The sequence below is a fragment of the Nilaparvata lugens genome, chromosome 4 (assembly GCF_014356525.2).
Source record: "Nilaparvata lugens isolate BPH chromosome 4, ASM1435652v1, whole genome shotgun sequence".
NCBI classification, from domain to species: Eukaryota; Metazoa; Arthropoda; class Insecta; order Hemiptera; family Delphacidae; genus Nilaparvata; species Nilaparvata lugens.
In genome coordinates this window covers 74,188,758-74,332,936 of record NC_052507.1, presented here as the reverse complement: position 1 = coordinate 74,332,936, position 144,179 = coordinate 74,188,758, and the positions used below count along the sequence as shown (strand labels likewise).

Genomic DNA, 144,179 nt, shown 5'->3' with positions numbered 1-144,179 from the left:
ATCCCTGGGAAAATTCGCTGAAGGCCATTAGAAGGATAATTATTATTCATCCTTGGAAAAACAGCTGATAATAATTATTTCGTCGTCTGTTGGTGATGGAAGTGAGTGAGCGAGTTCATGTGTGTGGGACTGTGTCAAAATTATGACTCAGCTGTTGAACTTTTGTAATCATTCAATCAGGTACTTAGTGCCGGTTGCAAAAAAGCCGGGTTATTTTCAATCCCGATTAATTCCAGTAGATCATCTTTTTGAAATGATCTTCTCTGATTTGGTTCACGTGAAGTTAATCAGGATTGAAATTTAACCGGCTTTTGTGCAACTGGGCCTTTGTAAGGGAAATTTTTGCATTCCTCTGGAATTAATCTCAATTTACTGTGATTAGATAGAACATCTCTGTATGAATGTTATTATAATTTCTTCTTTCCTTATAAATTTGTTATGCTTTTGTACTCCAGGGCAAAGCTTGGTCCCCGATATTGATCATATGATATTAAAAGCAGTTTGCACAGTAAAAGCTTTAACTGAATTAGATCAGCAGGTGGGTTAGGCTGAAAATAAACCAAATTATAACTAAAGTGACTTGATAAGGATTTAGGCCCGCCGCAAAGTAGACCCACGCTAACCCACGCCATTCCAACCCACGCCGTAGGATATTTTGTGAACCATTGCTCTAGAATTATTCATAATCAATCAGCTGACAAGTGGATTATTCATTGCATGCATTACACAGATGTCTTGAGAAACCTAGCAATGGTTTACAAAACATCCCACAGCGTGGATTTGAGTGTAGTGGATTAGCGGGGGTCTACTTTGCGGCGGGCTTTAATCCGGTTTAAAATTAGATTTCGTTAGAGCTAAAACTGCGCAAATGGCACGGACCCGTAAGCAGATACTCTGTTTAAACGGAGCTGTTCATTCAAACCCCGTATCAAACACATTAGTGTAAATGGAACTATATTTACAAGTGACGTAAAGATGAAATTTCGTTAGAGCTAAATCTGTGCAAACGGCACTAAGAACCTGGTCACATGACAGCGATCGCTGTCGCGCGATCGCTCGGTTATAGTAGTCGCCGGCGAATCGCGGCGGTGGTAATCTCAGACTTAACCGAGGGCAAATCGCTCATGAATCGCTGTCATGTGTACGAGACAGGCAAATCGAGCCGCGCGACAACCGAGCGTAAGTCGCTGTCATGTGAACAAGCTCTAAGGCCCGTAAGCAGATACTCGGTTTAAACGGAGAATTAATGTCAGCTGTTCGTTCAAACTCCGTATGAAACACATGATAAATGCAATCATATCTACAAGTAACGTGATTCCGCGTTAAACATAGCGTTAACTAGTTAGTACCCTAAGGGCAGGCACACACCAGTTAGTCAAGAAAAGACTAGTCACGATTAGTCACAATACTTCACATAGTTGCTTATGAAGCAACATACACCGATTAGTCATTGCAATTAGACATATCTTCATAAGGAACTATTCGAAGTATTGTGACTAAACATGTCTTGTCTTATCTTGACTAACTGATGTGTGCCTAGCCTAAGTCATCTGGCTGACTCTGGTCACATAATGTCTCATCACGTCGCGATTCAATTTGCGACAAGCCTAACAATTCAATTCCAAGTATCTGTTACGAAGTAGATAACATTCAATCATGAAGAAGAATATGCTAATGCTTAATTCAGCAAACAGTATATTGGCCAGTATCGCACAGGATTATTGGATGTAAAAATGCTATAAAGGACCTCACCTTGTCTTGTTATCATGTTGTTAGAGGCTTGGATACTAACTTATCATGTTGCTAGTGTTGTGGTGAAACCAACCAATTGATATGCAATAGATATGGTATCAACCAATTGATATGGTAGATAGGGATGCCAATTGATGTGCAAATGTTTCACACAAAGAATGGCTGAAGTGATGGAAAGTGTTAAGGGTGGATTGTGAGGATCAGGCTGCGGAGCATCTTTGAGGGTGGAAATTGAATAACACTCGGACGTGAGAGTCTAGCATGATGGATGGCAGAGTATGATGCGCCAACAAATCGACTACTGCTGTAGCAGCTTGATTCGAATTTCAGGTCGCTCATATCCTTTTCTTCCGTATCAAAGGAATTGTATTGAATACAGGCGCTGTTCCTTACAACCTGAAATAAACTTGAAGCTCCCTATGAAAAAACAATGAATAATAATAGATTGCCTGGTTTTTAAAGATAATCTTTTTACTCTTATATTGGCGAATGAAGGAGGCCCCTTTTTCCTTTTATATTATCCTTGAAATGCAAAATTTCCAAAAACCTTGTATATACGTCGACGCGCAATTAAAAAAGGAACATATCTGTCAAATTTCATGAAAATATATTACCGCGTTTCGCCGTAAATGCGCAACATATAAACATTAAGAGAAATGCCAACCGTCGACTTGAATCTAAAGGTGCGTACAGATATACGCATCGCAAACATGAGCAATTCACTTTTAATCAGCTTACTATATCTGTATTCTTACAGAAACGGTAAGATATAGATATATAAAGCTTGGCATCAGTTGATTAAAAGTGAATTGCTCATGTTCGCGGCGCGTATATCTGTACGCACCTTTATAGTGAGGTTCATGTTGTAGAGTCAGTAGAAATGATAGGACGGCCGTATTGCCGAGATCAATTCTGCCTCTTCCTAGTAGATATAGTATCTTCTATTATAGTGAGGTCCACGTTATAATGGCAGTGAAGAAAGATAGAAGAACAACGTTGTCGATCCTCAGTCTTGTCAATGCTATAGACGGTAGCTGATACAGGTTTATTGATGTTATATTGACTGTTCATTCTCGTTTAAAATAATCCATAATATAAATAAAAATCGAGCCTCAAATTTTGACATTCAATAACTTTTTTATGTGTGCACCGAATTCAATGAATGTTTTTTAGTTGGGTTTGTTATGTTCAGGAGCAGGTTTATGGCCTAACAAATTGATGATCCGATTTCAGTTCTCTTTCCTACGGTCCTTCGAAGTTTACATATAATCCTTATGGGAGAAGAATTGTGAGCTGGCCACACACAGAAATTAAAATCAGCTGTTATAATAATTGCGTCATCCAGCAACCGTCGGTAGATCTGTTTTTCTATTTTCTTTCCACTGATTCACAGAATTTAATTTATAATTATAATTCCGCGGTACGAACGACGTCCAAACTTGGGTCGTAGAACTCGAAATATGCACGAAAAATCAGCAGCTAGGAGATATACCATTCAATTCCCCATCAAGCTGCATTCAGCTGTATCTAAAAATACTATCTTCTGCACAAGTTACTAAGCATATAGGAAATCCGTATTGAGATATAAATGTTGGATGATTTTCATCCTAAGGAGGCACGGCTTGATGATACAAAGTGTTGATCTTATGGAGATTGCCTTATCAGACCGATCCACGCCATGCCCGATTCAGTGTGTGTGAGTTCTTCCATTCAAACCAATAAGCAAGAAGCACCTGGATGCAAAATGCCGCATCCCGCCTCCTCAGGTGTGCATCCAGCTAAAGTGTGTCATGAGATGCATTAATTATTTGGCGGTACAAAGTTCGCCGTGCCAGCTAGTCAATTATATCTTATTAAGCAATAAGTCATATTTTTCGATAATTTCATGTTGAATTTACATAACTAAGATGAAATATTTTGTTAATTAATTATTAATTCTATATTGTTGAAAGACGATCTAGCAACAGAGCATAGCAAGAAAGAGATAGCGCTATCCGCTATGTTGAATGATAGACAAGGATAGCAATACTATTGCTAATCAAACACTTCCATTGTAACGTAGACCTCACTATAGATATATTATAGAAGAGAGCAGAAAGTGAAGAGGATCTGGAAAGAATATTTTGCATAACAAATAAATTCTGGAAAAAGAATACAGCATGAGCATAAACGAACTCAAAAAAAATTCTAGTCTCTAGCAGAAATAGAGAGAATAGTGCAGAAATAAGGCTGAGTAATGAAGTCAAAGATACATTTCCATATGTGAATAGTTTTAAAGTACTGTGATCTTCCCAAATCGATATTATTGAGAAGAAAAGATAGATAAAAGAAAGATTCTTATCCATTGAGAAGATCTGATTTGACTATATTGAGAAGAAAAGATACAGTATTTCAGTTTCTTATACGTTGAGCAGATCTGATTGTGGACTTTTCAGATTCTCTAGATTCCATCCACAGAGGAGTTTGAATTGGAAAGAAAGCTTTCTGATTGGCTGTTTTTTAGCTAAACGCCAACCCAATCAGACAGCTTCCTTCCTTGCTGACTCGTCTGAAAACGCTTGAAAAAACGCCCAATGTGATCTTGTTCTAAGATTCCATCTAGAGTGGAGGTTGTGAGAATTGAATATTGTTGTAGGCTTCCTCTTTCGTGAACTTACCTGTGAGGGCTAAGCCACACAAACGTTTTTTCAGGCGTTTTCAGACGAGTCGGCAGGGCAAGAAGCTCTCTGATTGGCTAATTATTAGCTGAGTCTCGAACACCAATCAGCCAATCGGAGGGTTTTCTGCCCTGGCTGATTGGGTTGACGTTCGTAAATCAGATGATAATCAGCCAATCAGTGAGGTTCCTACCCTGCTGATTTCTCTAGAAACACTTTGTGTGGCTTGGCCCTTATGCTTCTTCTATTGCTGCTGCTAGCGACTTTACTAATATACGTCGGCACTAGACTCATCCTTTCCCAGCATTAGTTTCATTCAAACCACTACAGTGGCTTCGGCTTCTGGATGAAAACCAGAAAATTTCAGAAGAAACCGAGTAAATAGAGAGTTCAAAGGACGGAAAAGAGACTAAACTCGGTACAAGGATGGCGAACGAAATTTTCAAACAGAGCACTTGAATTTTAATGGGTCGACACTCTTGTCCTTTGTAGAGCAGCGAGAAACCATTCAATTCCCCATCAAGCTGCATTCAGCTGTATCTAAAAATACTATCTTCTGCACAAGTTACTAAGCATATAGGAAATCCGTATTGAGATATAAATGTTGGATGATTTTCATCCTAAGGAGGCACGGCTTGATGATACAAAGTGTTGATCTTATGGAGATTGCCTTATCAGACCGATCCACGCCATGCCCGATTCAGTGTGTGTGAGTTCTTCCATTCAAACCAATAAGCAAGAAGCACCTGGATGCAAAATGCCGCATCCCGCCTCCTCAGGTGTGCATCCAGCTAAAGTGTGTCATGAGATGCATTAATTATTTGGCGGTACAAAGTTCGCCGTGCCAGCTAGTCAATTATATCTTATTAAGCAATAAGTCATATTTTTCGATAATTTCATGTTGAATTTACATAACTAAGATGAAATATTTTGTTTATTAATTATTAATCCTAGATTGTTGAAAGACGATCTGGCATAGCGAGAAAGAGATAGCGCTATCCGCTTTGTTGAATTATAGACAAGGATAGCAATACCATTGCTAATCAAACACTGCCATTATAACGTAGACCTCACTATAGATATATTATAGAAGAGGGCAGAAAGTGAAGAGGATCTGGAAAGAATATTGTGCATAACAAATGAAATTTTGGAAAAAGAATACAGCATGAGAAAAAGCAAACTCAAAACAAAAATTCTAGTCTCTAGCAGAAACAAAGAGAATAGTGCAGAAATAAGGCTGAGAATTGAAGTCAAAGATACATTTTCATGTGGATTGATAACTGTATATTATTATGAACAATATTTGATGTGGGCTACTGTGATCTTTCCATCTCAATGAAGAAGATACATCTTGAAGAAGATCCAGGAGTTTGAAATGGGGAGATATCTCTTTGATTGGCTGAGTTTTAGCTAAACGCCAACCCAATCAGCCAATCAGAGAGCTTCCTGCCCTGGCTGATTGGGTTTTTGGGTTTTCAGGAATCAGCTGATAATCAGCTAATAGAAGAGCTTCATGCCTGCTGATTCATCTGGAAACGCCTAAAAAAACGCTTCGTGTGGCTTGGCCCTCACAAATAAGTTCATGAATGAGAAAGCCGGTAACAATATTCAATAATTCTCAATCGAAGAGATTCCTGCCTAGATGATCCATCCGAAAACGCACTGAAAAAACGCTTCTTGTGGCTTGTCTCTCATGCTTCTTCTATTGCTACCGCTATAGTGAGGTCCACGTTATAATGGCAGTGGCAGTAGAAGAATAGCGATGCCGATTCTCTGCATTAATTAATTATATTCCCACACTGTCAAAAACATAGTTGGCATCGTTGTGAACCTAGAAAAGGATAGTAACACCGGCTTTGTCGAATGATAGATAAGGATAGCAAAACCAAAGTTGATCAAATACTGTCATTATAACGTGAACCTCACTATAGCGACTTTACTAATATACGTCGTCACTAGACTCATCCTTTCCCAGCATTAGTTTCATTCAAACCACTACAGTGGCTTCGGCTTCTGGATGAAAACCAGAAAATTTCAGAAGAAACCGAGTGAATAGAGAGTTCAAAGGACGAAAAAATACTAAACTCGGTACAAGGATGGCGAACGAAATTTCCAAACAGAGCACTTGAATTTTAATGGGTCGACACTCTTGTCCTTTGTAGAGCAGCGAGAAACCACCGAGACCCAAGTCTCTCTTTCACTCGGACTTACACATATAGTAATCTCTCCTTCTCTCTCACTGTATCGCTGGTGTTATTGTCACAGGCTTCACGACGGTTATGTAATTAGAGTTCGTCTCTGCTTACTTTGCTTTCTCATCTAGAGGCCGAAACCTGACCCATATTCTGGCCTTTAGCGCCCGAAACCCATGGCTAGGGTCGTTCCAATTTGATGAGCACTCGATATTGAGCCTTCAATTTCTTTTCCTCTCTATTATTATTCCCCTTTATTACTTCCCTTCCATTACGAGCTTCTATTCTCGTACTTCCTGCTGAAAACAGGATTCAATAACCCTCTAGATGAAAATTTTCCTGTTGTTTTGGGAAATCAATCGATGTTTTTGGAAATCAACCGATGTTTTTGGAAATCAATCTATGTTTTTTGAAATCAATCGATGTTTTTGGAAATCAATCGATGTTTTTGGAAATCAATCGATGTTTTTGGATATCAATCGATGTTTTTGGAAATCGTGTTAAAAATTCATCAAGCTTGGAGGGAGTTTTTGAATTTAAAATTTTCTTGGAAATAACATTAGATTCCTTCTGGATTATAACGTCCAGCTGAAAGGATAGGTTGATAATGATGAATTGAGGTTAAAAAATAAATCTAATTTTAATTACTATTGAAAGATAATCCTAGTTGAATGTTGTAAATCTAATTATTTCCATCTGAAAATCTAATTTTGTTTTCTTTTTGAGATTGATAAAGTTTTTGTAATGAACAGCAATCGTAGAAAAGCAATAATAAACCCATTTTCCCTGCTGTTCAGAATAGATTCTTCTATAGATTTATATTGAATGAAAACGATTATGTTGGAAAACCTCCAATGTCTAATTCATCAAAACAATTGTAGATCATAGTTTTCGTTGTTAAATCATCATCAATATCAATTAAACTGAAAGCGTAAACTTAGGACAGTAGAATATACAGTATAAGTGAAGCCCTACGATTGGCCATTAGCGGTTGACCAATGAAGGTTGAGCTCTGCTATCATTGGCTGAGACTGAAAAAAAGTAGTATTTCAAGTATGGAGTTCTTGAGAACTGTTGAACAACAGCAAACGAAAAGTAACTAAGCAAGTAACAAACCCAACTGGATAATATGATTGAGAATGTATGGAAATATATACAAATTGAGAAACCAGTAAACGATACAATTTGAAATCTACAATAAATGTATTCATATCATAAAAATTTCTCACCTTTGTTTGTATTTTTGTGCTCACTGTAAATGCTGTAAATTGAAGAAACATTTTCAACTACAAAAGGGGGTAGTTCTACAAATCCATGAATGTATCAAAATCATATATCATGAATAGTGAAGCTTATCAATTACCTATTCGAATTCAAGCTCTTTTTCAGTCTAGAACCATGGATAATTGGTTTAAAATAGAATTAATTTAATATGATCTATCATTACATTCCGTATCTTCTGTCCATTCAATAACCCTCTAGATGAAAATTTTCCTGTTGTTTTGGGAAATCAATCGATGTTTTTGGAAATCAACCGATGTTTTTGGAAATCAATCTATGTTTTTTGAAATCAATCGATGTTTTTGGAAATCAATCGATGTTTTTGGAAATCAATCGATGTTTTTGGATATCAATCGATGTTTTTGGATATCAATCGATGTTTTTGGAAATCAATCGATGTTTTTGGAAATCAATCGATGTTTTTGGAAATCAATCGATGTTTTTGGAAATCAATCGATGTTTTTGGAAATCAATCGATGTTTTTGGATATCAATCGATGTTTTTGGATATCAATCGATGTTTTTGGAAATCAATCGATGTTTTTGGATATCAATCGATGTTTTTGGAAATCAATCGATGTTTTTGGAAATCAATCGATGTTTTTGGAAATCAATCGATGTTTTTGGAAATCAATCTATGTTTTTTGAAATCAATCGATGTTTTTGGAAATCAATCTATGTTTTTTGAAATCAATCGATGTTTTTGGAAATCAATCTATGTTTTTTGAAATCAATCGATGTTTTTGGAAATCAATCTATGTTTTTTGAAATCAATCGATGTTTTTGGAAATCAATCGATGTTTTTGGAAATCAACCGATGTTTTTGGAAATCAATCGATGTTTTTGGAAATCAATCGATGTTTTTGGAAATCAATCGATGTTTTTGGATATCAATCGATGTTTTTGGATATCAATCGATGTTTTTGGATATCAATCGATGTTTTTGGAAATCAATCTATGTTTTTTGAAATCAATCGATGTTTTTGGAAATCAATCGATGTTTTTGGAAATCAATCTATGTTTTTTGAAATCAATCGATGTTTTTGGATATCAATCGATGTTTTTGGATATCAATCGATGTTTTTGGATATCAATCGATGTTTTTGGATATCAATCGATGTTTTTGGAAATCGTGTTAAAAATTCATCAAGCTTGGAGGGAGTTTTTGAATTTAAAATTTTCTTGGAAATAACATTAGATTCCTTCTGGATTATAACGTCCAGCTGAAAGGATAGGTTGATAATGATGAATTGAGGTTAAAAAATAAATCTAATTTTAATTACTATTGAAAGATAATCCTAGTTGAATGTTGTAAATCTAATTATTTCCATCTGAAAATCTAATTTTGTTTTCTTTTTGAGATTGATAAAGTTTTTGTAATGAACAGCAATCGTAGAAAAGCAATAATAAACCCATTTTCCCTGCTGTTCAGAATAGATTCTTCTATAGATTTATATTGAATGAAAACGATTATGTTGGAAAACCTCCAATGTCCAATTCATCAAAACAATTGTAGATCATAGTTTTGGTTGTTAAATCATCATCAATATCAATTAAACTGAAAGCGTAAACATCGGACAGTAGAATATATAAGTGAAGCCCTACGATTGGCCATTAGCTGTTGACCAATGAAGGTTGAGCTCTGCTGTTCATTGGCTGAGACTAAACAAGCAAAAGTAGTATTGCAAGTATGGAGTTCTTGAGAACTGTTAAACAACAGCAAACGAAAAGTAACTAAGCAAGTAACAAACCCAACTGGATAATATGATTGAGAATGTATGGAAATAAATACAAATTGAGAAACCAGTAAACGATACAATTTGAAATCTACAATAAATGTATTCATATCATAAAAATTTCTCACCTTTGTTTGTATTTTTGTGCTCACTGTAAATGCTGTAAATTGAAGAAACATTTTCAACTAGGTCTACAAATCCATGAATGTATCGAAATCATATATCATGAATAGTGAAGCTTATCAATTATTCGAATTCAAGCTCTTTTTCAGTCTAGAACCATGGATAATTGGTTTAAAATAGAATTAATTTAATATGATCTATCATTACATTCCGTATCTTCTGTCCATTCAATTTCCCAACTAGTGAATTGAGATCCTTATTTAATATCCGGTCATTGCAGGTGCGGAGATCAATAAATGCCCTATTGTTGTTATATAATATTTAAAATCATAACGTCCATTTACCATATTTTATCAACCTAATTAATTTCAGTGTACCATATGCAAGACCTAGAAGGAATATATTGTTCGAGATTCCCTTTGCTAGAACAAACCATCATTACAACTCATTTCTTTATAAAACCTTAAGACTGTTTAATAGCTTGAATGAACACATTGATCCTTTTTCGAACTCATTCAATGAATATAAGAAACATTGTGAACTGAATCTATCATAAGACGCTCGTTTTTGAGAAACGATTTGTAAACTCTGGCTGGAACTCTCCTAGTTTAAGACTTTTCTTTTTCTGTTTACTTAGTTTTTTTATTAGTCTAGTTATTATTTTCTTTCCTGTAATCTTTGAATCGTTTTTTTTTTATTGTATTTTCCTCAAGAATTTTTGGAAAGGATTGTTTTACCTTCTTTCTTTTCACATTTTTCTCTATAATAATGAAATTTGATTATTCTGAGTAAATGCTTTTTGCTTTCTTTTCACATTTTTCTAAATTACTATATTTCAAAATGTATATAAGTTAAATTGTTGTTTATTTAATTGTGTAAATAAGGCTCTTTATGTATCTCTGTGAGCCTTCGTATGTAAAGAAAATGAATAAATAAAATAAAAATAAATAAAATTATAAGAGTTATAATTTGGTTGTCGGGAAAGATATTCGTGAAATGGTGAAGAAACTACGATACTTGTTTTAAATGAATTAGACCTGAATTGAGAACCCTGATTGTTTCAATCATAGGATTCAGGGTGACCACCTTTGGTTGATAACTCCAACTAGTTATCCTCATGAGTTATTATCGAATCAGAACTCTTTCCAGATCAGATAAACAAACAAACATTGGATTGACTCACTGTGAACTTAGAAAAGTGAACCGTAACTGGAACACTAAATAACCGTCTGATTATGACCTTGATTCATTTTTACTCTTCAATGCCAAAAGCGGCAGATCCAATCAAACTGGTTTACATTTGATCCAAACTCCCTTGGAAAGTGGTCCCTTACTAGATTATATCAAAACTAAATTATAATTTATGGGGAGTAACAACCTACCAATACATCATGTATATTTTTGAGAATTTATCGTTTATAATGGAGAATCTAGGCTAAAGTTCAATGTGCTGTACAGTGTTCAAAGTGTTTGATTTGTTGGGTTCTAAGATATTGTTGATCAAATATTTGAATAATTTTTCGTTCTGTCGTTTGAAATTGCAGTTAATTTATTTATTCTCTATTGATTCATACTTTATTACACTTATATTCACTTATATTACACTTATATTCACTTATATTACACTTAGATTTATTTATTCTTTATTGATTCATACTTTATTACACTCATTACATACTTCATTACACTTTATTTCTATACTTTAGTACATCATCAAAATGATAGAGAGAGAAAAAACAAGGTAACCTTGTTCCATTACTCTCCCAAAGATAAGGTTACATCATAGAGAAACGATAGCATAAGTAGATATGCTATAAGTAGATAGCATGGGATAGATATCCCATGGTATAGGGCGCTTATGTCGCAACTTTTACTGTTATCTCAAGCCGATAGTTCACGTAGTTCTTTACCATGCAGCTGTGTGACGCTGGTAGTCTCTCAAATTGTGCCGGTCATACACTCTCACCCCAACAAAACAGTAAAAATTGACAATAATCGACAGTAATCGGCTTGAGATAACAGTAAAAGCTGCGACATAAACGCCCTATACCATGGTATATCTACTTACTCTATTGTTTCTCTATGGTTACACATAGTCCGAAATAGGTTAAATGAAGAAAATGAAGACAATTTCTGTTATCAGATTTTAAGCCAGTTAATCACACATCAATTTTTGGACGTTCGATTTTTTGTCGTCCTTATGAATATAGCACCTGATTAAACGAGACTTGGAAATCATAATCTGTTTGACACACCATGTGTTTAATCCAATAGAATTCAAAAGGATGGCAAAAACTCGTACATCCAAAAATCGACCTGTATGTAACTAGACCTTGTAGCTAGCCGTTTATTGCGATGAGATCAATTTGTCTATGAATTTAAGAATATTATTGTATATGAGTTTAGACTAATATTCCCTTTGTCGTTTTCAGATAACTTGAAACTATGTTCTACGTCTGGGAGGACATGCTGTATGTCTGGACTACAGACACTTGCTGATTGCAGTTATTGGATGAATTAAAAAATAATAATTTTGAATGGTCGGAGACGTTTAATTTTTCTGTAAAGTACCTAAGAATACTATGAGTGGTCTAGGTCATTCTCTCCATAATATTCCTTCTTCTTCTAGAAGGAGTCCAGGATCCTTCTATTTTCATACCGTTGTAATTTTCTTAATCCCGAAATGAGAAAATGAAAATCTCCAATTAGTTGCAACCGATGATTATACTCGTCGTTGATGATTGTAATCAATCATTTTTGCAAAAAAAGCTGCAGATGCAGCTTCTCCTAATTCCTGAGTAAATCCAATTATAAGCAATCGGTAAGTCGGTGAGAAAAATTGCTGGTTGTAGGTAGTTTGTTCCATAGATAGATGATTCTCCAAGATTTGAAAATCAGATGCAGTTTCCTTTGGGATTTAGTATAAAAGCTGAAAGCTCTATCTTCAAGTGCTCGATATCAAGTTACCGTATCCCATTGCATTGTTCTTGCATAATTGCACTGCAACTCACTCGCCAAATAAATCAATTTCTCGATATCCCATTATGGTTTGTAGTATTCAAATATTCTAGGATAATGAACTGCTAATTGAAAAAGACGCTTATTTTGCCTTCTTTCCCTTGTAATATTCCAGGATAGCAAAATTTTCTCATTATGAAAATCTCCATATTACTGATGACTTTCTGCCTTCCCTATTCATACGAATTGCTACAATAACATCTTATAACATTTTTCAAAAACAATTTCACAAACTACCCTGAATTAAGAAATCATAAATTGACATATACAATAAATATATAATAACATATACAATGTATATATACTACCCTTAATCAAAAAATCATACATTGACATATAATAAATAAGTCCTGGATTTAAAATCATGAATATTGTTTTGTTTGAACTTTCCTGAACTGTAGTTCATTCCTCAGAAACGATTCAACCTCCAGAAAGACAATAGTCGTATAGAATGGCTGTAATCCAATTAACAACTCGTCGGAACGAATGATCTATCTCAATAACATGAAGGCTCAGTTGCACAAAGGCCTGCTGGATTTTAATCGTCATTAAATGCCAGAAGAAGCTTCCAGAGAAAGCTTCCAAAAAGCCTTTACTGATTGGTTTTCGTGTAATTCAATCGTGATTGAAATTCAACAGTGGTTTCTGCAAACGGACCAATCATTTTCCTATGTTAATATTCAAAGGATTAGTTCATTTTCAAAGATGTTGGACAGCAGCTTATCTATGAAATATCGATAGAGAGGGAAAAAGCCTTTTCTGATTGGTTCTCATGTCATTTATCGTGATTAGAACTCAACAGACTTTTGTGCAAGCTGCCCAATCATTTTTCTATGTTTATAATCAAAGGATTAGTTCATTTTTTAAGATTATTATTAGTAGCTTATCTATTGAATATCGATGGAGAGGGAAATTTTACTAATAATCTATTGTGAAGCTTGTACCGAGTTATAAATCACCGAGTTGGTAAAATGGTACATGAGGAAGATCTATGAGTTCTCAGTAAAACACTTGATAATTAAACAAGAAACTCTCTCACTTCTATTTTATGTGAAACTCTTCGTACAACAAAATGTATTGTTTCCAAAAGAATCATACGAAATTTTTTGTGATTGTGAAGGAAGATTTTGGTTTGGATTTGTTGAAATTAATTAATCTGATAAATCCAAAATTATTGTAGTACATACATTTTTTGGACTCAAAATAGTGTGTGAATCAAGTTATTTTTTACATAACCTATAGACCGTGTATTCCAAATAAAGGTTTAAAGCAGTTTTGGGCGAATGCCTGTTGTTTTTACCTGCATTGTATCTATTGTTTATGAATAAAAGAAATGAAATGAGAATAATGCCTTGAGCATTATAACCCTGGGTTTGTTGAAAATGAACCATTACCAGTAGAGGAGACAACATATTGTGTTCTTATTTCATGAATAGAAAATTCTAATATCATAGTCTTCACCATGAACAGAATATAGGATTGGATTTGATTGGACTGCATAATTGGGTTCTGTTCTTAGTGGGAGATCAAACAAACCGAGATGGTGGCTTATTGTTCGCGAGATCATCGAAAAGTTACCGGCAATGTTATAGGCGAGCTTAGAGGATCGCGCGAGAGATCCGTGTTATTAAAAGCCTTTGCAATCGATGCCAACGCTTCAAGAGCTGGAAAAGACGAAGTTGCCTCGTTTTCAAATATGGTGAGGTATTAGAGGCAGCCAGCAGCTAGCCTCCCCACGCAAACAGTAGTACGTGCCCCAGCAAAAGACTTGATCCGCTTTAACGGTAGCAGTAGCTACATCAGTAGTAGAAGCAGTAACAGTAGCAACATCAGTAGCAGAAGCAAAGTGGAAGACGAGCAGCTGGCTTTAATTAAAGCTGCAAGAGATTTTACTCACCTCTGAAGACACTTTTCTGCGACGCCTTTCTTAAATAAATCAACGTCACGCTTCGTCACCTCATCAAAGCTGATGCTGATCAGGGGACGCGCGTGAGCCAATTTCAAAAAGAAAACGTTACAAATTTCTCATCTCTTGAGAGATGAAGTGGAAAGTTGCAATGAAAGAAATGGAAGAAAAAGAGATGAGAGTGAGGTCCTCGTTATTATGGCAGTATTCTATTGACAGTGGCAACGCTGTTATACATTCTTTCTTCACTGCCATAATAACTTGGACCTCACTATGGATTGTATTCATAGAAAGTACTAAAAGAAAAAGAGATGTTTATAGATAGTATTCATCGAAATAAATTCGCAGCATGAGCATCTCTTATTTGAATGTAGAGTATAAACAGCATAAACCATAGTCTTTCTTAGCAATATCGAAATTAGTTTCGATAATTTTTCCAATTTTATACTCAAAGTTCCTTTGCTTATAAATCCAAATACTCAAAACAGCTGCTGTTTATATATGCTGCATATACTCAGGAAAACACTGTAAAACAGATCAACATGATTCAGAAGATATACGTCTAGATAAATGATTTACGAAGATAGAAGATAACGTCTTTACTATGGTATATTTTGATTCTTTCTCATGTATGTTGACGTATTATTCGTCATGTATATCTTCTAAATCATGTTGCTATGTTTTGCAGTGTTTCCTGGATCTATGTTTTTTCAAAGTAGTAAGTTTTCCACTTTGAAGTAGAAATTGAATAATAAAATATTAAAAATGATGATAATAATAATAGTAGTAGTAGTATAAATTAATATTCTTTCGAGTGATATTATATCTAAATTATTATTGATCAACATTTGAGGCAACGATGATCAGTTCTGTTGTTCTTCAATTGAAGCGAGGTTCACACTATTATAAGTGAACAAGTTGTTCTTTGCAGGTAGTGCCATTTTTTCAATTAAGAATAATTATTCATTTTATTAATCTGAATTATTTTATAGCAAAAAATGAATTTGAATTGTAGTGGGATTTTCTTGATTCAAGAAAACTTGTAACAACAAATGACTGGAGCTTGTATCCAATGTGATCCGTTCTTGAAGTCAAGTCTTGTTGATTCGAGTCTTGAAGATTCAAATTGTCTTCATTCAATATATTAGATATGAACGTGTTTGACTTTTCCATTCAATTATTTGAAGGTACAATCTATCCTACAAATGAGGGAATAGTATCAAAGACAACGAGATCCAAGATCCAAAATAAAAATAAAATCTTGTACTCTTATATTTCAAGTTTAATTTCAAGAGATTGATATTATCCACTGCTATTTCTTTTTTAATGTTCTGAAAATTTCAATATCAACCATTATAGTGGTATTCCATTGTCCGAAACTTGTTTCAAAAACAAATTTCTCTTCATAACTCAATACTTTAAAGTTCTAGGAGTTTATTAAATGTAATCATCCTTTTATATTCGGTTTTTGATCAAATCAAATTCAAAATTTCTAGTTTATTTCTGGACTGAAAAGTGGACTCAAATCAATTCAAGTGGATATCATAACCTATAATTTTTATTCATTCATAACTCTACCTTCATTGTATTATCATTTATCCCATCATCATCACCTAGGCCTAAAATACTTCTAGAAAGACGCCTTTAAAAATAATAATAGTAAATATCACACAATTATTCCGGGACAAGTTAAAAAGGAAACTTATCCAGCTTACCTAGCCTCATCTTCGCCCGCAACACTTATCTTATTAGTCTAATGCTAATATTATCCTTACAAAAATGTAGGCTATCTATTATCTTATCTTACTGTACTGGTCAAGTTCTCATACTTGAATTCTTGCAAAGTCTATAATATTCTTTCCATATTGGTCAAGTTTTTGTACGTAGATTTTTGTTCGTAGATTTCTCTCTCATTTAGCAGACTGTTGCTCCTTCGTGTGTGTACATACGAGTTTGACAGGTTGCATACTCCGCGCCTTCAACAATGTCATAGCTAGGCAATGTTTGTTTCCCATCTCAGCATAAATGTCTCGCATTTGGATAAACGTTGATGATAATGATTAATATTATTAGACAACACTGAGATGGTATTGGATAATTGATATTATTACACAATCGTGAGCACACTCAAAATTCATGAGTGATTGATAATATTTCCTATGCAATCTTTCTACTTGTGTTAATTTTTACGGATTGTTCAATTTCATTATCAACGCTACAGATCTGCAAGAATTTTGATACTCGTGAAATCTATTACTTTCATTGTGTCTGTTATCAGGAAAATTATCTCGATGATTCTTATTTTCGTCAGCTTGCATATTGCGGAGTTGAAATTTATTAAATCATTGAAGATTGTATCCAATTCAGTTAAAGTGAAGGATGGGAAATAAAACAAATTCAATGATTCACATTTATTCCACAGGTTATAACAATTATATATTACAAATATATAGATATAATCTACTGTTAATTAAACTCCAAATCAGTATAAACACGTATAAAAAGAATACATAATATTATTACAATGCATACAATATATATTCTATTAATAAACTATGTTTAATTTCAAAGATATTGTTTTACGTCGACGAATTATATTCAAATCCTTCTATTTCCTAAAGGTCCCTCTCTCAAATTTATTGTATAGATATTGTGCAGAAACCATCTATTGAATAATCTATACTTGTTTATTGGTTCCTCGCTTTGTAACTAATAATAGTCATACCATGATATTATTACAATAATTTGGATTATTACAATGTAGAGGGAAAGTTACTGAGGTTTCAATTAGTTATTTTGGAACTTAAAGTTACTTTAATTGAAACATAATCACCAATCAATAGAATACTATCAATGATCATTTATTATATTATAATCTCCACCTCTATTGGATGGGTAAGGTTTCACCAACCATAAATCTCTATATATGTCTCATAAATAAGGATTTGTTTGACGAAATACAGATGGTTATAAGAGATGAATGAAGTTATAATAAAGGGGCATCATTTGGATTAAAAATATGTCTAGACATCTTGAAGACACCTAGAGCTAACCTGTTCCTTAAAAAGAATATCATTTTCAAAAAAAGGGAAAATATTTTGTTGGAGTGTCACAGTGGTGGTATGTGATCAGGAATTACAGAAAAGTCACGAAAAACTTAGTTACTCAATGATTATTGATCAGAAATACAAAAAAGTATTAGTAAGAGAAAATTTTCTTCTCAAACTTTCTGTTAAATTCATTTCACGGACAATATGGTTCGATAATTATATACTATGATAAATACTCGCAATAGTTGCAATAAACAGCATGATACTCAATGCTAACTTTAGGGAGTACAGTTTTGAAAATACATTCTATGAGCTTTGTAGGTCAATGTGATATTTATAAGAGTACATTGAGTCGAACTGTTTATTCTATAATGGATATGGATGATGTAGTCCAATTATCGACATATTTTTATATATCGATTATATATATCGATTATACATGGCTATACTTAACATTAACTTCACAATATTGGATGAGCATGGATTCTATACATGAAAATTTCAAATCATCTCGAATCACCAATGGAAAGTATTTACAAATGAAATACATAATTTCCATAGCTGGAATTGTATTATATTATGAACAGCACGTTTATTTATTCAAATTAAATAAACATGTAAAGGGAACAAACGAACTCGATTGATTCTCCAATAGCTTAAAGTACTAATATAAGTTTGAGTTGAGTTATAAATATTGGATATATCAGTAGGACTGAAGATAGAAAGTAAAGGTATACTTTGAGTTTCATTGGAAAATGTTTTTGGACATTGAGAGTATTGATATAATGAAAATTCAAATTGATTTAGGCATTGACACACACATTGTAGTTTGAATTTTATGAGAAATCCTGTAATCCACGTTTTATCGAGTCATCTGAATCAATAAAACGGAACAACACAGGTGATACTCTACATTCAGAGATTTATTCAACCACTTATTATTATCTATTAGACAGTTAGACACCATAAAAAATTCACATCGATAGTTCCTAGCAACATGACGTTTGGAACAACAAAATAGCGTAATGCGACTTCCTCTATAATAAAAACATTTATAAGAAAAATGCACTCTTGTGAAGTGCTTATATGAAGAAATTGATGATTGGATGAAAGTGCATATTCATATATATTTGGTTCACATAAGTATGGTATATTGATGATGTACATTCAACACAATAGTAGCAAAAAGTTAATTTGTTTCAACTGGCAATGAACATTACATGCTCTATTGTAGAATCCTTAGATTACTTGTTTACTTACTAGATTACTTGAGTAAGATCCTTGGTTTACACTAGAGCTCTGATATAATGTAATACTAATAGTGATCATTTTGGATCAAATTTCAACTTCCCATTAACCTAATTACGCTCACTTATTTATTAATAACTTCAGAGTCCATACCATCTCCAAAAATGGACCTATGGGTCAAGGTCAATAGGAATGGAAAGCATTTTGAGCATTTCACTATGTACAATATTATATCTAACAACTAACATCATATATTCATGGATGAAAATTCCATATTATCATTGAAATCATACATAATTAAAATAGAGATCAATTAAAGTTTTTTGGCACTTTGAATATTGATATAATAAATTTACAAGTTCTTATAATATACTCTGAGAATACATAGAACAAATCCAAAACAAATTAAGATATATCCACTTGTAATCAATCAATTTTCAAATATTGGAATTTGAATGGAGGATGACTCACTTCTAAAATGATGACACATTTCCCCCATAACTTGATCAGTTCTCAACTCTTTCTATCAGTAGTCTTCCCCGCTGTACTTTAGAGAATAAATTCAAATTCATCAACACATTAAAATATACACTTCAGTATGAGATAGTTCTAATCTTGTGCATATCGTATCGAAGAGTAAAGAAGAAAGATTGCTGTCACAGTAAAATCTAAAAAAGTACTGCTTGATATGACTTAACAGCACGTTTATCAATGAATTGATTTTTAAGGATAAATCATTACACTTTTTTCAGTGTTAATTTTGAGTAGGACAATTTTGTCATAATTGAGGGGAGCATGAAGATGTTCAAGATTTATGTTCAATATATCACTTGTACTCACTCAAACAAAATGAAAGTTTTGAAATTAAATAGTTATATAAAAGGGAGTGGATTCTGATAAGAATTATCAAGCACTCGAAAGAACTTGATTCAGAGAGCCTACAATTTTGCAAATTATCATTTCTGGTACTATAACATTCAATCATCTTTATAAAAATACTCGTAGATGAATTCAGCACCCCAACTCAGCACCTTTCAACACTTCAGCTATAGCGACTAACATAACACATACATATCAAATATCAAATTGAAAAATCATTATATACAACATAGTAGTAGGCCTCAACAGTCAACATATGAAGATAGCAAGTTACAGTGAAAAATACAACAATTGGTTTATAAATTCCATTATTAAGTGTGTTATTGGAATTCATAGCTGAACCTTCATAAGGTAGCCTACTCTTGAATGAAATCATGATAACTTATTAAATTATCAAACAGTTATAATTATTGATATTAAAATAGTCCTATTCATCAACAACGACTCTGTACAGTTACACTGAGTTTCAGTTTCACCTATATTTAATGTGCTTACATTCTCTTGTTTTTCAATAATTATTCTAGTCTTATTATAATATTCCAGTAACTGGTAATGATACTCATGCATCTCGATAACTCATTTCTTACGCTAAACTATTTTGAAATTGGAAATATTTACAATGTTATTATCTATTTTACACATCATTTACGACTTTTGACATATTCTACAGTAAGTGATAGCATATTATAATATTCATTCACATGCATAGTTTACATTTAAAGCTTCACCGAAAGATCTACCTGATCATTAATTACTTCAGATTATACTATATCAAACAAAAATTTACAACAAAACAAAACATTCTTGTGCGTGTTCAGAGTCCTTACTCACCCGAGTTGAATTACATCATCTGTAATCGTATTTAATCACATCGTTTTCTTTATTATACAATCTCAATATACAGACCCGACTCTTCCATTGATCAGATGCGTACTTAGCCAGCTCTCAATCTTTCCAAATCTTCATGAGCAAAACGTTTTCATTCATCTAAAATCTCATTAATATATAATATATATTCATGCACTCATCAGATTTATAATACTTTTTGTATTTGGTTTCGTACTTGAAATTGAAATTTATTGTAAATCTACGATACTAGACATCTAATACCCTATTTACTTTGGACTTGAACGTATCCTAAATTGGAATTGTGCATTACCTGAGAAGGGTCTTTTTCAAATTAGGCATTAAGTAGCTGAGGACAAACGCCTGTAGAATCCACCTGCATCGTAAATTAATACTATTTTTCCTACAGTTACGTTGGAAAGTGGCCATTGCTGCACTGATTACAGAACGCAAAGAATCACTTTTCCGCTCTAGTGCGGGAAAAATTTTTCTGCACACTAGATTTGCAACATGGCAACGCAAAATACTTAGTAGGTTATATGGAGCAACAATGCAGCAAAATCAAAATGAAGTTGGTAACAGTGACTGCTGTGGCTGCTATAGTGAGCAGAGGTGCAACCAAGCACAACGCGCTAATTATTAATTATATATTATAACCAAGGACAGCGAGGACTTTGGGATTTAGGATTAAGGTTTTTATCAATAATAAAATTACACAGAAAAACATTTGATGGATTTCAGGCAATTTTACCCATAATTACCCACTTTTCATATTCAATGGTAACTGTAGGAAAAACTTAATGTGAAATACGTGCGCAAAGTTCCTCTGCTGCACTCAACAAACCATTCCGCCCTCGCCTACGGCTCGGGCGTAAACGTTTCTTTCGGTGCAGCAAACTGTCACTTTGCGCACTAGTTGCACAAATAACTATATACAAATACTATACGAATACTATTTATTGTATTTTCATACGATAAAAATCATAAATCATAATGAATAAAAAAAATATAAAATGGATAAAATAGAATAGAAAATAAATAAATTATATAATAAAATAATGAATAATAATACCTAATAAAAGTACTGGCCACCAAGCATTTTTAAAATTCTACTTGTGGTGAAGACTGCGAGCTGTAGAGAGAGTTACGTTTGGAATTTGAGTGTGAGAATAGATCTGTACATGAGAGGGAAAAGCCATGAGGGAAGTCAAGCTCACTTTACTCAACTCAAAACATCACATTTCCTCATTCGATTGAGTGACTGAATGAGGAAAATCTTCTCTTTCAAACGGTAGGAGAAATTCACATCACAATTTTTTCAAAAGAGTACCTATTTGTAGTTTTCATTTGAGAAACTGTCTTACTTGGAAAACGTATCACTTCTTGACACAATTCTTAAGATTGATTGATGTTCTTTATCTTGGTTCTTACTACGTCTTTTTGGGTTACATTCAAATTCATGACTAAAATAATTCATAAGGTCCCATGAATGAGGAAGTGGAGCCTTGATTTTGAACGAAAAAGCAATGTGAATAAAAAAATTCGACACTCATTCATCGAAATTAATATATCTGGAAACAATGAGGAGGAATCAATTTTGGTGTCAAGACTCAAGACTCATCTTGAAGATGCGCATCTCGATGGCGGCTATGATAAAGAATGATTGAGATACTATTCAATTTCATGTAATTATGAAAAGTCGATAAAATGTGTGACCTTTTATCAATGACGCAGAACTCATTTCAATTATCACTAGTTGGAGACCACAGCTTTAAAACTTGCCGCTTTTGACATAAATTATGTTAAATCAAGAAGCAGGAGAATCACAAAATTCACGAAAAGAAGTACAAAGCAAGAAAATACGGAGAAAAAATAACAGAAAAATGTCAATGTTCTTATTGCGTTGTAAAAGTGATATTGTGGAGATAAAGTGATATTGGAAGGAAATCATCTGATATTGTGGGACAAACAAATTTATTGAAAAAAATTGAGATACTAGTTTGGATTGCTACACCATAATCAATCTCTAGGAGAATGGAAGTTCAAACCACATAAATAGTTTATTCCAATGTACCTAGAACACCTAGAATGTAGTTTCTAGGTACCTTGGTTTATTTTATGCATAAACATTGAGCTATTGAGTAGCAGAATATATAGTATGAGTGAAGCTCTACGATTGGTCATTAGCTGTTGGCCAATGAGAGTTGAACTCTACTGTAATTGGCTGAGATTTGACATGACCATATTTTGAATACTTGTGTGTCTAGTCTCAGCCGATGACAGTAGATCTCAACCTTCATTGGTCAACAGCTATTGGCCAATCGTTGGGCTCCACCCATACTACATATGCATCTGCAGCTCAATATTTTAGCTTCCAGTTTACTAGAGATAAATAATTGTGTAACAACCGGAACTAGTATACCAGATTGATTTAAAAAAATCAGTGGTTTTGACAATATGAAGACGTTTTTATTAAATATGAATGTAGATGGCTAGATTCATTGAGGTGAGAAGTCTAGCTATCTTTGATGATCGTAAGCAAAGAGCGTGTTTTCTTAAGCTGGGTTTACACCGAAGTTATTAACAAAATGTTAATAGCTTAATCCTTATAGATTCTATTAGATTGAACGGAAGTTGACAAACACACATTTTCATCATGTGTATGATAAGTTATGTTCAATCTAATATAACCTATAAGAATTATTGAGTTATTAACATTTTGTTAATAACTTTGGTCTAATCGCAGCTTTAGTCTACTTGAAGTCTACGAGTTTCAATACATCTTAATACATGATTCATCCCACTTTTCTCTGGAAAAATATAATTGAATACACATAAACATTCTCAATTTGATGCATGATACCATAATTGAAACAAACTTATGACAGGCAGTTTCTATTGAGAAGTGATGATCGTTAGAAATAAGTAACTGTGGAATTCCCAATTGTTTAAATTCCTTGAAAGCAGATCTCCATAGTTATGAGAAAATGGATCTCAAATAGCTATTACGTACTTGAAAGTTGAATTGCTTTCGACTTCTAAACGATCCATCTCGAAATAGACTGCCTCAATTATTGCAAGCTATTGAGTGTGCAGAAGTTGGCATTATCAAATTGTAATTTACTGTTCTTAGAAACGCAAATGCCTTGGCAAAGTTGGCAATGTACCTTTCCATCAACTCCTTTTCCTCATCTGTATTTGCCTTCAAGTGTTCTGTGTAATTACCCTAACAAAGCCTCTGAAGTTATTGTCCCAAACTTAAAACTTCGTTAACTGGGTACGCTAGATCCCAAAGGAAGCAGTTAGTGTGATCTCTAATTACTTTGGGAATAGCTTCTGTAGCAATAGAGCAACTATGAAGAAACAGTTTCCCACTTGAACCCTCGCTTCTAAATATTCGTGACCTACAATATCAAACAAAATATCAATATCGGGGTAAGTGTAACAACTTCTGCAAAGCTCTGAGACCTTTGTAATTAACATATTATTGTATAAGTGTAACAAACTCGGCAATCCAATGCTCTGAGACGTATGTAATTATTGTATAAATTGGATACGGGGTTTCAATGGGTCCTGAGAAGTAGAAGTCAAGGAAAACCTTGAGTTCAATACTCAATACTCAAGGGCGTAACTTTCACTCCTGTCCACCTTTTGCAACAGAACCAATTGGTTAACATACTTCTGATTATGTGTGAGAATTTCCTATATGAATATTAATTATCATCATACACACTGTTTTTCCCAATCCACCTCCATAACTAACTCCCTGTTACCCTACACAACCATCTTATCCGTGCACAAGTATAGGCTCTAATATAGGTTAGAATACAACAAAAATGTATACACAATCTGTACACGGATTTTATGTAAACTGGAAAATCTACGATCTTACTTCCACTCATATATATATATTCTGATACACAACAATAACAGTAAGCACCACTGAGAAATATATATATATATATCACATTGTACCTTCTCATAGTAACTCACCTATGGTAAGATTAACGTTATAAAGTCAGCACCTGATACGGTTAGGAATTGACTGGACCTTGTAAGGTCAGGAACTATCCTTGTCTGTCATTGGATAAAGCAGATAGCACTATCCTTTTCTAACTCCACACAGTTGCCAAGTTGTTTGTAGGTTATGAAGAAATATAGTGGAATACCAGAAAATTATTATTTTTATCTCAATTATGAAAATCATTAAAAATCAATGAAAATGAAAAAAATCATGGAATAGCATGAATACATATTTATCATGACGAAAAAAATATTCTTGAGATGGAATAGATCATTATAGACAAAAATCAACATTATTCAGAAAAATATTACATCAGATATACTGGGATGACTTGTGCCACAGCTGTGAAAGGCGTTGGGAAGGAGAATTGGCAACTATGCCGTCCTACCTTTCAACTGAACTTTATAACGTTAATTTCACTTCAAATGATTGCCTCATAAAAAACTTAAATTATTGCCTCTTGGTTCAAGGGGCAACAATATTCCATATAAACATTAGATTCGTATAAAGTTGCAAATACTTAAACGCTATTATTTGGCAGATTATTATAATTTGAAACACTAAATAATAACAGTTATAATATTGTTTTTGATTAATTATAGAGAATATCTTTCTTCAACACTTTCAAGTTTCCCACTCAAGCAAGAAAATTGTTTTAGTCACATCACTATTATCAACTTATTGTTAAGGTAATATTCATACAAACCGCTTCATTCTGCTTATTAAAGCCAAAGCCATTTCAATACAGAGATCTATTGAGAAAATATGATCAAATATACTTTTAGTCATTCACACATCAATCACTCCTGAAACTCACACCTTATCAATAATAATTATAACATAAATTATTATGTCATTCTATACACATCAATTATATTAGAGAAGTCAGGTGATAATAATCATTGTTGCCTACTGAATTCTACTGTTTGTTTTGTTTCTCTGACAACAGTTTCAAGATGATACAATCAGCGACTATAATCATGGTTGACAACGTTTGAAATGTTCGATTTTCGTCACTATAAACTTGAAAATGGAGCTCCATACGAATTTAATGAATTAGATGATCCACTGACCTTCCAACATGACACAGACCCTCACTTTGAATGTTCCTTATTAACTCGATTTTCAGTAATCCAACAATATTGACATTCACGTCATAAAGTCAGCACCTGATTAACATTGGTTTGTTATCCTGTGTGACATTGAAAAAAATCATTCTCTTGCCCTACACTGTTGCCGGATCGTTTGTAGACTATGTGGAGATATGGTAAATTATTAGAATATTTTGATCTCAGTCTCAAAATTCAACGGAGAGTCAGCAACGATACAGTCCTATGATTTCCACATTCTATAACGTGAATCACAGTACATTGTAGACTACATACAAGTTCAATAGATGCACTAACTTTTCCACATTGATACTGGATATTTCAGTTTTATAATGATCGAAGGTGAAGAGACGTTCATACATAAATACTGAGTTTTCCATTCTTCATAATGATTAACGACATTGTGTGTTTTCAAGTCGTCAGCATGAGAGAATACTGTTGGTTAATGTATGTAGATGAACACTCACATCAGGTGAAGAGCGGCGTATTGATATCACCCAGCACTAGCCGAGAGAGCGTTGGATGTTGATACTCACATTAAGCTGCACACTATAAGATAGCCGATTTAGATATTCACTATACGCTGCGTACAGACTTGAACGCCACGAACAAGCGCATTTCACTTCCTAACACCTGATTATTTCTGTATTCGAATAGATAAAGATAAATAGTAAGATACAAATATAATAAGCGTAGCATCAGCTGATGAGAAGTGAAATGCGTGTGTTAGAGGCGCTCAAATCTATTCGCATCTTTAGCTGAAGATTCTTTCCCACAGTAAAACTGAATTTTTCGATTTCTTATAATGGAATTTGCTTGCTTTCAAGTTGTCAATATGGGACTATTTTATGTAGATGAACACTCACATCAGGTGAAGAGCGGCGTATTGATATCATCCAGCTCCAATTGAGAGAAGGTTGAATCTCGATACTCACGACAGGTGAAGAGACTTTCCCACATTAATACAGCATTCTCGATTCTTTTTAATAATGAATGACATTGTTTGTTTAATGAATGACATTGTTTGTTTTCAAGATGTCAATAAGGGACTATTTTATGTAGCTGAACACTCACATCAGGTGAAGAGCGGCGTATTGATATCACCCAGCTCCAGTCGCAGAGAGGCGCGCATCTGCTTGACACGTTCGCGGCGCGCGGTGTGTTCGCGGTGACGGCGCTCAGAACCGGAGCGTTGCACACGACGTGCGCTCGAGCTGCGCGAAGTCCTCGTCTCAGACGTCCGACGCACGATCGGACTGCGAGAGCAGATGGGATCAGGAACTATGCAGGTAGACACTTGCGTTGGTCGAGCGCACACTTGCGTTGGGCGAACGCATACTGGACAATCGGGAACTGCTCGCCTGTGAGTGGACCGAGGCAAGGCTGTCGCGCTCCCTGAGGCTGGCAGAGACTGAGGGGCCTGAGCGACGTCCTACCGCCCCCGGAGCGGAAGTGGGTGCCGCCTCCGCAGTCACCGTCGTCACCGCCTCCAGCCGACGTCGCTGGTGTGCCGCCTCATCCTCCTCGTTGCGACGCTCCTGCCGGTTGCTCAGACGGAAATAGCCGCGTAGTCTCTCCTTTGTCGACCTGCACATTCAGATCACAATTATTGAGTTGTACAATTCTATTTGTGTATTCAGTGTGGTGTAGAATCATGGACCCTAAAGGAGGACACAATAACTAGACTCAATGCATTTGAATTATGGCTGTTTAGAAGAATCCTGAGGATACTATGGTCATTTGAATGCAGTGTTTTAAATCGTATTATGTATTTTTCATTTCTATGATTATCTATATATATATATATATAATATATATATATATATATCAATTATTATTGTATCACTAATTGGAAATATTTTCTAGTGATTTTGTATTTTGGCGAAATAAAGTTTCTTTCAAACTTTAGCAACCATGAGGTGCTATGAAGGATGAATACACCCCCAGATCTGGTCAACCACATTAAATGTCAGCAACTTAAATATTTGTGTCACATAATGCGCAATGAATGCTGGTGCGAGATATTGCAAAGCATCTTGTAAGGAAAAATAGAAGGCAGGAAAGCTCCAGGAAGAAGAAGAATTTCCTAGTTGACCAGCCTCAGAGCATGGTTCGGAAAGACCTCTACTTGATTGTTCCGGAGTGCAAGCAACAAATTTATAATAGCTAGAATGATCTCCAACGTTCGTAACTATTCTATTCTAAGAGAGATTCAATCATAATTCTGTTAATCTTTCAATGAATCCGTGATACACATATGAGATGTCCACATTATGAGATGTCTACAAATTTGAATATTATCAAGCATGAATACAAGAAGACGACAACGTCTACAACATTGAAGAGTAATTATATGTTGAAAGTTTGTATGAATTTTTACTTCTGATTATCTAGCGATATCCACGGAATCCTGTTGTTGATGATAAACTTGATATTTAATATCATCTTATCATATAGTATCGATCGAGCAGTCGTAGCGAGCAGACGTAGTTTTTTTTAGTGAGAGTAGTTGAAATAGAGTATGCAATAGTTAAAGTGCTGAGTTCAGTGTTTTAATTGTTGTGCGCGAGCTCAGTGCCATGCGCCGAAAAATCAGTTCAGTGCTGAATTATCATCTAGTCCGGCTAAGGAATGTAAAGAATGTGAGGAATGTCGACTCCCAAAAGATTGCCAACCTTCCTACTGCCAGAGTTCGAAGAGGAGGAGGAAACAGAGGACGACGCAACTATGAGTCAACTAACACCGGCTAGGAGCGTTGAACCAGCGTCAATGACTAGAAACGTCAACACTTCCCCAGAATTGTTTCTAAAAACGAACCAACTAAAAACTGCAACGGAGCAGTTTTTGTACAATGCATGGAAAGAAGTCACTTTCCAACAGAGTGAAGAGAGAGAAAGAATGCATAAACTGGAGAAGGAGTTGGAGAGAGCACGGTTGGAGATTAATCAGCTGAAAGAGATATTTTCATCAGCATCCACAACCACACAGAATCTTCAATCTTCAGCTTCACATACAATGCAACCAGCATCTTCTAGAAGTAGCAATAAAAGTTATTCACCACCGAATTGGGAGGAAGAAGAGAAAATGGTAGCATCAGAGACTGAATGGATTCTCCCTAAACAAAAGAAGAGAAAAATCAGTGACTCACCAGAAAAAATAAGGCCTGCAACTGATTCTACAAGTATGAAACCGACAGAAAAGAGAAACAAGCCACCGCCAGTCATATTAAGCAATATACAAGAGTATTCGAAAATTAAAGAGGCATTGAAACGAGAAATCGAAAATTAAAGAGGCACTGAACATGAATACAGAGATTTAACTAAGATGTTGAATGAAGCTAAATATGAATGGCACACGTACGAAAATAAACAAACTCGTCCAATTCGTGTCATGGCTAAAGAGCTTCATCCATCATGCGATCCAGAGGATATAAAGAACGATCTTCTAAGCAGAGGCTTTCAAATAATCAGTGCTGTCAACAAAATGAAAAAAGTGAAGAAAGATGGAAAAGAACACATTATCAGACTTCCAATGTTTATGTTAACATTCAAGAATACAGAAGATACAAAAAGAATATTTGAAATTAAACATATTTGCTACATGAAAGTGAAAATTGAATCAATTAGAAGTAATAAAATGATTCCACAGTGTAAACGTTGTCAACGGTTTGGTCATACACAGACATACTGTCAACATGTGTGAAGTGTGCTGGAAAACACTGGACTATTTCGTGTACTAAGGCTGAAGAAACCCCAGCCAAATGTTTCAATTAGGCTGAGGCTCACCCAGCTAACTACAGAGGCTGTCTCATCGCTAAAGAACTTCAGAGAAGAAGAACTGAAAAAGAAAACCTAGTTAAAAGAAGTAGCGAAGTACCACATACAACTAAACAGAGAAACTTCACTTCAAAAAAGTACACTGGAGAAATATCCTATTCCCAAGTAACAAAACCCACTCCAAGCCTACAACAGGAGAGCCAACCAAAGCAACAACAACAACCAGTTGAAGTCAATAAGGTTTTGCAGGAAATTTTGAACAGTTTAAATATTCTTTCTGGACGACTTGACAGCTTGGAAGGGAAGAGTAAGAGTATCGAGAAGAAAACTAGAGAATGAATATTGCGAGCCAACAAGATATGAGGATTGCTACTTGGAAGAGTAAGAGTATCGAGAAGAAAACTAGAGAATGAATATTGCGAGCCAACAAGATATAAGGATTGCTACCTGGAATGCCAATGGAATAAATAATATCAATAATAATAGAAAACAAGAAATAGAAATATTTCTAAAGATACGAAATAAAGATGTTTGCCTCATCTCTGAAACCTATTCAACTGAGCAGACTCACTTCAAAATCAATGGATATAATGTTTACGAAACTATTCATCCTCAAAATCAAGCAAGAGTTGGAAGTGCTGTAATAGTGAAGGAGAGTATTAAACACTATGAAGACTTCAGTATTCAAAGTAATGAAATACAGCTAACTGTAGTTGAAATAGAGTCCATCAACCAGAAAATACTTGTTGGAGCTGCATATTTTCCACCACGTTACAATTTAAAGAAAAATGATTATACAAATATTTTTCATCAGCTTGGAGATAGATTCATAGTGGGTGGAGATTTTAATGCCAAGCATAAGGATTGGGGTTCAAGACTCACGACTACCAAAGGAAAAGAACTCAGAGAGGCTATCCAGGAGCTGGGCTGCGAATTCCATTCAACAGGGACACCTACGTATTGGCCAACAGATTTGAATAAAACTCCAGATCTTCTAGATTTCTTCATAACAAAGAGAATATCCAGTAATTTCATCGACATTGAAGAGAGCTTTGACCTGGATTCTGATCATTCAGCTGTAATTCTCACACTTAGTGAACGAATAATAAAGAAAGAAGACAGACCAATGTTAGTCAACAGAACAACAGACTGGGAAGCTTTTAAAGTGGATTTGGAGAATGAAATCAACTTGAATATTCCACTTAGAACAACTGAGCAGCTAGATGAAGCCGCAGAAAATTTCATGTGGCAAATCCAGAAATCAGCCTGGAAAAACACCAGACAATATACCAGGAAAACAAAAGGATGCAATTACCCTCTGGAGATTCGACAACTTGTTTTAGAAAAACGAAGGGCAAGAAGAAGATGGCAACAAACTCGTGATCCTGCTGACAAAAATATCTTGAATAACAAAACACAACAATAAATTGAGAAGAGAGATAAGGAAACTAACTGAGGAATCCATTAATAACTACCTTCAAAATTTGACAGCTGATGCCAGTACAGATTATTCATTATGGAAAGCAACAAAAAGAATTAAGCGGCCAATATTACAAATTAGAAAACCAGATGGTACTTGGGCAAGAAATAACAGAGAAAATGCAGATTTATTTGCTAATCATCTAGAAGAAATCTTCCAGCCAAACAACATTCAATCTGAAATTGATCCTGAAGAAGATATAATGGATGATATAGATACAGAGATTGATCCAGTTTCTATAAATGAGGTTCAAGAAGAAATAAAATATAATATGAATACCAAAAAAGCACCTGGGTTTGATCTGATTACAGGTGAAATCTTGAAGAAACTTCCAAGGAAAGGTATTGTCATGCTTACATATTTATTCAATGCATCACTCCGATTACAGCATTTTCCTACAATTTGGAGGGTGGCAGAAGTCACTATGTTGCAAAAGCCTGGGAAATGTCCTCAAGAAGCAAAATCATACCGCCCAATATCACTTCTACCTGTAATTTCAAAGCTTTTTGAGAAATTGCTAATGAAGAGATTGACTCCTATCATAAGCAGGAATCATAGCAGTAATCTGATACCAGCCTATCAATTTGGTTTCAGGCAGAAGCACTCAACCCTGGACCAAGTACATAGAATCACCAATGTAATAGAGAAGTCATTGGAGAAAAAATCGATATGTTCAGCAATCTTCCTTGATGTGGCACAGGCATTTGACAAAGTGTGGCATGAAGGACTGATCATTAAACTTCATAAAATTCTCCCCACTCAACTTGTAAAACTTTTAAAATCATACATCAACAACAGATTATTCAGAGTAAAACAAGGTGACGACGTCTCCGAATTGAAGGAAATAAGGGCTGGAGTTCCACAGGGTAGTGTTCTAGGACCAGTTCTTTATGTGCTGTACACAAGCGATCTTCCTGAATTGGATGCAGTGACAATAGCTACTTTTGCTGATGATACTGCAATACTGGCAGAAGGGGAAACAGTACAAGAAGCAGCCACAAAACTACAGAATGCTAGCAACAGATTCAGTGACTGGACCAAAAAATGGAGAATTCGATTAATGAGATGAAGTCTATTCATATCAACTTCACAAACAAAATTATCAATGACCCGATTCGAATAAATCTGAGTGGGAATGTAGTTCCACACAGCAACACAGCAAAATACCTTGGAATGACTCTTGACGCCAAGTTGAAATGGAAAGAGCATATCAAGATGAAAAGGAGCGAGCTAGGACTCAAATACAGTAAAATATATTGGCTGTTGGGCCGTCAATCACAACTCTCATTGGACACCAAGTTATTGATTTACAAACAAATTCTAAAACCTGTCTGGACGTATGGAATTCAGCTATGGGGCTGCTCTAGAACATCTAACATCAGTCAGATTCAAACATTCCAAAACAAAGTACTGCGGAACATGGTGAATGCGCCCTTGTACATAAGGAACAGCGATTTGCACCGAGATCTGCACATCCCCTATGTGACCTGTGAGATAAGACGATTGGCAGCCCATCATGAGTCACGTCTTCATCAACACGACAACACCGAAGTCATCCAACTACTAGACAACACTGAACTCACTAGGAGGTTGAAGAGAACAAAGCCCTTCGAGTTGGTGTAGTGCTAGTGGAGTGATCAAAGTATATTGAATAAAAGTGTAGTGAAATAATTTAAAGTAGTGAAATTATAGATTGGAGCTGTAGGCTTCACTGGAAGACGTTAGCAATAAAAATTAATTTAGGATAAGAAATAACAGAACAAAATTAATGGTTAGTCCTAGTGACTAGTTTTAATAGAAATAACAAAAAAAAATCTTATCATAATATTAAACCAAGGTGATATTATCTTGATATTCAACTGTTTAGTAATTCTTGTTGCACCAAGTTCATTGATTAGTTTCCAGATTGGATTCGGAAGCAGTGTTCGGGAGATTGATTGATTGATCAATTTTATTTCATTCGCCAGGTCTGAAGAGACCTTTGGTAAACATCAAATTACAGAAATACATTGCAAGCTCGAATCACAGAAATCAAGAAAAAACAAAAATTTAAAATGTGAATAAAATTACTTCATTTATTTGAGTAATAGAATCATTATGTTTTTAAAATGAGGTCAGATACTTATACAAAAATACAAAGATAGAGAGAATGATTATTAGTGGAAGTAGGACAGTATGATATGAGTGGAAAGCTTGTGTATATGTATCAGTTCCCATTTGATATCATCACCCACTGAAAACAAAACAAAAACAAGGCCTTGGAGAAACAACGCGTTGAGCATATTTTTATGGACGAATAATATTTACACACTCTCAATTCAGAGCAAACACTTGCATAGAGCGCGAGCTTTTACATTGCTCCTGTTTAAGCCCTCCGGCCTTCCAGTCTCGTTTGCTCACAGGGGGTGATAAATAGGGCGGAGTTGTGACCCGTATTCATTAAGCATTGAATAGGATTCCCATGTACTTTTGCATTCTAATCCTGATAAAAAGTGTCCCAGTATGTTACACATTAACTATTCCAGCTGTTGGTTTTCTTCTCAACTGAGACTAATACCATAGAGGGAAAACAGCACAAGATATGCTATCTCTACTGTATGCTACTACTTATTCTTCCATAAAACCACTCTCTAAGATTTCCATCACATTTTTCTCCCCATGACACGTTTCTCTCACATCATTCATCTTAATAACTGTATAATCACTCTAGAGTGGACATTCCTGAATGTTCCACTCCATCAGCTGCTACATGATTCACCGACATAATGTTCACTTTGAGATTTTTTCAAGTTTATCACATCATCAACATAAAAAGTTAGAAAGTCCCCATGTGTTCCAGACTCATTAGAGCAAGCGTTTGAGAAATGTTGAGTCATTTGTGGAATGAGTTTTTGACAGATTTAATGACTTCCAAGAAATATACGTTGAAATACATGCTTTTCATGTGAATGAGCCTCACATATGTTTTAATTGAGTCAACATAGTTTAGCAGGCATCTTCATTCTAATTGAAATGTACCGTAATTAATTTTAATAGCAGTACTTGGAAATGGGATATTATTATTAAAATAATACATGTGAAATTTGCACACTTTAATAAATTATATTAGGCTACAGTTAAATAAAGTTGGTGTAACAACCGAAACTAATACCTGATTTTTCTGATACATCAGTAGTTTTGACCGATGTCAAAATTATACATGTAAAATTTGCACACTTTAATAAATAAATATTAGGCTACAGTTAAATAAAGATGGTGTAAAAACCGAAACTAATACCTAATTTTTCTGATACACCAGTAGTTTTGACCGATGTCAAAATTTTACATGTAAAATTTGCACACTTTAATAAATAAATATTAGGCTACAGTTAAATAAAGATGGTGTAACAACCGAAACTAATACCTAATTTTTCTGATACATCAGTACCTAGTTTTGACAATATCAAGTAGTTTCCTTCTAATATGGATATCTATCAGAATGGATATAAACACAGAAGGCTGTGAATATGAAGAGTTGTAAGTGTTTCGATTATTAATAATGCACATTTTTAAGGTTGGAATTGCCACGAGCCAGGCAACTTTTTTTGTAAACTTTTTTGGACCTACAGTGGATGGTAAAAATTGATTGAATCATTTCTCATTTCTACCAATAGTTACATGATTACAATTTTTTTCATTTTCTGAGTACTAGTTGTGATCTTTGTGAAGAAGTTCATAATATTATCATAGTTCATATTGATCATATTATAGTTGTCATCCATAGTGAATTAAAAGACTAAAATATCGGGGCACCGAGCTTCGCTCGTTATTTCTATTTATTGATAAACAGAACACAATTTATTCTCTAAAATAATCGTGTTTATATTTTACAGCTGGCTATACGTCAGCTTATGAATTTTGGGGATGCGATATTTTGATTTTCAACAGAATCACTCGCTCACTTTTTACTATCCACAGACGACGAAAGTTTCTGCTGTTTCAGCCAAGGATGAATTATCTTTTTAATGTCGTTCAGCGAGTTTTCCCAAGGATAAGACCTAGTGCAATCGAATTTTTATATCATAAACCTACTATGTTCCAAATTTCGTGAAAATCTTTAGAGCTGTTTTCGAGATCCGTTGAACACAAATAACCAGATATGAATATAAATAACCAGATATAAAAATACAGAAATTACTCACTTAATATAATAGGATATTTGAAGAGACTTGGAAAGTTCCACAACATTAATATCCACTATATAAACTTTATCAGAGACTAGATACATTGTCCAACCATATCTAGATTCATTGAAAATCGAGATACCGGTTTCGATTATTACACCATTATCAATCTCTGGTAAACTAAAACTGAAGTACTGAGCAGCAGTATTCATAATAAAGGCCGAGCAACCGTTATTAATGGAAGCCGTGACCTATCAATGTGAACGTCTGCCATTGGTCTAGACAAGCCCCTTCCTGTTAGAGGTTCATACCATTGATATATAGTTAGATGACTAAGCTATACCTTCAAGCGTTTGGAAGCATGATGCCTCCTTCATTTCTCGTCGCCATTGAATATCGGGCAAGAAGTCAGGCGCCCAGACAAACTTATATGGGAAAACATCGCCTTTCATTGCGTTATATCTTTCGACATACTTGATGGATTTCAATATAATTATTTTTCAACTTTTCGTCATTTCCATTACCATGTGATACAATGATTTGTTCATTAAACATTATTTTTAACTCGACCAAACATCTAATTTAGTGAACCTACCTCACTACAGATTTTGATCCATTCTATTTGCAAATGAATCTCATTTTTAAAATATTTTCCCATTACCATGTATTTAGGATATGGAAAATAAAACATTTATTATAGATCGCTAATATTACCGTATATTTTATTAGATGGCAAATAATAATAAATTAACCGTTATCACAATATTTCGTGAAACTGTTTCTCATTCGTTTTGCAACTTAAGTATAGGTACCTAACTCCTATACTCTATACTCCTATATTTGATATAAGATAATAAATAACTACATACGGTATTATAAGAACGGGAAAAATAAAACAATAGCAATGATGAAGAATTTATAGACAATTTTAGCAAATAATATTTTTTATAATACAAATTTAGCATACAATATTTTCATAGTTCACAAAATATTACAATATAAGACAAATTAATGGAATGGAATATGGATACCTATATTGGATCTATGGAAATAAAATATTTATTATAATATTACCGAAACTTATATTTTATTACTTGGAAAAAATTAAGATGAATCAACCTAAGCACAATATTCCTTGAAACGATCATTTGGCACTAGGCTTAGCCTGCATGAAACATGACCGATGAAAATATAAAAATACTTATGTATGAAAAGAAATATTTTTATCTGGCGCATGCCGATTCGTACATCCATAAGCACTGCATGAAACTACCATACTTTGAATATTTTTTATTGCTTCAATAAAAAAATATTTTCCCTTGATAAATGCACTTTTCTACCATAAGTTCAAGGAATGTGACATTTTCAATTTTTTTCATATTTGATTTGATTCATTCTTTATTTTTGTCTTACATTCATGAGTTGAAGATGGACATTAACCAAGGCAAAAACTAGATGAAAATAAAAATAAGACAATTTCAATAGGTTATATTTACTTATAACTACATAGCTACTACATATTAGCATAGAGAAACAATAGCGTAAGTAGATATCCCATGGTATAGGGAATTTATGTCGCAACTTTTAAGTTGCGACACAGTTATCTCAAGCCGATCAAACTCTAACTTTACAGTTAGACTCTTAAACAGTTTAACTCAGTTAAACTCTTAACTTTACAGTTAGACTCTTTACATTAGACTCTTTACAGTTAACTCTTACTTTACAGATCTCTCTAACTTTACAGTTATCTCAAGCCGATTACTGTCGGTTTTTGTCATTTTTTACTGTTTTGTTGGGGTGAGAGTTCATAAACGGCACAATTTGAGAGACTACCAGCGTCACACAGCTGCATAGGAAAGAACTATGTGAACTATCAGCTTGGGATAACAGTAAAACTTGCGACATAAACGCCCTATACCATGGGATATCTATGCTATCGTTTCTCTATGATATTATCCACTTATATTGAAATATACATCAACGTTTTTGTAGAAAAAAGAAAAAAATAAGTAACCAGAGACAAACGAATATTCTTATTCTCTTCTCTCTGATATAACGTAGTAAGAGTAGATGGTGACACTCGTAGTGGAACCAAAATAATTTCTGAACAATAAATAAAAAAAAAATTATAAGTAGGTTCCAAGATCAATCTTTTTTCAACATGTATCTGGAAAGAAATAGCATAATAACAATCCAAATTGCAACGGGAGCTATGGAAGAGTAATATTATTGAATATTTATTTTTGTGGATTATTCATGTGTTGAAAAACAAAACAAGACGGGGAAACATGAAACAACCAATCACGAAATACGTTTTGCTATTGATACGGTTGAGTGTATTCAAGCCCCAAATCGCCGCTTTCCATAGGCTATTTTCGCTTCTTTGTGAAAGCTTCGTTTCTTTTTTATTGTAGGATATTGTGAGAGACTGAGCTGTTCTACAGATAGACGCTATTGCAATGCATTCTCAAAGCGTTCTCCACTTTCATTCCGACTGTCAATAACATATTTGAAATTTCAACGTGGATCAAAGGGCTAGAGAGAGTTGGGAAGCCTCTCTCGTATTCACTTGTTTCAAGATATATCTGAGTTTTCTGTGAGATACCTTGCATTGATATTCAGTGAGTCTTACATGATCAGCATTATTCATTCCTTACTGAGAACATGTTCCCAATACTGATCCTATTATTGAATCTCTCTAGTACTACTCAATCTATTCAGTGAATGGATATTTTGAGGCGCACAAGGACAGTATAGTGTAACCTGAATTTTGATTTTCTGACGTCATCTATCTAGTTAACTGGTTATGAATATACAAGAATGAATTGAAGGTAAAAAATAAGTTAGTATCCATTTGCCACAAAGAAATTTAAATAGAAGGTGGAATTAGTAGCTATTTGCCTCAAAGAAATAGAAGGTGGAATTATTATGTTTGGCATAAGAAACCCGAAAAAATGATTAATTTAGGCCTACTTACATTATTCTGTGTTCTGTGGGCTGATAAACTTGAATGTAATAGTTTTCTATATAAAATATTACACGGCTATAGAATGTTTCAGTAGCCTCGTAAGTTGCAAGAGCCTTCAGGGCTCCAGAGAGTTTCAAATTTCCAAAATACTGCAGAAGAAATCTTTTGGGGAACAACTTTTCATTTTCACATTGATGGAATTCTCTCCATATCAGAAGGGACGATATGGACATGGAAAATCGATAGTTTCGCATGAGAGAAGATTATAATCACTATAAGTAGAATATTTTTTTTATTATAGAATGATTATAGATTGTATGTTAGTTGATCTTGCTATCGGAATTCAAATTATATTTATTCATCAATTAATGATGGAAACACAATCATAATCAAATAATAATTAGGAATGAAGAAAAAAGGCTTATTGCTCTTGGTATTCAGAAATATCGGGGACCGAGCTTCGCTCTGGAGTACTAAAGCATAAAAAATGTATTACGAATGAAGAAATTTTAATAACATTCATAGTTTATTCAGAAATGTTCTATCTAATCACAGTAAATTGAGATTAATTCCCAGAGGAATGCAAAAATTTCCCTCACAAAGGCCCGGTTGCACAAAAGCCGGTTAAATTTCAACCCTGATCAATTTCACGTGAACCAAATCAGAGAGGACCATTTCAAAAAGATGGATCTACTGGAATCAATCAGGACTGAAAATAACCCAGGTTCTTTGCAACCGGCACTAAGTACCTGACTGAATGATTACAAAAGTTCAACAGCTGAGTCATAATTTTGACACAGTCACATCCACATGAACTCGCCCACTCACTTTCATCATCAACAGACAACGAAATAATTATTATCAGCTGTTTTTCCAAGGATGGATAATAATTATCCTTTTAATGTCCTTCAGCGAGTTTTCCCAGGGATGAGACCTAGTGCAATCGAATTTTTATAATATTATAAACCTACTATGTTCTGAATTCCGTGAGAAGTTGCGTACAGATTTACGCGCTGCGAACATGAGCAATTCACTTTCAATCAGCTGATGCCAAGCTTTTTATATCTGTATCTCACCGTTTCTGTAAAAATACAGATATAATCAGCTGATTAAAAGTGAATTGCTCATATTCGCGGCGCGTATATCTGTACGCATCTTTAGAGCAGTTCTCGAGATCCGGTAAAATACAAACATATAAACAGAAATTGCTTGTTTAATAGTATAGGATTATAATGTCTACTCTACTTTTCTGTAGCTTTAATCAGTTTATTATTATTCACATTACTGATCTTCGTGGGTATATCTAATAATCAATGACATGTATGTCATGGCAATTGATAGTGTAAAATGGTATATTGCCAACCATTCTTATGTGGTGCGGCATTTTTGATATATACTGGAGCGGTTGCTAAAATCCCTATTTTGCAAATAAATTTGCAAAAAGTTAAGGCCGTCCGGCTCGCAAATATGCTGGGTTCAGACCGCAGCTCTAGCTCAGTAGTAGATGCATGAATATTCCAAATATAATGAATCACCACAGGGTTCAATGACTGGTGATCAATAATTCTTACCGCTGCTTCCGTGAAGTTATAGAAGAATACTAATTATCAGTAACCATATATTCAATCGAGAATAATGAAGATCAACTATGGTTTTTCTAGTTGATCCTTAAAACGCTTGTCATGAATATAGGTATGCACCAATTTACCCTTTTGAAATTCCTTGGAACTTACAACGCCAGTTCTTGAGGTTCTCTGGATCCTTATATGATATACTGTAAACCTATTAATGTAATCAATTATCAGTAAGATTTTTCTGGCTGAATAGTATTACTATCACCAAAGGATGACAAGTAATAAATGCTCTGAATAATAATAATATTAATGGATTCATTGCTTTTATATGCTGCAGGAGAATATTGCTTGGTACCAAGACAGCTCAAACTGTATATCACGAGATGAATTGGGAAATAATAAAAACTTCTAAGATCTTGTATGCTGACATAAAACATAAAATATATTCCCATGAAATAATATATATAAAATATCCTTATATCTATAATTTTCTTTGAATAAATAAATTTTCCAATATTTGAACGATTATCACAGGATTCGTCAGCATTCACATTATTGTGAGCTTTAAAAATATGTATATTATATTTGATACTGATATGTGGACTTCAAGTCGGTTCAGAATTTAGCAGCTTGGAACCTGTTCATTCTGTAGATTAAACAGGACATACTTTGATCAATGAACAACTAATAATTAATAAAAATAATAATTTACATCTCAGGGTTTGTGTGTTCGTGCCGTGCATGGAAATAAGCTTCCTATATAAACCAAATAAATTCATAAAAAAGAGTTCTTACGAACTATATGATAGTATTCAACACGTTGCGAATTTCTTAAACTTGAATAAATTTATATAGCGCTTTGATCAATTCCCCAATTCACTGATAAAGGCTGCTAATGAGCTCATTACAAACTAATACACTCACAGTAATGATGTTCTTGTAGAATAATTAATTATCTCCTATAATTAATTGGCCAGGTCCTCTTCGTCTCCGCGGGGCTCGTGTATGGTCCATATTTCTTATAGATTTCTATCAGTATTAAAAATATATTCACGGGAATAAATTACAATTAAGAACTCTTTAACAACACTGAGTTCACAAATAATCAACAGTAATTACATATATTTGACATTTAAAAGGGGATTGGCTTGATGCTTTTAAAAAATTAATTGGAAGAAAGAACCCTAATCTCCATTTGCTCCTCACAGGTCGAGATCACAAGCCAGAGAGAATGATTTTCAGAAAAATTTCATCTCTTCCTTAAACGATTTAAAGGCTTTCCTCTGATTGGCTTTCTAATCTTAGTAAGACATGATGTAATTGGTTACTTAAGATTCAGGGTTTCTCCAACTTTGTTATACAAAGATAAATAAAAGTTTCTAAATAAATAAATTAGGTAATAGTCTGAGAGTATTCGAATAAATAAATCTCGATATATGATGCTATAATACAATATACATTTAATTTTTTATCTGAGTTTTGTGTACTCTTGGTTTTCATACTTTTTTGGATTTCAATAAATACTCGTGTAACAATAATAGTCGTTCTTATCAATTTACATAAACCTTCCCTAGTATATATAATATATATTTTGTGAGTAAAAATTATAATTCAATTCGTAATAGTTGATTGAGCAATCAGCTGATTTGTTAGGTATCGATTCAATAAACTGTCGATTGATCTTAGATTGATTGATGTATTAAATCAAAACAAAGGATTCTAACCTCAAATTCTACATGCGATCTTTTATTTTTTATAATCTGCCAATAATAAACAAGCCGCTTTATAATTTTATTTACTGCCAAAGAATTCTCATTATTGTTTAATTACAATTTTGCTTGGTTCTCTTATCGCTTTAGATAATATGATTACTCTTTATCATAAATAACATTCGATTTTACTTGAGCGGTACCTTGACTAGGCTATCTATTCTTTCCATTTTACAATTCTATTAAAGCTCAATTATTTATTTCAAAAGTATTTTATGGTGCTAAAGTACCACGTCACAATAGCCAAAGCATGTTGTGAGAAATAAAATAAAGCAGAATTCAGGGTACTTTGACTTTTTTTTCTTTATACATTATTATAATAATGTATCTAGTATCTAGTAGCTCTAGTATCTCTCTCAATACTACCAATAATTTTCAAATGAATTATTGAAAGAATCTACAGTCTTCTTAACACTAGAAGATTGTAAACAAAGAATGAGAAAACTGGATCAGTCAATTATAATATAAATAATTATATTGAGTTATTGAATGAATTGAATCACCTGCTCATGCGCCACGAAGCGTAGAGCACTGGTGTCGTGATGGTAGGCAGGAAAGCAATCCACACGAAAAGTGTGAACGTGATGTCGAAGTGGCCGCTATTCTCGTAAGTCTCATTCAGAGCCAACTTTGCTATCCTGTCAATTCAGAAAATAATAAATTAATAAAATTGAATGAAAAAGACTAAGAAATTGTCAAAAACCACAGATTCATTGATACTTAGAAAGACCGGTTTCGGTTATTGCACCATTGTCAATCTCTGATAAACTGGAGTCTCGGATAAACTAATCTCTGGAGTTTATCAGAGATTGACAATGGTGTAATGTGAAACTTCAGTCATGTCATCTATTCATACCGAATCCTAAAAATCGATGTATCAATTAGAACTCTCTGTATCTCAAACAACTAGACTGTATTCAAACTTGGCCAGTTTAGAATAATTCAAGATTAAATGAATATTCAGTTTATCAGAGATTGACAATGGTGTAATAACCGAAACCGGTCTTTCTAAGTATCAATATATCTGTGGTTTTTGACAATTTCTTAGTCTTTCTCATTCAATATGAATAATTACCACAATATCAACTTCTCAACTACACAAAAAGTAATATAATAAAACGTTCCAAACTCTACAAAATTAAAAAAGAAATTCCAAATCACTTATATCAATACAGGCATATCTAATAATCTATCAATGACATTAATGACTTGGAAATGGCAATTATTAGTCGAAACATGTTGTGAGAAATAAAATAAAGTTGAAATCAGGGTTCTTTGGACACTATGGACACTTCATATCTTTATTTGTTTGAAAGACAGACAATAACGAACTTTGTGAGGCATATCCCTTCTATTGTATGTCAGAGATGAGCAGATGACAGGATTCTGGATCAATTTTCAAATTCAATTCTCTTCATGCAACCCTCTTTAGTGAGTAGCTGAACAATTTTTCATACGTTGAAAATATTTCCCTCAGCTGAAAAACACTATTCGGTAGAATATTCATAGCATTATTTTTGAAGTAGGCCTACACTCCACTAGCTAACTATCCTAAAAATTCTCACATTTTCTTTCTGGATGATTCCGCGTTCAGAAAATTTTTAAAATATCACATTTTAAATAACACATTCTAAAAATATCGTTCATTCTCAACAGAATCATAGTGTAATCGAAAAACAATTATTTTTCATCGATTCTTGACAAGAAATTCACATTGAAGAGTCATCGACATGCTTTGCAGTTTAGCTAGGAGTCCTAAAACAGGGAATCAGTTGAATCATTTGGATATAATATTCATCTGAAAAGAGGAAAAACATGGTCAAAGGTTGCATTCGTTTCACGAAGGTTCAAATTGAGAATGCTGGATGGTGATGATTTTATTCGGATTCATGTATTGTTTTCCATAGTAGATCTATAAATTAACAGCCCATAAAATCACAAGCCCATCCATATTTCATCCATGGTCAAACGTAATATAGCGCTGGAATTTAATGGCTGTGAGATTGAGAATATTTAGAGCTAATATTAGTGAAATTTATGTTTATAGTTGCTTGGTCCTGCCGATAAGTTAACAGATGACCTATCGGTTTGAGCTTCACGTAAGTTACGAGTCATTGAGAGAAAAGTCAGTGAATGGAAAAATATTGGCAATGTTGTATTTCTTCAGATTACTCATAAAGGTGCGTACAGACTTTCGCTCTGCTCCGCAACCGAACGTCACTCGAGCAGATCGATTGATGATCGACCGGGGAGCAAGATTGGGACGCGAGAAGTGCTAACATCTTCCGTAACGTTATGATCGGTGCGACTGTAGAGCGGGGGCGGAGCGACTGCGGTGCGATGGAGGAACGAGGGCGGTACGAGGGCGGAGCGTGCTCGGTGCGGGTTGGAGGCGCGTATAAGTGTACGCAGCTTAATATGTGAGCCGCTTCCGATCTCCATTTCATCCATGTTTCTCTAATTCCTATTTTACCATCTTGCTTTCTTTGTCTTATCTAGAACAGTCAGCTCGATGCCAAAATAGATTGACAATTATTCTAATACACATGTAAATATGTAATTTTCCAATTCTACTTTCTTCAGGATCGGTAAATAATTGTTCAGAATGTCAATATTATATATTTTTATCTGTTCACATATAGATCTGAATTTGAATACAGGATGAATAATAATATCTTGTGTCAAGACCAATTCAGGACCAGCTAAGATCACTTTTAATTCAAAATCACCATCACCATCAGATGGAATTTGACAGCTGAGAACTCTTGAATTCATGAGGCTGCTTGAGATTTCTAGACGTTGAAGCGTGCGAAGCGAGCCTGCCAGTTAATAACTCGAAACCATTCTTAGGACGCAAATAGCTCTATAAACTTTACAACCTTTTTTGTCTCGAGCTCCGCGAGAATCGATAATGAATTGAAGGGATTGGAGAAGCTTTTACTGTTAAGGAGCTCTCATGATAATAAATATTAGAGGATTACAGTTCGTAGCTAAGGGTCTAATGAGATCAGTGAGTATACTTCTCTCTTCCTTCGTCTATCTTTTTTCTTCCTCTCCGAGAAGTGCAATAAATGAGGAGTTGAACAACAGCAAAAAAAGATAAACTTAGTAGCTAACAAAACCAATTAGATTATATGAGTAAGAATGAAAACTATAGAATTTTCTTTTTCTTCTTCAGGTACCTTCTCTATTACGGAGGACCTTAGCTACCATCATGGCAATTATAACTTTGTTAGCTTTGCTGATCGAAAGAGGTCCTGTGACGTGCAGTTGAATGCTTCCCTCAGGTTTCTCAACCACGACATTTTTCTACGTCCCACAGACCACTTACCAACTATTTAACCTTGGATTATGAGGTGCAGAATCACGTAGTTAGGTCCTCTCTTTATGTGCTCAAGGTATGTTTGATCCTATTACCACCTACAATATCCAGTTGTTTACTGATTCCTCTGATAGCCTCTGCATTTGTGACTTTATGGCCCGGTTGCACAAAAGCCGATTAAATTTCAACCGTGATTAATTTCACGAGAACCAATCAGAGAAGGCCTTTCTGATAAGACGGCTTCTCTGATTGGTTCTCGTGGGATAACTCACGGTTAAAATTTAACCGGCTTCTGTGCAACCGGCACTATCTGTCTGTGATATATACGGAGAACACGCCGATAGATCCACATCTCAAATACTTGAACTCTGGCCTCACTTTCCTTATTCAGTGTCCAAGTTTCCAACCCCTACAATAGAACTGGGAACACATATCGCTCAAGAGGCGGGTCCTGACCTCAAGAGACAAGTCACGAGCCGACAGTTTTCAAACCAGAATTGAAAATAAAAACAATCCAACAAGAAACAATGTTAGAAAATTGATTTCAGGAGAGCAACCAACCTATGAGTTGCTAGGATACGATTCATTGAAAATTGACAAATATCTATGACTTGAAGGTATTCATACATTCATTCAGTTATTAATACATATAAAATTCAGGTAAAACAAAAGGCATTTGCCCAAAACTGTTTCAAACCTTGATTGAAAATACACAGTCAAGAGGTTATGCAAAGATGATTACTCAGTCATCTATTGGATAGATGGATAGATAATTTAGCAGCCACTGACCTCCTCTCAAAGGGGTATGTGGACTTGTCAATCATTTAAATAACTTAATTTTGAATTTATAGAGAAGATTGTTAAATTTTTATACTCTCGAAGGTTCACGAAAAATCACCGTGAACTAAAACAACTGAAAAAACTTATGAATCTAATAAAAACATTGTCGAATGAAAAAGACCAAGAAATTGACAAAAAACCACAGATCAATTGATACTTAGAGAGACCGGTTTCGGTTATTACATCATTGTCAATCTCTGATAAACTAAAACTGAATACAAGAGCGAAATTGTTCTTGGAAATACAAGAGCAGCAGAATTTAAAATTGTTCTTGGAAATACAAAAGCAGCAGAATTTATACTAGTAGGCGAGTACTGCTATTGGTCAAGGGCATGAACGCCTGCCATTGGCCCAGATAGACAGTCTCCTCCCACTCAACGGTGTCACAAAATGGCGGCTTAAGCTACAGACTCGCCATGACAACAAAAAGGCAGGCGTTCATGCCCTTGACCAATAGCAGTACTCGCCTACTAGTATAAATTCTTCTGCTCTTGTATTGAGTTTTAGTTTATCAGAGATTGACAATGGTGTAATAACCGAGACCGGTCGTTCTAAGTATCAATAAATCTGTGGTTTTTGACAATTCCTTAGTCTTTTTCATTGAATATGATACCACAATATCAGCTTCTCAACTACACAAAAAGTAAAAAAAAAAACACTATCCTTCCAGTTTTGTCTTCAACTGAACTCTAAAAAACTCTCAGTTTTTAAGCGTTTGACAGGTTAAACGTGTTGGCAATGCATTAAATAGATGAATACCTACGCTAGATGGTTACCACTTTCGCTATTGATGTTGTATTGTAAAAATTAATAATGAAATCCAGGTTGAGGATCTGATGAGTTGGCAATTTATGAGCATGAGCATGAAAATGTGAGATGAAAATGGAATTTTCTAATTTGTACTACATGGAAAGTATTTTTCATGTACGTGGGCCCCTATTACAAAATATTACCAGGCAGCGGAGTCTAATGTTTAGTCATTACAGAATCGTTCTATCTCCGGATCGTAACTCAGAATCGAGCATTGGATGGGTTTGGCGTTGCTGTATTTCCCTCGAGTATTCTATTTGGCACTTTATAGCTCTTTGCGAGTTTTTACAACAGAATTTTCTAACACGGCCCAATAGCCGCAGGGTCCCATTGCCGAATGTTCCAGGAACAGTAAATTGAGGATAAGTTTGACATCTGGATACGGTTAATGGCCGAAGCTATGCGCGTCCCAAGATGGATATCAGGCTGTAAATTTTTAAGGATTCGCATCACGCCCGTCGAGTGTTTTACGATCTATGCGACAAGCTCAGTGAAAGTTTCCCAACTTTCTTGTTGCATTTTTTCCCACTTTGATTTATAATTGCTGGTATTTTTCATTTTTTGGAACAGCCCGAAATGTATTTGATACAACATTTCTCACCTAAGATGCTCATGACGATTTTTTTAGGAAGATGGAATGAGAGAGATGTTGTCAGTCAGTTCCACATAATTTATGCAAGCCAAACCATAGTTTGAAATCACTCAAAGCATTATCATCAGCAATGGTCTTTTTGGTTGGACTGACGATGATTCATTCCTTGATTGCATTGAAACTATAGTTTGGCTTGAAGAATTATATAAAACAGACATAATTATATTTCTTCTCACTTGTGGAGAAATTCCATAACATCCCTATTCCTTGTGTAAATTTTAATCCTTTAACACTTTGGTTTGTTCAGTTAGAATATATTCTTACCTACCGATTATGGTAATGTTCATATACGAATGTAGTTTGAATATAGTCCAGTATATTGAAATACAGAGATCACTTCTGAATACATCGGTTGTAAAGATTCGGTATGAATAGATTTTATAACTGTACGGTATTTTTACATAATAATAGTAAATTCAACTCCAGTTAAACTTTCCAATATTAATGGATATGAAGTAGGCTAACTTTATCTACAAAACTTCAATTTCCATACATTCTTTCAATCCGATCTGAAATAGCAATGGAGAAGAATGAATAATCTCATTATAGCTAATGGGACTATTTTGAAGAACAGGACACGGCCTCTGATACTGGTTATAAATAAAAATTAGCGTAGTAAATGTGGTTCTAACCAAATTGCATGAGCCTATGAATGTTGTATGCTACCACCATATCCATAAATTACTGGTATAGTGTATGTCTCAGAAGTATCTTATTCATATTCATAATTGAACTCATAGTTTAATATTGACAGTTAACATCAAAGAAGGAGAAAAGCATGCACAGAAGAAGAGAGAAAGAGATTAAAATTGATTGGATTGGAGTGAAAAGGGTGGAAAATTGTTCTTCCATGTATCGTGATTCCAAGTATGATAATCGTATCAGAATTTATCGGGGCTAGCTTATTCATCAACAGACAGATGTTGATCATAGCTTGAAACAAGATTCAAACAATTTTCCGTTCTATGAAGTGTTCAGTGCTTCTGGTGTACGCTTGCGATTCAGTAACTAGTACTAGATAAGAGGATCAAAATTTTCTTCACTTGACGTAGTTTCTAAATTATTCGAAGAGATGATATTATTCATGTTCGATAGAGAATGAAATCTTGTTTTCCTTTCCAAAATGATAGTTATTTGTGCAGCTACTGTCTAACCTTTTTCCTGAGGGGAGAGTTTGTTATCCGATGCTGTAGCAGAGAGCATCACTTTTCTGAAAAGTGCATAGAAAATCTTTGTTGCATAGAAAATATCTTCTCCAACTATTATTCAACTTCACCTACATTTCACCTTTTCCCAGAAACAGCTTCTTCAAACTTGTACTATTATTGTATGAAAACGTAATACGTGAATTATAACTAGGCTATCTCCAATGGCAGATGCCAAGACCTACATGTTTATGGAGATGACATCCATGCAATCTGTATGGGACCAATTCAAGGAGAGACAAACAATAACAGGCAAACAAATAACATGAATATAATGCAGCCACACATAAACTCCCTCAAGAATTAGAAAAAGGAGTACTAAGGTATTCTTACCAGAGAGTCAAGGTAAAAGATTTGAGCAGTAGAATAAGTGACTATAATTTACTATTGAATTTTTCTTTAGTATCGGGTGGAGGATAATATATAGTATTTTCCTACTCAATGATAAACGTTGATTTATCTATTTTTTATTTATACTAATTATTATTTTATTTATCATCCATTTACAATGCAAATACCACTAATGTGATAACATTCGTAGATGAAATAATAAGGTAGTCCTTGTGCTATTTTTCTTCCAAATTTTTAAGTGACAAAATCCAATATAAGGTTAGAATTACACGTCTACAATTTTTATAAAATTTTAGTCCAAAATAAACATGAAGATAATAAAATTTTAATTGAGATGACTTGAATTAATTAATTGATTAGATATTACTCTCAATTACGACTTGTAACGAATAATATTGAGTTATTTAAGAAAATTTGGAACCATTGAACAAACACGAACTTGTAAACACTAGTAATATTAAAATTCAAACACTTGTAAACACTTATTATAATTGATTAAAAAATTCGGGATGAACCAACAGGCATTCTCCCAAAATTGTTTTCATCTCTGAATTAAGATAATAAAAGCAGTCTAGATACGATAATTCAAGTGTCTAGAAGTTAGGTTCATAATGGAATTTACTCATAACATGCTTCAATTCTAAAATAATTATTATCAATAGGATGTTACTGGTACGAGAATATTTCAATTAATATTAGGAACTATAATCAAGAAATGATGAGATATGATCTTTCAACTTAAGAACCATATATTGTGGTCATTAAACTACAGTTATGTATTTCAAGCAATGATAACACATAATCTATCATAGAAAAGAGAGCAAACAACACCAAATAAACAAAAATACTACCACACATAAGCATCCTCAAACTAACTAAGTGTGAAGTGAGGTGACGATACCCACATTACTCTTTGTTTTCATGCGTTTCATGACCCTACGGCTACATGAACATTTACACTAATTTGACAGCAAATGTGAGACTCTCTTTGAAAGCGCTGTTTGATGTTCAAAACATTTTCCCCTCAATAGATCTCAATCTCTTCGCACACCATGCTATAAGTAGAGCTTAATATATTTTTTGTGAAAAATACGTGTCAATTTAATCAAATTTGTTACATTGAATCTGCTCCAATTACCTCTGCTCTAATAATTGAGTTCTGTCAAAGCATTTTTCATTCTCACACTGCAGTGTCATCCGGTTTTATTATAATTTTGAGGAACAAATTCACACATTGTAACTGATTCAATCATGTGAACTTATTGCTACATGAGCTGGTATTTGGTTATATTTTTGTTCGTATATGTAGAGCTTAATATGTTTTTTTTTTTGTGAAAAATACGTGTCAATTTAATCAAATTTATTACATAAAATCTGCTCCAATTACCTCTGTTTTAATAATTGAGTTCTGTCAAAGCATTTTTCATTCTGACACTGCAGTGTCATCCGGTTTTATTATAATTTTGAGGAACAAATTCACACATTGGTAAATGATCATGTAAAATTGTTTCATGAGCTACTATTTGGTTACATTTGTTCCTATGAAAAGTTCCAAGATTTAATTGTGTCAAACGAATAATCATACCAATCTATTTCATCTTGAGTTTTCATCTCTTATTTATTTATTGATAAATTCCTGTATAGCTTTTCTTGCTCTATGAGATTGAATGAATTTATATTCTAATGATGGATATGAGAGACTAGAGCCTTGAGCGGAAACTGTTAAAGTGGAAAAGAATAGCATTGTTTCTTTTGGGAGTGTTCACACATGAATAGTCTGCCACTCTGTGGAAGCTCTCATAAGAACTAATGGTATTTTATGAGCTATTAAGAGACTGCAAATAAATCGAAAATGAGGTTGTTGTACGGGTGTCACTGTGTCAATACATATGCAAATACCATCCCATCTTGAGTTCATTAATTTTGTCTACACTATAATTCTTGCAGTTTTGATTCTCCATTCACCATTAAAATGTTGTATCATTCACAATATTCCAATACTGCATTTATTCATTCATACACAATATTTACGATTTAAGTAGAAGCAACAGTCATTCGTTCAAAACCGTTTCCAACGCTACCATTATTTTGAATCTCATCCAAAAGTTTCAAAACGACTTTCTATTCATTAAAACCTCAACCTTGAATAATTTCTATAAAGCCCCGCACACACACATCGATTTTCGTTTGTATGATATTTTGCCGTCCTTATGAATTCTATTGGATTAAATGGATGATTTCAAACAGATGATGTTTGTAAAGTTCTGTTTAATCTGATAGAATTCATAATGACGACTAAATATCGTAGGATAAAAAATCGATGTATGTGTGCGGTGCTTAACGCAGTTTGTTTGAAAATGTGGACGTCTGACTCCTGCAAAAAAATAACAAGGTATCTTCAAACTCTGCAGGTATGTAGCAGTAGCAACTCATTGAATTTTCCCCTCAGACCACGCCTCCTAACTAAGCACCGCCTACTCGTTTCTGATTGGTCGGAAACGTATTTCTGACTTCGCCGGTAGATAGCAGTAGTAACTGGGACATGAGAACAACTACTCAATGAAGGCAGAAATAAGTTTGTGATTCGTATTGCTCAGTAAGTAAGTTTGTTTGTCAGTAATGCTTATTATGTTATTCTTGTTCAGTTAGCAACCTACTCAAGATTTGATTTAATCATTTTCAAATTCATAATCGAGTTAATGAACTCAAATAGAAATAAATCACTGATGAGATGGATTTGATTCTCCTATCTTGCTCCTCCAAATATGATCACTAAGGCTAGGCGCACACCATTTAGTCAAGACAAGACAAGACATGATCAGACACGTTTAGTCGCAATACTTCACATTGATGCTTATGACGCAACCAACACTGATTAGTCATTGCAATTAGACATGTCTTCATAAGTAACTATGTGAAGTATTGTGACTAAACGTGTCTGATCATGTCTTGTCTTGTCTTGACTGGTGTGCGCCTAGCCTTAGAGATCATACATATTTGGAGGAACAAGATAGGAGAATCAAATCCATCTCATCAGTGATTTATTTCTACTTGACTTCATTAATTCGATTATGAATTTGAAAATGATTAAATCAATAATGAGTGGTTTGTTAACTAAACAAGAATAACATAATAAGTATTACCATAGAGAAAGAATAGCTTAAGTAGATATTTCATGGTACAGGGCGAATATGTCGCAACTTTTACTGTTATCTCAAGCCGATTACTGTCGATTATTGTCGATTTTTACTGTTTTGACCGGGTGAGAGTATGAACGGCACAGTATGAGAGACTACCAGCGTCACACAGCTTAACTGGAAAAAACTACGTGGACTATCGGCTTGGGATAACAGTAGAAGTTGCAACATAAACGCCCTATTCCATGGGATATCTACTCACGCTATTGTTTCTCATTGCTATTACTGACAAACAAACTTACTTACTAAGCAATACGAATTACAAACTTACTGCCTTCATTGAGTAGTTGTTCTCATGTCCCAGTTACTACTGCTATCTACCGGCGAAGTCAGAAATACGTTTCCGACCAATCAGGAACGAGTAGGCGGTGCTTAGTTAGGAGGCGTGGTCTGAGGGGAAAATTCAATGAGTTGCTACTGCTACATACTTGCAGAGTTTGAAAATACCTTGTTATTATTTTACAGGAGTCAGACACTCACATCTTCAAACTGCGTTCAGCCCCGCACACACACATCGATTTTTGATCCCACGACATTTTGACGTCCTTATGAATTCTATCAGATTAAACGGAACTTGACAAACATCATCTGTTTAATCTAATAGAATTCATAAGGACGGCAAAATGTCGTGGGATCAAAAATCGATGTGTGTGTGCGGGGCTGAACGCAGTTTGAAGATGTGAGTGTCTGACTCCTGTAAAATAATAACAAGGTATTTTCAAACTCTGCAAGTATGTAGCAGTAGCAACTCATTGAATTTTCCCCTCAGACCACGCCTCCTAACTAAGCACCGCCTACTCGTTCCTGATTGGTCGGAAACGTATTTCTGACTTCGCCGTAGATAGCAGTAGTAACTGGGACATGAGAACAACTACTCAATGAAGGCAGAAATAAGTTTGTGATTCGTATTGCTCAGTAAGTAAGTTTGTTTGTCAGTAATAGCAATGAGAAACAATAGCGTGAGTAGATATCCCATGGAATAGGGCGTTTATGTTGCAACTTCTACTGTTATCCCAAGCCGATAGTCCACGTAGTTTTTTCCAGTTAAGCTGTGTGACGCTGGTAGTCTCTCATACTGTGCCGTTCATACTCTCACCCGGTCAAAACAGTAAAAATCGACAATAATCGACAGTAATCGGCTTGAGATAACAGTAAAAGTTGCGACATATTCGCCCTGTACCATGAAATATCTACTTAAGCTATTCTTTCTCTATGGTAATACTTATTATGTTATTCTTGTTCAGTTAGCAACCTACTCAAGATTTGATTTAATCATTTTCAAATTCATAATCGAGTTAATGAACTCAAATAGAAATAAATCACTGATGAGATGGATTTGATTCTCCTATCTTGTTCCTCCAAATATGTATGATCTCTAAGGCTAGGCGCACACCAGTTAGTCAAGACAAGACATGATCAGACACGTTTAGTCGCAATAATGCACATTGCTGCTTATGACGCAACTAACACTGTTTAGTCATTGCAATTAGAAATGTCTTCATGAGCAACTATGTGAAATATTGTGACTGAACGTGTCTGATCATGTCTTGTCTTGACTAACTGGTGTGCGCCTAGCCTTAGAGATCATACATATTTGGAGGAACAAGATAGGAGAATCAAATCCATCTCATCAGTGATTTATTTCTACTTGACTTCATTAATTCGATTATGAATTTGAAAATGATTAAATCAAATAATGAGTGGTTTGTTAACTAAACAAGAATAACATAATAAGTATTACCATAGAGAAAGAATAGCTTAAGTAGATATTTCATGGTACAGGGCGAATATGTCGCAACTTTTACTGTTATCTCAAGCCGATTACTGTCGATTTTTACTGTTTTGACCGGGTGAGAGTATGAACGGCACAGTATGAGAGACTACCAGCGTCACACAGCTTAACTGGAAAAAACTACGTGGACTATCGGCTTGGGATAACAGTAGAAGTTGCAACATAAACGCCCTATTCCATGGGATATCTACTCACGCTATTGTTTCTCATTGCTATTACTGACAAACAAACTTACTTACTAAGCAATACGAATTATAAACCTACTGCCTTCATTGAGTAGTTGTTCTCATGTCCCAGTTACTACTGCTATCTACCGGCGAAGTCAGAAATACGTTTCCGACCAATCAGGAACGAGTAGGCGGTGCTTAGTTAGGAGGCGTGGTCTGAGGGGAAAATTCAATGGTTGCTACTGCTACATACTTGCAGAGTTTGAAAATACCTTGTTATTATTTTACAGGAGTCAGACACTCACATCTTCAAACTGCGTTCAGCCCCGCACCCACACATCGATTTTTGTTTGTACGATATTTAGCCGTCTTTATGATATTAGATTAAATGGATGATTTCAAACAGATGATGTTTGTCAAGTTCCGTTTAATCTGATAGAATTCATAAGGACGGCAAAATGTCGTGGGATCAAAAATCGATGTGTGTGTGCGGGGCTGAACGCAGTTTGAAGATGTGAATGTCTGACTCCTGTAAAATAATAACAAGGTATTTTCAAACTCTGCAAGTATGTAGCAGTAGCAACTCATTGAATTTTCCCCTCAGACCACGCCTCCTAACTAAGCACCGCCTACTCGTTTCTGATTGGTCGGAACGTATTTCTGACTTCGCCGGTAGATAGCAGTAGTAACTGGGACATGAGAACAACTACTCAATGAAGGCAGTAGGTTTATAATTCGTATTGCTTAGTAAGTAAGTTTGTTTGTCAGTAATAGCATAGAGAAACAATAGCGTGAGTAGATATCCCATGGAATAGGGCGTTTATGTCGCAACTTTTACTGTTATCCCAAGCCGATGGCCACGTAGTTTTTTCCAGTTAAGCTGTGTGACGCTGGTAGTCTCTCATACTGTGCCGTTCATACTCTCACCCGGTCAAAACAGTAAAAATCGACAATAATCGACAGTAATCGGCTTGAGATAACAGTAAAAGTTGCGACATATTCGCCCTGTACCATGAAATATCTACTTAAGCTATTCTTTCTCTATGGTAATACTTATTATGTTATTCTGGCTAAATGGTACAAGAACCTAAAAAGGATTTGAAGGAAGTTTATTGCTCATAAATAGATTATTATATAAAATATTTGAAGATTGAGGTTATGTACATGTATTCACGGATCGGTGACCTAGAGATCGATCAAACCGAGGAACGTAGAATCTGACCAAAACCCCTTGGCAGAGCTTTATTGCAATCAGATGGTGTGCAATATGAAAAAACACCCGTCCACGTGGCTAATTATTAGGTAGCATGGAATTAATATTAATGTATAGAATATTAACTAGCATGCAAAGAGCATAAATAAAAAACCAAATAAAAATAATTTAATGTATTCAGGAAATAAGAGTTACCAGGCGCATGAATACCGAATAAAATTTGCATGCACCAATAGTAAAACGGCAGTTAATAGGCGGCAACTGTAGGCCAATTCAAAAATATTTATATATATTTATATAAATGTACTAGATTTGTGTTAAAATTTGTGTAATCTATGTTATCGATATGGCTCGAATGCAAAGAAATTATTAATCATATAATCTAAGCAATATTTTGGTATTTTTTGTAAGATCTATTTGAACTTAATGGCGGAGGATTAAGATATTTAAATTTTATGCTAATTTGAAAGTCGGAAAGAGGATCTGTAAAACTTGAAAAGGAAGAACCAGCACTCGCCAGCCAAATGCCACCATAAGAGGACCCCAAATATTTTAGAGCGAAGTACCTTACTAATGATTTTGTAAAAGTTAAAGTTAAAGTAAATTATTAAATTTCTTAAAAGACTTCGTGATGCTATTGTGAAGCAGAAGTCATTTTCATTTTTAATTAAATTTATAACCCCTTGGAGGAGACGATTCCGGCTACCATATTCCCGGACCACATGGAGTTGGATCGACATCGGCGGCTTACAAGAAGATTTTCGACACGTGAGTGATTAAATTTGAATTAGTGATGGGCGCCCTAGTGCTTCGAATTAATCTGATGATCAAAGCTAGCTCGCCGAAAGGGTTTTATTATAAATTGAGAAATTAATAAGAGTAATACTTGCGCAAGTAAAAATTAGTATTAAAGGTATTTAATTGAAAGAAAAATATATAGATCAATATTTTAGAAATTCTATTAAATCAAAGAAGTACGAAATCTAGGCTATTAAAACATATGCATATAATATTTAATTTTTTGCAATACAATTTGCGATAATTTATTATAGTTCTAATTCACTAGATGAATGGCTCTACCTATTCCGTCAGGTGCCGAATCTTGCACCCTGAGATAAAAATATATATTCGATACAAATAAATCTACTAAATACTAGAGATTTTAATATATATATATATTTGGATTATTAGTGGCTAATTATCAAGCTGATCTTAGAGCACACATTTTTAATTGAATTATCCAAGTCGACAAGTATTAGCAAGCGCATATCGCAGCTACATGCAACAGAATGCATATGATTTTAAGATAAAGGCACATGGTAATGATTCGTGCCATAAATCTAGAATATAAAGTTTAGCCTGTGATATTTTTATTGATTTCAATTATTGTTCTATTTTCATATTATATTTTTTATCGCTCTATATATATTTTTTGCCTCGATTGATTTTTGCATTATTTGTGTAATATATATATGAAACTTTCATGGTGTGCAATTTATTTTTTTATTCCTCAACACTATAGTATAAGTATCATTTATATATATATATTTATTATTTATTGAATTACAAGAGTTATTGGAGAAGCCCATATCTAGGCCTATCAAGATTTTTTAAGACTGAATACTATTAGAAAAACCACGACCTAATTATATTAAATCTCATGCTTTACCGACTGATGCCAAGCAGGAGGCTAATCGTTATTTTAATATAAAGAATAACGTGACATAAAGACATGTCGCCCAACGTGATAGGCCACGGATACAGCATAAAGACATGTCGTACCAACGTGGGACTGATGATGAGAGCCAAGCTCATTGAATAATTATTTGAAATTAGGTCAATAACCATATTGAAAATTATAGATAACTTATACGAGTTGTGAGGAAAACTGGCGAAGGAAAATTTGTATTACTTTTTGGGGAAACAAGAGCTTTAAATAGAGAGAAATTATATGTTTTAAAGAAAATTTTATATTATTAGTACTGTGAAAAATTACATGTTATAGAGAGAGATTATATTTTATAAGCCTAAACTGCTATTACTTTCTAGTCAAAAATATATTAGGTGTTTAAGCCGGTTGGAAAATAAGTCGCAGCCTGTAAACTAGCCAAGAATAAATCAACAAAACATTGGGGGCGCTAGAACATTGTAAAAAACTTAAGTATAAATACCTTGTTGTAAGAGTATCCAAACACTTTACACATCACTGTTCACTGTAAGTCCCGGTTTGTGTCTTTTTTTTTTTTTAAGCATTCTCGCTCATCATTCTTATCACTGTTTAATTAGCATTTATCATATTTGACATAATGAATCACACTCCCGCAAACTCTGAAGTTTCATATATGTACGGCGGTTGCACAGATCCCACTTTGTCGACTCCGAGCACATCAAACCCCACCACGGTAGATGCCAATACGCCACGAGAAAGGGAACCAGGAAGCGTCGGGTCGATAGTCTTCGATCCACCAGGTCTGCAACCTCTATCCTCCACTCGAATCGACGCCGCTGACACACCATTGAATCAACGGATAATAGAGATCAACTTTGAAGGGGGCGAGGAGCAGCCTGCAGAACCCGCATCGCCGGAGGCCAAGTCACACCTGGGCAAACAAAGTATATTTTCAATCACAGAATTAGATCCGCTTCAAAAGGTAATAATGGAACAAACTAGTAGCACTTTCAACATTATGTTACAAAAAACAATGGATAGTATGATGCAGGAGATTAAAAAAGAGATTGCTACAGTAAAAGAGGAAAATAAACAAACAGTGGAACAGGGTATGAAAGAGACCACAGGCGCTATAAAATCAGTAGAACAACGGTTGGATAATATTGAAACTAAAGTAGAGAGTCATAGGGAAGAGTTAAAAGCAATGATAACCCTACAAAAAGAAAGTCAGGATAAAGTTACGGCAGGATTATCGGAAAGGTTGGATACGGTTACATGTGAACTCAATGAAAGGATAGATAACCTAACTACACAAATCACTACACCTATTCAGGATATAACAAATAACATTAAGGCCGATTGCCACCAAGAAATTCACAAACAAATTACCGTTGCCAATCAAAACTTAACAACTACAGTTGACAAAAATATTAACAATATTAAAGAAATACAAAACAAACAGATTAATATGTCCACAAAAATGAACCAACTGCAAGGTAGCATCAATCAAAACACTGAAACCTGTAAAGCTTTAATGGAACTCTACTAATTCAAAAATCCACTCTGACTCAATTAAATCAAGAAATAAACGCAAATAAAATTACACATAATAGTCAATGGCAGATAACACAGGAAAAAATAATAGCATTGGAAAATCATATTCAACAACAACCTCAAGGAATTCAAACAGACAACCTCAACGTACATAGTATATTACAAGGACTAGGAAAATTTGATAACACTGATCGCCATTTGCAACCTCAACCATTCATTGATCAGATAAAATTAGTACAAACTCTTGCACCTACCTCTTGGAATTTTTGGCGTCTCCGTTTGACTAATTTATTGATTGGCGAACCCCTGATGTTCTTTCGGAGTAGAGCCCATGAATTTACATCATTGGATGAGTTTGTCGCTGTCTTCCTGGAACAGTATTGGAGCAGAAGTAAACAGTTGGACGTGCTAGCGGACATTATATCATGCGATTTCAACCCTAACTTAGACGGTGCATGTACCACTTTCGTCACTGCCCTACAGTTTAAAAATTCTCAATTGAGCGAGCCCATTAATGAATCGGCATTAGCAAGTATTATTTTAAAGAAGCTACCGTATCAAGTTAGAATGGCACTCGCCACACAACCCATTACTGATTGCAAGCAGCTGATAAATCATTTATATGGCATACAGTCTGTGATGGCAATATCAAACCACCGTTCAGACCAGAGATACGCACCAAATCAACATAACTCAAAATTTAGTCAGTATAACAGCCAAAATTATGAACCGGTATCATATGATCGCTACCGATCTGCCCCTCAATTTGAACGCCGCTATGAGCACAAGCAAAATGGTAACTGGAATAATGAAAAATTTCAAAATCGCACAACCAACCACTATGCCCAGCAGAGCAATCGTAAGAATCACTATGATGGCCGAGATCGATTAAACTCACATAATAATCACACACAAAACAATTACAACAGAAATTATAAACCGCCACCTCAACAAGTAAGTACAAATTATACACTAGCACATGCAATAGGATTTAATCAACAAAAAACCCAGAACCCAGCACCCAACGACCCGCCACCAGATATACAGAAAACTACAGCTAATAAACCAGGACTATATGATACCCCCGATATAACAAGCACAAGCTCCAATGAAACAAACCAAGAAAAGCAGGATATTTCAACGTCATACACCACATTCAGAAGTGATTTACCGAAAACATTATTAGAAGAACCGAAAATATTAGAAAAACAGATGCCAATACAAGACAGCCTACCACAAAAAACCGCCGCCCACCATGCAATTAAAGCCAGCCGCAAGCATCAGCCTCTATTAAGTTTCCTGTTCCCCACCGAAGAGCAACCTGCCACCGAAGAATCACTGCTAAAAATAAACAGTCGCCAGGAGGAGACCGTCACCATACTATCCGCTTTGAAAGTCACACTCGCGCATCAAGAGACCGCCACCGCACCCGTGCATCATTCGACCCCACCAAGGCACCCCAAGGAACCCAGGATAGAGGACCAAGAGGATGACACCAGGGAGGACGGCATCCAGGATAAGAGGAGCGAGCACCGTAAGGCCCGGAGGCGGAAGAAGCGACGAAGGAGGAACCGCGCGCGCCGATGGAAGCCGCATGCACGGTTCAAACGCCCGAAGAGGACACCGGACCGTCACCGAGGAGGACAGGAGCGGACCGACGGCATGCATCCGCGGCACATTCGTTTTAAGGAAGATGATCAACGATGTGACCGGAATAATAGGCCAAAGAAATATGACAGAAACGGAGCTACTGATAGAACAAATATGGATTCGTGCATGGGCAATGACAAAATGGATTACTTGTGGGAACTAATAAAGGATAAACGGTGTTTGAGAAGAATGGAAGAATTAAAAAATAATATTAAGAAAGTGAAAGTACCTGGATATTATGCTTTTGAAACAATGATAAATGTTTGGATATGGTGTTTAATATTTGTTATGATGGCTGTGATAATATTGAAAAGTGATGCTATAATTAAGACAATGTTATTGTTGAAAGAATTTATTAGTGTTGATTGGAAGTGTTATATTATTGAATTGTTTATTATGATGATGAAGCCTAATAATGAATTTAAGTGGAAAGTATCGGATGAAGATGATTGGAAGCTTTATATTATAAAGTCGTTTATTGGTGTAACTAGAATTATAAACAATGCCACTAAAGTGAAATTATCGAGACTCAACGGAATAAATAGAAATAACAAGGAAGAAAACAGAACCAGATCAAGGAATTGTTTTAAAAGATACACAAGATACCGGGGTTTTATATTCATGAAGATAAATTATCAATTAGGACAGCCTCACCAACGGATAGCAGATAACCTAGCCAGCCTACAACATCTACAAACAGAATGCAAGAAGATGCAAGTAAACCACGGGATTTTTACATGCAATATCGTCAAATTTGAAATAATATGATAAGAAATCAAGGAAAACATTATTATCAAACCGATTACTAACCTTCCTTAATAAATTTAATCTTGGTATAGGACCGCGTGGCAACAATCCAATGTTTAATTCCTTCCAGCCGTTAGAAGCCTGCAATAAGGAAAAGAACAATTTTTAAATATGTAATTAAATTATATACATCAGATAAAAAAGGACACAAGCGGGGATAATAAAATTAAAATTTGTTAATTACCTTTTTAAGAGAAAAAATTGAGCAGTTAGGTTAGTTATGAAAGTCGACAGCAAATTCTGATGTAACATGTAGCACTATGAAATGTAGAACAGCGACCAGCTGAGCAAAGCCACCTAAATCAAATATGTGACGTCTGTTGAACATATGTTTATAAAAAGAAATACTGTACCCAAAAAGTTATTTATTATTGTTATTTATTATATTTATTAATGTCGATATATTTATTTATATGTTTTATATTTATTACTTTTAATTATGCCACGTTTGTTACCTGAAAAAGACTTAAAGTGAATACCAGCTACCAAAACCAAAGAGCCATTAGCAAAAGAAAAGTATTGTACCTGATGTATAGAAAATTATTTATATTAAGACCTAAGAAATACTATAAGATATAAGCCCAGAAGTTTTGTGAATCGAAATTATTGTCTAAAAGGAATCATTGTGAGAATTATGAAATGTGTGTAGTTAGGTTGGCGGCCCTGCAAGCGGCGAATTTAAAAATTACTATATGTTAAGTGTTGTCAGGAGGAGTACGTTTAGAAGTTTATATTTATGATATTTTATGTGTGTTGAGGAGGAGAATTTGTTATTGTATTTGATAAAGGTATAAAGGAGATGCAGCAAATATGTCTGCGAACTGTGATAGAAGTATGAGAGTATAATTTATAAATAAAGTATAGTGTATATCGATGTATTGAAGGGTGGGTTTTCATTAAAAACATTGTGATTCTCAAATATTTTGAATTCAAACCCAGGGGCGCGTGTAACATATTAAATCTGGGTAGATAAAAAGCCCTAACAGAAACAGTAATAGGTCTGAAATAAAGTAACTGGCTAATATCGCCAAATAGATAATAACTAAGATTAGATAGCATCAGCTTGTTCTGGCTAAATGGTACAAGAACCTAAAAAGGATTTGAAGGAAGTTTATTGCTCATAAATAGATTATTATATAAAATATTTGAAGATTGAGGTTATGTACATGTATTCACGGATCGGTGACCTAGAGATCGATCAAACCGAGGAACGTAGAATCTGACCAAAACCCCTTGGCAGAGCTTTATTGCAATCAGATGGTGTGCAATATGAAAAAACACCCGTCCACGTGGCTAATTATTAGGTAGCATGGAATTAATATTAATGTATAGAATATTAACTAGCATGCAAAGAGCATAAATAAAAACCAAATAAAAATAATTTAATGTATTCAGGAAATAAGAGTTACCAGGCGCATGAATACCGAATAAAATTTGCATGCACCAATAGTAAAACGGCAGTTAATAGGCGGCAACTGTAGGCCAATTCAAAAATATTTATATATATTTATATAAATGTACTAGATTTGTGTTAAAAATTTGTGTAATCTATGTTATCGATATGGCTCGAATGCAAAGAAATTATTAATCATATAATCTAAGCAATATTTTGGTATTTTTTGTAAGATCTATTTGAATTAATGGCGGAGGATTAAGATATTTAAATTTTATGCTAATTTGAAAGTCGGAAAGAGGATCTGTAAAACTTGAAAAGGAAGAACCAGCACTCGCCAGCCAAATGCCACCATAAGAGGACCCCAAATATTTTAGAGCGAAGTACCTTACTAATGATTTTGTAAAAGTTAAAGTTAAATTAAATTTCTTAAAAGACTTCGTGATGCTATTGTGAAGCAGAAGTCATTTTCATTTTTAATTAAATTTATAACCCCTTGGAGGAGACGATTCCGGCTACCATATTCCCGGACCACATGGAGTTGGATCGACATCGGCGGCTTACAAGAAGATTTTCGACACGTGAGTGATTAAATTTGAATTAGTGATGGGCGCCCTAGTGCTTCGAATTAATCTGATGATCAAAGCTAGCTCGCCGAAAGGGTTTTATTATAAATTGAGAAATTAATAAGAGTAATACTTGCGCAAGTAAAAATTAGTATTAAAGGTATTTAATTGAAAGAAAAATATAGATCAATATTTTAGAAATTCTATTAAATCAAAGAAGTACGAAATCTAGGCTATTAAAACATATGCATATAATATTTAATTTTTTGCAATACAATTTGCGATAATTTATTATAGTTCTAATTCACTAGATGAATGGCTCTACCTATTCCGTCAGGTGCCGAATCTTGCACCCTGAGATAAAAATATATATTCGATACAAATAAATCTACTAAATACTAGAGATTTTAATATATATATATATTTGGATTATTAGTGGCTAATTTATCAAGCTGATCTTAGAGCACACATTTTTAATTGAATTATCCAAGTCGACAAGTATTAGCAAGCGCATATCGCAGCTACATGCAACAGAATGCATATGATTTTAAGATAAAGGCACATGGTAATGATTCGTGCCATAAATCTAGAATATAAAGTTTAGCCTGTGATATTTTTATTGATTTCAATTATTGTTCTATTTTCATATTATATTTTTTATCGCTCTATATATATTTTTTGCCTCGATTGATCTTTGCATTATTTGTGTAATATATATATGAAACTTTCATGGTGTGCAATTTATTTTTTTATTCCTCAACACTATAGTATAAGTATCATTTATATATATATATTTATTATTTATTGAATTACAAGAGTTATTGGAGAAGCCCATATCTAGGCCTATCAAGATTTTTTAAGACTGAATACTATTAGAAAAACCACGACCTAATTATATTAAATCTCATGCTTTACCGACTGATGCCAAGCAGGAGGCTAATCGTTATTTTAATATAAAGAATAACGTGACAGAGTTTACAGTAGGAATATTCCAATCTCTGATTTGCAATTTTATCGATATAAGTTCTCATTTAATCGACCTTCTCAACGAGTTTACAGTAGGTATATCTATAGATATTAAGGTACCTGGGTCACATAATGAGAGGACACAAGTATGGAATATTGCACCTCATTATGCAAGGCAAAATAACAGTGGGGCGAAACATGGTCAGTGGGGTGAAGAAGGATATCTTGGTTGCGCAATTTAAGGGATTGGTTCAAGTGCACCTCAAATGGACTTTTCAAGTCAGCTGTAAGCAGGGTGAAAATTGCCATCATGATAGCCAACCTTCGCCATGGAGACGGCACATGAAGAAGAAGAAGAATATCCATAGAGAAAGGATAAGCGTAAGATTGTCTCTGGTATATCTCTCTGCTATGCTCTTCCATGCTACAGATTTTCATCCAATGCCTTCTGTTCGAGTTTACAGTGGGTATCGTCACGTGTGAAGCTACGGTAGGACAAGATGACAACATTAAGATGTTTGGTGTACCTGAGGTACCTTAGGACGGTCAGCGGGCAGAGGCAGATGGCGAACACAGTCACCATGGCGATGAGGTACTTCTGGGTTCGCTTCTCACGGCGCATGTCCAGTTCCGCCTCGTACAGATCAAAGTTCACTGTCGGCGACCGGAACCGGAATTGGCTTTCGCCTTCCCTGAAAATTGAAAAATGAATGAATTGATGAATAAATTATAGAAGAAATTATATTTTAATTTTATATTTTTATTTCTTTTGTAATTCTTTGTTTTTTTTTTGTTTTGTGTGTTTTAATAAATTGAATTAAATTGAATAGATGATTAAATGAGGGAACGAAAACGAAAAGTGACTTGGAAAAGGATACTTCTTCCTGCTTCGTCTAGTGACAGACAAACCAATGTTACTTAGCTGCTGATTTTATTAAGTGATGAATCCCTTTGTAAAAAGTTATCTTAAAAATGGATAATAAATTCGCTGGTTCAGTGAAAATCTGCCTGAAAACAGCTATTGAGCTATTATTTTTCAATTCCATTTCCAGGGTTTCAAATGTAAGATTTGTTTCGTTACAAGATAGAAGCATGAAAGTCAACATGAGTAATTTTTGGAGAATCTCTATAGACTATTAAAAATTCATGTGAATCGTATAAGATGTCCAAGGCATCTTATTATCGAATTTTTTTTCATCAATCCTAATATATTAAGCGAGCAAATTCCTGTATATTTATATCTGTTAATTTTTTATCTGGCTATTTATGTTCAACGGATCTCCAAAACGGCTCTAACGATTTTCACGAAATTTGGAACATAATAGGTTTATGATATAAAAATTCGATTCCACTAGGTCTCATCCTTGGGAAAACTCGCAGAGCGACATTAAAAGGATAATTCATCCTTGGCTGAAACAGCTGAGACTTTCGTCGTCTGTGGATAGTAAAAAGTGAGCGAGTAGTTCTGTGGAAAATCAAAATATCGCATCCCCGCAATTCAGAAGCTGACGTCTAGCTAGCTGTAAAATATAAACACGATCATTTTAGAGAATTGTGTTCTGTTTATCAATAAATGAAAATAACGAGCGAAGCTCGGTGCCCCGATATTGGTTATTGATATGTGCAATCCTACTGTTCTGTGTAGGTGTAGAAACTGAATAATATCATAATCATCACCAAATTGCATGCTGTTTTCATTTTGTTCTCCAGTTCAGACTTAAAATTCATAGACTCATTAGCTTATTATTGATTCAAACTTGTTCACTGTTGATCATAGGATAATCTTAGTAAGCGATTTTCGCAATATGAATGGATAAAGAGTATTGATGTATGTCTTTTTTGTTTCGATTCAGATATAGGTGTACATTATTTGAGCCCAAAGCAACTTGTAAATTTCTAGGGTGCTCTAGACTCCTGATCCCGATATTATTCTGTCATGACTTGAGGCTATAAGCCTTCACTTTTACATACTGCTTGATCAACATGTTTGTTCTTTATTAACTTGATGATAAAATTTGTTGAATAGGGATTGATATTGTGAAATTTCTCAAAAATTGAAGGAACTGTTCCATTTTTATCACATCCACATTTATTAAAACTGTACAAATCCAATGAATGTAGATGTGACGAAAATAAAACTGAGTTTTTTATCAATAAGTAGATGATCTCAGTTAGTACCCCAGAGTAAATAGATTTTATTCTTTTAACCAGCACAAAGTAGAAGGAATTATTCTTTCTTCTCTGTGAAACCAGTTAGTAATTGATAGAAATATGGAGGCAGCTGGACATGAAATGAAATAAAAATAGGATGGTTCAGGAGAGAATTTCGATGAAAAGAAATTCTATCACAACTCTAATGATCAAGTAGAGGGATTTCGTGCTCTTTGATGGGAAATAAGTGAATCGAGGGGATATTGAAATATAATGATTGCTGATATGAATTGAAAAGAGCTGGATGAAAAGAGAGAGGCAAAGTAAAGTAAAGAGAGGAATATTCTGTGCGCGTTATTCTTAACACCCACACAAAATTGTACAGGTCTCCTAATCATCAAAATTTCCGATTTCATCGGTTCGCATTCTGTTTCCATGGAAATGAAATTTTCATCATCGGTTCTATTTTTATCCTGTTAACACTTTGAGCTTTCGATTACAGCCTGCAGGTTGATAACCAAATTTCTGAGAAAAATAATCTTTTATCTCATTTTTCTTGTAGCAGAGAATTACTCAGGACTTTTTAGTACCATGAACAAATGACAAGGTATCGTAACAGTAACAATAGAACAAATATAACGTATTTTTATCTCGAGCATGTAAAAAAAATTATTGATCTTATAATATGGAAAAATTATCAACTTTGATGAAATTGTCTTGGATTAGTTGCTGAACTAAATGTTTGTATTGCATTGAAGTGAATGTTAGAGTCACCAGATTCTTTGGAAGATAACATAATCCATTATGTAGAGAGTACAAGATATTACATTACTATGCAAAGAATCACGTAACTCTCAGAGTTATACTGTTTATCAGAGATTGACAATGGCGTAATAACCGAAACCGGTCTTTTTCAATAAATCAGTGGTTTTTTGACAATTTCTTAGTCTTTTTCATTCAATATGAATAATTACCACAATATCAACTTCTCAACTACACAAAAAGTTATACTTTTTCTACGTGCCGCTTTACTTACAGAGATAATAAAATAAGCAACCAAGAAAAGTTCTGAATATCCTAGTTTTTAAGCCTCATACAGCTCAGGCTAGGAGTGTGCCAAAATTTATTTATTTTTTCGAAATTATAACTTTTCCAAGATGAAATTTTATTAGAGTGCTGGATTAACGTTGTGATTTTCTCACGGTATCGGAGTAGTTTCATGATGTCATTCCGCACATTACGTAATTAAATTCTGATATTTCCTCTATTGTTTTCAAACGTTTTCCTAGAGTACTTGGAATTGTTGTAAACGCAAAATCATCATAAAAAATCAGTTGAACGTCCATTCTGTTGCTGAGTCTGCTACTTTGATCGAGGGAATTTTCCTATATTCTGTCTTTGTTAGTTGTATTCCTTTCTCGTTCTATTGAGGGAAATTATTGTAATAATTTCCCACCACGTCCTTTGTAATTTGGTATTTTTTAATGCATAATAGTACCAGCCCTGATACCTATTTTTGAGCCTGGTTCGGTCGACTTGGAGACCTGAACAAGAGACCGCTTCATCATCTGTAGAGTACAGACATGTTTTCTGAGCTAATTATTTATTGCCTGATTGAATAATGTCTTTTCCAGACAGTTTTTTATTCTCTCCTGGAGACTGAAATTATATTATTGGGAATCATTTATCCCATAGTTTGAAATTGCTAATCCTTTTATTAATTTATTAATGGCATAGTTAATTTCCATTCAGAGCGGTTGACTGCTGCACTTATTATTATTGTAGGCTATGGATTAGTGACAGTCGAAAACCCATTTAAGGGTGAGTAATGAATATTTTATAGTATTGTTGTATTGTCTTTATTTTAATAATTTTGATATTACAGGTAACAACCTCTGATTTAACAATTATTCAATTAATTTAATTAATTTTTCACTCAATTTTGTAGTCTTACATCTGAGATGTATGACGATATACTAATGTACAAGAAAGCTATACTAAATGGAGTATATTCCTATTTTTTATTGATACAGTCATTGATATCTCTGGAATTTTGTAATTGTGAGTAAAGTTTGGAATACTCACTGGTTTTACATTAACTGTTCATCATTCTTTTAAATAGTAATTTCTTTCCATAATCCCATTCATTATAGATTTCAAATTCTACAATATTAAAACCTATAATATTCCTCTAATTCTATATTTTATGTAAACTGTATGTATTGTATTCATTAGATGATTTCTTGAGAAATCATTCATTGAATGCAATATTTAGTATGTTATTTATTCTAGCATTACTAAGTAGTTGTGACTTGTGTTGCAGGTTTTTTTTTTGTGTGTGTATGTATTCTTGAATACTCATTCGAGGATCGTGCTGTAAATATGCCTTGCTGTCAAACGAGGGCTTACGAATTCGCCGACCGAGATGGCCGGTGATATTGGACATCTGACATTGCCGTGCGGGGCTGAAAGACGATCTTCGATCTGACGCCACTAGCCCGATGCCTGGAGGCCATCACCCTTCATCCTCACCCATCACCCTTTGGACCCCGGACTCGAGGACGACAGATCTTAGATAAGTACTTGATACCCCCCACTACAATATCAGATGTGCCCCGTAAATTTGGTCTCTTAAAGACATGAATATTTGGTCTCTTAAAGACGTATTATACTTGGTCTTTTAAAGACAGATTGATTATTCGATTATCCATGTAAAGATGTATTTTGTAATATTCTCTATTTTATTCTCATTATTATAAGAGCAGTCAGTCAACTGCATATCTATGTTTTTAATTCCAAGACCCTCAAACCACTAGAATTAGGATCACATTATTGATCAGATAAAAATCCGCAGATCTCAGGGTCTAGCACAATTTCAACAACTAAGTCTTCTCCGACAAAATCATTTGTCACCAGGAGATCGGCTTGGGAAAGGATGTTATATCATAAAAACATGTTATACTTGAACATGTTATACTATTTTTCAATAATGATATACTGGATATTGTTACTCACTGAATTGAATACGAATACTGATTACATTAAAAGAATAATTTTATTTCAGCTATTGTCAAAATATCAAAAAACATCATACAAGGCACATATAATAATTGATAATGAAACTTGAAAGAAATGGGATAGTCTCTTAGAAAATAACATATATGAATATTTGAAAATTAGGAACACAGAGTGCTGCCTGTAGGACGTGTCTATGTGTTTGTCTTCAACTCACGACTGAAACAATCAATGTAAACAACTTCTAGCATGTGGATTGTATTACCAATGTTGCCAACTGTAGGTACTCAATGTCCCAACTTTGTGAAATGAATCCCATCCTACTTATTACAAGAATAATTACTTGGCAGCAAGGAGTGCTGCTACGTTCCCACCGGAAGGTTAACTTATCAATCAACTCATTAGAAATAATTCATGAGCTGTTAGGCCTTCTTGGAATATAATAATATAACCTGATAAACGAATGTATCTAGATCTAGACCACATTAAGTCTAGATGTTCAATTTGATTTAACAAAAGTCTTAGAAACCGGGCTAAGTAAAGCAAAACTAACAAAAAATCTAGAAAGCAATTCAGTGGATAACAAAGAATGGAATAGATAAATCTCTATTCGTCAAGCATATTATGTACAAATACGAAATAAAAATGATCAAGTACCCTTTATTTTATTGGAATACAACCAGTTGAAACTTGAAAATGACTCTTGAAGAGTTGAAACTATACTCTGTACAAATTTACTTCAGACTTGGAGAAATATGCGGCGCAAAGAAATGGAGGGAGATCAGTAAATTACAGTGATGAATAGAGTGATAGGTAGAAGCGCAGTTGCCAATTTGTCGATTAGAGTCAGTCGACTGAAGTATTCCAGACAGGAAACTCCGTAAGTTTGACATGAGCGCTTGAATACTCACGAGAAATTAGAGGAATGCTGGCCGGTTAGAACGGCAACTTGGCAGCCGTTGTATCCCCACCTCTGTATGCCTTCTCCCTGCGCATGTCCCTCCCAAAGCTGTGTTGCAATAATAAAGAGTACTTGATCATTTTCATTTAAAATAATCAGTAGCCCTCAAACAAAAAATCTGGTGTGGCATACTCACACAACTTTCCTTGCTCATTGATCTGTAAGCCTCATTCTTAAACGAGGATAATCTTGGGAAATAACATTATGCCGATTGGCGGCTAAATAATTTTATTAAAACTACGATTATACTATTGTTATTGTTCTCATTGTACATTTTCCTTTGTTTGAATTATGAAATTTGAGGATTTTTCAAAAGTTCTCAAAACAGCTGTTCTACAAATAAAATATCGACATGAGTGTTCTTTCGAATAAACTGCTCTACCCACCTACCTCAAGCACGAGAAGGAGTTTACAAAGTAAATTTCTCAAGGATGGGGTGGACCCCCTGTTAGTCTCTCATGGAGGAGACTCATGCTAGTTAATAGAGCTGATATATAACTATACAGGGTATGAATTTGAAAAAAATCGGTCAAGTCATGTTTGAGAAAATCGTGAAAAACATGGTTTTTAGTAATTATCTGCCATTTTTCTCAAGAATATTACGGAGCTACTGCAATTTTCCCAGGAATGAGACTCATGTCAGTTGAAAGGGCTTATAAATAAGCTGTTCATGGTATAAATTTGAAGAAAATCGTGAAAAACATGGTTTTTTAGTCATTATCCACCATTTTTTCCGCCATTTTGAATTGAATTTTATTGATTTTCTTATTGTCGGATCCTCATGGTATAAGGACCTCAAGTTTAAAATTTCAAGTCAATCGGTTAATTAGGAATGGAGTTATCGTGTTCACAGACACACACACACACACACACACACACACACACACACACACACCACACACACACACACACAGACCAACACCCAAAACGTATGGAAAACATGAAATTAGGGTCACTTAAATTTTTTTGGACAGCAATACTTTCCTTATCTATGGTAATAGGGCAAGGAAAGTAAAAATAAATATGCACTCATATTATATTATGAATAGTATCAAATTTTTATAGCGCAATAATAAGATAGCTTAGAAAAGGATGATGATAATCGATAATGTTTTTTACCTGTAATGATAGGGTGTATGATTATTTCGTTGTGTTCTCGCCTCATAGAGCATGAAAGCGAGAGGTCCATCTTGATCCTCCAGCTCTCTCGACATCTTCACGTAGAGATAAGCGTTTACAGCCAATGGGAGAACATACCTGCAACACAACAGTGAAGATGAAAAGAATAAATTAGCAAAGAATAAAACCCACAGATAAAGTTTCATGGAATGAACAAACATCATACATTAAACGGTGCCTGAAATAAAAAAGTGTATTCGAGAAGGGGCTATACAGGGAACTATAGTGAGGTCCACGTCATAATGGCAGTGAAGGAAGATTAACGTTGCCGATCCTCTGTCTTGTCAATGCCTTCTATAGACAGTAGCTGATAGAGGTTTATTGATGTAATATTAACGGTTCATTCTCGTTTGAAATAATCGAGCAATAGATTATATTCATCAATAATTTCATTATGAATTTTTATAATTAAGATGAAAGATGAAATATTTTGTTGATTGATTATTTATTTTATTTATTTACAATGCAAATGACACTAATGTAATAAAATTGAAAGATGAAATAATAAGGTAGTCCTTGTGCTATTTTTCTACCAAATTTATAAGTGACAAAGTCCAAGATAAGATAGATAGATAGATAATGACTTTTATTTACACTTGACAATAAAAGTGATGTGGGCGAAATTGAGGCAATAAAAGCCCCCTCTTCCATTTAACCCACGATGATAAGTTACATAAAAATAATAATACATTACAATTTGAAATTAAATGATAATTAAAAATTATAAGGAAACAACTAAATCAATTCACTACAAATTGAATAAATTAAGAGGAAAAAAAGAGAAAACTAAAAGCAAGAAATTTTAATAGTGAATAAATCTCACTCACACAAAACATTCATTCATAAGGTTAGAATTTCACGTGTACAATTTTATTAATATTTTTAATTCTACATTTTTAAAAGACGATCTGGCAACAGAGTGAGGCGAGAAAGAGATAGCGCTATCTGCTTTGCTGAATGATAGATAAGGATAGCAATATCATTGCTAATCAAACACAAATCAAATTATAGCGTGAACCTCACTATAGATCGAGACTTGAAAACTCCAGATGATCGGAGACGGCTCATGTCTGAAAGTTGCAACCACTTCACCAACTTCAAAAAACTTCATCTTTGCAAATGTATTTTTCCAGTCTGGATCAATGACATTCTCATTCAGGGCCCAAATAGCTACCTCCAGAAACACTTTTGAAACTTTTTAAATTTCAATAGTAATTTCATGAAGGTGGGGTGCTGTTGTCGAAGAAAGTGATCGCAAAACGCCAACTTTGAAAAACATTTTGCTGGGTGAAAAGAGAGGGTTTCGCAGTGAAGCAGTTGGCATCGATGATTCAATTTACAGCACATTGAGTCAAGTTTTCTTGGCGACCTGTTTAAAAGCCGGGCGTGCGAACTTCGCTCAGCAGATGTCGGCCGCTGTGAAAAGAGGAAACGTGACATGAATAAGATAAAGAGGCGCATGGAATGGTGGTCCAAGTCACATCGGCAGAAAGAAGTTTATGCATAGCGAGCTGTGACGCTGTGACGCTGTGACGCTGTGACGCTGTGACGCTGTGACGCTGTGACTCTGTGACGCTGTGACGCTGTGACGCTGTGACTCTGTGACGCTGTGACGCTGTGACGCTGTGACGCTGTGACTCTGTGACGCTGTGATACCTTAGATGCAAGGACGTGAGTCTCCCTGATTCCTAGGTCTGGACAACGCACATCCAACTTTCAACCTTCCAAGGTGACACGAGCTATCATTTTCTCTTGAAATGAAATAAAAATATTCTTTATTCGGTAGAGGTAGTTTTTCTCTACCACTTGACCTAGGAAAAAGGTAGCTGTTCCCCATGCTTTGAGAACAACAGAATTCTATCTATTATACTTTCTATGATGATTCAAATCGAGTAAGTAGTGGATGGATCTATTTCAAACAATGTAGAACTTGTGTTGATCTTTGAAATATTGTTCTTATAATTAAGGATTAGGCTATAGCCTGTTCCGACTCACATTCAGCTGCTATTTACGATTTGTTATGTTTAATAATATTATATTTTAATATCCTATTATATGGTCAATTTGAAATGAATATTATTGCCATATTCATTTAATATGAATATAATAACCTCTTGCCTCCTGCCAACCTCTTGCCTACTAGCCTACTAATAATTGAAAATTTTTAAAGGAAACCTTTCAGCAGGCATTCTTTTGAAATCTAGAATAAAAATAGAATGAATGAATGATGTTAATGATGAAAGTAATGCTTCATGTTTAATGATATTATATCAATGTTCAATTATATTTTTATCCATACTAACCCTACAGAGACACACATACTTACACAGTAGACACACTGGGGTGTTGGACACCCCAATTTAATTTTGCATTTTTCTTTGAAAAATATGAAGAAAAACAAGTACTTAGCCCATTCTTCATCATTTCTTAATCATTTTTGTTTCAAGTGCATACAGAAATCGAAAGTAAAACACTGCTTATCAATATTTATACTAATTTTAGAAGTACGTATGTTCCGTCTAAGTGTTGGAGCTCCTAATCCGGTTTGAACGAATGGCTTGATCATTTCCTAGGACAACTTTATCAAAAACTCACGTCTCTTCATTTTATTGTTTTGAATCTCAAGTTGTAGAGAATCATAGCATTTATTCCAATCTGATCCATCATCCTATACCACATTCGTAGTGGCAATACAAGTAAATCTTTGTAATAAGAGTATTTGATGAAAGTCCTACGTGAAAGACACTCTGGGGTGTTAGACACCCCAAACGGAGAACAAGATGACCCTGTAGAATGCTATTACTGACTGGAAGTGGTGGAGAGTAGTTGACAATACTACAAACCTAATTTAGACTGAGCAAAAATTCCCATCTGTTTTATATTGTCAACTGCAGAACAGAAAAAAAATCCCTGGGGTGTGAAACACCCTAGTGTGTCTCCTTTGGGTTAATATGAAAGAATGATATAAGAGTATAAAGTTGAATGAGTATCCCTGTCCAAGCTCTACAATATGCACCACCAGGACGGGGAGATGTTGGGCGGCCTAGAAAGAGATAGCCACAGAATTGAGATTCAAAAGTATTGGAGAAGAGCTTCTAGAACAATACTATCTAGCGGACCGGAAAAGGCAGGAAGAAGAAGAAGAAGAAGAAGAAGAAGAAGAAGAAGAAGAAGAAGAAGAAGAAGAAGATGATGATGATGATGATGATGATGAAGAAGAAGAAGAAAAAGAAGAAGAATATGAATTAACCAATCAATATTTTGCAATGCTGGAACTTGAATATATGACTTTAAGTTGTTATTTGAAATTATAATCAACCAAAAACTTTCCGATCATATTTGAATGAACATGCCTACATTAGTCATTCAATGACTTAGTAAGTGTTGATAACAGACTTAGGCCCGGTTTCTGAGCTCGGGATTTGGCTAAGTTCTAGACTCTAAACAGCTGGAGTCAGAAAATTGGCTTTCCGAAATAAGGCGTAGTCGCAGTCATTGTCAAAGTCACATTTGAATTAAATTTCGAAAAACTAGAAAATTGAACACAAAATAAAATGAAGAGAAAATAGTGTAAAGTTTCAACTATTTTGAATTATTTAGGAATGTTTAATTCCGTCAAGGAAAAACTTTTCCAATTATAGAAATGAGAAATTAAAAACTGCGACTACTGTTATAAATACTGCGACTACGCCCCGTTTTGGAAAGCCAATTTTCTGTCTCCAGCTGTTTAAAGTCTAGGACTTAGCTAAATCCCGAGCTCGGAAACCGGCCCTTAATGTCATGGTAAGAGAGCGAAATGTTAAACAGGAACTTGATAAGGCTTCGCTCTCGGATAGTTTGATATCAAGAATATTTCACTTGCGGGGACTATGTCACTTGATACTATGTCGAGGTCGAAGGATATGCGGGACAGGAACAATACAGATTACATAGGAAATTCTCACAGATATAGAGTATCTTATTGAAAAATATTTATGAAAATAATTGGGTATGAATATTCAAGATGTGAACTCAGCAGTTCAGCCGAGTACGTTATTGATAAATGATTGAAAATGGTAATTGTGAAAGTAATTGGCCTGAAAAAGTTGCAACTCAGCCAACAGCAGCTCAGCAGATAGTGTCAGCATGGATCTATTCTTCTAACGAACTCTCTCAGTCATTTTCCACGCCCCAAGTCTCAGATTAATGTGATAACAAAGTCGGAAATTGAATTTCTAGGTGAACAGAAAGGTGATTGATTCAATGCTAGTGGAAGGTGGTGTACTGGTAAGCTTTCTGATAGATTTTTTTTCTCATAGAAAAGAGACTGGGTGAGCCACACCCAATAGAAGTTCAATAAATCTTGAATGAAATCGTTGACTACATGAATGAAAGTAGAGAAACACTATTTTTTGTGTCTGTACTTACAAAAAACGGTAATTTGACGATGAGAGTAGACATGTACCAAGAATCATGGATAATTTTGATATTTACGTTAATGCGGATGAACTCATAAGTATGTTGTGATTTTGATACTCAAATACTCTATCACTCACTGTTCTTCACTCTACACTTATCGAGTAATATGAGAGTATTGTAGAGCTGTATTAAAAAACCTATGTTAAAAATTCTGCATTGTATTTTGATATTCTTTGGGTGACTAATTTCAATACAGTACTATATATTTCTGGTAATGAAATCAAGAAATTCATATTATAACTAGACAACGCCAATGATTTTTTTACTAAATCTATATAGGAGAAATGAGGTGGATGAGGCTATGGAGGCCAGGAATTTAAGGCATGGTGAATGGGAGGATAGGCAAAGATGGAGGTCTCGAATAAAAGAAGGAAGACGGTGAATCATTGTAAAATCCTATTATATATATATATAATATATTATTATCATATTATTATACTATTGGATATACTATTATCATATATATATATATATATATATAATATGATATAGGTCCAAATTTACTATAAATTCTACATTACTCCTCATGAACGCTGCAACAGTTAACGATCATTGAACTCACAAATCCCGTACGGTATGCGTAAACAGTAAGACAGTATTAAATTTCAATCACTGTGTCTTTCTTCAAAAAAGCGCATTTATTTATTTATGGTTTAATTACATCAGCACTTTGAAAAATAAAACGAAACATTTAACTATGAATTAAATTGAACTAAATACGAAAAAAAACAGCAACTACTCCGTATATAGTTTTAAGTTTTGTGTATGTGTGCAAGAATGATTAAAAATTGACATATTGATTCATTCCAATATAATATCATATTCAATTATGTTCTTCATGATATGATATTTAAATGTGTATAATTGATTATTATTTATTATGTATATTCAAGTGTCCCCACACAGGGAAGCCTATAGGGAACACATATTAGAAATTAGGAAACAATATTGAGATGTATTTTATTGTTTATTTTTTAAAATAAAGATTTGAACATTTGAATTTAAATTTGGTAGTTTCGATAAACGGATTGTAGTGGATACTTTGAGTGATCCGTGGTCTAGTGGATAGAGTGCTTGCGTAGCAGCACAGAGATCCCGGGTTCAATCCCTCTCATAACCAAAAGTTTTTTAACCAGATCACTCCCGTGTTATCGGATGGGCACGTTAAATTGTCGGTCCCGGCTGAAGTATGACATTCGTAAGGCTCATTGACGGCTTAAATTAGGCGGTGGGACCTTCCCGCAAGGGACTCCCCATCAACAAAAGCCATACGAATTTACTTTTATTGAATACAAGAAGTTGAGATTACAGTGAATCTAGATTTCAGAAGGAGAGACTTGAAAACTCAGCTGACTCAGATGAAATGAATTACGAGAGTATTATCAATACAACTTGACAATCTCAATTCAAATCAAAATGATGAGCCCAGTAAAGTGCTCTGAATTTGTCAGTTACACAAAACCGTTTGAGTTTAAAGCTCGTATGAGGGAAAGATTTCATCATTTTTCTCACGTTTTCAAGTTGTATAATATGAAGCAAGCAGCCGGCCAAGCTTCGCTCTGCTGAGAAACTTTGGCTCCGAGTCAATTCCACTAACGAGCTCATCTCTGTATGCCACCTCTCTCTCACTCTCTCTGCCTCAATCTCTGTATGCTATCCTTTCTCTCAGCTCCAAGCTTTAATTATAATGCGATAAGCTCATATGGAATCGAGATGAGGTTTCATGGATGTGTTGCCAAGACTGATATCAGAAGGGCTACTGCTTGATTCTCACAAAGTCAGACTGACTGAATAGGGAGAAAAAGCATCTTGTGCTGCACATCTTGGCTTATGAATACTAGTTCCATAAAAATTTCCACTACTTAAATTCAAAACACAAATTATACAATTATAAAGGGCTTATAATTATACAGCCGATAGGAATACAGATACAGAGAATCTAACGAATCACAAACAGACCAATGAGAAAGCAGTACTTATGTTGATCAGAAATCAGCCCATAGCATAAAGATACAGAATTTTTATTCAAGTATTGTTATTCAAAGTCAGACTGGATAGGAATAAATATCATTTGTGCTGCTAATCTTGGCTCATGAATTATTTCCATGAGAATTGTGATTACTTAAATGCAAATCACAAATTATACAATTATAAAGGGTTTATAATTATACAATAATTATACAGGAATACAAATACAAAAAATCCAATCAATCACAAGCATACCAATGAGAGAGCAGTAATTTTGTAGATCAGAAACCAGCCAATAGCAGTACGGTTAAAGAAAATCAAACCAACCACAAGCAGACCAATGAGAGAGAGAGCAGTAATTTTGTTGATCAGGAATAAGCCAATACCAGTACAGATACAGAAATTTCATCCAATCACAAGCTGACCAAAGAGAGAGCAGTAATCTTGTTGATCAGAAATCATCCAATAGGAATACAGATAGAGAAAATCTAACCAATCACAAGCAGACCAATGAGAGAGAGCAGTAATTTTGTTGATCAGAAATCAGTCAATAGGAGTACAGATACAGAAATTTCATCCAATCATAAGCAGACGAATGAGAGAGCAGTAATCTTGTTGATCAGAAATCAGCCAATAGGAGTACAGATACAGAAATTTCATCCAATCACAAGCTGACCAATGAAAGAGCAGTGATTTTGTTGATCAGAAATCAGCCAATAGGAGTACAGATACAGAAATTTCATCCAATCACAAGCAGTCCAATGAGAGAGCAGTAATCTTGTTGATCAGAAATCAGCCAATAGGAATACAGATACAGAAAATCTAACCAATCACAAGCAGACCTGTGAGAGAGCAGTACTTTTGTTGATCAGAAATATGCCAATTACCAATTAAAAATTCGTACTTTGGTTAAAACCTTTGTAGCATTTTATATGTCATGCCTATTACATAGAAATCATAGCAAGATGTTTTATCCGTCCATTTTTTCCTAGCATACCGTAGCAAATTGTCTCTTTTTATTGTGTTAGTATCAATTTTTATAATCGTTTTATTGTGTTTTGATCGTGTTGTGGATGAATTGGAATTCAAACTCAAATTGAAAAGTCACTAAAAACTACTGATTAATAATCTCATAATAACACTCAATCTCTAGATAGCTGGAACTCTATACCTCTATTCAAAACTATACTTTCTCGTATTGCTGTATACTCCCGAAAGACTGATATGTATCTATTTATTAGAGCAAACAATACAATAGTCGGAATAGAAAAAACAGGCTATTGCCCAAAACTTCCTCAATTTCCTATTTTGTCTCAATGGATATTGATAGATAACTACGATTTCTTGAATCCTGTTTGTGAAGTTCCACGGTTATCCACTCTTCATTGCACGGGACAGTTCGAATATTGATAACCTAGAGTATCCAAGATATCATTTTTTCTTCTACCCCAATTTCGTTGTTGTCAGTATTTGACATAAGAAACGTCAACCAAACTACGTTATGAAGAGCCAATTAAAATATTAGTGAACCAAATTATATGAAGAATGATTTTAGTATCCAATGTTTTAAGAAGTAGACAATTTCCATATCAGAAAGCATGGAAATGAAGAAATTACTTTTCAAGTTCATATCTGTTCATCTCGCTCCCTTACAAAGATTAGTCAAGTAGTAAAGAGGAACGAGGAGGTAAATAACTCACGGAAGAGTTAGGCAATAAATTTCAATCAAATCTCGTAGCTCATGGACGCTAATGGAGTCAGATGAAAAGTGCGCCTTCTCCAGATTTCATGATAAGTTTATTGCGAAAGAGTTGAGAATTTTCCATGAGCACGCTTTAACGTCTTGAAATCATTATGTTATTACTCTGAATTTGTATCCAGTTCAACATATTTTCATATTCATATAAATATATATCATTAAAACTCTGCTTTTCTAATCTCTTGATAAGACTCGTAGTGTTATATTCTCTTTCTAGTCAGGTCGTCAATATTTTCAAAACATTCACATTTTTTATAAAAATATAGTGCGAACTATCAACCACAACTGTCACTACTAGGTAGAAAATCATTCTACAACGTTTTTACACTGAAACATCACTTAATGAAATTTTGTCAGTTGCAACGTTTTTAGAGGGACCCAATCATATTTATTGCAGAATTCAGCCAACGTATTAATTGACGAAAAATCTTATTTTCCTCCACCTCCTGTCTAAAGTGCTTACTTTACTCCCTGGAACATAATACTAAAGTGTCACTTTTTCGCTCTCGGTACTAAAAAACAGAAATACTCACCAGAGCGTAAAGTAACTCCATTTGAATAACATGGGAAGCATCTCTATTTTAAAAACGTACATTTGAAATTGGTTAGAAGGTCTAAGCTCAGATGTGGAAGCATATAGAGTATTCATTAAATCAACTAAATTTAATCAGGACCTCCTAAATACCTAAATTTGGGAGGTCCTGATTCAATACCTCAACCAGACATTTCATCAATATAATATGAAATTTATGTTTTCTAAAATTATTACAAGCTACATATCACTATACCAAAAAAATGTATAAAATTTTTTATTCCATGTTATTCAAAATACCAGCCAACGAATATTCCTCATTAACTAATCAAATTTGAAACGGGAACTTCATCATAGCTTTAGTTGTGGCGGCCATTGTTGTTACAACCTTTGCCGACAGATAGCGCTGTCGGCGGAGAACTGTGATTACGAGCCAGCTGTTTCTGTTTACTTTTTAGATTATGTTTTAACCTTTTTTTTGGTCACGTACGTTTTTCAAAATGATTTTATTTGCAGTTTTTATAGAAATGTAGGTGGAGGAGAAAATGTTGTGTATATCACTAGTGAAAAATGTTTTTTCTCCCTCATGAAAATTGTTGCCCTCGGCTTCGCCTCAGGCTTCATACTTCTCCTTCAGGGAGAAAAAACAGTACTTTTCACTCTAGATATAAAAATAACTATTTCGTGTTGCAAGAGAATTTGGTGCTGGAAAAAAACTCCTTCATGATTCAGAAGAAATATGATAGGAGCGTTGTTCCCAAGGACTGTTTGATATTACAAACAATTCCAGTTACTCACGGCAATCAGCGGAAAATGATTACAGGGTAAGAGAGAGAGAGAAACATAGTGAGTGTGAATTTCGTAGAAAGATGATAAACAAAGGCTAATTAACAACAGAAAATGATTACGTGAATCTGGCCGGACTAATTAGAACTGAGTTGAAAATAAACAAGTTTCTCTGCAACTTGGATTTTGGAAATTATTAATCAACTCAGATTCTTTATCATCAGTGCTATAACGAAGCTTCGAAAACTGTGCGAAAACATTCTCGGAAAATATGATGAAGTCTTTCTGTACTTCAATGACGATTTCAAACGTTTCCGATAAGAATGCCCTCTATTTCTCAAAAGTCGAAGTGTGGAGCTAAGGAGAAGTCAAGATATCGATCTCATAATTTGACCAAAAGTGAGTAAATCTAAGAGTATCAACAGGGTGCCAATAAATCACTTTTCTAGAGTTCTGCTGCCATGGGCACAGCTTAGTGTCAAAAGGGAAGTCTGTAGACTGAGTTAAAAGTAGATAGTATAAAGAGATCATAACAGGAATGAGGATTTTAGAAGTGAGTTAAATGTATTCAATCTGAATGAGAGAGTGGCGCAGTATCGGCATAAATAGAAGGAGCATCTCAAAAGAATGCCTGCTGAGAGGTTTCCTTAAAAATTTTCAATAATCAGCCAGTAGGCAAGAGAGAGGTTGGCAGACCACGTAAAAGATGGCAATATAATATTCATTTCATATCGACGATAGGAGAGGATATTCAAATAAAATATTATTACACATAACAAATTGTGTACATTCTGTGAACAGTAAATCGTTCCAGTTCCAATCGTAAATTGTTCCATCACGTGACTAGTGCAAAATGCTCCCATGGAACGCCATTTCAAAATTGTTGGTTCAAACTTTTGGCTCGCACATATAAAGTTGATTTACACTAGAATGTGTCGTTTACTAGCTGCGTGAATGAAGAAAGGCTGTTCTACAAACCTACCGTCTAGAAAAGTGTAAATTTCTTTTATTCCATTACTCTCAAATTTTCTATCGAGAAGATTCCATTTAATGATTGGTTATCAAACATCATATTGTTGGTTATGTATTCTATGCTATGCTATGGTGAACAAACTATCAGCGCATGTGCAGAGAAGCAAGCAGACTACAATAATCGACCAATGAGAGCTCAGATAGTTGGAACTGTACCAGGTCGGACAATTTACCACACTTCGACTGTGGGGCAGGATCTTGGAACTGGAACAGGTTTCTGGAACAGAATCTGTCAAAATTTCTCCCATGGAACGCGGAACTTTTCACTTGGTAAATTGTGAATCGGACAATTTACCACATTCCATGTACACAGAACGGGCCCATTGTAAATAGCAGCTGAATGTCAGTCGGTAATGGCTATAGCCTAATCCTTGATTGTAACGTAAGCCGTAAGTGGTCGCTGGCAATGATATTTCTAACGGGAACTAGACGAACTGAGATTTCGATAAACTGGGACGCTCTCTAACAACTGATTAGTGATTTTTTCTTAGTAGGAATTCCTATAAGACCCCATATATACGCCGGCGATTTTTTTCTAGGCTCAGGTCCGGTAGTATATGGAAGGTCCTGATGATAGCCAACTGCTGCAATGAAATTCTCAATTTTGAAAATGTTGGACTATGTGCATTATCCCTCTGAGCCCTTCAGTTGGGAATCATGATTATTGAAGCAATTTCAATAGTTGGCAATCATGGAGCAACACTTAACGCTCCACTAAAAGAGCTTCTTTGTCTAAGGGGAGAATAACGATAATGAGACCATGGTCACAGTATACATACAGTATGGAAACTCGGCTAGTACCCTGGCGCAAAAATTCGCCATCTTGTTAGGAAGTTCCGCATTGTATAGTATTGATGGAAGGTTCGGAACACTTTACTGATCCGGATCAATTGATCTCGTTCACTGCCGCGAGCCAATCAGAAGACCAGGATTGTAACTTCCCAAGGTCACGTGAGGTGTCTAGTATTTGAACCATGTGAAAATAATTAGTTACATAGGCGTTTGATTGACAGTTTCCATTCTGTACCTATTCTGTGCCATGGTTATCCGACAATAATCCAATGCCGTGGGATTACAGCTGTTGTTAACCACAAATAGCTTCATGAGTGGATCTCATTACATCCAGTTTCATTGCGAATGCTTCTAACGAGAAAATGGGGAATTTTTTCCTAGCTGTCATCATCGGAATTGATAGGGTCATATCTATTATTACCATCACGATTATCGATCATTGTGATGTACAAATTATTGAGCTAGAATATTGGATGCGCGACTCGTGTGAGTTGAGCGGAATATTAATTAATATTTGCAAGGCATTTTCACTGGCCTCGTGGCGGGAATTCTGGAGCGTATGAATCCTGAGGGAGAGATAAAATGAGTCACGTCTGCGAATAAACTGCTAAGCCGGTCCCCAGAAATGCTTCTATGGGCGTTGACTAGGCTGTAAGTGAAACAAGATTTTCACACGACTACAAATTCCTGCATTATATTATCAGGCTATCACATTATATTCAAGTGATATTACGTTGGATCTCCTAGTACATTTTGTAGTTGGTATATTTCATACTTATCTGGCTGTAAAGAATAGTATTCATCACTTGTCTGATGCATTATCCAAGACAATATGAACGTACACAACATAATCGTAACGTGATATACTTCATATGAAATAATCATGCATTATTCCTATCCTATCCAATCCCCTCGAGCTCATAAATCGTTATCTCCATAAACTCAATGTATCTACTATCTCTGTGAACTAGAGATTAAACAGAAAATGATATCAACAATATGATAACTATTTTTCATTTTGCTGGGAACGATACCAATAATAACCACACTTGGATCCCTGTATTGGATACACCTGTACAATTCTCACACTCTCACCCCAGCCAAAACAGTAATGATAGACAGTAGTCAGTAGTCGAACAGTAATCGGCTTGAGTTAACAGAAAATCGGATTGTAATTCGAAGCATTAATGACCGATTCCATGGTAAAAAAAAGAAGAAGAAGGAAAAAAAGAAAAAGAAGAAATGCATTGCTCATCTAATAATAATGATTCATATATTTATTCTTTATTGATTCATACAATAAGTACATCAATGATAAGGAGAGAAAAAATAAGGTAACCTTGTACTATTCCTTTCCCAAATTTAGTGAAAGTTACACATAGTCCAAAATAGGTAACATGAATCAGAATAGGCTTCCAACGTTCGACAAGTGATTTTTGAAGGTCATATCTGAGTGTTAACGATCAAGAATTACCCGACCAGCGTTCAATCGGGAGCCATTTACTCATTTTAAATGAATGACTTGCCGAATGTCAGGAGTTCATACGGTATATGTTAATGTTTTACATTCTATCTGATCTTCGGGAAGTTGAAAATTGAATATTTCTAATGGAAATACAATGCTTCAGTGAAACGAATGAGGCTCCAAAAATAATATTGATATACTTTCGCTATTTAGTATAATTTATCGTGGGAGAAAGAATCAATCACGAAGGATCATAGTTATCATTATCATCGTTGTAACGAGAAAGTTCCTTGTCACGCTGGTTTCAGTGAAGATAATTTACTTCTTTCCACTCCTGACCTCAAAACTCCTAGCTTTGCGAAATTTGATAATAAATACAAGAGTGAAAGAATTAATAAAAACAATATAAAAAATCTTGAAGTACCCTTCATTTTTTTTTTAAACTTTGAAATAAAAGGTCCTTAAAAAAATAAAGGGTACTTCAAGATTTTCTTTATTTTTTTATTAATTTAAAAAGTATCCCGTGTGAATGAAGTGTTTCTAAGAGTGATTGATTGATTGATTATATGCTTTTACTAGGGCGGAGTTAGGACTCCTGGTCCTCTCTGCCACACAACCCACAGTGAAGGAGTATGATGAAGCTTCCTCCGAAATAATAATAATAATAATAATATAATAATAATAATAATAATATAATAATAATAATATTAATCATGCATGTACATTTTACATTAAATGTTTCGCATTTGTCAGTTACAATAAAATCATACAATACCAGGTCATCAAAACCTCCGTGAATAATGGCTTTTTCATTATTCATCCATTCAAATTTCTATATAATATGAAATTACCAATCTGAAGGGTAATCAAAACTTTGTCTCTTCATTGAAAATTGGATCCCACTCTGAGAAGCTTTTATTCGAAAATCAAGTTGCACTTTGACAAGTAGAGTCTCGATCAAATGACAAAGTTTGAATATTGCGACGCTCAGAAATTATTGGTGGTACTCAGAAATAAACAAAGAATGAAGGAATCATAGCTCTGAAGGAAACTGAGCAATAAAGACAAGAAAAATATTGTTGAGAAGGAGTTTCCGTTTGATTTGATGCAATTTCTCCTAGGTGAAGCGAAAGAAAGACTGAGTGGAAACAAGTTTCTGATGCGAGACTTTTTGAAACAGAGAGAAAACAAAACTGATAAAGATCAGTTTGCCAATAACTCATTACTTGGAGTGTGCTCTGGAAAGAAGTAGACTGATGGAGCAAGTTTATGAATGAAGAACAAATAATAGTTTCTTCCAATAGAATTATGGAGGATATCACTCCGTATCTGGAGAATCACTGCAACAACGCACATTCAAAACATGGAATTGGGAAAATGAGAATTCAGTTTCCCGTGATTGAGCTCTCTGTGGAGTTGTGAAAGATATTGTTATCACTATTTGTAAGTTCCTTGGTAACTGCCAATTCTATTAGATCCATGTTGAATTGTATTTTATAGATGTTAAGAACAAACTATAGAAATAAGTTTTCGACGGTTTTATTGATTCTTAGAATTGGACTCTGTACCAAGTATCGATCGGTGTCGAGTTGACACAGTTATTCAATTGTTGGAAAAAAATAGTATTTTATAAAATACTCAAATTATGAACTAATTAAAATAATTAAACTAATAAAATAATTAATAATTATGAACTGTCCTGATCTCTCCCGACTCTGACTGTTTCAACTATCCAAATTATAAACCTTTCCACTTATGCCAGTAATGCCTTCTTATATAAATTCATTTATTACTACATACTTTCTACATTATGTATTATTTATAGTATCTATTATATTCTTAGTATAAGTACTGATTGTAACTTTTTATGACAAATTAAATCAATTCCAATTTTCAAAAATATTCACAACCTCAATCACAAAGTCTAATTTAGTTCAAGATCCAGTTCAATTCGATTCAAATCAGTCCAATCCAGTTCTAAAGTTAAGAGCACTATGGAGACCAATTAACCATCTATTAGTAGGATTAGACAGATGAGTGCTATGGAGTAGATTAAAGCTTGAATTGAGATCCTCATTCACATTGATCAGTGAGATGCAATGTGCAACTCTCCGATAAATGTGGATTGTGGAATAATATTACAACAATGAATTATAATTATAAATCAACTCAGAATCGAAATATTGTGCTTGAACGATCGATGTCATTAAATAATAAATGAAGCATTGAATACAACGAATCACTAGCACCCTCATATTGTTAATTTTAGACACTACTAGTATCGAGTATTTATTCCATTATCATGTGTCAACTCAAAAGATTCTTTGTGATCCTATCATTTTAAGCGAGCAATTTCTGTATATATTTGGTTATTTTATATTGTTATTCATTGGTTATTTATATGGTTATTTTTGTCCAACGGCTCTAACGATTTTCACGAAATTTGGAACATAGTAGGTTCATGATACAAAAATTCGATTGTACTAGGTTTCATCCCTGGGAAAACTCGCTGAAGGACATAAAAAGGATAATAATTATTCATCCTTGGATAAACACCTGATAATTTTGTCGTCTGTTGATAACGAAAGATGGGAGTGCCTGTGTGGGAGAGTAACAGAATTATTATGTTCAGCTGTCAAACTATTTGCAATCAATCAGCTTATCTCACGAGAAAAATTATCTAGAAATTTTGATCGACTTGATCAAAATAATCTGATTTGTTGACATGTCATGGTATATCATTCTAAATTAGAGTAAATATCATAATTTTCAAAGTTAATAATTATTTTACATTCTCAAGTGATTAGTGAGTGTTATTTTGTTATTCAATTTGGTTTTCAAACAATCCAATTTAAAAATTTTCTGTTTTTGCAAATGTTTGGACTAAAAATTGGACCTGAATTCAAGTGTATGGAGCATAACCTACTTTTTGGACTATTTATAGTGTATAAATGAAAATTCGGGGAAGAAAACGTTTTGGGCTGTGCATGTTAGTCCTTCCCCAATGATTTTAAAGGATTGTGTTCTGCTTATCAATAGCTAAATAACGAGCGAAGCTCGGTGCCCCGATATTTATTATTAGACAAAAATCTAAAGTAAAGTGCTTAAACCACCCCGAAGACTTCTGCTACTGTATTCAACTTTTTGTTCAATTATTTATCGATTAGAATCTGAATGAATGCTATTTCTCACCAATTCCCATCTAATCCTTTGTATTTGAACTTTCAAGTAACCCTATCAAATTACTTACATGAAAGCATTAATCATCATTGAATAATAACTATCATGAGAAGCTGATGTTGTACCAACAGCATCTACACAACCAGTGAATGGATCTCTCATGTCGTCTGAATGAGACTCTTCTCTCGTAACGAACGTAAACAAGCGTCTATTTGAACAGCCGCCAAGGATTACAGATGTGTACAAAAAAAACGTTCAGTTAGCGACCGATCGAACACCGAGCGTCCATTGAAAGGTCCACTTAATATGGCAGTATTTGATCAACATTGGTGTTGTTATCCTTGTCTATCATTCGACAAAGCAGATAGTGCTATCCCTTTTCAGCTAAGCGAGGTTGCCAGATTGTTCTCCAACAATGTAGAAATATTCATTATTTCCACAAGGTAAAATAAGTTCATGAATATTTTCATGAATTCATAAGGTAAAATTAAGCTCCAAAAGGTTGGCAGATTGTTCTCAAACAATATGAAAATGTGAGTAATTAATAGAATGTTCCATCTCGATTATAAAAATGTATTATTTTGATCATTGGAAAACATATTCTCTTGACGAATGAAATGTAATTGATTATTTTAAATAGGAATGAACAGATAATATAAGCTGTGTTTCTAACAAATGAGTTTGTTTCTCATTTTGTGTATCAAAATTTTTCAAAGTAACTCAATATTTTAGTGAAATATTAAGTGATTAATGAGTGTAGTTTCGTTATTGAATATGGTTTTTAAACAATCTGAATCCATTTTTCAAAGTGTTTTTACTGAAAATTAGACTTAAGTTGGACAAAAGTGAATGAAACATAACCTACTTTTTGGACTAGTTTATTAATCGAAATTCGGGGAAAGAACAGTTTTGGGCTGTGCCTGTTGGTCCTTCCCCAATCATTTTTATGAATTGTTTTGTGTATTATTAAGTAAATAAATATCACATCATATATATACAGGTATCAGCTATCCTCCATAGAAGACAGAGGCAATGGCAACGCTGTTCTCCCAACTTTCTCCATTACCATTATAACGTGGACCTCACTATAGTTTAAAACATAGAAAATCGGCAACGTTACTCACCCATCTTCCTTCACTACCATTATAACGTGGACCTCACTATAGTTTAAAACCTAGAGAATCGACAACGTTGCTCTCCCATCTTTCTCCACTACCGAAACATAAACTACTTCTTGGACTAGAGTATTAATCGAAATCCGGGGAAGGAACAGTTTTGTGCTATGCCTGTTGGTCCTTCTCCAATCATTTTTATGATTATTGTGTTTTGTGTATTATTGAATAAATAAATATTACATCATATGTACAGGTATCAGCTATCCTCTATAAAAGACAGAGGATCGGCAACGCTGTTTTACCATCTTTCTCCACTACCATTATAACGTGGACCTCACTATAGTTTGAAGCATAGAGAATCGGCAACGTTGCTAACCCATCTTTCTCCACTACCATTACAACGTGAACCTCACTTTAATAAAAAAAAATGTTTATTTCCCAAAAAAAACTGAAACTTCATCAATTACACAAAATATTAGATAAATTACAATTACATACAATAGTTAGTTACAAAAATTCTTATAATTTGTCCTCTACTTGTTTAGTTTTTTACTTTCCTTGCCCTACTACCATAGGTAAGGAAAGTATTGCTTTCCAAAAAAAATTAAGCTACCCAAATTTCAAGTTTCTATACGTTTCAAGGTCCCCTGAGTCCAAAAAAATTATTTTTGGGTGTTGGTCTGTGTGTGTGTGTGTGTGTGTGTGTGTGTGTGTGTGTGTGTGTGTGTGTGTGTGTGTATGTGTGTGTGTATGTGTGTATGTCTGTGAACACGATAACTCCATTCCTAATTAACCGATTGACTTGAAATTTTAAACTTAAGGTCCTTATTCCATGAGGACCCGACAATAAGAAATTCAATAAAATTCAATTCAAGATGGCGGAAAAAATGGCGGATAATTACTAAAAAACCATGTTTTTCACTATTTTCTCAAAAACGGCTCTAACGATTTCCTTCAAATTTATACCATGGATAGCTATTTATAAACCCTATCAACCGACATGAGTCTCATTTCTGGGAAAACTGCAGGAGCTGCGTAATATTCTCGAGAAAAATGGCGGATAATTACTAAAAAACCATGTTTTTCACGGTTTTCTCGAAAACGGCTCTTACGATTTTCTTCAAATTTATACCATGGATAGCTATTTATAAGCCCTATCAACTGACATGAGTCTCATCTCTAGGAAAATTGCAGGAGCTGCGTAATATTCTCGAGAAAAATGGCGGATAATTACTGAAAAACCATGTTTTTCACGATTTTCTCAAAAATTACTCGACTGATTTATTTCAAATTCATACTCTGTATAGTTATTTATCAGCTCCATCAATTGGCATGAGTCTTCTTTCTGGGAAACTAATGGAGGGTTCACCCCATCCTTGAGAAATGGACTTTGTAACCTCATCCCCTCATGCATGAGGTAGGTAGGTAGAGCAGTCTATAAAAATAACACATAGTCAAGATATTTCATCTGTAGAACAGCTGTTTTGACGACTTTTAAAGAATCATCGGATTTCACAATTTACACAAAGGAAAAAGTACTCTGAAAACAATTATATACACACATATACAGTAGTCTGATCGTAGTTTCAAATAATTATGTTGCCGCCAATCGTCATTATGTTATTTCTCTAAATTATTGTCGTTTAAGAATGAGGCTCCCAGTTCAATGAGCAAGGAAAGTTGTGTGAGTGTACCACACCAGATTTTTCTGTGTGGGAATTGACCTACTCCAATATGGCGTACCATGTTCTAGAGTAGGTTTTGTTTGTTTTTTTTTTTGTGCGCACCATTAATAAGTTAGTGTTTAGTAAGTCATTAGATGGTTAGATGTTGTTTGAAATGATGTTTTCTATGTTCTGTCTTCCTTTGCTCATCAACCAATTGTGTACTGTGGGTGATTAATCTGTTTCAAGTTTGCAGGAAGTAGATTATATGATTTTGGTGCTAAATTATTGAAATGTTTCTGGTAAAGTGCCTTCCTTGCAACACTGGTGATGAGAAGATTCCTGTATCTGGTGTTGTGGTTGTGGTTTCTGGTTTGAAATGTTGTTGGGTTCTTGTGTAATCTGCATAGTATCTCCTTGGAGTAAAGCTGTCTTGGATCCATCACGTCGAACTCATTGAATAGCTGGTCTTTTGAATAAATTTAGTTAAACTAAAACTTTAGTTTGAAGCATCGAGAATCGGAAACGCTGTTCTACCATCAACTGCCAACTGCCATTATAACGTGGACCTCTCTATAGTTTAAAGCATCGAGAATCGACAACGCTGTACTCCTATCTTTCTCAACTGCCATTATAACGTGGATTTTACTATAGATTAAAGCATCGAGAATCGACAACGCTGTACTCCCATCTTCCTCCACTGCCATTATAACGTGGACCTCACTATAGTTTAGAGCGTCGAGCTTCGTCAAACGGCAAACCAATGCCCGGAAGAGCAGCTGTCAGTGTTTTCGATGAAAGTGGCATGTAGTTCTAGAGGGAGAGCTTCCACACAGCGACAGACGTGCGACAGTCGTCAAGCCGCTTGTCGTTCCTATTTCGGTCATACACAAACCGAACCGAATCGATATAACATTTTCACGACTCTTGACAGGCAACAGGCTGCCTGCTCATCTCTATTGTGTGTTAGCTGACTTTCGTCAAAGCGTCGCTCGCTTGCTCTCTGTAAACTATTAATACAATGCCTGCACACAGCGGGAGAAACATGCTCCATTACCTTGATTCAACCCAAGATTTTCCACTGCACACTTCCTGGATTAAACACAGAAAGTGATGAATTCTTCATCAGCTTGATTTAACCCAAGATTTCCACCATAAGCTTCCCTGAATTGAACACAGAAGGATATGCCCAAGATTTTCAATGCACGCTTTCCTGAATTTAACTCAGAAAGTTGTGCATTCTCCATCACCTTCATTTTACCCAAGATTTCTACTACACACTCTCCTAAATTCAACACAGAGAGAGATGCGTTCTTTATCATATTGATTCAACCCAAGATACACTAATATGCAACAACATTATTTCTTGTGATATTTTCGATCTCAAAATTTAAGTGGTTTTATTCTTTATTTTGTGTATTTAAATTTTGATTAATGTTTTTACGAAAGTTTTATCATCTATCTATCCAAATTTAGAATTGTTTGTTTCATTCTAATTTATATTCTCAGATTGTGTGTAGGAATTGAAATTAACCTATGTATAATATCCGAACAATTTGAAACTAAATCAGGAATTGAAGAAATTTTGGGCAATATCCTGTTTTTCCTCTCCGATCATTGTATTAGGTTTGTGCTAACCTAATGAATAAATATATGAATAAACATTGATGGATGAAATAATAAGGTAATCCTTGTGCTATTTTTCATCCAAATTAAGGTGATGATAATGCAAGGTAAGGTTGCCAATAAGGTCCAAGATGAGGTTAGTCATTCACGAACAATAATTGGAAAATTATCCTCATGAAGGGCATAGATATAGTGTCGATGCAGTAATTAAACGAAATTATAAAACGAGTTGACTAAGATATTTCGTTCAACGATAAAATAGAAGCTACAGTGTAATCGTGATTAGGTGCCGTACCGTATTCAAAGAGATAATCATAAATTTATAGGTCGTAATCATTTGGAATAATAATTCAAACCAAGGTACCTATAGAATAGGTATCTATTATTGTCTCTTCTCTGTTTAGGGCTACCTGTAATATAAATAGAAATGAAAATCTGAGTGATTTCACTCGAAAATGGTATGAATGTTGAAACATGTTGTGATAAAATAATTCAAAAAGGGTACTGAGATTTTCATTTCTATTTATAGGTACCTATAGTACTGGAATACATGTAATAATGTATAGATTAATGAAAATATAAATCTGAGAACCCTTTTTAAAATTATTTTGTCACGACACGTTCCGCTATATTATCCTATTGACTTGATAATGGCATTATATAGACGAAACGTGTCGTAACAAAATAATATTTTAAAAAGGGTTCTCAGATTTATATTTTTATTTATATTCAAAAGTAGCCCTAACGAAAAAAAATTTGATTAATGTATTCTAGGCACATTGATTCAAACAGTGTACGTCAGATCACGTAAAGATACAACCATAATATGCTTGGATATTCATTTATCCATTTATGAATACAATTACAAATCATAATATAGATCTTTTTTTTAGGGCTTCTTTTAATATGAATAGAAAATGTGAAGGACAGACAAACTCTATAATTGATTGAAAATTCTACTCTTTAAATTGACCGTTTCTTTAATAAAACTAAATAATTATTACTGACTCAACAAAAACAAGATAACAAACTTTTTGTGACAAAATAATTCAAAAGGGTACCTACTGAGATTTATATTCATAATATAGATATATGGCTGGGTGAGAGCAACAGGATTAGCCCAGAACTGTTGTACTCCCTAATTCCATAGATTGTAAAATTGCTAAAAGATAGGTTATATTTCCACTGCAGAGAATTATAGCTCAATTCTTATATCTCCGAAATTGATAAACTGGAAATTTTTAATCAATAAGGATAAAACACAGAATTAGAAACTAATATCAAACTTCATGAATCACTGAGAGCTTGAAAAAATTTAGTTATTTTCCAGGAGAAGAGAGAATGAAGAAAATTTCAAAGTGAAGCAAGATTTTCACCAGGACCCGATTACAACAACTTTCCTCGGGGACCTACAAATGGAAATGGAAAACTGAGTAGAAGAGAGAAAAGCCGGAAGAATGAAAATATCCAGGAGTCGTTCATAAGATTTGAATGCTAGATAAAACTAGCTCGAATGGTACGGTATTTCACGAATATAAAGGACGGAAACGCCGTTATCAGTTAGTGCCTATTTTTGCGCCGGTTATGTGCTTCACTCCATCTGTGTGGCCCTTGAACCCTGAATCCGGTGCCAAAGTCTCCACACGATCCGGCCATGTTTGCTCTGCAACTGTTTACTGAATAGACAGTCATTCATTGTTTTCCGCCATTTCAAAATATTTTTCCATGGCTTGCTAAGCTAATATGACAGAATGTTTGGACTCCCACCATTAAAATTATGGGAGATGCGAATGGGAGTTTCAGTATCTAACAGCGGGTGTTTGAAGTAATATAATCGGCATTATACTATGTAATACTTGATTCTTCTTAGTTTCCTTCAACTTCCATATCTGAATCGCTTTTATACTCTACATTATTTTTTCTCATACACTTATAATTTTAATTTATGTTTTTAATCTGTTATTTTATCACTTTCTCACAACTAAATTACGACATAGCAGTCTGGTATTTACATCTGAATGTTTATCACCTTAATATTTATTACCTTAATGTTTATACCTCTTCAATGTTTGAACCTCTCAAACAAACATTGGAGAGTGTAATAAAACTTTTCGAAAAAAGAGTATTATGATGCTTCTTTATTCCAATACTCATATTTCATTTACTTGTCTTTAATAATTATTATACTTTTCGTATACTACTTGTGCAAATGTACCCTTCTGCACATATAACTTGTATACTATAACTTGTGTAAGCTGCATTCACATTATTGCTGTAGTATTTCCACAAGTTTAGTTACTTGGTCAATTTGATTGTAAATAGTAGTGGAGACTGATTTGAGTGCAATGCCCTTGGTCTTGAAATGAATGAATAAATTGAATAGATTATTATTAGATCTAGAAAGGAGAACTAGACAGAGAGAGATGAGATGGAAGCGATGAAAGTTTATGACATTATTAGATCCAAAGAGAGAAACTCTCTCTAAAGTGATGAATCATCTGATAAGAAAAAGTTGGAGTTTTTGAGAGATATTCGACTCTCTGGACAATCCAGAGATTATACCATTAAACTAGAACATCATTATGCACAGGAAACTTGAAGAATGTGTGAATTTAGAGGATTTAATTTTTAGTGTTAATAATGTGCAAGACAAATGGACAGGGAAAGGGACAGGGAAAGGGACAGGGAAAGGGACAGGGAAAGGGACAGGGAAAGGGACAGGGAAAGGGACAGGGGAAGGGACAGGAAAGGGACAGGGAAAGGGACAGGGAAAGGGACAGGAAAGGGACAGGGAAAGGGACAGGGAAAGGGACAGGGAAATGGGACAGGGAAAGGGACAGGGAAAGGGACAGGGAAAGGGACAGGGAAAGGGACAGGGAAAGGGACAGGGAAAGGGAAAGGGACAGGGAAAGGTACAGGGGAAGGGACAGGGAAAGGGACAGGGAAAGGGACAGGGGAAGGGACAGGGGAGGGATAGGGAAAGGGACAGGTACAGGGGAAGGGACAGGGGAAGGGACAGGGGAAGGGACAAGGGAAGGGACAGGGAAAGAGACTTTATATTAAACATTTGTCATTCATGGCAATTAGTCTTAAAAAAAGAATATCTCAGCCTTCAAAAGATGTATGTAATACAATATTCTTCTAATTGTTTTTCTCGTAGCACTACAGTCCGGGCTGATCCTTGGTTTCCTCTACGATTTGCCTCTACAGGTACAAGCACAACTGCACAACTGCTTCTCGCTTGCAACATCTCACTGACATCGCCGCCAGATCCAAATTGTGAAACAATTATTACAATGTACAAATTATATAGAATTGATGGAAAGTAACAGAATTAAAGTTTCTACCTTTCATCACAATGTCACAAACTTCGTTATCCTTTGTGAATTAGTGCTTTTAATATATACAAACTGTCAGACATACCTGACTGGAATCAATTCCAATTTGCATACGAAAATTGTCATATAAATTGCCGATATCGAGTAGTCGTATTCCGGCTGTGAACAGCCTGGCTTGATGAATTTGAATCGTTTTAGTTGCACAAAGTTAAAATTTCAATCCTGTTTGGCGTCGGTTCCGAAAAATCCCTTTGTTTCATTAGAGCGGATGAAAACAAACTGGCCAATCGCAATCATTCAGCGTTGCAGATTCAATTTCACAGAAAACAATTGACAAACAGAGAAGGGTTCAGAAAATCTTCATTATCCATGCTCGAATGATCTATATATTTAATCTATAATATATACTGTACTGTATACTTTACGGTACTACACTCGATTGTTAATCAGATTTAGCTAATCAAATAAGTGTCGTTTGGAATGAATAATCAGAACTTGTTGAAAAATAGAAAATAGTTAATTCAATTACCTAGTTGAATCAGACATGTAATCACATCAAGTATTGCGAAAAAGGGCTTCACTGCCCATTTAAAGATCAAATTATTTTATATCTGTATTATCAGTTTTAGAAAAATGAATGAGTTTGATTCAAAGTCTGTAAATTTACATTGAACGTTGAGGAAAATGTTCAATATTCTAACTTATTATCATACTTACATAGCAATGAATAAGCCTCTCACATACTCTTGCATGTCATCTGCCAGGTTGACCATACATATGCCGACTCCCGTGAACATGGGATGATATCTCTGAAAAATACAGGAATCAATTTTATTGGATTTACGGATGTAGATAAATATTCATTGATCATTATTGTCATTATGTCAGAATACAAGTTCCAATTCAATTTAATCTATCTAAGCACACAGACCATAAAAATGGATACAACATGAATGATTATAGAATAAAAAACAGTTGAAAATATGGTGTGAACAGTACACGTGCAATATTACTAGTTCAATCCCACTTTTCCATACAAAACTGTAAGTTTCTAGGAGACAATCTCCAAAGAGATGAGTGATAGAAGTCTAGTTATGGTAGAATGATGTCGGAGATATCAGAAAGCTTCCAATTAAAAATGTTTTTTTTTAACTTAAAAGTTCCTGAGATTAAATATTGATAAGCTTGTCAGTTCGTTGCGTTGCAATATCTTCCGTCATTCACGCAGAAAGCAGCTTTTGAACATGGAATTGGAGTTTCTCAGAAGAGTTTTCAATTTATCAATCTTGTACCGTTCATGATTTCAAAGTGGATTTTGCTTAGAGAGGGCTGTTGATTTCTATTGGTAGCATGGAAGGAGAAAAATTCAAGTTTATTGAAGACTTGAATGATCGCAATTGCAACGTTTTCACTGAGCCTTTTTCTTTGAAACGATCACTTCCAGGAAATTGATTCGAGTCCAAAGATGGATTTAAAGTGAAATATAGCATTTAAAATTAATGGATAGGACCTACTCTTGGGAGGTTTTTTGAGCAGATAATTAGAAAAGTGATTCTTTTGTCTCTAAGGTTCTGAGAATCATAATTCATATTAAGATGGATTCAATCTATTATATACTTCCGTCTGTGAGTTCGCTCCTCCTCTGTTGAACAATATCATAGAGAAACAAAAGCGTAAGTAGATATCCCATGGTATAGGGCGTTTATGTCGCAACTCTTACTGTTATCTCAAGCCGATTACTGTTGATTATTGTCGAATTTCACTGTTTTGTTGGGGTGGAGTGTATAAGCGGCACAATATGAGAGACTACCAGTGTCACACAGGAAAGAATTGCATGAACTATCGGCTTGAGATAACAGTAAGAGTTGCGACATAAAGGCCCTATACAATGGGATATCTACTTATGCTATTGTTTCTCTATGACAATATCATTTGAATCAATATTCTCCACATTCCTACTCTACATTCCTACTGTTTCTATAAGCATAGAAAGTGTTTGACACAGTGCTTGAAAGGACTTTGACACAGGTTTATTTTGAGCTCTGAAATTTCTCCAAATGGTAATTTCCATCATTCGTTTGCCTTTGGTACTCTGTATCGAAATCATTTATTACATGACCTTCCTCCCATTTGAAGAATTAAGTTCGATTCAAAATGACGGATTCAAGATGGCGGACCAAAACTTTGAAACCTCAGAAAAGGCGTTTTTTAATACGAATAAGATCCCCTAATGAAACGTTTTGTTTTATTATGCTTGTGATATATGGTTGCCATGGCAAAATTGTAACGTGCTATAAATTTTCGGCTCTAAATTTATTGTCTAAATTCAATATTTTCTAATTTGGCTTAGTGGTTCTGTGTTTTGTTTTAGTTTTGTATATGTTTGGACTTTTTAACATCAAAATGAACTTTATTCCGAAGTGAAAAGTGAAAATTTAAAGTATTGTGCTCACTATAACCTTAGTGTCCGGTTTCCCATTAGGGAAATTTGTACTATATATGGCGAGGTGGAACTACCCTTGGGTCTCCCCACCATTCAAAGCCATACGCTAATAATAATAATGCTTGTGAGAAAAATATTGAGCTATTTATTCAATGTTCACCAACTCTGTATGATATTACGATACGTATCTTGTTTGAAATCAATCAGTTGGAATGGTTGTTATCCGACCATATAGTGGAATCTCATACTCTCATACTCAGAGTTTTTCAGAATCTTCACCGTCCTGGGAGTTCGACAACAAAATATCCGATTATTTGAATGCTGGTTTGTCAGTGTTCCATTGCTGTTGGTACTCGAATCCCTGAGATCGGGTAGGATTCGATGTCAAGTTATCAATAATACTTATATTGTTGATGAAATTCAAATTGACTCTCCAGTAAATCCAGTCGAACGAAGAGAAAAGTGGAAAAACCTTCGGTCTGGATCGGCTTGTGCAGAGTTTCCTGTTCATCAATCATCTCAAACCCGTTCAGCGCTCCACCATTCATGCTGGCGTCAGCTCGTTTTTTATTTTCCCCACGGACATAAGTCCTAATAACGCATCTCTCAATATAATACTTTCGTTCAACAAAGGTTAATATGGGAACATGTTGAGAGGAATCTGTCCATACGCCGCGATGCAATCTCGACAAGAGTTTGTGTATCAGCCATCATAATTCTATTTTGATTGCGATCCTCGTGGAGCGGATGACGTCAAACAAGTCTCTACTTCCCACTCAATTCCTGTCTTGATTGAAGTTGTACTAGAACATTTATTGATACGTCAAACACACAAGTAGCAACCAACTTTAGCTCATAATCAACTCCAGTACAATAACAATCAATGAGACACTAGCTAACTATTTCAGGCTGATAGAAGAAAGTTTCTGTGGAACTTGGATAAATAGTTTCATATCAAATATCGGGGCACCGAGCTTCGCTCGTTATTTATTTATAAACTATTGATGAACAGAACAAAATTCTTTAAAATGATTGGGGAAGGACTAACAGGCACAGCCCACTGTTTCTTCCCTGAATTTTTGATTTATACACTATAAATGGTCCAGAAAGTAGGTTATGTTCCATACACTTGAATTCAGGTTCAATTTTCAGTCCAAACATTTAAAAACAAAAAAAGTTCTGATTATTTTAGATTATTTACAAACCAAATTGAATAACAAAATGACACTCAATAATTACTTAAATTTGTCAAATAATGAATAACTTTGAAAATTATGATATACTCTATCATGTCATGTCAACAAATCAGATTATTTTGATCAAGTCGATTGAAATTTTTAGATAATATTTCTCGCTGATTGATTACATAGCTGGAAATAATTCTGTCTCTTTCCCACACACGCATCTTCTGTTTCGACAGACGACGAAATTATCATCTGTTTTCCAAGGATGAATAATATTATTATCCTTTTAATGTCCTTCAGCGAGTTTTCCCAGGGATGAGACCTAGTGCAATCGAATTTTCATATCATGAACCTACTATGTTCCAAATTTCGTGAAAATCGTTAGAGCCGTTTTCGAGATCCGTTGAACATAAATAATAAGATGACCAGATAGGCCTATAAAAATATAAACAGATATACAGAAATTTCTCGCTTAATATAATAGGATATTTGTGGGAAACCTATAATGGAAATTCAAAAATACTTGTAACCAAGATCATCTTGGAAGAGTGTCAATTTCATGTCATTACAACTCAACTGTTGTTCAATCAATGAGGAGGATAGTAAAAATCAAAATGAAAAATTTTTCATCTCTGAATAGTAAAATGATTGAATATAATAGTCATGATTTCATATGATTATAAAACTATACAAGCTGCAGCTATTTCATATAGACGCTGCAAGTTTAATTTCTTTCAAGTATTTATTATAAAATACCGAGGCGAGAGTTGTACAATAAAGTGAATTATAGTTATCATTTGCGTCCATTGTTATCGCATTTCCATATTATTGTTCATTTCCTCAATCAAATTGTTAAATCTTATATTCAAGTGAATCCAATTGGGAACAATAAGGGATGCAGCCTACTTTTATTGAATGATTAGAAATATGTCAGTCATGCCGGCCAGGTTAGCCGATACGACCAAAGCCCTGCACATACACATCGATTTTTGTTTGTACGATATTTTGCAGTCCTTATGAATTCTATCAGATTAAATGGAACTTGACAAACATCATCTGTTTAATCCAATAAAATTTATAAGGACGGCAAAATATCGTACGAACAAAATCGATGTGTGTGTAGATAGCCTAAAGTGTTGCACGCTTTAGTCTGCTAGCTCTACCTGGTCGTGGGTTCGAGTCCCGCCGGTAGTCATGGACACTTGATCATCTCATCTGCACTGCTTATTACCGACGCACAAGCAAAAAGCTCATATGGACATCATCAGCAATCTTGTTAGCTCAATACATAATTATGAAGCTAACACAACAAATTGCAATATTTTCAGTCACAATAATAAAATAAAATGTAGTGATAAATATTTAGATGTGATAATGATTTTGAGTGGGGATCGAAACCCTCAGATCCCTCTCCTTCGATCACAGCTGCTATATTCAGTGTGATAATCAAGCATCGTTAGTATTACAGCAATCTTCAGTGCAGAGTATCCTGCAAGCAGAAGGGGTTGTATAGGCAACCCGGTGTACACATCACAGTACGACCACGGAGTACTGGTTTCCTTATTCCGTGGTACGACTTTTCAGTATGAGTTGGTGAGATAAGTTTCAAAGAACTTGTTTTCAACAACAAGGGGTTGTACATGCAAGATTCAAGATTCAATATTCATTAAATTGACCATAAGGCTAGAAAAGCAACAGAGAAGTCAAACAATAGTTATTTGTATATCTAGAGTGAAAAGTACGTCTTTTTCTCCCTGTGGGAAAAAGTTTGAAGCCCGAGGCGAAGCCGAGGGCAGCAATTTTCCTGAGGGAGAAAAATTATTTTTCGCTCGTGATGTACACAACATTTTTCCTCCATCTACATTTTTTCATAGAAACTGCAAATAAAATCATTCTAATAACTTACGTATTGATGACAATGATTCCTAACAACATAACCTAAATCTAAAACCTAAAAACCGGTCGTCTGATTGGCACTGCCGATTGCGCTATCTATCGGCAAAAGTTGTAACAATTATATCAGCTGAGCAGCTACCAAAAATGGCTGGCTCCAGGTCACGCGGTTCAGATTTGAATTGCAGATCAAAAATATTTGTTGGCTGGTATTTTGAATAGAATAAAATATTTTAAAATTGTATAAATTTTTATTGTCTACTAATATTAAGAATATAATAATTATCATACAAACATATATTTCATGAGTTAATCAAATTTCTGGTTGTGGTTTTGAATTCAGTTGACTCAATGACAGACACCTCTATTATGCTTTCTCATCTGAGCTTAGACCTTCTAACCTATTACAATGTAAGTTTCAAAATAGAGATGCTCCCCATGTTATTTAAATGGAGTCACTTTTACTCCCTAGGGAGTTTTTCTGTTTTTTACTACCGAGAGCGAAAAAGTGACACTTTAGTATTAGGTTTCAGGGAGTAAGTAAGTACTTTAGACAGTAGGTGGAGGAAATAGTTATTTTTGTATCAGTATGTTGAAAAAAAGGTGATCAAACTTCCGAATAGGGTCTTGAATTCAGTTGGCTGCAATGACAACTCTATATTATATGGTTTCTCATCTGAGCTCCGACTCGATCCCTCGCTATTTCTTCCAATGCGAGCTTTTAAAATAGGGATGCTTCCCATGCTTTTTAAATAAATTTATACTTACTCCCTTTAGAGTTTTCTGTATTTTAGACGCGAGGGTGAAAAAGTGACACTTTACTATTATGTTCCAGGGAGTAAAGTAAGTATTTTTTTAGACAGTAGGTGGAGGAAAAATTATATTGTATTATTATTATGAATGAAAATGGTTTCTTGTGATACCCTTTCTTTAGAATTTGCCATTTTACCCCTAGAAAAAAGTTAAATTTGTTGTTTCCGATTTGAAAATATAACTGTTTTTCAAAGTGAAAAATAGAAGGACAGGTGTATTCGGAAAAAGGGTACTTTTTTTTAATTGTCTTCTATTATATTGTATGTACGCTACCAGGAATATACGTCACTGTACAGTTTTCATTATTTGACTAATTAATGTTAATGTTGGACTCATTTGAGTCTAATTGACTTCAAACCACAAGTAGTCCAGAGGTTTACAAACTTTGGAATCTGTTCCGCAAAATTCAAGCTACACGGGATTGATTTGTATTGGATTCCACTCCAGAGTAACATTTGCCGTAACAGACGTCGTAATAGGGAATGAAACGACCTCCACACGAGACATAATAGTCCCATTGCTGAAAAACGTAATCGAAGCTGAAAAACATGCTGCGGAATTGTGTTAAATCTAGCAGAGCTCCAAAACAATTCAATGTAATCTCCATAAGCTTATTGCAGCGCGTTTGCCAGATCGACGGCGTCTATCTGAACTGAGCGCTCATTTCGGGATTATTACGCTGCAAAACGAGCTGAGCGGGATATATACACACTTGGAGCATATGAGGAGCATTACACATGTCGAGTGGGGAGTACAAATATCACGCGGCATTTGTTCCAGAAATTAATATCCCCGCAAACGACAGACAACCGGAAACAACTGTTCGTTCAGAGTCATCTCAATCGAAATACCACTTTGCTCGTTTCCCTATTTCCTCTCTCTGTTTGAACAAACAAGGTTGATTACTCCTCAACTGTTCCGGTTTCAATTTGTTCTGTTCCTCATTCGTTTCACCGGTTGATTCTTTTACCCCAAAATACCATATACAGGGTGTTTCAGAAGTAGTGTCGAGAATTTTAGGGTATTGTACCTGGATGCTAGGAGACTACAAATGTCATATTTGAAGTGTCCAAAACTCAGCGGTTATCCTTATAGCTGCCATTTTGTTTTTTTCACTTAAAAATTTTTATCTCAAGAACGAAATGTTGTATTGATCTGAAATTTGGCATGAATATTTATGCTATAAAGACTCAACTATAAAAAAAAAAAAAAAATTTTTCGTTGAAATTTTTCAAAATGGCGGCCATTTTAAATGTTTGATGGCGAATATCTCGAAAACCGTCCATTTTACAGAAAATTTACAAGAGACAAAAAAGTTAGCAAATTTTTTCACAATTCCAATGATACCTAATTTATTAAGATTGGTCAAAGAATAACAGAGAAATTAATTTTTTTCGTACTGCATGCATGACCACTTTTCACCATTTAAAGATCAATATTAATTATTTTTATAATTTCATGAAAACCGTTCTTATTACAGAAATATACAAGAATAACTTTCCTCCAAATTTTATTTTACATTGAAAAATATTAATTTCACTCAAATCGGTTCACTGATACTAATGCAGCAATTGCTCAAAATGCCGTCCTTCAACTTGATTACACAGTCTGCACCTTTCAATCATGGACCGTCGAACTGCTTTAAAAGCATTTTCATCATCTTGAATGGCACCTGCTGCAGCAACCACTCTTGCCACAAGGTCTTCTTCGTTTTCTACTGGCGTGCTGTAAACAAGGTCTTTCATATGGCCCCAGAAAAAAAAATCTAAAGGGTTGAGGTCAGGTGAACGTGCGGGCCACGGTACTGGTCCACCCCGCCCAATCCACCGCTGACGATAGGTCATGTTCAGAAAGTCCGTAACAACATTTCCGAAATGAGCAGGGGCACCATCATGTTGAAACCAAATATTATATCTGTTTGCAAGAGGCACATCTTCCAAAAGTTCTGGTAGTATGTCTCTTAAAAAAGTAATGTACGTGGGAGAATTCAGACGATTAGGAAGAATGTATGGTCCAATCACGCGATTACCTAAGATACCCGTCCAAACATTCAGCGAAAATCTATGCTGATAACCACGCACTTTGACCTCATGAGGATTGTCTAAGGCCCAGACGTGACTGTTGCGAGAGTTGAAGATTCCTTCTCTTGTAAAGCTGGACTCATCGGTAAATAACACATTTTCTAGAAAATTTGGTTGGATAATGTCTTGCTGAAGAAACCAACGGGCACAGTTTACTCTTGGCTCATAGTCGCGTTCAACCAATGAGTGAACTTTTTGAAAGCGGAAGGGGTGAAGTCTTTCCTTGTTTAGTACACGCCACACAGAAGAAGCACTTGAATTGATTTGCTTTGCAACTGCTCTCGTACTCGTTCTAGGATTGAAATCGAATTTCTGCAATACTTCCTCTTCAAAAGCAACATTTCGAACTGCTCGAGGCCTACCAGCAATTACCCTGTTCCGTTCAAATGAACCAACTTCTCTCAGCCGATTGTGAGTTCTTGTGAACACCTTGTCGGAAGGGAGACGGCGGTTTGGAAATGCAGCTGCATACATTCTTCTTGCTTCGGTCGCATTGCCAAGAGCTGCTCCATACATGAAGTGAATATCGGTGTACTCCAGCGAACTAAATTCCATTACAATAATTAAATATTTGTGTAGAAGCAACGTAAGAAAATATTGAAACTGGAAATTTAAGATAGAAATAAGACCTAGGAAACGTGAGACTAAGAAATAGGAAGCACTACATCTGGTTCTTTACTTTTAATGAAACAACAATACTTTTACAAGACAAACATTATCATCTGAAAACCATTGTAAAATCATCTGTTTGCCCATATGGAGCCATACCGAGTTTCAAAGCTTCATCTTAAATACATCTGGAATTAAAAAATAAATATTGATCTTTAAATGGTGAAAAGTGGTCATGCATGCAGTACGAAAAAAAATAATTTCTCTGTTATTCTTCGACCAATCTTAATAAATTAGGTATCATTGGAATTGTGAAAAAATTTGCTAACTTTTTTGTCTCTTGTAAATTTTCTGTAAAATGGACGGTTTTCGAGATATTCGCCATCAAAAATTGAAAATGGCCGCCATTTTGAAAAATTTCAACGAAAAATTTTTTTTTTATTTTTTATAGTTGAGTCTTTATAGCATAAATATTCATGCCAAATTTCAGATCAATACAACATTTCGTTCTTGAGATAAAAATTTTTAAGTGAAAAAAACAAAATGGCAGCTATAAGGATAACCGCTGAGTTTTGGACACTTCAAATATGACATTTGTAGTCTCCTAGCATCCAGGTACAATACCCTAAAATTCTCGACACTACTTCTGAAACACTCTGTATATTTGTTAAGGAAATTTGAGTTATTTTATTTACTTAGTATTGATAGAATTTCATGTGTATTCTTATTTCTATTCTGTAAACAAATAGGTTCTACTCTTTGTTTCTAAAAGTTATACACTCATCTACATATTTATTTTCTGTTCTGAATATGTTAATAATTGTTCATTTGTTTCCATTAAAATGTAGTGTTAGTATGCAATGGGTCTTGCAAGACCTGGAAATACATTGTCATTTGTGATAAATAATCAATAAAGGTTTCAATCAATATATCTGGCATATACCTGAAGCCACATTCTATCAAATGAAGAACTACACTGATGGAAATGAAATTGATAATCGAGAGAATAAGACGTTCATGACGTTTCTCAATTAGGGATGTCAATCCCGGGATCCCGGGATCCCGGTCCATTTTTGATACCTAACAATCCCGGGATTTTTCAGCGTCAATCCCTGGATTTTCGGGATTAGAAAACCTGAAATTGTGAATCGTATTTTTTTTAAAACAATTCAATATAGAGTTCATTTACGGTGATGAATATGAGTTTTGCATAACTAATTTATTGTTCTAAGTGTTCGACTAATTTATTCTACAGGCACAGCCTAAAGTTGCATATTATACATAATATGCTGTACTGGCTAAATAGAATTCGCATTATCGGTTCGTATCATTCGCAGAATGGTTGTTATGTATTTACGTTTGTTTCCGTTTACACAGCACCACAATTACCAGTCTAGACCAGTGAGTATAGAATATAATTCTCTATATTCTATATTTACATTCTATACTCACTAGTCTACATGGCGCAATATTTGCAATAGTTCTGATGTCATTTCCCTGAAATGCACTCAGAACTTTGAAAAGACTTCAGAAATCAGAAATAAACAAGCACCATCTATTCACTCTCTGTCCAACTTTCTCTCTGTCTTTTCACTCTCTTTTGGCAGAGAGTTAGTGGGGAGGATATTTTAAATATTCTTCCAGAAGAATGGACATTGAGATGTCCAAAGCTCCGCCAATTTATGTTGATGCATAACAATATAATTACCTATAGTTATTATATTACAAATTGATTTTTCAAATCATATTCAGTTGAATAATTATTTTCTTAGTCTATATTATGTAAATTCATCTCCAATTTTGCTGTATTGTAAGCTATTGTATATGAGTGTATAAGCCAGTATATATTGTAATCTACATAAATAAAGTACTCAATCAATCAATATAATTATTCCTCTTCTCTTCTCTTCATCTTTCATGAGTAGAATATCTAGTTGCCTCTACAGAATTTCATTTAGTAATGGTTTAGCTTTTAAAAAAGTTACTCCTAATCTTGAAAACATTTAAAGAAATAGAATGTTTAATTTTAATATTATTCCCAAGTATTTTTCCATCTCAATAATATCCTCTCCCTCTATAATGAGCCCTTTTTCATCTGCACACACTGTTACTGAACATGTAATTGAGGAGGAACAATTGCAGAAATGCATGAAAATGATTTTGCCAATCCCGGGATCCCGGGATTGATATTGGATAATCCCGAAATACCGGGATTGGAAATCAGTCCCGGGATTAACATCCCTACATACAATCAAATTATTGAAATTGATAACATACTTTCCATGAAACTATTCCCCATGTCACTAAACTTTTCCATGGAATCGATAACTAACATTCCCAAACCCAATATGGGTTTCTGTCAAAAGCCCATTAACTGCAATCCGATGTACCTAGAATACAATCACAGGTTCATTACTGCAATATATGGGAGTAAACCTTCAGATCCCAAACCTAGCCCCACAAAACCTGATTAGGATAAGCCTAACTAAACTAATTGACAGGATTCCATTTCACCATTAGCCTACTCTGAGCCTGTTAATTATTATGTAGCTGTGCTTCGTAGGCTACACTCATATCAGCAGGTAACCAGTTCTCCGCAAAGGTCTACTTCAAACTTGACAAACTGAAATCTTGACCTACTGAAATCTTGAAGAATAAAAACTAGACCTATAACCATCCTCGGTAATCTGTATGCAAAATCTCAAGTTAATCAGTCCAGTAATTCAGACGTGGTGATGTGTCATTCGTGAATTTCCTATCCCGGATGTGTATAAGCTAGTTGTCTACTTTATTATATCAGCCTATATATAACTAGCTTATACATATTGTAAAATGTCTTGCAAATAAAGAATCTTGAATCTCATTGTCTGATTAGTGTGTATTCCTTCCATTGTTTTACAGCTTCTCCAATAACTCAATTTTTCTTATTATTATCAATAATATTATAACTATTTCTTCCTTTTTCTTAATCTCAATATTGTATTGTACAAATATGTAAAGGAGACAGATTTGGGGTGATCCCCGTTGTCTCCATTTATGAATGAATAAATAAATAAATATTTTCTCGATTCAATGATAATTGGGATGTATACTTCCTTTTCAATGGGAAACCTGTTCAAATTCAAAATTCTCAGATGTAAAATCTAACGACATTCCAGTTTCGTGATTGAGTTAAATGGATTCCCTCCTACACACAGACCTGTAGTCTTGTAGGGCGTTTCCTTTATATAGTATGGTACTGTAACTCTCATTTCTATTTTCCGTGCCTTATTACCATAGGTAAGAAAAGTATTGCTTTCCGAAAAAAAGTAGTGTGTGTGTGTGGTTGTGTATTCAGAACTTAATGTCCTCACAATATAAGGATCCGACACAAACAATTTCGATCAAATGCAATTCAGGATGGCGACTAAAATGGAGAAAATGTTGTCAAAAACAGGGGTTTTCGCGATTTTCTCGAAAACGGCTCCAACGATTTCGATTAAATTTATACCTAAAATAGTCATTGATAATCTCTATCAACTGCCACAAGTCCAATATCTGTAAAAATTTCAGGAGCTCCGCCCCATCTATGCAAAGTTTGATTTAGATTCCCAATTATCAGGCTTCAGATACAATTTAAACAAAAAATTTCAAGTTGAAAGGATTGAGCATAAAAATCTGTACAATTAATGTCCAGTAACATTTTCACCTAAATTTGAAAATAAGCTCGAAATTCGAGAAAATGTAATCATTCAATAATTGCAAACTGTTAGCAACTGTTGATTCTATTAAATGATTCACTATGAAGGGATAGCAGACCTCGTATGTCTCCAGCGTTATTGTCTTGTCACCAGCTGGCTCAGATCTTTCTTTATAAGTAGACTTGAGATGCGCGTGAACACTAGCGTCAGGTGATCAATTTCCATAACGGCAAGGAAGTTGTGTGAGTGCGCCACACCAGATTTTTGTATGTAACATTCTGGGAAATGAATTTATTTGATTAGATTTGAATTAACAACTGACCTCATAAGATAATCTCATAGAGCTTGTTGATTTGAATGGATTGATCCAGTGTGAGTTTTGTCATTCTTCAGCTCAGTTGAGTGCCAGTTGAACTCTGGTACATGATTGACGTTCGTATTTAAGGGTACTATCTGACTGCGAGTGAGTCCATGTCAAGAGTGAGTGTTCCATGTCCATGTCAACCTCATTACTCAACCAGAGTGCATCTATGTCATTCATTTTCATTACTTCTGAGAACATTTGCATGTTCATTACGGTTTGATATCGCAGCTCCAATCTGCAGCAACAGAGAGAAGCTACATTGGAGTGAATTTCATCAGACTCAATTGGAACTATCATCACGTCAAAAACATTTGACCTGGAATTCCGTGTTTTTCTTTTTCAAGCCTGAAGCTATAGATACCTCACATGTAATGCAAGAAGGTATAGTGATAATCGCGATTGTAAGAAGGTTCGAAAAAATTATTCAATCCTAGGAGAACATTTTCCCCATTTTGGGAAAACATTTTCCCAAAAACTAGGGCTCTCTCAGATTGTGGAAATGTGTCACAAATAATCGACAACATTAATACATGCCTGAAAATTTAAGTTTAGTTGTAGAGAGGTATCAAATGTTCTAACTGCGCCAAATAATGGATAGTTTCATATCACAATCAATCAATTATATTATATCTTCAACCAAGAGTTATCGGAGAAGATATAGGATTTATAAAGACAAAGGCCCAACATCATTTTCATCACTCATTAGAGTATGCCTTATCACTTGCTTTATTTAATTTAATTAGCACTTTATTCAAATGGATCACTAAGAGCCGGTTGCACAAAAGCCTGTTTGATTTCAACCGTGATTAAATGTCATGAGAACCAATCAGAGACTGCTATTTTGGGAAGAATACTTCTGATTGGTTCTCCTGGCATTTAATCATGATTAAAATTGAACAGGCTGTTTTGCAACCGGGCCTAGATCTACCGTATTACAACAGTTTGATCTGCTTTTAACAACGGCTGGGCTAAAATTATTCTCTGTGGTCGAAAAGTTCAATTATCCTGAATAAACTTTCCAATAACAATAGAATAATCAATAATCAATACAGAACACGTGGCAATTAAATCATGATTTTGTAGGTTTTGCTACATTGCATGATGTGGGAGTTGTGAAGCTTTGATCATATTGGTCGCAAACGTAACAAGGTTTATAATTATGTCAATTTAACATGACAATATTTGTTTATGAAATTTCAACGTACTGCGCGTGATCATTGGTTGGATAGAACAGCAAATTCATTGTTCATGATTGAATACTGAGAAATATTTTCACTCATGAATTTAACACTATCCAATTACCCAATTTCATCAATTGATCGCTTCAATATAAATTATTGGACATTTACCAAGTGATTATTATAACAAGAAGATACCCTGCAAATTATGTTGAGTAACATATGATGAAATAAATTAATACAAGTTCTTTTGAATTTCTATTCGTGACATGCAATATTCCAATCAAAAAAATCTGGTGTGGCACACTCACACAACGTTCCTTGCTGTTATGAGAATTGATCACCTGACTAGTGTTCCCGCGCAAGTCTACTATTCAAAGATTAATTTGAGCCAGCTGGTGACAGGGCAATAACGCTGAAGACACAAGAGGTGTGCTATCATCTCTTCATAGTGAATCATTTAATAGAATCAACAGTTGCCAACAGTTTGCAATTGGATAATCACATTTTATCGAATTTTGAGCTTATTTTTAATTTTAGGTGAAAATGTTACTGTACATTAGTTGTAGAGATTCTCATGCTGAATCTTTTCCACTCGAAATTTTTTGTTTAAATTGTATCTGAAGCCTGATAATTGAGAATCTAGGATCAAACTTTGCATAGATGGGGCGGAGCTCCTGAAATTTTTACAGATTATGGGACTTGTGGCAGTTGATAGAGCTTATCGATGACTATTTCAAGTATAACTTTAATCAAAATCGTTGGAGCCGTTTTGGAGAAAATCGCGAAAACCCCCTTTTTTAACAACATTTTCGCCATTTTAGCCGCCATCTTGAATCGCATTTAATCGAAATTGTTCGTGTCGGATCCTCATAGTGTTTTTTACGGAAAGCAATACTTCCCTTACCTATGGTAATCGGGCAAGTATATTTACTTACCTAAGGAAAGTAAAAATTGGTTAACAATAACATACAACCGTTATCTGCACAGCTTGGAATTGACTGATTGAACTGGAATAATAACTTTGAAAGATTTCTAGATGATGTAATTCCGAGAACTGACATGACCTTGGAAAGAGGAAGAAAGTGATAAAGAAGAAGAAGGAGAAGAAGAAGAAGAAGATGATGATGATGATGAAGAAGAAGAAGAAGAAGAAGAAGAAGAAGAAGAAGAAGAAGAAGAGGAAGAAGAAGTAATATTATTGCAACAAAGCAGAGATTGCTAGCAAAGCTTACAGTCAACATTACGAGTAGGTACTCCTAGCTATTTAGTCACCCCTAGCACAATTATTATTGTCGATGCCCAACAAAGGGGTAATTGAGCCCTTTGACACGCTGATAACATGAGCCAAGAGTGTAATTCTAGTTGGATTATCGCTGGTCGTATGATTGGCATAATATGATTGGCATAATATGATTGACCAAGCTTTGAAGCGCCCGAGTGATGCTATTGTCCCATGTAAATTCATGTCATATCTCCAGAATAGATAACAATATCAGGGTGTCGTGCTTCGCTCCGGGTGTACTATAAAGTTCTTTTCAATTTCGAGATTTAGATAGGATTTGTCCTAACAATTATATTGAACATCACTGACTATTACAGAGACAAATAATCAAGGTTAGACTAATTAAGCTAGATATTCAATCTCTAAAAATATATTTATTCTAAGCTATTATCCAGTTTTATTTTAAATATCGGGGACCGAGCTTCGCTCTGAAGTACAAAAGCATAAAAAATTTATTACGAAAGAAGAAATTATAATAACATTCATACAGAAATGCTCTATCTTATCACAGTAAATTGAGATTAATTCCCAGAGGAATGCAAAAATTCCCCTCACAGAGGCCCAGTTAAAGCCGGTTAAATTTTAATCCTGATTAACTTCACGTAAACCAAATCAGAAAAGACCATGTGAAAGTGAGCGCTGTTATCAGGTCTGGCTGCAACTGCGTCTACAACATTGATGGGAAGATTCATGACCTTGGTGATGTGAATGAAAGTCATACATAATTTCGCTCCTGGGTTTTGGAAGATTTTGTGTTATAAATAGTCACAGATAAGTACAAATTTTGTATTAATTTCATTATTAATTGTTTCTTGATCACGTTTTATCATTTTGTTTTAGATTTTAATTCTTAATTCTATTTTATAAGCCAAACATCGTTTAGAGGTTATTTTGAGGTTAGGTTTTCGAGATTTAAAAATAAACATAGATAGTTTACTTGACTAAAATTATAACCAAATTAAAATCCTATCATTTATAAATCAATTATTATTATTGCAAGTATTATAATTTCTTAGATAGGAAGATGAGCTCAAGTAAAACACCGAAGGTTAATAATAGAAATGTAAACATAGCGGGAGTACTTACGCGTTCCCAAAACCAAAATTCAAAAACGCCAAAACCAAAAACCCCAGTTCTTCAAACTACTTTAGCCGAAAAAGTTGCTCAACTACAAAGTAGCCACACTAATTTAAAAAACCAATTAGAAGTAACTCTAAAAACGTCTGAGGAAGAAAGGTTAGGGATGGTAGAAGAAATTAAATCTTTGGAACTGATTATAAAATTACAAGATGAAGACCATAAAAAAGAAATACTAAATCTAAAAAATCAATGTAGTCTAATGTCGGAGGAAATAAAGAAACTAAAATCTAAATTTGATAATACTAAATGTATGATAGAACCTCCGTCCAAATGCAAAAAAATAGAATCTAACCTAAATGATGGGAAATGCTCTGAAAATGGTCGAAATAAAACGTACAGTGAGGTTTTGAAGACAGCAACCAAAAATATAGCTGAGGGAAATAAAGATAGGAAAGGGAGAGTTCTGCTACTGACGTCCAGTCATGGACGTGATTGCAGTGATCTCCTTGATAAAAGATTAAAAAATAAATTTGATGTCCAATGTTTTTTCAAGCCAAGTGCATCAATTAATGCAGTTGTAGAGTCAGCTAGGGAACAAACTAAAGACTTTGATGAAAATGACTATCTAATTGTACTGGGTGGCTCAAATAATATAAATGAACCTAACTTGAATCATCTTCCTCAAGTAACAGAAAAAATCAAGGAAATTGTGCCACTCAGCAAAAAAACAAACTTAATAATAAGTACTATTCCTAATAGGTTTGATAGGCCAGAATTAAATGAAGCAATCAATTCGACAAACAAATCAATCCATAATACAATCAACAGCCTAAAAAATAAGAATTCTAAACAACTGGGGATTTGTTTTCTAAATGAAAGGCTGAAAAGACATAACTTCACTAATCATGGGTTGCATCTAAATCGATCTGGCAAAGTAATCTTTTGTAATAGATTGGCAGAGCTGATTGAAAGCCGTTTGCAATCCTCTGGTTTAAAAACAGTCAAAAAAACAATAACGATTTTTTAGTAAATTGGCTCAAAACAGGGAAAGGGAAATAGCTACAAATGCTAGAGATAGAGTAGCACAAGATGGTAAGGTTTTTAGTATTTATCATCAAAATATTCAGTATCTTCGCAACAAAATTGACAGATTAGAAGTATTTCTTAAACAGGAGGATCCTGACATTGTTATTTTCACAGAGCATGGCTTAAAAATAAAGGAAATAAATCAAGTTAGGATTCCAGGCTATTCACTGAGATCAGAATTTTGTAGAATAGCTCATAGAAGTGGTGGTGTATGTATATTCACTAGCAATGCTAAACATACCCAAACTTATGAACTGGATTTTGTTAAGAGATTTTCTGTTGAGATGGATTTAGAGGTGACGGGACTAAGGTTAAAAATTGATGATCGATTTGAGGTAGCAGTGTTAGGTATCTATAGGTCACCAAATGGAGACTGGCAAAAATTTTGTGAGCTGCTCCATACACTTTTGGAAATTACAACCGCTCGTTTCACAAATGTTATAGTAGTAGGAGATTTCAATACCGATTTTGCCAGGCAGGATAAAATGACAGAGGATATTAGAGATATTATTAATATGAATAATTTAGAAATTAAGGTCCACGAATATACAAGAGTAACTCGAACTTCACAGACAATTATTGATAATATCCTCACAAATATAGAAGGTTGTAATGTCAGGTTAGGTAGCTCAGATCTATCAGATCATAACTATCAAATTTTAGATGTTAAGTTGCAGGGCCAGAATCCAAGCAGAAAAAAACTTTTGTGAAAGAAATTCAGCAATATGAGCTAGGAAATATAAATTGTTTGAAGCAGGAACTGCTTCAAGAAAATTGGAGTAGTGTTTATAACAGTTGTAACCTAAATTACAAATATAAGCAATTCATTGATACTCTAAGATTTCACATTAGTGTATGCTGTCCAATAAAAAAAGTCAAAGTAAAAAGTAAATTAAACAAAGTAGATGAATGGATAACTGAAGATATTCTTACTCAAAGAAATATTGTTAGGGAAGCTTATGAGGAATTTAATTAGTGAGGGATGTTCCGAGTGAAGTCAAATACAAATGTCTAAAGAAAAACTATGCAAAAGAAGTGAGGAAAGCTAAGTGTAAGAAAACAGCTGAAATATTAACAACTAGTACCAATTTTAACTCTGCTGTTTGGGAGGTAATTAATAGAAATAGGAGAGCAGCTCAAAAGATACAGTTACTAATGTCCCTAGGATAATCGATGAACATGGAAATTATATGGATGATAGTATAGACATTTGTAACTTTTTCAATAAGTATTATCAACAGGTTGCATATAATCTCCAAAAGTCACTGAACACTAATACTTATAATACAACTACATTAAATGCTGAGCCAATTGAAAAGGTATTTAAATTTCATCCATTATCAAGAGATGAGTTGTCAAGAATAATAAAAAATTTGAATAACAAAAAAACAGTAGGATTGGATGGGGTCTCAAGCAAAATTTTAAAAGAATGTGAAAATGAATTACTGGACCCTTTATTGCATCTCCTTAATACTTCACTAGAGCAGGGTATTTTCCCTGATGATCTGAAACAAGGAAAAATTTTGCCAATTTTCAAGAGCGGTGATTCTGAAAGAGTTGAAAATTATAGACCCATTAGTATTCTAAATGTAATAAGTAAAATTTTTGAAAGAGTAGTTTTAAATAGGCTATTGATGCACCTGGAAGAAATTAATTTCATATGTGATGAACAGCATGGGTTCCAGAAAGGGAAATCTACTAAGACTGCAATAGTATCCCTTGTTGAAAGACTAATAGATATAATAGATTCAGGTGAGAAGGCAGCCGCAATATTTCTTGATTTATCCAAAGCTTTTGATTGTGTGAACCATAGAATATTATTGGAAATACTAAAAACTGTAGGTGTGAATGGTATAGAACTAAAATGGTTTGAATCATATCTCATAGGTAGAAACCAGTGTGTTGAGCTTACCAAGGTGGATGGGAATGAAATAGTAAAAATTAAATCTCAAAAACTGGAGGTCCAGGCTGGAGTACCTCAAGGCTCAATTCTGGGTCCCTTACTGTTTCTGTTGTATGTGAACCAATTACCAAAAGAGTTAAAAGATCACAGAGCTCTGTTGTTTGCTGATGACACATCGCTTATCTTTAACAATTATTTATTAGATAGTCTAGAAATAAATGCTTTTACTGGAGTACAGTCAATTGTCCAATTCTTGAAGCAAAGGCAATTAACAATAAATAGTAAGAAATGTCAATTCCTACAATTCAAAAGTAAATATAATTCAGTAGAGGATAGAGAAATAAATGTGTTTGTAGAGGAAAATGAATTAGACCAAGAAGAGAAAGTAGCATTCTTGGGAATTTTATTGGACAGGAAATTAACATGGCATCCTTACATTGAGAGGATATGTAATAAGATATCATCTGGGGTATTTGTCCTGCGGCAGCTTGCTAGGCTGAATGATAAAAAACTACTGTTAACTGCTTACCATGGACTTATACTATCTCATATTAGGTATGCTATTTTAGTATGGGGTAATTCATCTCAACAAAATATGGACAGGGTGTTTAAGATTCAAAAGAAGGCACTCAGATGTATAGAGAAAGTGAATAGGTTAGACTCTTGTAGGCCTTTATTTAAAAAGCTTGGTCTATTAACTGTGCCATCTTTGTATGTATATGAAGTTGTAATGCATGTGAAAACGAGTGGTGTGATCCAGAATTCAGATGTTCATGAGTATAATACGCGAAACAGAGCAGATTATCATATAATGGGTCACAATAGTAGGTTATTTGAACAAAAACCAGATTATATTGGTAGGAAATTTTATAACAAGCTACCTCAAATCTTGAAAAGTAATGATGATTTGAAGATTTTCAAAAAACAAATTAAAAAATATTTAGTTGATAGAGCTTTTTATAGTGTACAAGAATTCCTTTCAAACCTAAACTAGGTTGAACTACTTAGTGTTAGAATTATTATGTAATAACATGACTTGTCTTATACTCCATGACTGGAGTCTTTAGGACGTAATCTTAAAAAAAAAAAAAAAAAAAAAAAAAAAGATACATTTTCAAGATGTTCGATGTTTTTGAACGGGTAGTATTATAGTCAACTGTCTACTAACGTTGATCGAAAGATACATTTTCAAGATGTTCGATGTTTTTGAACGGGTAGTATTATAGTCAACTGTCTACTAACGTTGATCGAAAGATACATTTTCAAGATGTTCGATGTTTTTAAACGGGTATTATTATAGTCCACTAGACAGCTGATTTATGATGAATAATTCTATAGTCTAATTTTTACTGTGATATTGGCGTTCAAAGGAGACTCCTTTTCCTTTTGTATTATCCTTAAAACTTCAAAAAACTGTATGTTTACGTCGACGCGAAATTCGAAAAGGAACATACCTGTCAAATTTCATGGAAATCTATTGCTGCGTATCGCTGTAAATGCGGAATATAAAAACATAAATATAAACTAACATATGAACATAAAGAGAAATGCAAAACCGTCGACTTGAATCTTAGACCTCACTTCGCTAGGTCAATTAGGCTTTTGCTTATAATGGCAATAAACTAGTATTATCTTAGTAATTGTTAAAACTACAATGCCAACTTGACCATTGAAAGCCTTCTTTCATTTGGATTGGTAGCCTGACGTTACAATAATTAATTATTGTGCTGTACTAGATAGATATTAAGTTTGAAGTGTAATGGTTGTTACACCATTATCAATCTCTGGTATACTGATACTGAAGTAAAGAGCAGCCAATCCACAGTAACGAACGAGTACCGTTATTGGTGAAAGCCGTGACCTATCAAGGTGAACGTCTGCAATTGCTCTAGACAAGCCTCTCACCAGACGTTACAAATTGGCGATTCAGACAGTTCAATGATCAGAGAACAGCTAGTCTCAAGGCAAAGTTGTGATTTACATAATTAATTGCGTATATTAATATTTTCGTGGAGAAAAATGAAAGAAAGTACAGAAAAAAAGAAAACTTTTTGTGTGTTGAGAAGTTGATATTGTGGTAATTATTCATATCCAATAAAAATACTAAGAAATTGTTTCAAAACCACAGATTTATTGATACTTGGAAAGACCGGTTTCGGTTGTTACACCATTGTCAATCTCTGATGAACCGTTTATTCAATTTAAAAAAAGAAACGATAGCAATATCTTTCAATATTTCAAGATGAACTGATTAGAAAACAGCTAGTCTACATAGCAAAGTTGTAATTCACGTAATTAATTGCGTATATTAATATTTCCGTGGAGAATAATGAAAGAAAATACAGAAAAAAATAGAAGATAGCATTATCTTTTCCCCATGATAATGCATCAAACTAAGTTGTATTTGGAAAAATATAGAGTTATTGATGGAAAAGGCGACATGGTCTGCTGCTGTTCATGGAGCTTGTTCCTTGTTGCTGCATGTTTGACATTGATTTCAAATCAGCTTTGAAAATGAATTATTTTTATAGTAATCTGAGCAATTCAAATCAGGAGACTATTCAATAAAATGATTGGCGGACATAGCTCAACCCTAAGAATGACTGCTCCTTTTTTAAGCGAAAACTGTACTTTCTGCTTCCATAAAGAAGCTGGCAGCTCTGGCTGAGAGAGTGACATGATTTGATGGCGCTGTATGATGGCAGAAGGCTATATCCAATCCTCCATCAATCAATCTTTGAGCCGCATTTTGATGGAGCTACAGCCCTTGGCATTGCCAGAGTACTTGTAAAATGGTGTGCGCGACGCACAATCCCCGTAAGCTCCATGATAAATGTCCCATCAATCATCATCTCTACCTGTTTACAATATGTGTCACCCAGCCGGTCTGCTTTTAATGTGATCAGATAACGCGAAATTACTGCAATAAATTCCATCGTGCGTCTCATCATTACTCTTATTATCTGATGCACTGTAGATGGAGGAGGCCCATAGTTTATTTGACTCAGCGTACATACAATGTAATTTATGATTCATTGAAGCAATATCCATAACTGAAATCTTACCTTCACATAGGGGAATTCTGCTACTACCGCCTATAACATAACCTATGAGGTTAAACTATTGTGAATTGTTGAACATCGTAGAATCTACTTGTATAAACTAGTATTCTTAATCTAGAATCTTGTCTTGAATCTCTCTCTTCATGTTCTGTCTCATGCACGTGTCTTCTGTCTCTCGGTGTGCATGAATATAAACTTCATAAAAGTTAAACCTTCAAAAACTAGAACTGAACACATACGAAAAAAAGTAGGTAGTATCGAAAAAAGTAAGGTTCTCAATTCCATTCAGTAATAATAATATAATACTGGATTCCATTCAGTAGTAATGTTGAATCACACATCTGCATATTTCACAGTGTGCAAGTACAAAACTTGGGAAGCTAGTTACAATATTTCTTCATGATAGTAAAAGCCCTGTTATTTTATTCTAGACTAGCCGTCAGGCTCGCTTCGCTCGCCATATCCGTCTAGCCAGGGGGCTCCGCCCCCTGGACCCCCGACTGGATCGTCTAAGAATGAGATCTGCATTTTCCATTTGAGCATTTTTATCAGATGTTAGGACAATCCAGTCGGGGGTCCAGACTAAACGTCTGGCTAAACGCATATGGCGAGCGAAGCGAGCCTGACGGCTAGTAATATAATATTCCCAGGATTGAAGTAGCAGTGCCCAATCAATTTTTCCGCGACAAATGCATTTCAATCTTCAACTTGGTGCCAACTTAACAAGGTCAACTCAACTTAATGCCAACCTGACAAAATTATTAATATTTAGTTGCCAGTTAACAACTGTTTCGAAGAGGTACTCTATCTAGATTATAGTTCTATAGTAACAATATGATATGGAAATTTCAATTATAATTAGGAGATTGGGAGAAGAAGAATATACATGCTGAAAGACGAACTTTAAACCCTTAAAAACAACCCTTAGAGTTGAAATATTGCCAAAAGATTTCCTAGTGCGCCTGTAAAGGGCCAACTGAACATACCTACCAAATTTGAACGTTTTTGGTCTGGTAGATTTTTAGTTCTGCGAGTGAGTGAGTGAGAGAGTCAGTCAGTCAGTCAGTGAGTGTGTGAGTGCCATTTCGCTTTTATATATATATTATATATATATTATATATATATATATATTTTATATATATATATATATTATAGATTTATAGATTTATATTCAAAAGTAGCCCTATAGAATCTACTTGTATAAACTGATATCCTCAATCTAGAATCTAGTCTTGAATATTTCTTCATCTTCTTTCGCGAGGATATAAACTTTGTAATGGAAGCAATTGAAAGTAGTGTTATTGAAATTAGTGAAAATTGAACGTAATATTTTATTTGCTGGCTGCCTAGCATAGGCTACGGAAAGCTTGCATTTTTTCAACCGATGGACGAGGTGAGGATCTTTCTCAGGGTTGGGAACTGCCTAGCTTGCATCCCAGCCTGGAATAGTATATTTCGCACCTAGGGCCGAAAATGAGACTTTTCTGGCTCGAAATCGGTTTTCAAGTCCGAGGCCGTAGGCCGAGGACAAGAAAAGATTGAGAGCCGGAAAAACATTTTTGCCCATGGTGAGAACGTAATTTTTCGCCACACAGAAAAATAAACAATATATATATGAGAATAATAATTATTCTCATTGTCTATTATAAGCACTTACAAAAGCAAAAGTGGAAGGTCATAGCTCTAGCAAATCTGAATATCAAGAAATTGTCCAAGTATTTTTATTTTTTATTCTGATTTGTCTAAATAATCTAAAAGATTATGTTCAATTATGTAAGAGGTTGAGTTTATACTTTTTATTCATCTAAATGACAATAAGATGATATTATTATAAATGTTTTAATTATTGAATGATAAACACAAAATTTAATAATGAAAAGTTTTTGATCAGCTGGTTTATCACACTTGAAAAAGTTTTTGATCAGCTGGTTTATCACACTTGAAAAAGTTTTTGATCAGCTGTTTTAGCACACTTGAAATTCGGCCAATCTGATGTGATCTGAATGTCAATGGAAGTTTAGGTTAGAAGTTCTATCCTTCTATGAAAATCGAATTATTTAAATAGTTTATAATATATATATTATCTGTATTTTATTCATTTAAATAAAATGATAGTATATTATTACAGAATACTTTATTGAATTCTAGAAGCATAAAATGATTCCGTTTATCCACCATGTTCCGTGATAAACGCTTTACTAGGAGGTTTGAGGTTAGATTCTATTATACTCTGAAAATTGAATTTGAATAGTTTATAATATCTCATTTGTATTTCATTCATCCAAATAAAATGATAGTATCTTATTGCAAAAACTTTATTCAATTCTAGAAGCATAAACTGATTCCGTTTCATAAACTATTTTGTAAACACGTTCACATCAAATCAGAATCAGCTGACTTCAAGGTTATTTTACAGCCCTAGGGCCGTAAAAATTTTACCGGCCTGGTCAGAAAACAATCACTTTCGGCCTCCATATGACGCACGTAAACCAGCTCATTACATCCAAGAGGGGCGAAAAAGATAGTTTCCATCCACTCGTCCCATCAACAGTTTCCAGCTCTTCTTCCCCCCTGCCGTAGTCTAGTTTTCCACGTGTAGGTTTAGGAAGAGTCGGACCTGAGACAAAAATTGCATTCTTTCCGTGCACTCTTGTTTTAACCGTTGAAGCGAACACAGCGCGCTCAGACATCAATTCGTTTCGGGAGTGTGGATCACCAAAATCATCGTGTAATGGACTTCTTCAGCGTCTTCATTATGGGTGAGTCCCGAATATTAATCCTACTCAAATGACAAGGGGCGATCGAACTTTCTTTGCATAACGATAGGTTTTTTCTTGTTTGTCTGTACCATTCCAAATCTCTTTCAATGTTTTTTTTTGTATTAGGCTAGGCAGCCAGAGTAGAGTCAAAATTGATGTAAAAATTTGGTAGAGAAAATGTTGAAATACAATAAATTTTCATAGAGTAAAAATTAGCTTTCTTTAACCACGTCTACCCGTTGGTAAAAACAGTTCATTAATATCTAAGCTACCCGAGATATTACAACTTCAAAAACTTTCAACCTTTATAAACTAGAAATGAACAAGAAAATAAGGTCTCAAAGAAAATAGTGACAAAGAAAATTAGGTTCCATTCAGTTGTAATGTTGTCATAAATCTGCATATTTCACAGTGTGCAAGTACAAAACTTGAGAGGCTAGTTCCAATATTCCTTCATGATAGTAAAAGCCCCATTCACTTATTCTAGATTGAACTAGATCGATGGAGAAGAGAATATTATCAACGTAGTGGATACTCTCATTATAGTTCCACTGTGATATTAATTCAACACAATATGTTTTTAATCACTTTGAACAATTAATTACGACATAGCACTCAGGTATTTATATACACTCTGAGTGTTGATGAAGGGCCTAGTGTCTTGAAAGCGCTACACTAATGTAAGTAGAAGCTAATAGCTTCTATTTATATAAATACCTGACTGCTATGTTGTAATTAATTGTTCATTAGTGATTATTTAACAAGCAGTTCGTAATGGAATCAAACATTGGAGAATATGTTTTTAATACTAATAACGTAATACTTATTTCTAAAATATAAATAAGAATTTGCAGATTAGAGATGCTAATATAGGAGGTGCCAAACAGCGGAGAGATGATTAATTTAAAATGTTTTCCGAGATGAAACTATTTTTCCACAGTTGAAATATAATAAGATCTCAAGATTGTGGACAACACAAGTTAAATACATTAATGGCCGGTTTCCGAGCTCGGGATTCGACTGAGTTCTAGACTTCAAACAGCTGGATTAAGAAAATTGGCTTTCCGAAACGGGGCGTAGTCGTAGTCATTGTCAAAGTCACGTTCAAATCAAATTTCTAAAAACTAGAGAATTAAACACAAAATAAAATAAAGAGAAAATAGTGTAAAGTTTCAGCTATTTTGAATTATTTAGAAATGTTTTATTTCGTCAAGAAAAACAGTTTCCAATTATAGAAATGAGAAAATGAAACCTGCGACTACTGTTGAAAAAACTGCGACTACGCCCCGTTTTGGAAAGCTAATTTTCTGACTTCAGCTGTTTAAAGTCTAGAACTTAGCTAAATCCCGAGCTCGGAAACCGGCCCTAAGTTAAATACAATATGATTGTTCTAGTGCTTATAAATTCTACATTATATAGTAGTCTAGTGAATGAATAATTCGGTGAATTCCTCTTTTTTCTCTTCTAGGGAAGTTGAAAATGTTTGTCCTCTTTCCTCTTTTCTTTGGAAGTTGAGTGGAAAATGACACTGGACACCTTCTGTAAATCTACGATATATTTATTATCTTTATATATATATTTATTCTTTTGGAAATAACAGTCACCGATTGTATGACAAGCTAAGAGAAGACTTCTTTATTATTCTTCGGCAAACCGAAATCAATTTTTATCCTTTACCTCTATTATATCACATGATCTTTTGACCGATAAGTCCGTTGAAATCATACTTTAGTTTTTCCGTAGCGTAAAGCCGTTTCAACGCTGTTGACCATCTCTCTATGTTCATAGAATACAATGGAGGTAGAACTTTATTAATTAGAGGTAGAGCACTGAACCTGGGCTATTACTCTTACTGGCCAGCTGATAAATCAGTCGACTCACTAATTGCTTGTCTCTCTTTTATCTCTTGTCTTTCTCTTTTAGCCGTGAGAGATGTCCAATTATAACCACTGTCATAGGCTTCTTTCGTACCGCTGAACAATGACTTTTTCCTATACAATAGATGTGAAAATTCCAGTCAACTCTGTCCAAAGGTCAATGAAGTACAATAACGTGAATCAATGAGATATTAGAGATACAAATACAATAACGTGAATTAATGAGATATTAGAGATACAAATACAATAACGTGAATTAATGAGATATTAGAGATACAAATACATTAACGTGAATTAAAGAGATATTAGAGATACAAATAAAATAACGTGAATTAATGAGATATTAGATATACAAATACAATAACGTGAATTGATGAGATATTAGAGATACAAATACAATAACGTGAATTAATGAGATATTAGAGATACAAATACAATAACGTGAATTAATGAGATATTAGAGATACAAATACAATAACGTGAATGGATGAGATATTAGAGATACAAGTACAATAACGTGAATTGATGAGATATTAGAGATACAAATACAATAACGTGAATCATGAGATATTAGATATACAAATACAATAACGTGAATTGATGAGATATTAGAGATACAAATACAATAACGTGAATTGATGAGATATTAGAGATACAAATACAATAACGTGAATTGATGAGATACTAGAGATACAAATACAATAACGTGAATTAATGAGATATTAGAGATACAAATACAATAACGTGAATTGATGACATATTAGAGATACAAATACAATAACGTGAATTGATGAGATATTAGAGATACAAATACAATAACGTGAATTGATGAGATATTAGAGATACAAATACAATAACGTGAATCAATGAGATATTAGAGATACAAATACAATAACGTGAATTGATGAGATATTGGAGATACAAATACAATAACGTGAATTAAAGAGATATTAGAGATACAAATAGAATAACGTGGATTGATGAGATATAAGAGATACAAATATTATAATAATTCCCTGAGACGAATGTACTTTAGAATAATCTCTTCTCAAAGTATCTTTCAAGAGGATTATTTCTTGAGAATGGATAAAAACCCTAAGGATTGTTACAACTTATAGTACAAGGATTGTTATAAGAAACTCCGTTAAATTAACTCCGTTGTAAAGAGAAATGAAAAACCGTCGACTTGAATCTTACTTCGTTCGGTCAATTATAGTATAAATGATAAAAAATTCATCAACCAACTTTCATGTTATGATGATAGTAAACACAACAGAAAACGTTGGTGACAGACATAGGTTAAAACATAACATAACAAACAAACATAGCAAACATAGGTAACCGAAGGTTTAGCACGTCGGCGAATACATCATAATTGAAACCTAACCAACAACCAAAACCCCAGAACTCATGTTATAATTGAAGCATTACTAAGATGATAAATTCTGTTTAGGAATACAGGGATGTCTTCAAAGTGGGAGCTACCTGAGAGGATACGGACTCGAATTGAATTAGATTGGTGATTGTGGGTGGTGAGGGGAGATTTGTTAGGGTGGGGGAGGTTCGACGGCCAATAATTGACGACGTGGCCCAATTCGACGCGTCATTAGGGGCGTCGCAATGATCCCCGCCAGCAATTATTATCATTGCCTTGTGGGCCACTCTAATGGGCCACACATAACCCGGTAATGACAGCTAGCACTCGCTGATATCCGGCGCTCATCTAATCATACATGCCATCCCAGGATGTCGATTTCTACAGCAACAGGATATCATTGAGTCGCTCCCAAATGCTGATTGAAATCGGATTAACTACTCTGTGTACCGACAGCAGATGGAGATGCTCTGCCCAATTATTAGTCCAAGTTTGTAATCGTACCCGTGTATTTATTATCTTTGGATAGCTGATTGAAAAATATTGGAGAAGTAGCGATTATGGAGTTACATGGACAAATAATCTTGGCACTAACTGTATGAAGTTAGTGGACTAATAGAGTGGCAACTGTTAGGCTAGTGATAAAAAGCCAAGTGTTTGTAAATCTAAAGCTGCGTTTAAACCGGAGTAAATAACACAAGTTTTTAACATTTTTGTTATCAACTGATGTTAATTACAAAAGTAATAACATCATGTTGAGTTGCGTTTACACCGGAGTTGATAACATGAGTTATTAATAAAAAGTTGTCAACTTGACTGATTCGACAAAAAATCCCCTTGAAAAAAGTTGATAGCAAGTGTTTTCAACAGAAAATTCCTTGTTATTAACAAGATTCGTGTTTCCATCGAGATTCGGTAACTTTAGTTGATAACAGGTCATCTTCCCCGCAACCCCCTCGCCAAGCATCCCTACCCTACAACTACAGCTGCAGACAAAACACGTGACAAAGTTATTAACTTTTGTTGATAACAAAACCAAAGACCTTAAAGAGATAATAGACCCACAATGCCTATGCCTTCCCAATGATAGCTCTTACTTGAAATTGAAGGCCGCCATTGGGGTATTTTAGCAGGAGATATTATATACATAATATTTGTAATACTATAGATCATAAAGGCATTGGTGGCATGGTATGTAATAATCTGATGGGTTGCCCCCTCAATGGCGGATTTCAAATATATCCAAGTACAACACTAGCGCTGCATGTGAGTCTATGCATCTTCAAGGTCTTTGAACAAAACTAGCAGCTAAAAGAAAATGTTATTAACTTATGTTGAAAACTTTTGTTTTAAACTCTGGTGTAAACGCATTATAATTTATTTACATTAGCTCAGATGAAGATCATTATTTTAATGATCAAACACATGTTTCAATTCAAATTTGAAGACAATTTTTTGCTTTTTATTCCGGCTGCTATATCATTTATATGAATAGTCTCGTTAAATGAAATCATATGGAAGTCAATTATATTGATAACAAAATTATTGTCAATAACAAGGAATTTTCTGTTAGAAACATGAGTTACCTATTAACTATTGTCAAGAGAAATTTTTGACGATTCAGTCAAGTTAATAACTTTTTGTTAATATCTCGTGTTATTAACTCCGGTGTAAACGCAGCTTAAGGGCCGGTTTCGGCAAAATTCTAGCCGGCATGCTCCCCCTGTTATCTCAGTTATTATTGAAGATATCGACTCAAATTTTTTTTTAAATAAAAGAGGAGGAAAAAATAAAGCGCGCTAGCCTATTTTTATACAATTTAGTTAGATTTTAATATTAGAAATAGCTGTTTCAAAACTAACCTTATTTTGAAGAATGGACGATTCTAAATATATTATTATCTCAACTATTTTTGAAGGTATCAACTCAATTTTTTTTTTTGATGAAAGAAGAAGGAAAAATAGGTGTTGCTTCTATGAATTTTATTTTCAAAGACTTTTTAAAACATTAAAAAAAACAGTTTGAATTTCTGAAGTGAGACTCAACAATGAAGAATGATGTTATGTAAACAATGAAGAATGAACTGTGATTAATGAAGCCAATAGCACAGCTGACTCATATTTTATGGCCGAATTAAAGATTTCAAAATAAGCGATTGCTCGAATGAATGTTCGCATCAATTCAACTTCTTCGAAAGTGATTGAAGAGGTAACTACAGGCAAGCATGGACATTGGAATACAATATAATTGATCAATCGATGAATTAAATAGAAATTAGATATTATTCTGGGGAGTTTTTCATTAAATTAACATTAACTTTCTAAAGCTGACCCTGAAACAGAACAGAAATTGGTAATTTTTGGTTTATGTGACTAACAATAATTGTATCTCACAATAAATTGTATCTCAACTATTTTTTAAGATATCAATCAATTTTTTTTAAATTGAAAAGGAAGAAAAAATAGGTGTCGGTAATATAAATTCTATCCTAAAATACTAATTTAAACATTAAAAAAACAATTAGGTTCTGGTCAATTTATGTCAGGTTCAAGTCATTTATATTTATAGTAATTAAGATGATTGAATAGAACAATTGAACATTGAGATAGGATTCAAGAGTTAAGATAACGAGATTTTTCAATAGTAGAGACTCTTTGAGTATGGAAAGAACTATAATGTTAAGAACTAGGAGTTGAAGAAGTGGTGGACAATGTACAAACCTTTACTCTTAATCACATTTTCTTATGACAATGATACATTTTAATTGAATGAACTTGTTATATATATATTTGAACTACCGCCTAAACAGAGTAGTCAACATAAAATATTGCACAGAAATGAAGAAAACACTGATTCAATTTATTACCAACAACATTTATTTTACATGAATATGATATGAATATTACAAACATTTGCATTATAATCTAAATTATTATCCATTGTACATTTCTACACTACAACATTCAAAAAGATCAGACAGGCATTGAATTTGAAACACAAAGACAGACACATTCATAAGGCGCTGTTCACCTGTTCTAGTATTTTCTATTCTGTATCGTATTCGACTTAACAATAATATAAAGTGTTCAATAAAGATCATTGAAATAATTCTACTGAGAGTTCTTATTCTTTCAAAAATACACAACAGAACTCTTGAATCAAGTCAAATAATTACTAACCTGAACAAGTATGACCAAAGCTTACTGAGCCCGGGCCAAGAACAGATCTCTCCTAAACTAAACTTTTTCTAATCTGAGATTTTCCTAAAATTAGCTTCACCTAACTAGAGTTTTTCCCAACCTAAGCTTTTCCTAACTAAGCTTTAACTAACCAAAGCTTTTCCTAACATAAGCTTTACCTAACCTTAGCTTCTCCTAACCTAGCTTCTTCTAACCTAAGCTTTCCCTAACACTTGACTTTTTCCTGACCTAAGCTTCTCCTAACCTTTGCTTCTCCTAACCTAAGTTTTTCCTAACTCAAAGCTTTCCCTAACCTAAAGCTTATCCTAACCTATGCTTTCACTAACCAAAGCTCCCTAACCCAAGCTTTTCCTAACCTGAGCTTTACCTAACATTAGCTTCTCCTAACCTAAGTTTTACTAACCCAAGCTTTACCTAACCTTAACATTTCCCAACCAAAGCTTTTCCCAACCTAAGCTTTTCCTAACCTGAGCTTTTTCCCACCTAAGCTTTTCCTAACCTTAGCTTCTCCTTACCTAAGTTTCTCCTAACTCAAAGGATTTCCTCAACTAAGCCTTCACTAACCAAGCTTTCCCCAACCAAAGCTTTTCCCAACCTAAGCTTTCACAAACCAAAGATTTCTTAGTGCGCCTCTGAAGGGCCAACTTAACATACCTACCAAATTTGAACGTTTTTGGTCCGGTAGATTTTTAGTTCTGCGAGTGAGTGAGAGAGTCAGTCAGTCAGTCAGTCAGTGTGTGAGTGCCATATATATATATATATATATATATATATATATATATATATATATATATATATATTCAAAAGTAGCCCTATAGAATCTACTTGTATAAACTGGTATCCTCAATCTAGAATCTAGTCTTGAATATTTTTTCATCTTCTTTCGCAAGGATATAAACTTCAAAAACTTTTAACCTTTATAAACTAGAAATGAACAAGAAAATAAGGTGTCAAAGAAAATAGTGACAAAGAAAATTAGGTTCCATTCAGTTGTAGTGTTAAGTCATAAATCTGTATATTTCACAGTGTGCAAGTACAAAACTTGAGAGGCTAGTTCCAATATTTCTTCATGATAGTAAAAGCCCCATTCACTTATTCTAGATTGAACTTGGAGAAGAGAAAACGATGAGAAAACGATGGAGAAGAGAATATTATCAACGTAGTGGATACTCTTATTATAGTTCCACTGTGATATTAATTCAACACAATTTGTTTTCAATCACTTTGAACAATAGGCCTATCAATTACGACATAGCAGTCAGGTATTTATATACACTCTGAGTGTTGATGAAGGGCCTAGTGTCCGAAAGCGCTACACTAATGTAAGTAGGAGCTAATAGCTCTTATTTATATAAATACCTGACTGCTATGTCGTAATTAATTGTTCAAAAGTGATTATTTAACAAGCAGTTCGTAATGGAATCAAACATTGGAGAATATTTTCTTAATACTAATAACGTAATACTTATTTCTAAAATATAAATAAGAATTTGCAGATTAGAGATGCTAATATAGGAGGTGCCAAACAGCGGAGAGATGATTAATTTAAAATGTTATCCGAAATGAAACTATTTTTCCACAGTTGAAATATAATAAGATCTCAAGATTGTGGACAACACAAGTTAAATACATTAATGGCCGGTTTCCGAGCTCGGGATTCGACTGAGTTCTAGACTTCAAACAGCGGCATTAAGAAAATTGGCTTTCCGAAACGGGACGTAGTCGTAGTCATTGTCAAAGTCACGTTTGAATCAAATTTCAAAAAACTATAAAATTAAACACAAAATAAAATAAAGAGAAAATAGTGTAAAGTTTCAGCTATTTTGAATTATTTAGAAATGTTTTATTTCGTCAAGAAAAAAAAAGTTTCCAATTATAGAAATGAGAAAATGAAGCCTGCGACTACTGTTAAAAAAACTGCATCTACGCCCCGTTTTGGAAAGCTAATTTTTTGACTCCAGCTGTTCAAAGTCTAGAACTTAGCTAAATCCCGTGCTCGGAAACCGGCCCTAAGTTAAATACAATATGATTGTTCTAGTGCTTATAAATTCTACATTATATAGTAGTCTAGTGAATGAATAATTCAGTGATTCCTCTTTTTTTCTCTTCTAGGGAAGTTGAAAATTTTTGTCCTCTTTCCTCTTTTCTTTGGAAGTTGAGTGGAAAATGACACTGGACACCTTCTGTAAATCTACGATATATTATTACCTTTATATATATATTTATTCTTTTGGAAATAACAGTCACCGATTGTATGACAAGCTAAGAGATGACTTCTTTATTATTCTTCAGCAAACCGAAATCAATTTTTATCCTTCACCTCTATTATATCACATGATCTTTTGACCGATAAGTCCGTTGAAATCATACTTTACTTTTTTTCGTAGCGTAAAGCCGTTTCAACGCTGTTGACCATCTCTCTATGTTCATAGAATACAATGGAGGTAGAAATTTATTAATTAGAGGTAGAGCACTGGACCTGGGCTATTACTCTTACTGGCCAGCTGATAAATCAGTCGACTCACTAATTGCTTGTCTCTCTTTTATCTCTTGTCTTTCTCTTTTAGCCGTGAGAGATGTCCAATTATAACCACTGTCATAGGCTTCTTTCGTACCGCTGAACAATGACTTTTTCCTATACAATAGATGTGAAAATTCCAGTCAACTCTGTCCAAAGGTCAATGAAGTACAATAACGTAAATCAATGAGATATTAGAGATACAAATACAATAACGTGAATTAAAGAGATATTAGAGATACAAATACAATAACGTGAATTAATGAGATATTAGAGATACAAATACAATAACGTGAATTGATGAGATATTAGAGATACAAAGACAATAACGTGAATTAAAGAGATATTAGAGATACAAATAGAATAACGTGAATTGATGAGATATAAGAGATACAAATATTATAATAATTCCTTGAGACGAATGTACTTTAGAATAATCTCTTCTCAAAGTATCTTTCAAGAGGATTATTTCTTGAGAATGGATAAAAACCCCAAGGATTGTTACAACTATAGTACAAGGATTATTTCTTGAGAATGGATGAAAACCCCAAGGATTGTTACAACTATAGTACAAGGTTTGTTATAAGAAACTCCGTTAAATTAACTCCGTTGTAATACCGTTAAAGAGAAAATGTACAACTCCGTTGTAAAGAGAAATGAAAAACCGTTGACTTGAATGTTAGACCTCACTTCGCTCGGTCAATTATAGTATAAATGATAAAAAATTCATCAACTAACTTTCATGTTATGATGATAGTAAACACAACAGAAAACGTTGGTGACAGACATAGGTGAAAACATAACATAACAAACAAACATAGGTAACCGAAGGTTTAGCACGTCGGCGAATACATCATAATTGAAACCTAACCAACAACCAAAACCCCAGCACTCATGTTATAATTGAAGCATTACTAAGATGATAAATTCTGTTTAGGAATACAGGGATGTCTTCAAAGTGGGAGCTACCTGAGAGGATACGGACTCGAATTGAATTGGATTGGTGAGTGTGGGAGGTGAGGGGAGATTTGTTAGGGTGGGGGGAGGTTCGACGGCCAATAATTGACGACGTGGCCCAATTCGACGCGTCATTAGGGGCGTCGCAATGATCCCCGCCAGCAATTATTATCATTGCCTTGTGGGCAACTCTAATGGACCACACATAACCCCGGTAATGACAGCTAGCACTCGCTGATATCCGGCGCTCATCTAATCATACATGCCATCCCAGGATGTCGATTTCTACAGCAACAGGATGTCATTGAGTCGCTTCCAAATGCTGATTGAAATCGGATTAACTACTCTGTGTACCGACAGCAGATGGAAAAGCTCTGCCCAATTATTAGTCCAAGTTTGTAATCGTACTCCTGTATTTATTATCTTTGGATAGCTGATTGAAAAATATTGGAGAAGTAGCGATTATGGAGTTACATGGACAAATAATCTTGGCACTAACTGTATGAAGTTAGTGGACTAATAAAGTGGCAACTGTTAGGCTAGTGATAAAAAGCCAAGTTTTTGTAATATCTAAAGCTGCGTTTACACCGGAGTAAATAACACAAGTTTTTAACATTTTTGTTATCAACTGATTTTAATTACAAAAGTTAATAACATCATGTTGAGTTGCGTTTACACCGGAGTTGATAACATGAGTTATTAATAAAAAGTTGTCAACTTGACTGAATCGACATAAAATGCTCTTGAAAAAAGTTGATAACTCGTGTTTTCAACAGAAAATTCCTTGTTATTAACAAGATTCATGTTTCCATCGAGAGTCGGTAACTTTAGTTAATAACAGGTATCTTCCCCGCAACCCCCTCGCCCAGCATCCTTACCCTACAACTACAGCTGTTCCCTAATAACTTACAGTTGCAGACAAAACACGTGACAAAGTTATTAACTTTTGTTGATAACAAAACCAAAGACCTTAAAGAGATAATAGACCCACAATGCCTATGCCTTCCCAATGATAGCTCTTACTTGAAATTGAAGGCCGCCATTGGGGTATTTTAGCACGAGATATTATATACATAATATTTGTAATACTATAGATCATAAAGGCATTGGTGGCATTGGTATGTAATAATCTTATGGGTTGCCCCCTCAATGGCGGATTTCAAATATATTCCAAGTACAACACTAGCGCTGCATGTGAGTCTATGCATCTTCAAGGTCTTTGAACAAAACTAGCAGCCAAAAGAAAATGTTATTAACTTATGTTGAAAACTTTTGTTTTAAACTCTGGTGTAAACGCATTATAATTTATTTACATTAGCTCAGATGAAGATCATTATTTTAATGATCAAACACATGTTTCAATTCAAATTTGAAGACAATTTTTTTCTTTTTATTCCGGCTGCTATATCATTTATATGAATAGTCTCGTTAAATGAAATCATATGGAAGTCAATTATATTGATAACAAAATTATTGTCAATAACAAGGAATTTTCTGTTAGAAACATGAGTTACCTATTAACTTTTGTCAAGAGAAATTTTTGACGATTCAGTCAAGTTAATAACTTTTTGTTAATAACTCGTGTTATTAACTCCGGTGTAAACGCAGCTTAAGGGCCGGTTCCCGAGCTCGGGATTTAGGTAAGTTCTAGACTTTGAACAGCTTTCAGAAAATTGGCTTTCCAAAACGAAGCGTAGTCGCAGTGAATAGTAGCAGCAAAATATAAATATCTTTATTTTCTCATTTCTATAATTGGAAACGTTTTTCATTGACGAAATGAAACATTCCTAAATAATTCAAAATAGCTGAAACTTTACACTATTTTCTCTTTATTTTATCTTTTGTTCAATTTTCTAGTTTTTCGAAATTCAATTCAAACGTGACTTTGATTATGACTACATCTACGCCCCGTTTCGGAAAGCCAATTTTCTGACTCCAGCTTTTTAAAGTCTAGAACTTAGCTAAATCCCGAGCTCGGAAACCGGCCTTCAAAGTTTGAAATTAAATTTCAACAGTATTTTCTCTATGGTTTCGCTCAGCAAGTATTCAAGGTTTCATACATTATAAGATTTTCCAAAAAAGAACTGTACAACTCAATTATTCATTTCAGAAAGACTGATAGAAACTACATCTCTTTAAAAATAACGGACGAAAAATAGATTACTTTTCTTGATCCAGTACGACAGTTATATTATGTTCCATCGTGTTTTAACACTGAAACGACGACATTGCAGACTATAATAGTTGTGGAAAATTTAAAAATTTAGTCACTTACTGGAGCATGTTCTCGAATCTTATGGGTGTTTACAATTACTGTGACATAGAATCAACATGACAAGACTGTTGACAATAAATTACGACATGGTCAACGAACGTTGACCATGCTCTAAGACTGATACGAAAGTATGTTCCAGTCACTGAGTAGATTCTCGCATTTATCAATATTATTATAGTTAGAAAATTGACATTTCAGTATTCAAACTTGATGAGATACTCATTGTGAAAGTGATAATGTGATAGATTAGAAAAACTGTTGTCAGTAACAATAAGAATACGATTAGTATATAAGAACACAATCATACTCACCTGCTTTGTAATAATTGATTTAGTGCAGACCTGTTTTTTTATCAACAGTGTTTTTAATTAGTAATACCTACACATAACATTTTATCTGAAACGATTTGAGTAGAACATGTAGAATGTTATAAACAATCTTTTCATCCAGGTGAATGCATCATAACATAGAATGGATGATTTAGAACTCCATTCTGAATAAAGGCTCGCTTCGATTGCGTGACTCACTCAACTTGAGTGGACGCTTGTGGTGAGCCTCTTACCTCATTCAAAACTGCTTAAATTTGAGAGGTCTCAAGCCATTCATCCCCATTCACATCGACTTAAGTGAATGGACGAGTACCCAGAACCTGGTCGAATGCCTAATAAGCCTCGAAGAAGATTACGCTCCTCTATCCGATTGATTCTGATTGGGAAGCTTGTATAGCCAACTATACATATCTAAAAAAATGTTTTTATAAATAGAAATGTTCCACTTAATTCGAGATTATAAAACATCCGAATGGAAACGGGAAAATTGGGAGAAATGTAAATTAATTAATATTCATCATGAAAAAAAATAACTCTCATAATTGAACGAGAGTTAACGAGTTCCTACTCTTGACTCTAGGCCAAACTCGTTACAAGTCTCTTTGTTTCTTCGTTTGTATGTTCTACAATAATCGCTTTCAAATGCTCTTCGAACAATTAGCTTCAAATTTTGAACACATAATAATCCTTTGAACCTTCCCACAAGTTCATTGGACAAGGAAAATCACCGACTTATCCGTCCTTTATTATTAAAAAAAGTATAGGCTCTTAATATAACCACAGAGAAAAGAATGCAATATATATATATATATTTTTAAATATAACCAGGTATTGTAAATGTACATAAATCTGAGTACCCTTTTGAATTATTTTGACACGACATGTTTCGGCTACTAATGCCTTTTTCATTTCAAGTAGCCCTAAAGAAAAAATATAACTATGTATTGTGTATGCTATAGACTCAATAATCACAGGAGGAAATATCATACAAAAGGCCAAAATAGCATACAAAGATTCATATCATGGAATATTATAAATTGTTTTCAACCAGAGATTTGAATAGAACAGATGATATCAGCGGCATCTTTGGAAATTAGTACGCTAGATTTTCTTAGCAGCTACCACATATCTCAAATTTTATTGCTATCTATCCCGAGGTCTTCACATATCCCTTTGTCCTGTCTGGTGTTAGTTGGGAATTCCAAACGGAATCCTTTATGTTGGCACTTGGTTGACATGCTCTCTCTATATATAATCACGGTTAAAATAAGGTATTCCATGTGCAATCTAGCGTTAGACTAAGGAATATGAAGTGTACAGGTACAATCCAGTAGCAGGTGCAACCTACTTGCAGAACTGAGAACTACACCAAGCCTTTCCAATCCACCAATCAGAAGAGAGTATGGAAGCTGGGAGGCGTGGCTTGTTGCCATTGGTCCGTTATTCTTACACCATGATTCCTTTATTCTCTTTCATTGCCGCTATCTTCTACGCAGCACTCACTCCTACTCTCTCACTCTCTTCAAGTATAGTGCTGATGGAAAGGATAATATTCGAGTATCATTTCTCAAGAATTGACCACTTACCCATACAGAGTAACCAATTTCTATTGATTTAAATACAGGCCTAATTACAAATTGCGGATTTTAAAATCAGTACAATAGGCATGAGCGAGTTTTTCAGCCCAAAAAGTTCACTAGTTGATTATCGTTCCATGATATATCAGAGATGACAGGAATGATATAGTTTTCTTTACTGTATGATGATATTTTAAAGCTCATGTCACAGACAAGAAAGAATGTAATTTGAGTTGATGACAGGTTGTAGTTGAATCGCATACTAAATTGAATCTTTTTTCCATCTTTGATCATCAATGATCACTGAGGTAGAAGAGTTTTCATCGATCCAAAAAATATTTTCCCAATCGCATACTACATTGAATCTTTTTTCCATCTTTGATCATCAATGATCACTGAGGTAGAAGAGTTTCCATCGATCCAAAAAATATTTTCTCAATCGCATACTACATTGAATCTTTTTTCCATCTTTGATCATCAATGATCACTGAGGTAGAAGAGTTTCCATCGATCCAAAAAATATTTTCTCAATCGCATACTAAATTGAATCTTTTTTCCATCTTTGATCATCAATGATCACTGAGGTAGAAGAGTTTTCATCGATCCAAAAAATATTTTCTCAATCGCATACTAAATTCAATCTTTTTTCTATCTTTGATCATCAATGATCACTGAAGTAGAAGAGTCTTCATCGATCCAAAAAATATTTTCTCAATCGCATACTACATTGAATCTTTTCCCATCCATGCCTCCATCGTAAGTGCCTCGCCAGATCCTAAGTGGATACATCCTCAACTTCCTCGGTTTTTTTTGAAGAGTTGACATTGATATTGTCATACTTCAACTCTACTGGATATCAGATCAAATCTCCTATTGAGAACACTCAACAATGTTTCATATGTAATCTCTTCAATGTAAAGAAGGCTACTGAAGCACTAGGTACTTGACGAAACTACACGTTCACAAATACCGTCATCTTTTCAGAGAATATCGGATTTCCATGATCGACGTCGGTGAATAGGGAGGTAGTGTAATGGCATTACTCTCAAGTGCTATTCACATCAAGTTGAAAACGATCCTGTCAATCACAGTGTTTGTCACTCCAACTGTCAACACTTGAGAATGTCACAGTCAAAACCGACTTCATATTCTGTATCGATTCGGTGACTAGCTGGGATTAACTCAAACCGTAATCAAGATTGTTGTTTTCCACACATTTTTGTAAATCTTTCATAACTTCTACGAATGATGGTTTTCGGAATAAACCTCATTCACTAAGTAACCTTCCTATCACTGATACAAGAAGAACGTGGTATTCATTTATGCTTGTCACGGAAAAGAAATAATAGGATAGAATAGAAAACGTTTTTTATCTAGTCTGGGTAACTATAACCATAGAGAAACAATAGCATAAGTAGATATCCCATGGTATAGGACGTTTATGACGCAATTCTTACTGTTATATCAAGCCGATTACTGTCGATTATTGCCAATTTTTACTGTTTCGTTGGAGTGAGAGTGTAGGAACGGCACAATTTGAGAGACTACCAGCGTCACACAGCTGCATGGGAAAGAACTACGTGAACTATCGGCTTGGGATAACAGTAAAAGTTGCGACATAAACGCCCTATACCATGGGATATCTACTTACGCTATCGTTTCTCTATGCTATTACCATAGAGAAGCATTAGCATAAGTAGATATCCCATGGTATAGGACGTTTATGTCGCAACTCTTACTGTTATCTCAAGCCCATAGTTCATGTAATTCTTACCCGTGAAGCTGTGTGACACTGGTAGTCTTTCATATTGTGCCGTTCATACACTCTCACCCCAACAAAACAGTAAAATTCGACAATAATCAACAGTAATCGGCTTAAGATAACAGTAAAAGTTGCGACATAAACGCCCTATACCATGGGATATTGTATACGCTATTGTTTCTCTGTGCTATTACAATATCATCTTCACAAATGCTCAACTTAAATGATATAAGATATTGCATTCCGTCTCTCTCATATTATATTACACTACTAGCAGGAAACCCGTACTCCGCAAGGGTCTACCGTATTTTAAAACTTGACAAACTGATAACTCGACGTAATGAAATCTTGAAGAATTGCGAACAGGCGTATGACCACCTTCGGTTGATTGAGAATCTATGTGCAAAATTTCAAGTTGAACAGTCCAATAGTTCAGACGTGATGATGCGTCGATCATAATTTTCTTATCACTCACGTGTATAAGCCAGTTCTTTACTTTATTATAGTATAGATTTGACTTACAATGCCTCTATCCGAGAATGGAAAATTTCCGAATTTTCAACAAAACTTGATCAAACTCAGAATTATTTAATAGAGTTGAATACATGGTACAATTATTGAATTCCGCATTCCACTTTAAACTCGATTTCAAGAAATAAAGCCTAAAATATGCTTTAGTTCTCTAAATAGCTATGTGAAAGTATTAACTTATTTCACATTCCATAATACGCAAATAAAATACACAATTAGAAAAGGACCTAGTAAAACAGTCTGGCCCAAAATACTGTCCTCTTCCCGAATTCTAATAGAAGTATGACAAAATTATTCGCGAGATGTCACAGCCCACATATTTACAGAGTTCTTGAGGAATCTATTTACATGGTGAGATTTATTGCATATGATGTGGTGTATCTATGGAGTGAAAATATGAATTGAAAGATGGAAGATTTTTTCATACAGCTTTATCAACTGCTGGAATATTACTACATCATCTGGGCACGTTAAACTGTCGGTCCCGGCTAAAGTATGACAGTCGTAAGGCCCATTGACGGCTCAAACAATATATTCAGGCAAGGTGGAACCTCTGTCAGGAACTCCCCAATAATAAAAGCCATACGATTATTAATATTATTACTATATCATCACAGGAATAGCCTTCATTGGATATTTTAAGTTTTTACTTTCCTTGCCCTATTACCATAGGTAAGGAAAGTATTGCTTTCCGAAAAAAATTAAGGTACCCCAATTTCTACATTTCTATACGTTTCAAGGTCCCTTGAGTCCAAAAAACTGGTTTTTGGGTATTGGTCTGTATGGCTGTGTGTGTGTGTGTGTGTATGAGTGTATGTGCGTCTGTGTACACGATATCTCATCTCCTAATTAACGGAATGACTTGAAATTTGGAACTTAAGGTCCTTTCACTATAAAAATCCGACACGAACAATTTCGATCAAATGCAATTCAAGATGGCGGCTAAAATGGCGAAAATGTTGTCAAAAACAGGGTTTTTCGTGATTTTCTCGGAAACGGCTCCAACGATTTTGATTAAATTCATACCTAAAATAGTCATCGATAAGCTCTATCAACTGCCACAAGTCCCATATCTGTAAAAATTTCAGGAGCTTCGCCCCATTAATGCAGATAGATTCCCAATTATCAGGCTTCAGATACAATTGAAACGAAAAAAATCAAGTGGAATAGATTGAGCATGAAAATCTCTACAATTAATGTTCAGTAACATTTTCACCTAAAATTGAAAATAAGCTTTAAATTCGAGAAAATGTGATTATTCAATTGCAAATCATTGTTGATTCTATTAAATCATTCACTATGAAGAGATAGCAGACCTCATGTGTGTCTCCAGCGTTATTGCCCTGTTACCAGCTGGCTCAAATCTTTGAATAGTAGACTTGAGATGCGCGTGAACACTAGCGTCAGGTGATCAATTTTCATAACGGCAAGGAAAGTTGTGTAGGTGCGCCACACCAGATTTTTATTATAAAGTAAGATGAGATTAGATCAGATATAATTCCCTTGCCAACGTTTAGCCACGATTATGATGAAGTTTGGTGATGGAAAGATGAATAATTAACAAATATTTTGTAAATCTAGAACATTAAAACATCGGCCGTTAATAGCATGGAAATTTCCATGAATCCTCAGCATGTAGTTGAGTCTTCCAGTACCTCTAGTTAGCGTAGACATCTTCTATGCCATCAATCACTTCTGTTAATCAGAAACTCGCAGCCTAACGTCAGCTTTTTGCCGAAGCGAATTAGTAAGTTGAGCTTGGAAATGGTTTTGCAATCAATTGATGCGGAACCTCATAGGAAGCTGGAAGCTGTACATCGGGAAGCATGCATTCAATGGATGCTGGCTGCCGGTTTTTGGCTGCTGGTTGCGAATCATTAATCTGCAATTGTCGACCGTAGATTATCGATTATTATCCACTGTTACAGCCTACCCGATGTAATTAGCTCCATCCGCATGTGAGAGCAGCTTCAATAAAGCACTGTTGATTTATAGCGCGCCCAATAACTAAGGCGATTAAAATGCCGGCCAACAGTTTAAAATTAATTTTCCAACTGAACATTACACATTCGCTTGCCTCCAAGGCTGAACTTATGTGTTCTATCGAAAATTAATTTCTCGTCAATAAATCAGGAGTTGAATCTCACTGCTATCAACTTGGTCCATCATTAGAGCATTGATTACCCACTCACAGTCATATTCATGTTGGTAACCCTATCATTCGGTCGTATTTGATTCATAGCTAATGACTTCCAATTCAATAAACTATCCATTGAAACTTTATATACTGCTCTGAACTAGGAGCAGTTCATCATATTATCAGATGAATAAATGAAATAACTAGGAAGATTAATCTATAACTAGTAGTTCTGTGAACAGTAGACCTCGCGCTCAGTAAGTTACATTGACCTGTTGTTATGCTTTCTCAAAAATTAATAAATAATTTATCAATTTAAAATGTCTAGAAAAAATCCTAAATAAACATAGAGCTTTCTGTCCTATATCGTACCGTGACGTGTCGTCCCGGAATGTGAGTGTGAGCGCTGCTATCAGGTGTCTGGCTGCAACTGTCTACAACGTTGATTAAAAGATAAAATTTTCAAGATGTTTGATGTTTTTGAACGGGTAGTATTATAGTCAACTGTCTACTAACGTTAATGGAAAAATAAATTTTCAAGATGTTCGATGTTTTTGAACGGGTAGTATTATAGACCACTAGACAGCTGATTTATGATGAATTATTCTATAGTCTGATTTTTACGGTAATATTTGCGTATGGAGAAGGCTCCTTTTTCCTTTTATATTATCCTTGAAATGCAAAATTTCCAAAAACCTTGTATATACGTCGACGCGCAATTTAAAAAGGAACATACCTGTCAAGTTTCATGAAAATCTATTACCGCGATTCGCCTTAAATGCGCAACATAAAAACATATAAACATTTAAACATTAAGTGAAATGCCAAACCGACGACTTGAATCTAAGACCTCACTTCGCTCGGTCAATGACTTCCAATTCAATAAACAATCCATTGAAACTTTATATAATGCTCTGAACTAGGAGCAGTTCATCATTCTATCAAATGGATAAATGGAATAACTAGGAAGATTCATCTATAATAACCCTTCTCCCTATTCTCCACGGATTGCTTCAACTCTCCTTAAAGTCATTTCTTCTCTCATTTCGAGTATTTATCCATATCCAATAAGATTCGTTTTATATTTGATTCCAATAGTTCAACATATCCAAAAATCAAATCTGAGAGCTTTTGCAATATTGATATCTTCAGATAATCTTCATCTCTCACATCTACGTATTCACATATGGATTTGACTTATATTACTCTTCTATTTCATGAATAATGAATGACTCAAGCACAGGCAATAAAACGCAAAAATCACAAAATTTTGATACCAGTTCCGAATTTCATGAATTTCCATTTATAATAATTCATTATAAATTTCTATTAAACTGTAAGCTTGAACATTGATGAGCAGGATATGAAGTATGAACAGAGAATAGCCGTATAATTTGGTTATTCTATGCTACGAGTGAAGTGAAGCCCTACTATTGGCCAGTTGCTGTTGACCAATGTATGTTGATCTCTACTTTCATTGGCCGAAAAAAGACAAGCCAGAGTATTCCAAATATGGTGATGATAACCGTTGGACAACAACTAATGAAAATTAACTTAGTTAACTTCACATGAACCAAATCAGGGAAGACCATTTCAAAAAGATGGACCTCCTGGAATTAATCAGGATTGGAATTAACCTGTATTTTTTGCAACCGGTACTAGGTACCTGATTGAATGATTACAAAAGTTCAACAGCTGAGTCATGGGAGAGCTCCTCCCATACTATATATTCTGCTGCTCAATGATCAAACATCTAGTTTATTAGAAATTGATAATGGTGTAAGAAACAAAACTAGTATCTCAAATTGTTCCAAAAAAATACTCGTTTCAAAATATCAAGCCGTTCTCAGTCGTTGAATGACTATGGATATGATGGTTTTGTTACCATAACAACACTGGTCTGGTTGTAAAAAAAGCCTGTTGAATTCCAAGCATGATTCAAAACCAATATCGGGGCACCGAGCTTCACGCGTTATACTATTATATTAAGCGAGCAGTTTCTGTATTTTTGTATATTTATATCTGGTTATTCATGTAACGGATCTTGAAAACGGCTCTAACGATTTTCACGAAATTTGAAACATAGCAGGTTTATGATATAAAAATTCGATTGCACTAGGTCTCATCCTTGGGAAAACTCCCACAGGATTTGTGCAACCTGCTCAAAAAGTAACTTTGAATTCAATGGTTTTGTCACCTTATTTATTAATTTAGATAAATTATTATAGAAGAAGAGAATAGAAAGTGACTGACCTCCATGTCAATGTAGGTGGTGTAGATGGGATAGGGCAGAACAATGCAGATTGCCATTAGCCAAGTGCCCGTGGCGCACACAAAGGCCGGAACTCGCGGCTTCGCTGGCTCCTGCAGGAATCGGTGTCTATCCAGAGCGATCAGCACAAACGTCAGCATTGTCACGTGACTTGGAATATCCTGCACAAAATATCAAATCAATCACGATTTATCCAATGATATCACATATATCAAGTTGAATCACAGTAGTCTCAAGCCAGTTACCTCCGTAAACAAAGCCATAGTGCATTTTGGTGACGACAGCACAGGAAGGGCTACTCACCACCTCTTACACCAATAAAACCCCTAACTGATGTAGATCAGCTGAAGTTAACAAATGTGAGTTTGAGCTGACGTCACCAGAATGCACCATGGCTTTGTTTACGGAGGTAGTGGTTAGAGACACATCAATTTTTGGACGTTCGATTATTTGCCGTCCTCATGAATTCTACCAGATTGAACGGAATTTCACAAACATCATCAGATAATGTTTCATTGGATGTCAAACAGACTCTGTCTGACATCATCTGTCTTATCCGATAGAATTCATAAGGGGCTGCCACTAACGACTGGACAAGAATGTAATGATAGTATCCATTAATGATTAATTATTATTGAGGAGTACAAAGAATGGAAAGCTATGTTTGGAAATTCAGTTCTTTAAAATAGACAAACAATAATAGTATGTATTGTACACAAAGACAATACAGAGATAGCCTATTGCCTTATCATCAGCTCAAGGCAATTCTCATGATTGTACTGAGATTTTTGTCAATGATTGTGTAACAAGGAAGTCCTGTCCATTATGTTTACTGTTGATATTGATCACATTATTACTGGAAGGAGGATCAACCAGGCTCTGTTGATACAGTTCATATATTTTTACTGGAGTTGAAGATTAGGCCTACATAACGATCAAAGCTGGATTCTCACATGGTATCGTGGTATCACATTCTCACAGTATCAGAGAGCGTGACCGGCACAGTAACAATACTATTCATATAACTGGACTAATGAGTCTATTCATAATATTTTTTAGTCTTGCTGAGTAGGAATAGTTTAATTATAACACATGATAATTATATTTCCACTTTACCGGTTCACTAATACTGATGTGTGATAGTATAGCCAAGGAATAAGCATACCACATGTTTCACTTGTTGCGTCAAACATGAAGACTACAAAGTAGTGTTTCTTTCCTCTGTGGTATAGCTCAATTCGAACTGTTGTATTCGTAAGTGTATATAAACATCGACATTCGTATGCTTCAAATTATTTAACTATGCTATACAATTATCATTTTGATAATGTACTTATTGTAAGTTATAAATAAATGAAGAATAAAAAATGTATGCGAAGTGAGCGCTGCCTAGATTATCTAAATCTTGGGCTAAGAAATTTTAATTAGACATAATGCTTCAATTGGAAATGATTATCATTATTACTTTACACGATTTATGAAGCCATTTCTCTCTGTTATTCACATCATTGTGAAAGCTTACGGAATAATATTGTAGTAAACTTCAATCTAATTACCTATTACCTCATACAATTACATAAGAGTCATAACATATTGAAGTACCCTTCCATGTAAGCGAAATAAAGGAGCTTTCAATTATCATTTCTATTTCACTCTCTCTCTGTGTCCACATGGACAAAACTGCTTTGTAATTGAATCTGTCTGTCTGGATTTTCGCTGTAAATCCCACAGCGACTGCGGTGAGTCGGGACTCTTTGGGGTCAGGACTTCCATCGTGTCCCGAGGGATATCATCCTTCCAAATAGAAACAGCTCCCACCTTCAACCAATGGTCAAAAAAGCTTTTGTTTTCCTCTTATAATCTCCAATAAAGCAAAATAACTGAGCAAATGACTCAGTTTTCACAGAATATGCATTCCCTAATGAATGTTGGATCCTGATATATGATGTGTGTTGGAATAATGGAGTAGTAAGTGGTTGATTTCAACATTTCGTGCGAGCTTGGATCCATTTGAACGGAAAGAGAATAATAATGATAATGTTTTGTTGACCGAGCGAAGTGAGGTCTAAGATTCAAGGCGACGGTTTGGCACTAATGTTTTCTCTTAATGTTTAAATGTTTATATGTTGCGCATTTACGGCGAAACGCGGTAATAGATTTTCATGAAATTTGACAGGTGTGCTTCTTTTTAAATTGCGCGTCGACGTATATACAATGTTTTTGAAAATTTTGCATTTCAAGGATAATATAAAAGGAAAAAGGAGCCTCCTTCATACGCCAATATTACCGTAAAAATCAGACTATAGAATTATTCATCAAACAACAGCTGTCTAGTGGACTATAATACTACCCGATCAAAAACATCGAACATCTTGAAAATTGTATCTTTCTATCAACGTTGTAGACAGTTGCAGCCAGACCTGATAACAGCGCTCACACTCACATTCCGGGACGACACGTCACGGTACGATAGGACAGAGAGCTCTATATTTATTTAGGATTTTTTCTAGACATTTAAAATTGATAAATTATTTATTAATTTTTGAGAAAACATAACAACAGGTCAATGTAACTTACTGAGCGCGAGGTGTACTGTTCACAGAACTACTAGTTCCTTGCAACCTTGCAATGAATTTCCGATCGATTCCACGATTGGTAACATGTTCATGCTCATTTTGATCGATTTCGATATAATTGAGTAGCCTAAAAAATTTAGAAGATGCATCCAAGTCTAATCTTGCTGGAAATATAGAACGGGGTTGAGTTCATCCTATGCAAATCCAAATCTCGCACACAAAAAAAATTGACAGATTGTGATTCCCAGGTCCAATTCCTTTAATTTGAGTGTACAGGAGTGTACAAGTCATAGTGATTCTTTTTCGTCATAACAATTTCCTTATCTTGAAAAATGATTATGAAAAAAGCTTCTCAAGTAGTTTTTTTTGTGAGAATAAAAGATTTTAAGTATCTTTTCCAAATTGTATGGACTGGGAAAATATTGGTTTTCCAAGAATTGACAATGCCACTGTAAGAAGACAAGTTTATAAATGCTTTATTCTTGTGGGAGCCATCAATGATTTCAATGTAGAGGTACCTCGCACTCCACTATCAAAGTGGATTTAACTTCTGAAGCATTCAAGGTCTCTGGAATTTCACATTCTTCCATGATTTCTTCCCTTCACAATCACTCCAGATCTGTCTGCTCTTCTATTCTATAAGAAGAA

General features: G+C 34.5%; 1 protein-coding gene across 1 annotated transcript; it reads right to left on the bottom strand.

Moving 5' to 3' along the window:
* Positions 1-24,931: 24,931 nt before the first annotated feature.
* Positions 24,932-141,113, bottom strand: LOC111050764. Its single transcript, XM_039426423.1, has 6 exons — positions 140,937-141,113; positions 95,443-95,534; positions 70,951-71,088; positions 64,241-64,396; positions 42,054-42,188; positions 24,932-27,407 (listed from the first exon to the last, which is right to left on the bottom strand). Exons 1-6 carry the CDS (start codon positions 141,093-141,095, stop codon positions 27,095-27,097), a joined length of 993 nt encoding a protein of 330 aa, XP_039282357.1. The 5' UTR covers positions 141,096-141,113; the 3' UTR covers positions 24,932-27,094.
* Between the last annotated feature and the right edge of the window lie 3,066 nt (positions 141,114-144,179).

What these genes read in the sequence shown, in the direction of transcription:
- LOC111050764 (XM_039426423.1), bottom strand. Translation starts at nt 141,095, where the DNA reads ATGCTGACGTTTGTGCTGATCGCTCTGGATAGACACCGATTCCTGCAG. An exon ending in CCACCTACATTGACATGGAG is followed by an intron (nt 95,535 to 140,936) that starts GTCAGTCACTTT and finishes TGTATTTTTCAG; the next exon opens with AGATATCATCCCATGTTCAC. An exon ending in TGCCCGCTGACCGTCCTAAG is followed by an intron (nt 42,189 to 64,240) that starts GTACCTCAGGTA and finishes CTGAATTGACAG; the next exon opens with GATAGCAAAGTTGGCTCTGA.